General features: G+C 54.1%; 40 non-coding genes across 40 annotated transcripts; all 40 read right to left on the reverse strand.

Moving 5' to 3' along the window:
* Window positions 1–239: 239 nt before the first annotated feature.
* On the reverse strand, window positions 240–332 carry LOC132490184 (small nucleolar RNA SNORD116). Its single transcript, XR_009532544.1, has one exon. It is a non-coding gene; the product is annotated as a small nucleolar RNA SNORD116 (small nucleolar RNA).
* Window positions 333–3,015: 2,683 nt separating this feature from the next.
* On the reverse strand, window positions 3,016–3,108 carry LOC132490117 (small nucleolar RNA SNORD116). The gene has a single exon (XR_009532477.1). It is a non-coding gene; the product is annotated as a small nucleolar RNA SNORD116 (small nucleolar RNA).
* A 2,684-nt stretch (window positions 3,109–5,792) lies between these two features.
* LOC132490185 (small nucleolar RNA SNORD116) lies at window positions 5,793–5,885 on the reverse strand. Its single transcript, XR_009532545.1, has one exon. It is a non-coding gene; the product is annotated as a small nucleolar RNA SNORD116 (small nucleolar RNA).
* A 2,684-nt stretch (window positions 5,886–8,569) lies between these two features.
* Window positions 8,570–8,662, reverse strand: LOC132489509 (small nucleolar RNA SNORD116). Its single transcript, XR_009531919.1, has one exon. It is a non-coding gene; the product is annotated as a small nucleolar RNA SNORD116 (small nucleolar RNA).
* Window positions 8,663–10,727: 2,065 nt separating this feature from the next.
* Window positions 10,728–10,820, reverse strand: LOC132490187 (small nucleolar RNA SNORD116). The gene has a single exon (XR_009532546.1). It is a non-coding gene; the product is annotated as a small nucleolar RNA SNORD116 (small nucleolar RNA).
* Window positions 10,821–13,503: 2,683 nt separating this feature from the next.
* On the reverse strand, window positions 13,504–13,596 carry LOC132490189 (small nucleolar RNA SNORD116). The gene has a single exon (XR_009532548.1). It is a non-coding gene; the product is annotated as a small nucleolar RNA SNORD116 (small nucleolar RNA).
* Window positions 13,597–16,280: 2,684 nt separating this feature from the next.
* Window positions 16,281–16,373, reverse strand: LOC132490190 (small nucleolar RNA SNORD116). Its single transcript, XR_009532549.1, has one exon. It is a non-coding gene; the product is annotated as a small nucleolar RNA SNORD116 (small nucleolar RNA).
* A 2,683-nt stretch (window positions 16,374–19,056) lies between these two features.
* LOC132490191 (small nucleolar RNA SNORD116) lies at window positions 19,057–19,149 on the reverse strand. The gene has a single exon (XR_009532550.1). It is a non-coding gene; the product is annotated as a small nucleolar RNA SNORD116 (small nucleolar RNA).
* Window positions 19,150–21,833: 2,684 nt separating this feature from the next.
* Window positions 21,834–21,926, reverse strand: LOC132490192 (small nucleolar RNA SNORD116). Its single transcript, XR_009532551.1, has one exon. It is a non-coding gene; the product is annotated as a small nucleolar RNA SNORD116 (small nucleolar RNA).
* A 2,683-nt stretch (window positions 21,927–24,609) lies between these two features.
* On the reverse strand, window positions 24,610–24,702 carry LOC132489494 (small nucleolar RNA SNORD116). The gene has a single exon (XR_009531904.1). It is a non-coding gene; the product is annotated as a small nucleolar RNA SNORD116 (small nucleolar RNA).
* A 2,684-nt stretch (window positions 24,703–27,386) lies between these two features.
* On the reverse strand, window positions 27,387–27,479 carry LOC132490193 (small nucleolar RNA SNORD116). The gene has a single exon (XR_009532552.1). It is a non-coding gene; the product is annotated as a small nucleolar RNA SNORD116 (small nucleolar RNA).
* A 4,048-nt stretch (window positions 27,480–31,527) lies between these two features.
* Window positions 31,528–31,620, reverse strand: LOC132489445 (small nucleolar RNA SNORD116). Its single transcript, XR_009531857.1, has one exon. It is a non-coding gene; the product is annotated as a small nucleolar RNA SNORD116 (small nucleolar RNA).
* A 5,412-nt stretch (window positions 31,621–37,032) lies between these two features.
* On the reverse strand, window positions 37,033–37,125 carry LOC132489446 (small nucleolar RNA SNORD116). Its single transcript, XR_009531858.1, has one exon. It is a non-coding gene; the product is annotated as a small nucleolar RNA SNORD116 (small nucleolar RNA).
* A 2,684-nt stretch (window positions 37,126–39,809) lies between these two features.
* Window positions 39,810–39,902, reverse strand: LOC132489447 (small nucleolar RNA SNORD116). Its single transcript, XR_009531859.1, has one exon. It is a non-coding gene; the product is annotated as a small nucleolar RNA SNORD116 (small nucleolar RNA).
* Window positions 39,903–45,314: 5,412 nt separating this feature from the next.
* LOC132489448 (small nucleolar RNA SNORD116) lies at window positions 45,315–45,407 on the reverse strand. The gene has a single exon (XR_009531860.1). It is a non-coding gene; the product is annotated as a small nucleolar RNA SNORD116 (small nucleolar RNA).
* A 2,684-nt stretch (window positions 45,408–48,091) lies between these two features.
* On the reverse strand, window positions 48,092–48,184 carry LOC132489449 (small nucleolar RNA SNORD116). The gene has a single exon (XR_009531861.1). It is a non-coding gene; the product is annotated as a small nucleolar RNA SNORD116 (small nucleolar RNA).
* Window positions 48,185–50,867: 2,683 nt separating this feature from the next.
* On the reverse strand, window positions 50,868–50,960 carry LOC132489495 (small nucleolar RNA SNORD116). The gene has a single exon (XR_009531905.1). It is a non-coding gene; the product is annotated as a small nucleolar RNA SNORD116 (small nucleolar RNA).
* A 2,684-nt stretch (window positions 50,961–53,644) lies between these two features.
* Window positions 53,645–53,737, reverse strand: LOC132489451 (small nucleolar RNA SNORD116). The gene has a single exon (XR_009531863.1). It is a non-coding gene; the product is annotated as a small nucleolar RNA SNORD116 (small nucleolar RNA).
* A 4,048-nt stretch (window positions 53,738–57,785) lies between these two features.
* On the reverse strand, window positions 57,786–57,878 carry LOC132489452 (small nucleolar RNA SNORD116). Its single transcript, XR_009531864.1, has one exon. It is a non-coding gene; the product is annotated as a small nucleolar RNA SNORD116 (small nucleolar RNA).
* A 2,684-nt stretch (window positions 57,879–60,562) lies between these two features.
* Window positions 60,563–60,655, reverse strand: LOC132489482 (small nucleolar RNA SNORD116). Its single transcript, XR_009531892.1, has one exon. It is a non-coding gene; the product is annotated as a small nucleolar RNA SNORD116 (small nucleolar RNA).
* A 2,684-nt stretch (window positions 60,656–63,339) lies between these two features.
* On the reverse strand, window positions 63,340–63,432 carry LOC132489453 (small nucleolar RNA SNORD116). Its single transcript, XR_009531865.1, has one exon. It is a non-coding gene; the product is annotated as a small nucleolar RNA SNORD116 (small nucleolar RNA).
* Window positions 63,433–66,116: 2,684 nt separating this feature from the next.
* Window positions 66,117–66,209, reverse strand: LOC132489510 (small nucleolar RNA SNORD116). The gene has a single exon (XR_009531920.1). It is a non-coding gene; the product is annotated as a small nucleolar RNA SNORD116 (small nucleolar RNA).
* Window positions 66,210–68,274: 2,065 nt separating this feature from the next.
* LOC132489454 (small nucleolar RNA SNORD116) lies at window positions 68,275–68,367 on the reverse strand. The gene has a single exon (XR_009531866.1). It is a non-coding gene; the product is annotated as a small nucleolar RNA SNORD116 (small nucleolar RNA).
* Window positions 68,368–71,050: 2,683 nt separating this feature from the next.
* LOC132489455 (small nucleolar RNA SNORD116) lies at window positions 71,051–71,143 on the reverse strand. The gene has a single exon (XR_009531867.1). It is a non-coding gene; the product is annotated as a small nucleolar RNA SNORD116 (small nucleolar RNA).
* A 2,684-nt stretch (window positions 71,144–73,827) lies between these two features.
* LOC132489513 (small nucleolar RNA SNORD116) lies at window positions 73,828–73,920 on the reverse strand. The gene has a single exon (XR_009531921.1). It is a non-coding gene; the product is annotated as a small nucleolar RNA SNORD116 (small nucleolar RNA).
* A 2,065-nt stretch (window positions 73,921–75,985) lies between these two features.
* Window positions 75,986–76,078, reverse strand: LOC132489456 (small nucleolar RNA SNORD116). The gene has a single exon (XR_009531868.1). It is a non-coding gene; the product is annotated as a small nucleolar RNA SNORD116 (small nucleolar RNA).
* Window positions 76,079–78,761: 2,683 nt separating this feature from the next.
* LOC132489504 (small nucleolar RNA SNORD116) lies at window positions 78,762–78,854 on the reverse strand. The gene has a single exon (XR_009531914.1). It is a non-coding gene; the product is annotated as a small nucleolar RNA SNORD116 (small nucleolar RNA).
* Window positions 78,855–81,538: 2,684 nt separating this feature from the next.
* LOC132489457 (small nucleolar RNA SNORD116) lies at window positions 81,539–81,631 on the reverse strand. The gene has a single exon (XR_009531869.1). It is a non-coding gene; the product is annotated as a small nucleolar RNA SNORD116 (small nucleolar RNA).
* Window positions 81,632–84,314: 2,683 nt separating this feature from the next.
* On the reverse strand, window positions 84,315–84,407 carry LOC132489458 (small nucleolar RNA SNORD116). Its single transcript, XR_009531870.1, has one exon. It is a non-coding gene; the product is annotated as a small nucleolar RNA SNORD116 (small nucleolar RNA).
* A 2,684-nt stretch (window positions 84,408–87,091) lies between these two features.
* LOC132489461 (small nucleolar RNA SNORD116) lies at window positions 87,092–87,184 on the reverse strand. The gene has a single exon (XR_009531871.1). It is a non-coding gene; the product is annotated as a small nucleolar RNA SNORD116 (small nucleolar RNA).
* Window positions 87,185–89,867: 2,683 nt separating this feature from the next.
* Window positions 89,868–89,960, reverse strand: LOC132489497 (small nucleolar RNA SNORD116). Its single transcript, XR_009531907.1, has one exon. It is a non-coding gene; the product is annotated as a small nucleolar RNA SNORD116 (small nucleolar RNA).
* A 2,684-nt stretch (window positions 89,961–92,644) lies between these two features.
* On the reverse strand, window positions 92,645–92,737 carry LOC132489462 (small nucleolar RNA SNORD116). Its single transcript, XR_009531872.1, has one exon. It is a non-coding gene; the product is annotated as a small nucleolar RNA SNORD116 (small nucleolar RNA).
* A 4,048-nt stretch (window positions 92,738–96,785) lies between these two features.
* LOC132489464 (small nucleolar RNA SNORD116) lies at window positions 96,786–96,878 on the reverse strand. The gene has a single exon (XR_009531874.1). It is a non-coding gene; the product is annotated as a small nucleolar RNA SNORD116 (small nucleolar RNA).
* Window positions 96,879–98,943: 2,065 nt separating this feature from the next.
* LOC132489465 (small nucleolar RNA SNORD116) lies at window positions 98,944–99,036 on the reverse strand. Its single transcript, XR_009531875.1, has one exon. It is a non-coding gene; the product is annotated as a small nucleolar RNA SNORD116 (small nucleolar RNA).
* Window positions 99,037–101,719: 2,683 nt separating this feature from the next.
* On the reverse strand, window positions 101,720–101,812 carry LOC132489505 (small nucleolar RNA SNORD116). Its single transcript, XR_009531915.1, has one exon. It is a non-coding gene; the product is annotated as a small nucleolar RNA SNORD116 (small nucleolar RNA).
* A 2,684-nt stretch (window positions 101,813–104,496) lies between these two features.
* LOC132489466 (small nucleolar RNA SNORD116) lies at window positions 104,497–104,589 on the reverse strand. The gene has a single exon (XR_009531876.1). It is a non-coding gene; the product is annotated as a small nucleolar RNA SNORD116 (small nucleolar RNA).
* A 2,683-nt stretch (window positions 104,590–107,272) lies between these two features.
* LOC132489467 (small nucleolar RNA SNORD116) lies at window positions 107,273–107,365 on the reverse strand. Its single transcript, XR_009531877.1, has one exon. It is a non-coding gene; the product is annotated as a small nucleolar RNA SNORD116 (small nucleolar RNA).
* A 2,684-nt stretch (window positions 107,366–110,049) lies between these two features.
* Window positions 110,050–110,142, reverse strand: LOC132489468 (small nucleolar RNA SNORD116). Its single transcript, XR_009531878.1, has one exon. It is a non-coding gene; the product is annotated as a small nucleolar RNA SNORD116 (small nucleolar RNA).
* A 2,683-nt stretch (window positions 110,143–112,825) lies between these two features.
* On the reverse strand, window positions 112,826–112,918 carry LOC132489498 (small nucleolar RNA SNORD116). Its single transcript, XR_009531908.1, has one exon. It is a non-coding gene; the product is annotated as a small nucleolar RNA SNORD116 (small nucleolar RNA).
* A 2,684-nt stretch (window positions 112,919–115,602) lies between these two features.
* On the reverse strand, window positions 115,603–115,695 carry LOC132489469 (small nucleolar RNA SNORD116). Its single transcript, XR_009531879.1, has one exon. It is a non-coding gene; the product is annotated as a small nucleolar RNA SNORD116 (small nucleolar RNA).
* Between the last annotated feature and the right edge of the window lie 2,345 nt (window positions 115,696–118,040).

The following is a 118,040-nucleotide window of genomic DNA, read 5'->3' on the forward strand; positions in this document are numbered from 1 at the left end:
ACCGGCACGCACTCCGACTCTCAAGAGCAGCAGGAGAGACTTCCCCTTCGCATGCCCTCAACGGTCTTTCAGCAGGGACCTAATGTGCGTAGATGACCCAGCTTATGGGCAGACACAGTGGACCCCCAGATAGGAGCACCTCGAATTCTGGAACCCTGGTGTGTGTTTGCATGCAGGTCAGAAGGGGACGCTGGCCCTCACTCCTCACTCTCCCCTACCCCCGAGAGATGAAACGTGCTGGACCTCAGATTCGATGAGGAGACGGTAGAGTGTTCTCACTCATTTTGTTCAGATTTTCCAAGGAATGCATACAAGGGTGTCACCATCGATCCAAGCACAGGCTGGGACGCTGCAGAACACAACCGGGCATGCCGTGGGGGTCTGAAGAGGAGAGATGACCTCGGAGTACTCCAAAACGCTGGGGAATCCACAGCCCTCAGGCCACTCAGAAAGAGCAACAGTCAATCCACTCTTGCAGCCATTTGGACCGTCTGAGGAAAACCTCATATCCAATGGCACATCATAGGGTGGGTGAAAGCCTACCTTCCTGAGTTAGCCAGAGCCACGCGTAGCAACATGCCCCCGTGTCATTTTTCCACTTTTCCTTAGCACCTGCAGTCATCAGCCAACGCGTAGGTCTTCTTCTCTTTGCCGACGGCCAGCCTTGTCCAGCATCTGCACCTGAGAACTGGACATAAATCAGGTATGCTTCAGAATTGGACCGGTGTACTCAGAGATCATGATTCATGAGAATTTTTACCTGGGCTTGAGCTCGGACCCTGCCTCCCAAGGACGTCTACCTTTACAGAGAACTCAATGTTTGTCTGACAGCACGACTGCAGTAAGTAAGGCGTGTACATTGGCCAGTACGTGAGAGGGTATATTTTTGTTTTCACGCATGTGCGCGTGTGTGACTGTTACTGCACACGACGACGTGCTTGTGGGCTTCTTTGTGTGCCTCTGAATCCGCAGCTTGCTCTCTGTGTGTCCCTGTGGCCCTCTCCTGAGACCTCGAACCATAAAAGCCAGAGTTTATACACAGCGTCCTGGATTTGGACCCCCCACTGAATGGAGAAAGACGTCTTCAAGCTTCAACAGACTGAATGTGAACTTTGAAACCCAGGGGGGTTTCAAATGGGCCAAGGACTTCAACTATTCCACAGCCAAGCCTTCTGACCAACGCACAAAGACCTGACGAGACCTGCTTTCCAACCGTGGGTGTAACATATAGATGGACCCAGAAATCCTGCAACCTAGTAGAATATGTAATGTGCACTTGGGGGCACTCCCATCATTTTTAGGAGCAAGGAAACCTCCTATGGGCGGGCCGACCTGCGACTGGCTACAGGCAAGATGCAGCCCGGCACCTCTCAAGGGGCTAACGAAATTCGGCCCAACTGCCAATTGTTGCCAACTATGCCTAATCACTTTGCGAGGACCCATGGGAATGCCCACCACAGGAAGTGGTGGGCTTCAGTAACCAAGACCCACGTTCAAACCCCACTGCGGAAACTAGGCTAGCTTCCCAGGCACGTGTTGCCAGCATCCAGCCACCAGGTTTGGCGGCCCTGAACCCGGAGGAAACACTCAAATTCTTGACAGTGTTGTCCTAGGTGCCCTCCTCCTGCCCACCGGGTAAGACGAACCTACTGGAAGCCACAGACATCATTTAAACTCGGGGTCACTGTATACCAGGGATGGCAGAGCGCAAACACGACTGCTTTGATGACACTGACCATACCCCATGCATCCTGGCACTTCTTCACTGACAGAGTGACACTACCGAGAACCTCACAGAGATCAAAGGCACTCTCCCCGAGGACCACAGACCGATTTCCAATGGATGAACTCTGCTTCGCGAGGGGACCTGCAAGCTTCAAAGGGCACAGTGGCTGTCCACGGCAGTGCACCTGGCATCGGAACACTGAACGCATCTCTGCTCCGCCAACGGACTGCTCCAGATAAACCACTAGCTATCCAAAACTCCTGCGTGCCACAAGGGCTGGCCGCATCATGCCCTCTCGGAGAAACACTTTCGCTTTGCACATTCCCAAACAAGGAAACAAAGTGGCCAAAGGGCATGTTCGCATAACCCAAATACCCCCAAGATGAGCGGCACAGACGCTTCAACATGTCCAACTTCTCGGCGTCCTGCAAGACACCCTTTGGGCGACATTCCTCCGGCAACGGGATCACAACTCTACGCAGGTTAAGTACGTAACCACTTCCCCATGTACTGCCAAAGCCATCCCCTTCGTGGGCAGCTGATGCCAGCACATCACGAACAGGACGCATTCTTGGGAAGACGTGGCCAGCTCCTGCAACCCAATCATGACAGCCCATCCCACGACATCACACAGGACATGTCCTCATGATGCCTTGCCATCTTCTGCAGGCCAGCAGCCACCACGCAGGCTTCAATGCAGCACTCGGTCCTAACCCCACTCCACGATGACCCACTTAGTGCCAAAACTCTGTCAGGAGCTGCAGTGGAGTAGCCAACATGGGCAATACCTAGCCCTAATCCATCAGCTCCCTTCCGTTGAAGACCAACCGCAGCCCACACCCACCCACTGCTCCATCCCCACCGGGCACTAAAGAACTTCAACGCGCCAAAACAAATGACAGAGAGGGACACCTGCCTGGCCTGAGGCTCCAGGCTCCAACCAGGGATGCTTCCTCATTTTGGCTTCCAGAAATAGCCCCCGAAGCTGCATGCACAAACGTGATCCTGGCCAAAGCACACCTTTCCAAGCTGCAAGCTTACTGGGCCTACACCAGCACACACTCCGACTCTGAAGACCAGCAGGAGAGCCTTCCCCCTCGCATGCCCTCAATGGTCTTTCAGCAGGGACCTAATATGCGTAGATGACCCAGCTTATGGGCAGACACAGTGGACCCCCAGAGAGGAGCACCTCGAATTCTGGAACCCTGGTGTGTGTTTGCATGCAGGTCAGAAGGGGACGCTGGCCCTCACTCCTCACTCTCCCCTACCCCCGAGAGACGAAACGTGCTGGACCTCAGATTCGATGAGGAGACGGTAGAGTGTTCTCACTCATTTTGTTCAGATTTTCCAAGGAATGCATACAAGGGTGTCATCATTGATCCAAGCACAGGCTAGGACGCTACAGAACACAACCGGGCATGCAGTGGGGGTCTGAAGAGGAGAGATGACCTCGGAGTACTCCAAAACCCTGGGGAATCCACAGCCCTCAGGCCACTCAGAAAGAGCAACAGTCAATCCACTCTTGCAGCCACTGGGACCGTCTGAGGAAAACCTCATATCCAATGGCACATCATCGGGTGGGTGAAAGCCTACCTTCCTGAGTTAGCCAGAGCCACGCGTAGCAACATGCCCCCGTGTCATTTTTCCACTTTTCCTTAGCACCTGCAGTCATCAGCCAACGCGTAGATCTTCTTCTCTTTGCCGACGGCCAGCCTTGTCCAGCAGCTGCACCTGAGAACTGGACATAAATCAGGCAGGCTTCAGAATTGGACCGGTGTACTCAGAGATCATGATTCATGAGAATTTTTACCTGGGCTTGAGCTCAGACCCTGCCTCCCAAGGACGTCTACCTTTACAGAGAACTCAATGTTTGTCTGACAGCACGACTGCAGGAAGTAAGGCATGTACGTTGCCCGGTACGTGAGAGGGAATATTTTTGTTTTCACGCATGTGCGCATGTGTGACTGTTACTGCACACGACGACGCGCTTGCGGGCTTCTTTGTGTGCCTCTGAATCCGCATCTTGCTCTCTGTGTGTCCCTGTGGCCCTCTCCTGAGACCTCGAACCATAAAAGCCAGAGTTTATACACAGCGTCCTGGATTTGGACACCCCCACTGAATGGAAAAAGACCTCTTCAAGCTTCAACAGACTGAATGTGAACTTTGAAACCCAGGGGGCTTTGAAATAGGCCAAGGACTTCCACTCTTCCACAGCCAAGCCTTCTGGCCAACGCACAAACACCTGACGAGACCTGTTTTCCGACCGTGGGTGTAACATATAGATGGACCCAGAAATCCTGCAACCTAGTAGAATATGTAATGTGCACTTGGGGGCACTCCCATCATTTTTAGGAGCAAGGAAACCTCCTATGGGCGGGCCGACCTGCGACTGGCTACAGGCAAGATGCAGCCCGGCACCTCTCAAGGGGCTAACGAAATTCGGCCCAACTGCCAAATGTTGCCAACTATGCCTAATCACTTTGCGAGGACCCATGGGAATGCCCACCACAGGAATTGGTGGGCTTCAGTAACCAAGACTCACGTTCAAACCCCACTGTGGAAACTAGGCTAGCTTCCCAGGCACGTGTTGCCAGCATCCAGCCACCAGGTTTGGCGGCCCTGAACCCGGAGGAAACACTCAAATTCTTAACAGTGTTGTCCTACGTGCCCTCCTCCAGCTCACTGGGTAAGTCGAACCTACTGGAAGCCACAGACATCATTCAAACACTGGTTCACTGTATACCAGGGATGGCAGACCGCTAACACGACTGCTTTGATGACACTGACCATACGCCATGCATCCTGGCACTTCTTCACTGACAGAGTGACACTACCGAGAACCTCCCAGAGATCAAAGGCACTCTCCCTGAGGACCACAGACCGATTTCCAATGGAAGAACTCTGCTTCGCGAGGGGACCTGCAAGCTTCAAAGGGCACAGTGGCTGTCCACGGCAGCGCACCTGGCATCGGAACACTGAACGCATCTCTGCTCCGCCAACGGACTGCTCCAGATAAACCACTAGCTATCCAAAACTCCTGCGTGCCACAATGGCTGGCCGCATCATGCCCTCTCGGAGAAACACTTTCGCTTTGCACATTCCCAAACAAGGAAACAAAGTGGTCAAAGGGCATGTTCGCATAACCCAAATACCCCCAAGGTGAGCGGCAGAGACGCTTCAACATGTCTAACTTCTCGGCGTCCCGCAAGACACCCTTTGCGCGACATTCCTCCGGCAACGGGATCACAGCTCTACGCAGGTTAAGTACGTAAACACATCCTCATGTACTGCCAATGCCATCCCCTTCGTGGGCAGCTGATGCCAGCACATCACGAACAGGACGCATTCTTGGGAAGACGTGGCCAGCTCCTGCAACCCAATCATGACAGCCCATCCCACGACATCACACAGGACATGTCCTCATGATGCCTTGCCATCTTCTGCAGGCCAGCAGCCACCACGCAGGCTTCAATGCAGCACTCGGTCCTAACCCCACTCCACGATGACCCACTTAGTGCCAAAACTCTGTCGGGATCTGCAGTGGAGTAGCCGACATGGGCAATACCTAGCCCTAATCCATCAGCTCCCTTCCGTTGAAGACCAACTGCAGCCCACACCCACCCACTGCTCCATCCCCACCGGGCACTAAAGAACTTCAGCGCGCCAAAACAAATGACAGGGAGGGACACTGGCCTGGCCTGAGGCTCCAGACTCCAACCAGGGATGCTTCCTCATTTTGGCTTCCAGAAATAGCCCCCGAAGCTGCATGCACAAACGTGATACTGGCCAAAGCAGACCTTTCCAAGCTGCAAGCTTACTGGGCCTACACCAGCACGCACTCCGACTCTGAAGACCAGCAGGAGAGCCTTCCCCCTCGCATGCCCTCAACGGTCTTTCAGCAGGGACCTAATATGCGTAGATGACCCAGCTTATGGGCAGACACAGTGGACCCCCAGATAGGAGCACCTCGAATTCTGGAACCCTGGTGTGTGTTTGCATGCAGGTCAGAAGGGGACGCTGGCCCTCACTCCTCACTCTCCCCTACCCCCGAGAGACGAAACGTGCTGGACCTCAGATTCGATGAGGAGACGGTAGAGTGTTCTCACTCATTTTGTTCAGATTTTCCAAGGAATGCATACAAGGGTGTCACCATCGATCCAAGCACAGGCTGGGACGCTGCAGAACACAACCGGGCATGCCGTGGGGGTCTGAAGAGGAGAGATGACCTCGGAGTACTCCAAAACCCTGGGGAATCCACAGCCCTCAGGTCACTCAGAAAGAGCAACAGTCAGTCCACTCTTGCAGCCACTGGGACGGTCTGAGGAAAACCTCATATCCAATGGCACATCTTAGGGTGGGTGAAAGCCTACCTTCCTGAGTTAGCCAGAGCCACGCATAGAAACAGGCCCCTGTGTCATTTTTCCACTTTTCCTTAGCACCTGCAGTCATCAGCCAACGCGTAGGTCTTCTTGTCTTTGCCGACGGCCAGCCTTGTCCAGCAGCTGCACCTGAGAACTGGAGATAAATCAGGCAGGCTTCAGAATTGGACCGGGGTACTCAGAGATCATGATTCATGAGAATTTTTACCTGGGCTTCAGCTCGGAATCTGCCTCCCAAAGACGTCTACATTTATAGAGAACTCAATGTTTGTCTGACAGCACGACTGCAGGAATTAAGGCATGTACGTTGGCCGGTACGTGAAAGGGTATATTTTTGTTTTCACGCATGTGCGCGGGTGTGATTGTTACTGCACATGAGGACGCGCTTGTGGGCGTCTTTGTATGCCTCTGAATCCGCATCTTGCTCTCTGTGTGTTCCTGTGGCCCTCTCCTGAGACCTCGAACCATAAAAGCCAGAGTTTATACACAGCGTCCTGGATTTGGACCCCCCCACTGAATGGAGAAAGACCTCTTCAAGCTTCAACAGACTGAATGTGAACTTTGAAACCCAGGGCGTTTTGACATAGGCCACGGACTTCCACTCTTCCACAGCCAAGCCTTCTGACCAACGCACAAACACCTGACGAGACCTGCTTTCCGACCGTGGGTGTAACATAAAGATGGACCCAGAAATCCTGCAACCTAGTAGAATATGTAATGTGCACTTGGGGCCACTCCCATCATTTTTAGGAGCAAGGAAACCTCCTATGGGCGGGCCGACCTGCGACTGGCTACAGGGAAGATGCAGGCCGGCACCTCTCAAGGGGCTAACGAAATTCGGCCCAACTGCCAATTGTTGCCAACTATGACAAATCACTTTGCGAGGACCCAGGGGAATGCCCACCACAGGAAGTGGTGGGCTTCAGTAACCAAGACCCACGTTCAAACCCCACTGCGGAAACTAGGCTAGCTTCCCAGGCACGTGTTGCCAGCATCCAGACACCAGGTTTGCCGGCCCTGAACCCGGAGGAAACACTCAAATTCTTGACAGTGTTGTCCTACGTGCCCTCCTCCTGCCCACCGGGTAAGTCGAACCTACTGGAAGCCATATACATCATTCAAACACGGGGTCACTGTATACCAGGTATGGCAGACTGCAAACACGACTGCTTTGATGACACTGACCATACCCCATGCATCCTGGCACTTCTTCACTGACAGAGTGACACTACCGAGAACCTCCCAGAGATCAAAGGCACTCTCCCCGAGGACCACAGACCGATTTCCAATGGAAGAACTCTGCTTCGCGAGGGGACCTGCAAGCTTCAAAGGGCACAGTGGCTGTCCATGGCAGCGCACCTGGCATCGGAACACTAAACGCATCTCTGCTCCGCCAACGCACTGCTCCAGATAAACCACTAGCTATCCAAAACTCCTCCATGCCACAAGGGCTGGCCGCATCATGCCCTCTCGGAGAAACACTTTCGCTTTGCACATTCCAAAACAAGGAAACAAAGTGGCCAAAGGGCATGTTCGCATAACCCAAATACCCCCAAGTTGAGCGGCACAGACGCTTCAACATGTCCAACTTCTCGGCGTCCCGCAAGACACCCTTTGGGCGACATTCCTCCGGCAACGGGATCACAACTCTACGCAGGTTAAGTACGTAACCGCATCCTCATGTACTGCCAAAGCCATCCCCTTCGTGGGCAGCTGATGCCAGCACATCACTAACAGGACGCATTCTTGGGAAGACGTGGCCAGCTCCTGCAACCCAATCATGACAGCCCATCCCACGACATCACACAGGACATGTCCTCATGATGCCTTGCCATCTTCTGCAGGCCAGCAGCCACCACGCAGGCTTCAATGCAGCACTCGGTCCTAACCCCACTCCACGATGACCCACTTAGTGCCAAAACTCTGTCGGGATCTGCAGTGGAGTAGCCGACATGGGCAATACCTAGCCCTAATCCATCAGCTCCCTTCCGTTGAAGACCAACCGCAGCCCACACCCACCCACTGCTCCATCCCCACCGGGCACTAAAGAACTTCAGCGCGCCAAAACAAATGACAGGGAGGGACACAGGCCTGGCCTGAGGCTCCAGACTCCAACCAGGGATGCTTCCTCATTATGGCTTCCAGAAATAGCCCCCGAAGCTGCATGGACAAACGTGATCCTGGCCAAAGCACACCTTTCCAAGCTGCAAGCTTACTGGGACTACACCAGCACGCACTCCGAATCTGAAGACCAGCAGGAGAGCCTTCCCCCTCGCATGCCCTCAACGGTCTTTCAGCAGGGACCTAATATGCGTAGATGACCCAGCTTATGGGCAGACACATTGGACCCCCAGATAGGAGCACCTCGAATTCTGGAACCCTGGTGTGTGTTTGCATGCAGGTCAGAAGGGGACGCTGGCCCTCACTCCTCACTCTCCCCTACCCCCGAGAGACGAAACGTGCTGGACCTCAGATTCGATGAGGAGACGGTAGAGTGTTCTCACTCATTTTGTTCAGATTTTCCAAGGAATGCATACAAGGGTGTCACTATCGATCCAAGCACAGGCTGGGACGCTGCAGAACACAACCGGGCATGCCGTGGGGGTGTGAAGAGGAGAGATGACCTCGGAATACTCCAAAACGCTGGGGAATCCACAGCCCTCAGGCCACTCAGAAAGAGCAACAGTCAATCCACTCTTGCAGCCATTTGGACCGTCTGAGGAAAACCTCATATCCAATGGCACATCATAGGGTGCGTGAAAGCCTACCTTACTGAGTTCTGACCAACGCACAAACACCTGACGAGACCTGCTTTCCAACCGTGGGTGTAACATATAGATGGACCCAAAAATCCTGCAACCTAGTAGAATATGTAATGTGCACTTGGGGGCACTCCCATCATTTTTAGGAGCAAGGAAACCTCCTATGGGCGGGCCGACCTGCGACTGGCTACAGGCAAGATGCAGCCCGGCACCTCTCAAGGAGCTAACGAAATTCGGCCCAACTGCCAATTGATGCCAACTATGCCAAATCACTTTGCGAGGACCCATGGGAATGCCCACCACAGAAAGTGGTGGGCTTCAGTAACCAAGACCCACGTTCAAACCCCACTGCGCAAACTAGGCTAGCTTCCCAGGCATGTGTTGCCAGCATCCAGCCACCAGGTTTGGCGGCCGTGAACCCGGAGGAAACACTCAAATTCTTGACAGTGTTGTCCTACGTGCCCTCCTCCTGCCCACCGGGTAAGTCGAACCTACTGGAAGCCACAGGCATCATTCAAGCACGGGGTCACTGTATACCAGGGATGGTAGACCGCAAACACGACTGCTTTGATGACACTGACCATACCCCATGCATCCTGGCACTTCTTCACTGACAGAGTGACACTACCGAGAACCTCCCAGAGATCAAAGGCACTCTCCCCGAGGACCACAGACTGATTTCCAATGGAAGAACTCTGCTTCGCGAGGGGACCTGCAAGCTTCAAAGGGCACAGTGGCTGTCCACGGCAGTGCACCTGGCATCGGAACACTGAACGCATCTCTGCTCCACCAACGGACTGCTCCAGATAAACCACTAGCTATCCAAAACTCCTGCGTGCCACAAGGGCTGGCCGCATCATGCCCTCTCGGAGAAACACTTTCGCTTTGCACATTCCCAAACAAGGAAACAAAGTGGCCAAAGGGCATGTTCGCATAACCCAAATACCCCCAAGGTGAGCGGCACAGACGCTTCAACATGTCCAACTTCTCGGCGTCCCGCAAGACACCCTTTGGGCGACATTCCTCCGGCAACGGGATCACAACTCTACGCAGGTTAAGTACGTAACCGCATCCTCATGTACTGCCAAAGCCATCCCCTTCGTGGGCAGCTGATGCCAGCACATCACGAACAGGACGCATTCTTGGGAAGACGTGGCCAGCTCCTGCAACCCAATCATGACAGCCCATCCCACGACATCACACCGGACATGTCCTCATGATGCCTTGCCATCTTCTGCAGGCCAGCAGCCACCACGCAGGCTTCAATGCAGCACTCGGTCCTAACCCCACTCCACGATGACCCACTTAGTGCCAAAACTCTGTCGGGATCTGCAGTGGAGTAGCCGACATGGGCAATACCTAGCCCTAATCCATCAGCTCCCTTCCGTTGAAGACCAACCGCAGCCCACACCCACCCACTGCTCCATCCCCACCGGGCACTAAAGAACTTCAGCGCGCCAAAACAAATGACAGGGAGGGACACAGGCCTGGCCTGAGGCTCCAGACTCCAACCAGGGATGCTTCCTCATTTTGGCTTCCAGAAATAGCCCCCGAAGCTGCATGGACAAACGTGATCCTGGCCAAAGCACACCTTTCCAAGCTGCAAGCTTACTGGGCCTACACCGGCACGCACTCCGACTCTCAAGAGCAGCAGGAGAGACTTCCCCTTCGCATGCCCTCAACGGTCTTTCAGCAGGGACCTAATTTGCGTAGATGACCCAGCTTATGGGCAGACACAGTGGACCCCCAGATAGGAGCACCTCGAATTCTGGAACCCTGGTGTGTGTTTGCATGCAGGTCAGAAGGGGACGCTGGCCCTCACTCCTCACTCTCCCCTACCCCCGAGAGATGAAACGTGCTGGACCTCAGATTCGATGAGGAGACGGTAGAGTGTTCTCACTCATTTTGTTCAGATTTTCCAAGGAATGCATACAAGGGTGTCACCATCGATCCAAGCACAGGCTGGGACGCTGCAGAACACAACCGGGCATGCCGTGGGGGTCTGAAGAGGAGAGATGACCTCGGAGTACTCCAAAACGCTGGGGAATCCACAGCCCTCAGGCCACTCAGAAAGAGCAACAGTCAATCCACTCTTGCAGCCATTTGGACCGTCTGAGGAAAACCTCATATCCAATGGCACATCATAGGGTGGGTGAAAGCCTACCTTCCTGAGTTAGCCAGAGCCACGCGTAGCAACATGCCCCCGTGTCATTTTTCCACTTTTCCTTAGCACCTGCAGTCATCAGCCAACGCGTAGGTCTTCTTCTCTTTGCCGACGGCCAGCCTTGTCCAGCATCTGCACCTGAGAACTGGACATAAATCAGGTATGCTTCAGAATTGGACCGGTGTACTCAGAGATCATGATTCATGAGAATTTTTACCTGGGCTTGAGCTCGGACCCTGCCTCCCAAGGACGTCTACCTTTACAGAGAACTCAATGTTTGTCTGACAGCACGACTGCAGTAAGTAAGGCGTGTACATTGGCCAGTACGTGAGAGGGTATATTTTTGTTTTCACGCATGTGCGCGTGTGTGACTGTTACTGCACACGACGACGTGCTTGTGGGCTTCTTTGTGTGCCTCTGAATCCGCATCTTGCTCTCTGTGTGTCCCTGTGGCCCTCTCCTGAGACCTCGAACCATAAAAGCCAGAGTTTATACACAGCGTCCTGGATTTGGACCCCCCACTGAATGGAGAAAGACGTCTTCAAGCTTCAACAGACTGAATGTGAACTTTGAAACCCAGGGGGGTTTCAAATGGGCCAAGGACTTCAACTATTCCACAGCCAAGCCTTCTGACCAACGCACAAACACCTGACGAGACCTGCTTTCCAACCGTGGGTGTAACATATAGATGGACCCAGAAATCCTGCAACCTAGTAGAATATGTAATGTGCACTTGGGGGCACTCCCATCATTTTTAGGAGCAAGGAAACCTCCTATGGGCGGGCCGACCTGCGACTGGCTACAGGCAAGATGCAGCCCAGCACCTCTAAAGGGGCTAACGAAATTCGGCCCAACTGCCAATTGTTGCCAACTATGCCTAATCACTTTGCGAGGACCCATGGGAATGCCCACCACAGGAAGTGGTGGGCTTCAGTAACCAAGACCCACGTTCAAACCCCACTGCGGAAACTAGGCTAGCTTCCCAGGCACGTGTTGCCAGCATCCAGCCACCAGGTTTGGCGGCCCTGAACCCGGAGGAAACACTCAAATTCTTGACAGTGTTGTCCTAGGTGCCCTCCTCCTGCCCACCGGGTAAGACGAACCTACTGGAAGCCACAGACATCACTTAAACTCGGGGTCACTGTATACCAGGGATGGCAGACCGCAAACACGACTGCTTTGATGACACTGACCATACCCCATGCATCCTGGCACTTCTTCACTGACAGAGTGACACTACCGAGAACCTCACAGAGATCAAAGGCACTCTCCCCGAGGACCACAGACCGATTTCCAATGGAAGAACTCTGCTTCGCGAGGGGACCTGCAAGCTTCAAAGTGCACAGTGGCTGTCCACGGCAGTGCACCTGGCATCGGAACACTGAACGCATCTCTGCTCCGCCAACGGACTGCTCCAGATAAACCACTAGCTATCCAAAACTCCTGCGTGCCACAAGGGCTGGCCGCATCATGCCCTCTCGGAGAAACACTTTCGCTTTGCACATTCCCAAACAAGGAAACAAAGTGGCCAAAGGGCATGTTCGCATAACCCAAATACCCCCAAGGTGAGCGGCAGAGACGCTTCAACATGTCTAACTTCTCGGCGTCCCGCAAGACACCCTTTGCGCGACATTCCTCCGGCAACGGGATCACAGCTCTACGCAGGTTAAGTACGTAAACACATCCTCATGTACTGCCAATGCCATCCCCTTCGTGGGCAGCTGATGCCAGCACATCACGAACAGGACGCATTCTTGGGAAGACGTGGCCAGCTCCTGCAACCCAATCATGACAGCCCATCCCACGACATCACACAGGACATGTCCTCATGATGCCTTGCCATCTTCTGCAGGCCAGCAGCCACCACGCAGGCTTCAATGCAGCACTCGGTCCTAACCCCACTCCACGATGACCCACTTAGTGCCAAAACTCTGTCGGGATCTGCAGTGGAGTAGCCGACATGGGCAATACCTAGCCCTAATCCATCAGCTCCCTTCCGTTGAAGACCAACTGCAGCCCACACCCACCCACTGCTCCATCCCCACCGGGCACTAAAGAACTTCAGCGCGCCAAAACAAATGACAGGGAGGGACACTGGCCTGGCCTGAGGCTCCAGACTCCAACCAGGGATGCTTCCTCATTTTGGCTTCCAGAAATAGCCCCCGAAGCTGCATGCACAAACGTGATCCTGGCCAAAGCAGACCTTTCCAAGCTGCAAGCTTACTGGGCCTGCACCAGCACGCACTCCGACTCTGAAGACCAGCAGTAGAGCCTTCCCCCTCGCATGCCCTCAACGGTCTTTCAGCAGGGACCTAATATGCGTAGATGACCCAGCTTATGGGCAGACACAGTGGACCCCCAGATAGGAGCACCTCGAATTCTGGAACCCTGGTGTGTGTTTGCATGCAGGTCAGAAGGGGACGCTGGACCTCACTCCTCACTCTCCCCTACCCCCGAGAGACGAAACGTGCTGGACCTCAGATTCGATGAGGAGACGGTAGAGTGTTCTCACTCATTTTGTTCAGATTTTCCAAGGAATGCATACAAGGGTGTCACCATCGATCCAAGCACAGGCTGGGACGCTGCAGAACACAACCGGGCATGCCGTGGGGGTCTGAAGAGGAGAGATGACCTCGGAGTACTCCAAAACCCTGGGGAATCCACAGCCCTCAGGTCACTCAGAAAGAGCAACAGTCAGTCCACTCTTGCAGCCACTGGGACGGTCTGAGGAAAACCTCATATCCAATGGCACATCTTAGGGTGGGTGAAAGCCTACCTTCCTGAGTTAGCCAGAGCCACGCATAGAAACAGGCCCCTGTGTCATTTTTCCACTTTTCCTTAGCACCTGCAGTCATCAGCCAACGCGTAGGTCTTCTTGTCTTTGCCGACGGCCAGCCTTGTCCAGCAGCTGCACCTGAGAACTGGAGATAAATCAGGCAGGCTTCAGAATTGGACCGGGGTACTCAGAGATCATGATTCATGAGAATTTTTACCTGGGCTTCAGCTCGGAATCTGCCTCCCAAAGACGTCTACATTTATAGAGAACTCAATGTTTGTCTGACAGCACGACTGCAGGAATTAAGGCATGTACGTTGGCCGGTACGTGAGAGGGTATATTTTTGTTTTCACGCATGTGCGCGGGTGTGATTGTTACTGCACATGAGGACGCGCTTGTGGGCGTCTTTGTGTGCCTCTGAATCCGCATCTTGCTCTCTGTGTGTTCCTGTGGCCCTCTCCTGAGACCTCGAACCATAAAAGCCAGAGTTTATACACAGCGTCCTGGATTTGGACCCCCCGACTGAATGGAGAAAGACCTCTTCAAGCTTCAACAGACTGAATGTGAACTTTGAAACCCAGGGCGTTTTGACATAGGCCACGGACTTCCACTCTTCCACAGCCAAGCCTTCTGACCAACGCACAAACACCTGACGAGACCTGCTTTCCGACCGTGGGTGTCACATAAAGATGGACCCAGAAATCCTGCAACCTAGTAGAATATGTAATGTGCACTTGGGGCCACTCCCATCATTTTTAGGAGCAAGGAAACCTCCTATGGGCGGGCCGACCTGCGACTGGCTACAGGCAAGATGCAGGCCGGCACCTCTCAAGGGGCTAACGAAATTCGGCCCAACTGCCAATTGTTGCCAACTATGACAAATCACTTTGCGAGGACCCAGGGGAATGCCCACCACAGGAAGTGGTGGGCTTCAGTAACCAAGACCCACGTTCAAACCCCACTGCGGAAACTAGGCTAGCTTCCCAGGCACGTGTTGCCAGCATCCAGACACCAGGTTTGGCGGCCCTGAACCCGGAGGAAACACTCAAATTCTTGACAGTGTTGTCCTACGTGCCCTCCTCCTGCCCACCGGGTAAGTCGAACCTACTGGAAGCCATAGACATCATTCAAACACGGGGTCACTGTATACCAGGTATGGCAGACTGCAAACACGACTGCTTTGATGACACTGACCATACGCCATGCATCCTGGCACTTCTTCACTGACAGAGTGACACTACCGAGAACCTCCCAGAGATCAAAGGCACTCTCCCCGAGGACCACAGACCGATTTCCAATGGAAGAACTCTGCTTCGCGAGGGGACCTGCAAGCTTCAAAGGGCACAGTGGCTGTCCACGGCAGCGCACCTGGCATCGGAACACTAAACGCATCTCTGCTCCGCCAACGCACTGCTCCAGATAAACCACTAGCTATCCAAAACTCCTCCATGCCACAAGGGCTGGCCGCATCATGCCCTCTCGGAGAAACACTTTCGCTTTGCACATTCCAAAACAAGGAAACAAAGTGGCCAAAGGGCATGTTCGCATAACCCAAATACCCCCAAGTTGAGCGGCACAGACGCTTCAACATGTCCAACTTCTCGGCGTCCCGCAAGACACCCTTTGGGCGACATTCCTCCGGCAACGGGATCACAACTCTACGCAGGTTAAGTACGTAACCGCATCCTCATGTACTGCCAAAGCCATCCCCTTCGTGGGCAGCTGATGCCAGCACATCACGAACAGGACGCATTCTTGGGAAGACGTGGCCAGCTCCTGCAACCCAATCATGACAGCCCATCCCACGACATCACACCGGACATGTCCTCATGATGCCTTGCCATCTTCTGCAGGCCAGCAGCCACCACGCAGGCTTCAATGCAGCACTCGGTCCTAACCCCACTCCACGATGACCCACTTAGTGCCAAAACTCTGTCGGGATCTGCAGTGGAGTAGCCGACATGGGCAATACCTAGCCCTAATCCATCAGCTCCCTTCCGTTGAAGACCAACCGCAGCCCACACCCACCCACTGCTCCATCCCCACCGGGCACTAAAGAACTTCAGCGCGCCAAAACAAATGACAGGGAGGGACACAGGCCTGGCCTGAGGCTCCAGACTCCAACCAGGGATGCTTCCTCATTATGGCTTACAGAAATAGCCCCCGAAGCTGCATGGACAAACGTGATCCTGGACAAAGCACACCTTTCCAAGCTGCAAGCTTACTGGGCCTACACCAGCACGCACTCCGACTCTGAAGACCAGCAGGAGAGACTTCCCCCTCGCATGCCCTCAACGGTCTTTCAGCAGGGACCTAATATGCGTAGATGACCCAGCTTATGGGCAGACACAGTGGACCCCCAGATAGGAGCACCTCGAATTCTGGAACCCTGGTGTGTGTTTGCATGCAGGTCAGAAGGGGACGCTGGCCCTCACTCCTCACTCTCCCCTACCCCCGAGAGATGAAACGTGCTGGACCTCAGATTCGATGAGGAGACGGTAGAGTGTTCTCACTCATTTTGTTCAGATTTTCCAAGGAATGCATACAAGGGTGTCACCATCGATCCAAGCACAGGCTGGGACGCTGCAGAACACAACCGGGCATGCCGTGGGGGTCTGAAGAGGAGAGATGACCTCGGAGTACTCCAAAACGCTGGGGAATCCACAGCCCTCAGGCCACTCAGAAAGAGCAACAGTCAATCCACTCTTGCAGCCATTTGGACCGTCTGAGGAAAACCTCATATCCAATGGCACATCATAGGGTGGGTGAAAGCCTACCTTCCTGAGTTAGCCAGAGCCACGTGTAGCAACATGCCCCCGTGTCATTTTTCCACTTTTCCTTAGCACCTGCAGTCATCAGCCAACGCGTAGGTCTTCTTCTCTTTGCCGACGGCCAGCCTTGTCCAGCATCTGCACCTGAGAACTGGACATAAATCAGGTAGGCTTCAGAATTGGACCGGTGTACTCAGAGATCATGATTCATGAGAATTTTTACCTGGGCTTGAGCTCGGACCCTGCCTCCCAAGGACGTCTACCTTTACAGAGAACTCAATGTTTGTCTGACAGCACGACTGCAGTAAGTAAGGCGTGTACATTGGCCAGTACGTGAGAGGGTATATTTTTGTTTTCACGCATGTGCGCGTGTGTGACTGTTACTGCACACGACGACGTGCTTGTGGGCTTCTTTTTATGCCTCTGAATCCGCATCTTGCTCTCTGTGTGTCCCTGTGGCCCTCTCCTGAGACCTCGAACCATAAAAGCCAGAGTTTATACACAGCGTCCTGGATTTGGACCCCCCACTGAATGGAGAAAGACGTCTTCAAGCTTCAACAGACTGAATGTGAACTTTGAAACCCAGGGGGGTTTCAAATGGGCCAAGGACTTCAACTATTCCACAGCCAAGCCTTCTGACCAACGCACAAACACCTGACGAGACCTGCTTTCCAACCGTGGGTGTAACATATAGATGGACCCAGAAATCCTGCAACCTAGTAGAATATGTAATGTGCACTTGGGGGCACTCCCATCATTTTTAGGAGCAAGGAAACCTCCTATGGGCGGGCCGACCTGCGACTGGCTACAGGCAAGATGCAGCCCGGCACCTCTCAAGGGGCTAACGAAATTCGGCCCAACTGCCAATTGTTGCCAACTATGCCAAATCACTTTGCGAGGACCCATGGGAATGCCCACCACAGGAAGTGGTGGGCTTCAGTAACCAAGACCCACGTTCAAACCCCACTGCGGAAACTAGGCTAGCTTCCCAGGCACGTGTTGCCAGCATCCAGCCACCAGGTTTGGCGGCCCTGAACCCGGAGTAAACACTCAAATTCTTGACAGTGTTGTCCTACGTGCCCTCCTCCTGCCCACCGGGTAAGACGAACCTACTGGAAGCCACAGACATCATTTAAACTCGGGGTCACTGTATACCAGGGATGGCAGACCGCAAACACGACTGCTTTGATGATACTGACCATACCCCATGCATCCTGGCACTTCTTCACTGACAGAGTGACACTGCCGAGAACCTCCCAGAGATCAAAGGCACTCTCCCTGAGGACCACAGACCGATTTCCAATGGAAGAACTCTGCTTCGCGAGGGGACCTGCAAGCTTCAAAGGGCACAGTGGCTGTCCACGGCAGCGCACCTGGCATCGGAACACTGAACGCATCTCTGCTCCGCCAACGGACTGCTCCAGATAAACCACTAGCTATCCAAAACTCCTGCGTGCCACAATGGCTGGCCGCATCATGCCCTCTCGGTGAAACACTTTCGCTTTGCACATTCCCAAACAAGGAAACAAAGTGGTCAAAGGGCATGTTCGCATAACCCAAATACCCCCAAGGTGAGCGGCAGAGATGCTTCAACATGTCTAACTTCTCGGCGTCCCGCAAGACACCCTTTGCGCGACATTCCTCCGGCAACGGGATCACAGCTCTACGCAGGTTAAGTACGTAAACACATCCTCATGTACTGCCAATGCCATCCCCTTCGTGGGCAGCTGATGCCAGCACATCACGAACAGGACGCATTCTTGGGAAGACGTGGCCAGCTCCTGCAACCCAATCATGACAGCCCATCCCACGACATCACACAGGACATGTCCTCATGATGCCTTGCCATCTTCTGCAGGCCAGCAGCCACCACGCAGGCTTCAATGCAGCACTCGGTCCTAACCCCACTCCACGATGACCCACTTAGTGCCAAAACTCTGTCGGGATCTGCAGTGGAGTAGCCGACATGGGCAATACCTAGCCCTAATCCATCAGCTCCCTTCCGTTGAAGACCAACTGCAGCCCACACCCACCCACTGCTCCATCTCCACCGGGCACTAAAGAACTTCAGCGCGCCAAAACAAATGACAGGGAGGGACACTGGCCTGGCCTGAGGCTCCAGACTCCAACCAGGGATGCTTCCTCATTTTGGCTTCCAGAAATAGCCCCCGAAGCTGCATGCACAAACGTGATCCTGGCCAAAGCAGACCTTTCCAAGCTGCAAGCTTACTGGGCCTACACCAGCACCCACTCCGACTCTGAAGACCAGCAGGAGAGCCTTCCCCCTCGCATGCCCTCAACGGTCTTTCAGCAGGGACCTAATATGCGTAGATGACCCAGCTTATGGGCAGACACAGTGGACCCCCAGATAGGAGCACCTCGAATTCTGGAACCCTGGTGTGTGTTTGCATGCAGGTCAGAAGGGGACGCTGGCCCTCACTCCTCACTCTCCCCTACCCCCGAGAGACGAAACGTGCTGGACCTCAGATTCGATGAGGAGACGGTAGAGTGTTCTCACTCATTTTGTTCAGATTTTCCAAGGAATGCATACAAGGGTGTCACCATCGATCCAAGCACAGGCTGGGACGCTGCAGAACACAACCGGGCATGCCGTGGGGGTCTGAAGAGGAGAGATGACCTCGGAGTACTCCAAAACCCTGGGGAATCCACAGCCCTCAGGTCACTCAGAAAGAGCAACAGTCAGTCCACTCTTGCAGCCACTGGGACGGTCTGAGGAAAACCTCATATCCAATGGCACATCTTAGGGTGGGTGAAAGCCTACCTTCCTGAGTTAGCCAGAGCCACGCATAGAAACAGGCCCCTGTGTCATTTTTCCACTTTTCCTTAGCACCTGCAGTCATCAGCCAACGCGTAGGTCTTCTTGTCTTTGCCGACGGCCAGCCTTGTCCAGCAGCTGCACCTGAGAACTGGAGATAAATCAGGCAGGCTTCAGAATTGGACCGGGGTACTCAGAGATCATGATTCATGAGAATTTTTACCTGGGCTTCAGCTCGGAATCTGCCTCCCAAAGACGTCTACATTTATAGAGAACTCAATGTTTGTCTGACAGCACGACTGCAGGAATTAAGGCATGTACGTTGGCCGGTACGTGAGAGGGTATATTTTTGTTTTCACGCATGTGCGCGGGTGTGATTGTTACTGCACATGAGGACGCGCTTGTGGGCATCTTTGTGTGCCTCTGAATCCGCATCTTGCTCTCTGTGTGTTCCTGTGGCCCTCTCCTGAGACCTCGAACCATAAAAGCCAGAGTTTATACACAGCGTCCTGGATTTGGACCCCCCGACTGAATGGAGAAAGACCTCTTCAAGCTTCAACAGACTGAATGTGAACTTTGAAACCCAGGGCGTTTTGACATAGGCCACGGACTTCCACTCTTCCACAGCCAAGCCTTCTGACCAACGCACAAACACCTGACGAGACCTGCTTTCCGACCGTGGGTGTAACATAAAGATGGACCCAGAAATCCTGCAACCTAGTAGAATATGTAATGTGCACTTGGGGCCACTCCCATCATTTTTAGGAGCAAGGAAACCTCCTATGGGCGGGCCGACCTGCGACTGGCTACAGGCAAGATGCAGGCCGGCACCTCTCAAGGGGCTAACGAAATTCGGCCCAACTGCCAATTGTTGCCAACTATGACAAATCACTTTGCGAGGAGCCAGGGGAATGCCCACCACAGGAAGTGGTGGGCTTCAGTAACCAAGACCCACGTTCAAACCCCACTGCGGAAACTAGGCTAGCTTCCCAGGCACGTGTTGCCAGCATCCAGCCACCAGGTTTGCCGGGCCTGAACCCGGAGGAAACACTCAAATTCTTGACAGTGTTGTCCTACGTGCCCTCCTCCTGCCCACCGGGTAAGTCGAACCTACTGGAAGCCATAGACATCATTCAAACACGGGGTCACTGTATACCAGGTATGGCAGACTGCAAACACGACTGCTTTGATGACACTGACCATACGCCATGCATCCTGGCACTTCTTCACTGACAGAGTGACACTACCGAGAACCTCCCAGAGATCAAAGGCACTCTCCCCGAGGACCACAGACCGATTTCCAATGGAAGAACTCTGCTTCGCGAGGGGACCTGCAAGCTTCAAAGGGCACAGTGGCTGTCCACGGCAGCGCACCTGGCATCGGAACACTAAACGCATCTCTGCTCCGCCAACGCACTGCTCCAGATAAACCACTAGCTATCCAAAACTCCTCCATGCCACAAGGGCTGGCCGCATCATGCCCTCTCGGAGAAACACTTTCGCTTTGCACATTCCAAAACAAGGAAACAAAGTGGCCAAAGGGCATGTTCGCATAACCCAAATACCCCCAAGTTGAGCGGCACAGACGCTTCAACATGTCCAACTTCTCGGCGTCCCACAAGACACCCTTTGGGCGACATTCCTCCGGCAACGGGATCACAACTCTACGCAGGTTAAGTACGTAACCGCATCCTCATGTACTGCCAAAGCCATCCCCTTCGTGGGCAGCTGATGCCAGCACATCACGAACAGGACGCATTCTTGGGAAGACGTGGCCAGCTCCTGCAACCCAATCATGACAGCCCATCCCACGACATCACACCGGACATGTCCTCATGATGCCTTGCCATCTTCTGCAGGCCAGCAGCCACCACGCAGGCTTCAATGCAGCACTCGGTCCTAACCCCACTCCACGATGACCCACTTAGTGCCAAAACTCTGTCGGGATCTGCAGTGGAGTAGCCGACATGGGCAATACCTAGCCCTAATCCATCAGCTCCCTTCCGTTGAAGACCAACCGCAGCCCACACCCACCCACTGCTCCATCCCCACCGGGCACTAAAGAACTTCAGCGCGCCAAAACAAATGACAGGGAGGGACACAGGCCTGGCCTGAGGCTCCAGACTCCAACCAGGGATGCTTGCTCATTATGGCTTCCAGAAATAGCCCCCGAAGCTGCATGGACACACGTGATCCTGGCCAAAGCACACCTTTCCAAGCTGCAAGCTTACTGGGCCTACACCAGCACGCACTCCGACTCTGAAGACCAGCAGGAGAGCCTTCCCCCTCGCATGCCCTCAACGGTCTTTCAGCAGGGACCTAATATGCGTAGATGACCCAGCTTATGGGCAGACACAGTGGACCCCCAGATAGGAGCACCTCGAATTCTGGAACCCTGGTGTGTGTTTGCATGCAGGTCAGAAGGGGACGCTGGCCCTCACTCCTCACTCTCCCCTACCCCCGAGAGATGAAACGTGCTGGACCTCAGATTCGATGAGGAGACGGTAGAGTGTTCTCACTCATTTTGTTCAGATTTTCCAAGGAATGCATACAAGGGTGTCACCATCGATCCAAGCACAGGCTGGGACGCTGCAGAACACAACCGGGCATGCCGTGGGGGTCTGAAGAGGAGAGATGACCTCGGAGTACTCCAAAACGCTGGGGAATCCACAGCCCTCAGGCCACTCAGAAAGAGCAACAGTCAATCCACTCTTGCAGCCATTTGGACCGTCTGAGGAAAACCTCATATCCAATGGCACATCATAGGGTGGGTGAAAGCCTACCTTCCTGAGTTAGCCAGAGCCACGCGTAGCAACATGCCCCCGTGTCATTTTTCCACTTTTCCTTAGCACCTGCAGTCATCAGCCAACGCGTAGGTCTTCTTCTCTTTGCCGACGGCCAGCCTTGTCCAGCATCTGCACCTGAGAACTGGACATAAATCAGGTAGGCTTCAGAATTGGACCGGTGTACTCAGAGATCATGATTCATGAGAATTTTTACCTGGGCTTGAGCTCGGACCCTGCCTCCCAAGGACGTCTACCTTTACAGAGAACTCAATGTTTGTCTGACAGCACGACTGCAGTAAGTAAGGCGTGTACATTGGCCAGTACGTGAGAGGGTATATTTTTGTTTTCACGCATGTGCGCGTGTGTGACTGTTACTGCACACGACGACGTGCTTGTGGGCTTCTTTTTATGCCTCTGAATCCGCATCTTGCTCTCTGTGTGTCCCTGTGGCCCTCTCCTGAGACCTCGAACCATAAAAGCCAGAGTTTATACACAGCGTCCTGGATTTGGACCCCCCACTGAATGGAGAAAGACGTCTTCAAGCTTCAACAGACTGAATGTGAACTTTGAAACCCAGGGGGGTTTCAAATGGGCCAAGGACTTCAACTATTCCACAGCCAAGCCTTCTGACCAACGCACAAACACCTGACGAGACCTGCTTTCCAACCGTGGGTGTAACATATAGATGGACCCAGAAATCCTGCAACCTAGTAGAATATGTAATGTGCACTTGGGGGCACTCCCATCATTTTTAGGAGCAAGGAAACCTCCTATGGGCGGGCCGACCTGCGACTGGCTACAGGCAAGATGCAGCCCGGCACCTCTCAAGGGGCTAACGAAATTCGGCCCAACTGCCAATTGTTGCCAACTATGCCTAATCACTTTGCGAGGACCCATGGGAATGCCCACCACAGGAAGTGGTGGGCTTCAGTAACCAAGACCCACGTTCAAACCCCACTGCGGAAACTAGGCTAGCTTCCCAGGCACGTGTTGCCAGCATCCAGCCACCAGGTTTGGCGGCCCTGAACCCGGAGGAAACACTCAAATTCTTGACAGTGTTGTCCTACGTGCCCTCCTCCTGCCCACCGGGTAAGACGAACCTACTGGAAGCCACAGACATCATTTAAACTCGGGGTCACTGTATACCAGGGATGGCAGACCGCAAACACGACTGCTTTGATGACACTGACCATACCCCATGCATCCTGGCACTTCTTCACTGACAGAGTGACACTACCGAGAACCTCCCAGAGATCAAAGGCACTCTCCCCGAGGACCACAGACCGATTTCCAATGGAAGAACTCTGCTTCGCGAGGGGACCTGCAAGCTTCAAAGGGCACAGTGGCTGTCCACGGCAGTGCACCTGGCATCGGAACACTGAACGCATCTCTGCTCCGCCAACGGACTGCTCCAGATAAACCACTAGCTATCCAAAACTCCTGCGTGCCACAAGGGCTGGCCGCATCATGCCCTCTCGGAGAAACACTTTCGCTTTGCATATTCCCAAACAAGGAAACAAAGTGGCCAAAGGGCATGTTCGCATAACCCAAATACCCCCAAGGTGAGCGGCACAGACGCTTCAACATGTCCAACTTCTCGGTGTCCTGCAAGACACCCTTTGGGCGACATTCCTCCGGCAACGGGATCACAACTCTACGCAGGTTAAGTACGTAACCGCATCCTCATGTACTGCCAAAGCCATCCCCTTCGTGGGCAGCTGATGCCAGCACATCACGAACAGGACGCATTCTTGGGAAGACGTGGCCAGCTCCTGCAACCCAATCATGACAGCCCATCCCACGACATCACACAGGACATGTCCTCATGATGCCTTGCCATCTTCTGCAGGCCAGCAGCCACCACGCAGGCTTCAATGCAGCACTCGGTCCTAACCCCAGTCCACGATGACCCACTTAGTGCCAAATCTCTGTCGGGAGCTGCAGTGGAGTAGCCGACATGGGCAATACCTAGCCCTAATCCATCAGCTCCCTTCCGTTGAAGACCAACCCCAGCCCACACCCACACACTGCTCCATCCCCACCGGGCACTAAAGAACTTCAACGCGCCAAAACAAATGACAGAGAGGGACACCTGCCTGGCCTGAGGCTCCAGGCTCCAACCAGGGATGCTTCCTCATGTTGGCTTCCAGAAATAGCCCCCGAAGCTGCATGCACAAACGTGATCCTGGCCAAAGCACACCTTTCCAAGTTGCAAGCTTACTGGGCCTACACCAGCACACACTCCGACTCTGAAGACCAGCAGGAGAGCCTTCCCCCTCGCATGCCCTCAATGGTCTTTCAGCAGGGACCTAATATGCGTAGATGACCCAGCTTATGGGCAGACACAGTGGACCCCCAGATAGGAGCACCTCGAATTATGGAACCCTGGTGTGTGTTTGCATGCAGGTCAGAAGAGGACGCTGGCCCTCACTCCTCACTCTCCCCTACCCCCGAGAGACGAAACGTGCTGGACCTCAGATTCGATGAGGAGACGGTAGAGTGTCCTCACTCATTTTGTTCAGATTTTCCAAGGAATGCATACAAGGGTGTCATCATTGATCCAAGCACAGGCTAGGACGCTGCAGAACACAACCGGGCATGCAGTGGGGGTCTGAAGAGGAGAGATGACCTCGGAGTACTCCAAAACCCTGGGGAATCCACAGCCCTCAGGCCACTCAGAAAGAGCAACAGTCAATCCACTCTTGCAGCCACTGGGACCGTCTGAGGAAAACCTCATATCCAATGGCACATCATAGGGTGGGTGAAAGCCTACCTTCCTGAGTTAGCCAGAGCCACGCATAGCAACATGCCCCCGTGTCATTTTTCCACTTTTCCTTAGCACCTGCAGTCATCAGCCAACGCGTAGGTCTTCTTCTCTTTGCTGACGGCCAGCCTTGTCCAGCAGCTGCACCTGAGAACTGGACATAAATCAGGCAGGCTTCAGAATTGGACCGGTGTACTCAGAGATCATGATTCATGAGAATTTTTACCTGGGCTTGAGCTCAGACCCTGCCTCCCAAGGACGTCTACCTTTACAGAGAACTCAATGTTTGTCTGACAGCACGACTGCAGGAAGTAAGGCATGTACGTTGGCCGGTACGTGAGAGGGAATATTTTTGTTTTCACGCATGTGCGCGTGTGTGACTGTTACTGCACACGACGATGCGCTTGCGGGCTTCTTTGTGTGCCTCTGAATCCGCATCTTGGTCTCTGTGTGTCCCTGTGGCCCTCTCCTGAGACCTCGAACCATAAAAGCCAGAGTTTATACACAGCGTCCTGGATTTGGACCCCCCCACTGAATGGAAAAAGACCTCTTCAAGCTTCAACAGACTGAATGTGAACTTTGAAACCCAGGGGGCTTTGAAATAGGCCAAGGACTTCCACTCTTCCACAGCCAAGCCTTCTGGCCAACGCACAAACACCTGACGAGACCTGCTTTCCGACCGTGGGTGTAACATATAGATGGACCCAGAAATCCTGCAACCTAGTAGAATATGTAATGTGCACTTGGGGGCACTCCCATCATTTTTAGGAGCAAGGAAACCTCCTATGGGCGGGCCGACCTGCGACTGGCTACAGGCAAGATGCAGCCCGGCACCTCTCAAGGGGCTAACGAAATTCGGCCCAACTGCCAAATGTTGCCAACTATGACAAATCACTTTGCGAGGACCCATGGGAATGCCCACCACAGGAATTGGTGGGCTTCAGTAACCAAGACTCACGTTCAAACCCCACTGTGGAAACTAGGCTAGCTTCCCAAGCACGTGTTGCCAGCATCCAGCCACCAGGTTTGGCGGCCCTGAACCCGGAGGAAACACTCAAATTCTTAACAGTGTTGTCCTACGTGCCCTCCTCCAGCTCACCGGGTAAGTCGAACCTACTGGAAGCCACAGACATCATTCAATCACAGGTTCACTGTATACCAGGGATGGCAGAACGCAAACACGACTGCTTTGATGACACTGACCATACGCCATGCATCCTGGCACTTCTTCACTGACAGAGTGACACTACCGAGAACCTCCCAGAGATCAAAGGCACTCTCCCTGAGGACCACAGACCGATTTCCAATGGAAGAACTCTGCTTCGCGAGGGGACCTGCAAGCTTCAAAGGGCACAGTGGCTGTCCACGGCAGCGCACCTGGCATCGGAACACTGAACGCATCTCTGCTCCGCCAATGGACTGCTCCAGATAAACCACTAGCTATCCAAAACTCCTGCGTGCCACAATGGCTGGCCGCATCATGCCCTCTCGGAGAAACACTTTCGCTTTGCACATTCCCAAACAAGGAAACAAAGTGGTCAAAGGGCATGTTCGCATAACCCAAATACCCCCAAGGTGAGCGGCAGAGACGCTTCAACATGTCTAACTTCTCGGCGTCCCGCAAGACACCCTTTGCGCGACATTCCTCCGGCAACGGGATCACAGCTCTACGCAGGTTAAGTACGTAAACACATCCTCATGTACTGCCAATGCCATCCCCTTCGTGGGCAGCTGATGCCAGCACATCACGAACAGGACGCATTCTTGGGAAGACGTGGCCAGCTCCTGCAACCCAATCATGACAGCCCATCCCACGACATCACACAGGACATGTCCTCATGATGCCTTGCCATCTTCTGCAGGCCAGCAGCCACCACGCAGGCTTCAATGCAGCACTCGGTCCTAACCCCACTCCACGATGACCCACTTAGTGCCAAAACTCTGTCGGGATCTGCAGTGGAGTAGCCGACATGGGCAATACCTAGCCCTAATCCATCAGCTCCCTTCCGTTGAAGACCAACCGCAGCCCACACCCACCCACTGCTCCATCCCCACCGGGCACTAAAGAACTTCAGCACGCCAAAACAAATGACAGGGAGGGACACTGGCCTGGCCTGAGGCTCCAGACTCCAACCAGGGATGCTTCCTCATTTTGGCTTCCAGAAATAGCCCCCGAAGCTGCATGCACAAACGTGATCCTGGCCAAAGCAGACCTTTCCAAGCTGCAAGCTTACTGGGCCTACACCAGCACGCACTCCGACTCTGAAGACCAGCAGGAGAGCCTTCCCCCTCGCATGCCCTCAACGGTCTTTCAGCAGGGACCTAATATGCGTAGATGACCCAGCTTATGGGTAGACACAGTGGACCCCCAGATAGGAGCACCTCGAATTCTGGAACCCTGGTGTGTGTTTGCATGCAGGTCAGAAGGGGACGCTGGCCCTCACTCCTCACTCTCCCCTACCCCCGAGAGACGAAACGTGCTGGACCTCAGATTCGATGAGGAGACGGTAGAGTGTTCTCACTCATTTTGTTCAGATTTTCCAAGGAATGCATACAAGGGTGTCACCATCGATCCAAGCACAGGCTGGGACGCTGCAGAACACAACCGGGCATGCCGTGGGGGTCTGAAGAGGAGAGATGACCTCGGAGTAATCCAAAACCCTGGGGAATCCACAGCCCTCAGGTCACTCAGAAAGAGCAACAGTCAGTCCACTCTTGCAGCCACTGGGACGGTCTGAGGAAAACCTCATATCCAATGGCACATCTTAGGGTGGGTGAAAGCCTACCTTCCTGAGTTAGCCAGAGCCACGCATAGAAACAGGCCCCTGTGTCATTTTTCCACTTTTCCTTAGCACCTGCAGTCATCAGCCAACGCGTAGGTCTTCTTGTCTTTGCCGACGGCCAGCCTTGTCCAGCAGCTGCACCTGAGAACTGGAGATAAATCAGGCAGGCTTCAGAATTGGACCGGGGTACTCAGAGATCATGATTCATGAGAATTTTTACCTGGGCTTCAGCTCGGAATCTGCCTCCCAAAGACGTCTACATTTATAGAGAACTCAATGTTTGTCTGACAGCACGACTGCAGGAATTAAGGCATGTACGTTGGCCGGTACGTGAGAGGGTATATTTTTGTTTTCACGCATGTGCGCGGGTGTGATTGTTACTGCACATGAGGACGCGCTTGTGGGCGTCTTTGTGTGCCTCTGAATCCGCATCTTGCTCTCTGTGTGTTCCTGTGGCCCTCTCCTGAGACCTCGAACCATAAAAGCCAGAGTTTATACACAGCGTCCTGGATTTGGACCCCCCGACTGAATGGAGAAAGACCTCTTCAAGCTTCAACAGACTGAATGTGAACTTTGAAACCCAGGGCGTTTTGACATAGGCCACGGACTTCCACTCTTCCACAGCCAAGCCTTCTGACCAACGCACAAACACCTGACGAGACCTGCTTTCCGACCGTGGGTGTAACATAAAGATGGACCCAGAAATCCTGCAACCTAGTAGAATATGTAATGTGCACTTGGGGCCACTCCCATCATTTTTAGGAGCAAGGAAACCTCCTATGGGCGGGCCGACCTGCGACTGGCTACAGGCAAGATGCAGCCCGGCACCTCTCAAGGGGCTAACGAAATTCGGCCCAACTGCCAATTGTTGCCAACTATGACAAATCACTTTGCGAGGACCCAGGGGAATGCCCACCACAGGAAGTGGTGGGCTTCAGTAACCAAGACGCACGTTCAAACCCCACTGCGGAAACTAGGCTAGCTTCCCAGGCACGTGTTGCCAGCATCCAGACACCAGGTTTGGCGGCCCTGAACCCGGAGGAAACACTCAAATTCTTGACAGTGTTGTCCTACGTGCCCTCCTCCTGCCCACCGGGTAAGCCGAACCTACTGGAAGCCATAGACATCATTCAAACACGGGGTCACTGTATACCAGGGATGGCAGACTGCAAACACGACTGCTTTGATGACACTGACCAAACCCCATGCATCCTGGCACTTCTTCACTGACAGAGTGACACTACCGAGAACCTCCCAGAGATCAAAGGCACTCTCCCCGAGGACCACAGACCGATTTCCAATGGAAGAACTCTGCTTCGCGAGGGGACCTGCAAGCTTCAAAGGGCACAGTGGCTGTCCACGGCAGCGCACCTGGCATCGGAACACTAAACGCATCTCTGCTCCGCCAACGCACTGCTCCAGATAAACCACTAGCTATCCAAAACTCCTGCGTGCCACAAGGGCTGGCCGCATCATGCCCTCTCGGAGAAACACTTTCGCTTTGCACATTCCCAAACAAGGAAACAAAGTGGCCAAAGGGCATGTTCGCATAACCCAAATACCCCCAAGGTGAGCGGCACAGACGCTTCAACATGTCTAACGTCTCGGCGTGCCGCAAGACACCCTTTGGGCGACATTCCTCCTGCAACGGGATCACAGCTCTACTCAGGTTAAGTACGTAACCGCATACTCATGTACTGCCAAAGCCATCCCCTTCGTGGGCAGCTGATGCCAGCACATCACGAACAGGACGCATTCTTGGGAAGACGTGGCCAGCTCCTGCAACCCAATCATGACAGCCCATCCCACGACATCACACAGGACATGTCCTCATGATGCCTTGCCATCTTCTGCAGGCCAGCAGCCACCACGCAGGCTTCAATGCAGCACTCGGTCCTAACCCCACTCCACGATGACCCACTTAGTGCCAAAACTCTGTCGGGATCTGCAGTGGAGTAGCCAACATGGGCAATACCTAGCCCTAATCCATCAGCTCCCTTCCGTTGAAGACCAACCCCAGCCCACACCCACCCACTGCTCCATCCCCACCGGGCACTAAAGAACTTCAACGCGCCAAAACAAATGACAGGGAGGGACACAGGCCTGGCCTGAGGCTCCAGGCTCCAACCAGGGACGCTTCCTCATTTTGGCTTCCAGAAATAGCCCCCGAAGCTGCATGCACAAATGTGATCCTGGCCAAAGCACAACTTTCCAAGCTGCAAGCTTACTGGGCCTACACCAGCACACACTCCGACTCTGAAGACCAGCAGGAGAGCCTTCCCCCTCGCATGCCCTCAACGGTCTTTCAGCAGGGAACTAATATGCGTAGATGACCCAGCTTATGGGCAGACACAGTGGACACCCAGATAGGGGCACCTCGAATTCTGGAACCCTGGTGTGTGTTTGCATGCAGGTCAGAAGGGGACCTACATGCCTACAGGCCCTCCTCCTGCCCACTGGGTAAGTCGAACCTACTGGAAGCCACAGACATCATTCAAACACGGGGTCACTGTATACCAGGGATGGTAGACCGCAAACACGACTGCTTTGATGACACTGACCATACGCCATGCATCCTGGCACTTCTTCACTGACAGAGTGACACTACCGAGAACCTCCCAGAGATCAAAGGCACTCTCCCCGAGGACCACAGACCGATTTCCAATGGAAGAACTCTGCTTCGCGAGGGGACCTGCAAGCTTCAAAGGGCACAGTGGCTGTCCACAGCAGCGCACCTGGCATCAGAACACTGAACGCATCTCTGCTCCGCCAACGGACTGCTCCAGATAAACCACTAGCTGTCCAAACCTCCTGCGTGCCACAAGGGCTGGCCGCATCATGCCCTCTCGGAGAAACACTTTCGCTTTGAACATTCCCATACAAGGAAACAAAGTGGCCAAAGGGCATGTTCGCATAACCCAAATACCCCCAAGGTGAGCGGCACAGACGCTTCAACATGTCCAACTTCTCGGCGTCCCACAAGACACCCTTTGGGCGACATTCCTCCGGCAACGGGATCACAACTCTACGCAGGTTAAGTACGTAACCGCATACTCATGTACTGCCAAAGCCATCCCCTTCGTGGGCAGCTGATGCCAGCACATCACGAACAGGACGCATTCTTGGGAAGACGTGGCCAGCTCCTGCAACCCAATCATGACAGCCCATCCCACGACATCACACAGGACATGTCCTCATGATGCCTTGCCATCTTCTGCAGGCCAGCAGCCACCACGCAGGCTTCAATGCAGCACTCGGTCCTAACCCCACTCCACGATGACCCACTTAGTGCCAAAACTCTGTCGGGATCTGCAGTGGAGTAGCCGACATGGGCAATACCTAGCCCTAATCCATCAGCTCCCTTCCGTTGAAGACCAACCGCAGCCCACACCCACCCACTGCTCCATCCCCACCGGGCACTAAAGAACTTCAGCGCGCCAAAACAAATGACAGGGAGGGACACTGGCCTGGCCTGAGGCTCCAGACTCCAACCAGGGATGCTTCCTCATTTTGGCATCCAGAAATAGCCCCCGAAGCTGCATGCACAAACGTGATCCTGGCCAAAGCAGACCTTTCCAAGCTGCAAGCTTACTGGGCCTACACCAGCACGCACTCCGACTCTGAAGACCAGCAGGAGAGCCTTCCCCCTCGCATGCCCTCAACGGTCTTTCAGCAGGGACCTAATATGCGTAGATGACCCAGCTTATGGGCAGACACAGTGGACCCCCAGATAGGAGCACCTCGAATTCTGGAACCCTGGTGTGTGTTTGCATGCAGGTCAGAAGGGGACGCTGGCCCTCACTCCTCACTCTCCCCTACCCCCGAGAGACGAAACGTGCTGGACCTCAGATTCGATGAGGAGACGGTAGAGTGTTCTCACTCATTTTGTTCAGATTTTCCAAGGAATGCATACAAGGGTGTCACCATCGATCCAAGCACAGGCTGGGACGCTGCAGAACACAACCGGGCATGCCGTGGGGGTCTGAAGAGGAGAGATGACCTCGGAGTACTCCAAAACCCTGGGGAATCCACAGCCCTCAGGTCACTCAGAAAGAGCAACAGTCAGTCCACTCTTGCAGCCACTGGGACGGTCTGAGGAAAACCTCATATCCAATGGCACATCTTAGGGTGGGTGAAAGCCTACCTTCCTGAGTTAGCCAGAGCCACGCATAGAAACAGGCCCCCGTGTCATTTTTCCACTTTTCCTTAGCACCTGCAGTCATCAGCCAACGCGTAGGTCTTCTTGTCTTTGCCGACGGCCAGCCTTGTCCAGCAGCTGCACCTGAGAACTGGAGATAAATCAGGCAGGCTTCAGAATTGGACCGGGGTACTCAGAGATCATGATTCATGAGAATTTTTACCTGGGCTTCAGCTCGGAATCTGCCTCCCAAAGACGTCTACATTTATAGAGAACTCAATGTTTGTCTGACAGCACGACTGCAGGAATTAAGGCATGTACGTTGGCCGGTACGTGAGAGGGTATATTTTTGTTTTCACGCATGTGCGCGGGTGTGATTGTTACTGCACATGAGGACGCGCTTGTGGGCGTCTTTGTGTGCCTCTGAATCCGCATCTTGCTCTCTGTGTGTTCCTGTGGCCCTCTCCTGAGACCTCGAACCATAAAAGCCAGAGTTTATACACAGCGTCCTGGATTTGGACCCCCCGACTGAATGGAGAAAGACCTCTTCAAGCTTCAACAGACTGAATGTGAACTTTGAAACCCAGGGCGTTTTGACATAGGCCACGGACTTCCACTCTTCCACAGCCAAGCCTTCTGACCAACGCACAAACACCTGACGAGACCTGCTTTCCGACCGTGGGTGTAACATAAAGATGGACCCAGAAATCCTGCAACCTAGTAGAATATGTAATGTGCACTTGGGGCCACTCCCATCATTTTTAGGAGCAAGGAAACCTCCTATGGGCGGGCCGACCTGCGACTGGCTACAGGCAAGATGCAGCCCGTCACCTCTCAAGGGGCTAACGAAATTCGGCCCAACTGCCAATTGTTGCCAACTATGACAAATCACTTTGCGAGGACCCAGGGGAATGCCCACCACAGGAAGTGGTGGGCTTCAGTAACCAAGACCCACGTTCAAACCCCACTGCGCAAACTAGGCTAGCTTCCCAGGCACGTGTTGCCAGCATCCAGACACCAGGTTTGGCGGCCCTGAACCCGGAGGAAACACTCAAATTCTTGACAGTGTTGTCCTACGTGCCCTCCTCCTGCCCACCGGGTAAGTCGAACCTACTGGAAGCCATAGACAACATTCAAACACGGGGTCACTGTATACCAGGTATGGCAGACTGCAAACACGACTGCTTTGATGACACTGACCATACCCCATGCATCCTGGCACTTCTTCACTGACAGAGTGACACTACCGAGAACCTCCCAGAGATCAAAGGCACTCTCCCCGAGGACCACAGACCGATTTCCAATGGAAGAACTCTGCTTCGCGAGGGGACCTGCAAGCTTCAAAGGGCACAGTGGCTGTCCACGGCAGCGCACCTGGCATCGGAACACTAAACGCATCTCTGCTCCGCCAACGCACTGCTCCAGATAAACCACTAGCTATCCAAAACTCCTGCGTGCCACAAGGGCTGGCCGCATCATGCCCTCTCGGAGAAACACTTTCGCTTTGCACATTCCCAAACAAGGAAACAAAGTGGCCAAAGGGCATGTTCGCATAACCCAAATACCCCCAAGGTGAGCGGCACAGACGCTTCAACATGTCTAACGTCTCGGCGTGCCGCAAGACACCCTTTGGGCGACATTCCTCCTGCAACGGGATCACAGCTCTACTCAGGTTAAGTACGTAACCGCATCCTCATGTACTGCCAAAGCCATCCCCTTCGTGGGCAGCTGATGCCAGCACATCACGAACAGGACGCATTCTTGGGAAGACGTGGCCAGCTCCTGCAACCCAATCATGACAGCCCATCCCACGACATCACACAGGACATGTCCTCATGATGCCTTGCCATCTTCTGCAGGCCAGCAGCCACCACGCAGGCTTCAATGCAGCACTCGGTCCTAACCCCACTCCACGATGACCCACTTAGTGCCAAAACTCTGTCGGGATCTGCAGTGGAGTAGCCGACATGGGCAATACCTAGCCCTAATCCATCAGCTCCCTTCCGTTGAAGACCAACCCCAGCCCACACCCACCCACTGCTCCATCCCCACCGGGCACTAAAGAACTTCAACGCGCCAAAACAAATGACAGGGAGGGACACAGGCCTGGCCTGAGGCTCCAGGCTCCAACCAGGGACGCTTCCTCATTTTGGCTTCCAGAAATAGCCCCCGAAGCTGCATGCACAAATGTGATCCTGGCCAAAGCACACCTTTCCAAGCTGCAAGCTTCCTGGGCCTGCACCAGCACGCACTCCGACTCTGAAGACCAGCAGGAGAGCCTTCCCCCTCGCATGCCCTCAACGGTCTTTCAGCAGGGACCTAATATGCGTAGATGACCCAGCTTATGGGCAGACACAGTGGACACCCAGATAGGGGCACCTCGAATTCTGGAACCCTGGTGTGTGTTTGCATGCAGGTCAGAAGGGGACCTACATGCCTACAGGCCCTCCTCCTGCCCACTGGGTAAGTCGAACCTACTGGAAGCCACAGACATCATTCAAACACGGGGTCACTGTATACCAGGGATGGCAGACCGCAAACACGACTGCTTTGATGACACTGACCATACGCCATGCATCCTGGCACTTCTTCACTGACAGAGTGACACTACCGAGAACCTCCCAGAGATCAAAGGCACTCTCCCCGAGGACCACAGACCGATTTCCAATGGAAGAACTCTGCTTCGCGAGGGGACCTGCAAGCTTCAAAGGGCACAGTGGCTGTCCACAGCAGCGCACCTGGCATCAGAACACTGAACGCATCTCTGCTCCGCCAACGGACTGCTCCAGATAAACCACTAGCTGTCCAAACCTCCTGCGTGCCACAAGGGCTGGCCGCATCATGCCCTCTCGGAGAAACACTTTCGCTTTGAACATTCCCATACAAGGAAACAAAGTGGCCAAAGGGCATGTTCGCATAACCCAAATACCCCCAAGGTGAGCGGCACAGACGCTTCAACATGTCCAACTTCTCGGCGTCCCACAAGACACCCTTTGGGCGACATTCCTCCGGCAACGGGATCACAACTCTACGCAGGTTAAGTACGTAACCGCATACTCATGTACTGCCAAAGCCATCCCCTTCGTGGGCAGCTGATGCCAGCACATCACGAACAGGACGCATTCTTGGGAAGACGTGGCCAGCTCCTGCAACCCAATCATGACAGCCCATCCCACGACATCACACAGGACATGTCCTCATGATGCCTTGCCATCTTCTGCAGGCCAGCAGCCACCACGCAGGCTTCAATGCAGCACTCGGTCCTAACCCCACTCCACGATGACCCACTTAGTGCCAAAACTCTGTCGGGATCTGCAGTGGAGTAGCCGACATGGGCAATACCTAGCCCTAATCCATCAGCTCCCTTCCATTGAAGACCAACCCCAGCCCACACCCACCCGCTGCTCCATCCCCACCGGGCACTAAAGAACTTCAACGCGCCAAAACAAATGACAGGGAGGGACACAGGCCTGGCCTGAGGCTCCAGGCTCCAACCAGGGACGCTTCCTCATTTTGGCTTCCAGAAATAGCCCCCGAAGCTGCATGCACAAATGTGATCCTGGCCAAAGCACACCTTTCCAAGCTGCAAGCTTACTGGGCCTACACCAGCACACACTCCGACTCTGAAGACCAGCAGGAGAGCCTTCCCCCTCACATGCCCTCAACGGTCTTTCAGCAGGGACCTAATATGCGTAGAGGACCCAGCTTATGGGCAGACACAGTGGACACCCAGATAGGAGCACCTCGAATTCTGGAACCCTGGTGTGTGTTTGCATGCAGGTCAGAAGGGGACCTACATGCCTACAGGCCCTCCTCCTGCCCACTGGGTAAGTCGAACCTACTGGAAGCCACAGACATCATTCAAACACGGGGTCACTGTATACCAGGGATGGCAGACCGCAAACACGACTGCTTTGATGACACTGAGCATACGCCATGCATCCTGGCACTTCTTCACTGACAGAGTGACACTACCGAGAACCTCCCAGAGATCAAAGGCACTCTCCCCGAGGACCACAGACCGATTTCCAATGGAAGAACTCTGCTTCGCGAGGGGACCTGCAAGCTTCAAAGGGCACAGTGGCTGTCCACAGCAGCGCACCTGGCATCAGAACACTGAACGCATCTCTGCTCCGCCAACGGACTGCTCCAGATAAACCACTAGCTGTCCAAACCTCCTGCGTGCCACAAGGGCTGGCCGCATCATGCCCTCTCGGAGAAACACTTTCGCTTTGAACATTCCCAAACAAGGAAACAAAGTGGCCAAAGGGCATGTTCGCATAACCCAAATACCCCCAAGGTGAGCGGCACAGACGCTTCAACATGTCCAACTTCTCGGCGTCCCGCAAGACACCCTTTGGGCGACATTCCTCCGGCAACGGGATCACAACTCTACGCAGGTTAAGTACGTAACCGCATACTCATGTACTGCCAAAGCCATCCCCTTCGTGGGCAGCTGATGCCAGCACATCACGAACAGGACGCATTCTTGGGAAGACGTGGCCAGCTCCTGCAACCCAATCATGACAGCCCATCCCACGACATCACACAGGACATGTCCTCATGATGCCTTGCCATCTTCTGCAGGCCAGCAGCCACCACGCAGGCTTCAATGCAGCACTCGGTCCTAACCCCACTCCACGATGACCCACTTAGTGCCAAAACTCTGTCGGGAGCTGCAGTGGAGTAGCCGACATGGGCAATACCTAGCCCTAATCCATCAGCTCCCTTCCGTTGAAGACCAACCCCAGCCCACACCCACCCACTGCTCCATCCCCACCGGGCACTAAAGAACTTCAACGCGCCAAAACAAATGACAGAGAGGGACACAGGCCTGGCCTGAGGCTCCAGGCTCCAACCAGCGATGCTTCCTCATTTTGGCTTCCAGAAATAGCCCCCGAAGCTGCATGCACAAACGTGATCCTGGCCAAAGCAGACCTTTCCAAGCTGCAAGCTTACTGGGCCTACACCAGCACACACTCCGACTCTGAAGACCAGCAGGAGAGCCTTCCCCCTCGCATGCCCTCAACGGTCTTTCAGCAGGGACCTAATATGCGTAGATGACCCAGCTTATGGGCAGACACAGTGGACCCCCAGATAGGAGCACCTCGAATTCTGGAACCCTGGTGTGTGTTTGCATGCAGGTCAGAAGGGGACGCTGGCCCTCACTCCTCACTCTCCCCTACCCCCGAGAGACGAATCGTGCTGGACCTCAGATTCGATGAGGAGACGGTAGAGTGTTCTCACTCATTTTGTTCAGATTTTCCAAGGAATGCATACAAGGGTGTCACCATCGATCCAAGCACAGGCTGGGACGCTGCAGAACACAACCGGGCATGCCGTGGGGGTCTGAAGAGGAGAGATGACCTCGGAGTACTCCAAAACCCTGGGGAATCCACAGCCCTCAGGTCACTCAGAAAGAGCAACAGTCAGTCCACTCTTGCAGCCACTGGGACGGTCTGAGGAAAACCTCATATCCAATGGCACATCTTAGGGTGGGTGAAAGCCTACCTTCCTGAGTTAGCCAGAGCCACGCATAGAAACAGGCCCCTGTGTCATTTTTCCACTTTTCCTTAGCACCTGCAGTCATCAGCCAACGCGTAGGTCTTCTTGTCTTTGCCGACGGCCAGCCTTGTCCAGCAGCTGCACCTGAGAACTGGAGATAAATCAGGCAGGCTTCAGAATTGGACCGGGGTACTCAGAGATCATGATTCATGAGAATTTTTACCTGGGCTTCAGCTCGGAATCTGCCTCCCAAAGACGTCTACATTTATAGAGAACTCAATGTTTGTCTGACAGCACGACTGCAGGAATTAAGGCATGTACGTTGGCCGGTACGTGAGAGGGTATATTTTTGTTTTCACGCATGTGCGCGGGTGTGATTGTTACTGCACATGAGGACGCGCTTGTGGGCGTCTTTGTGTGCCTCTGAATCCGCATCTTGCTCTCTGTGTGTTCCTGTGGCCCTCTCCTGAGACCTCGAACCATAAAAGCCAGAGTTTATACACAGCGTCCTGGATTTGGACCCCCCCACTGAATGGAGAAAGACCTCTTCAAGCTTCAACAGACTGAATGTGAACTTTGAAACCCAGGGCGTTTTGACATAGGCCACTTACTTCCACTCTTCCACAGCCAAGCCTTCTGACCAACGCACAAACACCTGACGAGACCTGCTTTCCGACCGTGGGTGTAACATAAAGATGGACCCAGAAATCCTGCAACCTAGTAGAATATGTAATGTGCACTTGGGGCCACTCCCATCATTTTTAGGAGCAAGGAAACCTCCTATGGGCGGGCCGACCTGCGACTGGCTACAGGGAAGATGCAGGCCGGCACCTCTCAAGGGGCTAACGAAATTCGGCCCAACTGCCAATTGTTGCCAACTATGACAAATCACTTTGCGAGGACCCAGGGGAATGCCCACCACAGGAAGTGGTGGGCTTCAGTAACCAAGACCCACGTTCAAACCCCACTGCGGAAACTTGGCTAGCTTCCCAGGCACGTGTTGCCAGCATCCAGACACCAGGTTTGCCGGCCCTGAACCCGGAGGAAACACTCAAATTCTTGACAGTGTTGTCCTACGTGCCCTCCTCCTGCCCACCGGGTAAGTCGAACCTACTGGAAGCCATAGACATCATTCAAACACGGGGTCACTGTATACCAGGTATGGCAGACTGCAAACACGACTGCTTTGATGACACTGACCATACCCCATGCATCCTGGCACTTCTTCACTGACAGAGTGACACTACCGAGAACCTCCCAGAGATCAAAGGCACTCTCCCCGAGGACCACAGACCGATTTCCAATGGAAGAACTCTGCTTCGCGAGGGGACCTGCAAGCTTCAAAGGGCACAGTGGCTGTCCACAGCAGCGCACCTGGCATCAGAACACTGAACGCATCTCTGCTCCGCCAACGGACTGCTCCAGATAAACCACTAGCTGTCCAAACCTCCTGCGTGCCACAAGGGCTGGCCGCATCATGCCCTCTCGGAGAAACACTTTCGCTTTGAACATTCCCATACAAGGAAACAAAGTGGCCAAAGGGCATGTTCGCATAACCCAAATACCCCCAAGGTGAGCGGCACAGACGCTTCAACATGTCCAACTTCTCGGCGTCCCACAAGACACCCTTTGGGCGACATTCCTCCGGCAACGGGATCACAACTCTACGCAGGTTAAGTACGTAACCGCATACTCATGTACTGCCAAAGCCATCCCCTTCGTGGGCAGCTGATGCCAGCACATCACGAACAGGACGCATTCTTGGGAAGACGTGGCCAGCTCCTGCAACCCAATCATGACAGCCCATCCCACGACATCACACAGGACATGTCCTCATGATGCCTTGCCATCTTCTGCAGGCCAGCAGCCACCACGCAGGCTTCAATGCAGCACTCGGTCCTAACCCCACTCCACGATGACCCACTTAGTGCCAAAACTCTGTCGGGATCTGCAGTGGAGTAGCCGACATGGGCAATACCTAGCCCTAATCCATCAGCTCCCTTCCGTTGAAGACCAACCGCAGCCCACACCCACCCACTGCTCCATCCCCACCGGGCACTAAAGAACTTCAGCGCGCCAAAACAAATGACAGGGAGGGACACTGGCCTGGCCTGAGGCTCCAGACTCCAACCAGGGATGCTTCCTCATTTTGGCATCCAGAAATAGCCCCCGAAGCTGCATGCACAAACGTGATCCTGGCCAAAGCAGACCTTTCCAAGCTGCAAGCTTACTGGGCCTACACCAGCACGCACTCCGACTCTGAAGACCAGCAGGAGAGCCTTCCCCCTCGCATGCCCTCAACGGTCTTTCAGCAGGGACCTAATATGCGTAGATGACCCAGCTTATGGGCAGACACAGTGGACCCCCAGATAGGAGCACCTCGAATTCTGGAACCCTGGTGTGTGTTTGCATGCAGGTCAGAAGGGGACGCTGGCCCTCACTCCTCACTCTCCCCTACCCCCGAGAGACGAAACGTGCTGGACCTCAGATTCGATGAGGAGACGGTAGAGTGTTCTCACTCATTTTGTTCAGATTTTCCAAGGAATGCATACAAGGGTGTCACCATCGATCCAAGCACAGGCTGGGACGCTGCAGAACACAACCGGGCATGCCGTGGGGGTCTGAAGAGGAGAGATGACCTCGGAGTACTCCAAAACCCTGGGGAATCCACAGCCCTCAGGTCACTCAGAAAGAGCAACAGTCAGTCCACTCTTGCAGCCACTGGGACGGTCTGAGGAAAACCTCATATCCAATGGCACATCTTAGGGTGGGTGAAAGCCTACCTTCCTGAGTTAGCCAGAGCCACGCATAGAAACAGGCCCCCGTGTCATTTTTCCACTTTTCCTTAGCACCTGCAGTCATCAGCCAACGCGTAGGTCTTCTTGTCTTTGCCGACGGCCAGCCTTGTCCAGCAGCTGCACCTGAGAACTGGAGATAAATCAGGCAGGCTTCAGAATTGGACCGGGGTACTCAGAGATCATGATTCATGAGAATTTTTACCTGGGCTTCAGCTCGGAATCTGCCTCCCAAAGACGTCTACATTTATAGAGAACTCAATGTTTGTCTGACAGCACGACTGCAGGAATTAAGGCATGTACGTTGGCCGGTACGTGAGAGGGTATATTTTTGTTTTCACGCATGTGCGCGGGTGTGATTGTTACTGCACATGAGGACGCGCTTGTGGGCGTCTTTGTGTGCCTCTGAATCCGCATCTTGCTCTCTGTGTGTTCCTGTGGCCCTCTCCTGAGACCTCGAACCATAAAAGCCAGAGTTTATACACAGCGTCCTGGATTTGGACCCCCCGACTGAATGGAGAAAGACCTCTTCAAGCTTCAACAGACTGAATGTGAACTTTGAAACCCAGGGCGTTTTGACATAGGCCACGGACTTCCACTCTTCCACAGCCAAGCCTTCTGACCAACGCACAAACACCTGACGAGACCTGCTTTCCGACCGTGGGTGTAACATAAAGATGGACCCAGAAATCCTGCAACCTAGTAGAATATGTAATGTGCACTTGGGGCCACTCCCATCATTTTTAGGAGCAAGGAAACCTCCTATGGGCGGGCCGACCTGCGACTGGCTACAGGCAAGATGCAGCCCGTCACCTCTCAAGGGGCTAACGAAATTCGGCCCAACTGCCAATTGTTGCCAACTATGACAAATCACTTTGCGAGGACCCAGGGGAATGCCCACCACAGGAAGTGGTGGGCTTCAGTAACCAAGACCCACGTTCAAACCCCACTGCGCAAACTAGGCTAGCTTCCCAGGCACGTGTTGCCAGCATCCAGACACCAGGTTTGGCGGCCCTGAACCCGGAGGAAACACTCAAATTCTTGACAGTGTTGTCCTACGTGCCCTCCTCCTGCCCACCGGGTAAGTCGAACCTACTGGAAGCCATAGACAACATTCAAACACGGGGTCACTGTATACCAGGTATGGCAGACTGCAAACACGACTGCTTTGATGACACTGACCATACCCCATGCATCCTGGCACTTCTTCACTGACAGAGTGACACTACCGAGAACCTCCCAGAGATCAAAGGCACTCTCCCCGAGGACCACAGACCGATTTCCAATGGAAGAACTCTGCTTCGCGAGGGGACCTGCAAGCTTCAAAGGGCACAGTGGCTGTCCACGGCAGCGCACCTGGCATCGGAACACTAAACGCATCTCTGCTCCGCCAACGCACTGCTCCAGATAAACCACTAGCTATCCAAAACTCCTGCGTGCCACAAGGGCTGGCCGCATCATGCCCTCTCGGAGAAACACTTTCGCTTTGCACATTCCCAAACAAGGAAACAAAGTGGCCAAAGGGCATGTTCGCATAACCCAAATACCCCCAAGGTGAGCGGCACAGACGCTTCAACATGTCTAACGTCTCGGCGTGCCGCAAGACACCCTTTGGGCGACATTCCTCCTGCAACGGGATCACAGCTCTACTCAGGTTAAGTACGTAACCGCATCCTCATGTACTGCCAAAGCCATCCCCTTCGTGGGCAGCTGATGCCAGCACATCACGAACAGGACGCATTCTTGGGAAGACGTGGCCAGCTCCTGCAACCCAATCATGACAGCCCATCCCACGACATCACACAGGACATGTCCTCATGATGCCTTGCCATCTTCTGCAGGCCAGCAGCCACCACGCAGGCTTCAATGCAGCACTCGGTCCTAACCCCACTCCACGATGACCCACTTAGTGCCAAAACTCTGTCGGGATCTGCAGTGGAGTAGCCGACATGGGCAATACCTAGCCCTAATCCATCAGCTCCCTTCCGTTGAAGACCAACCCCAGCCCACACCCACCCACTGCTCCATCCCCACCGGGCACTAAAGAACTTCAACGCGCCAAAACAAATGACAGGGAGGGACACAGGCCTGGCCTGAGGCTCCAGGCTCCAACCAGGGACGCTTCCTCATTTTGGCTTCCAGAAATAGCCCCCGAAGCTGCATGCACAAATGTGATCCTGGCCAAAGCACACCTTTCCAAGCTGCAAGCTTCCTGGGCCTGCACCAGCACGCACTCCGACTCTGAAGACCAGCAGGAGAGCCTTCCCCCTCGCATGCCCTCAACGGTCTTTCAGCAGGGACCTAATATGCGTAGATGACCCAGCTTATGGGCAGACACAGTGGACACCCAGATAGGGGCACCTCGAATTCTGGAACCCTGGTGTGTGTTTGCATGCAGGTCAGAAGGGGACCTACATGCCTACAGGCCCTCCTCCTGCCCACTGGGTAAGTCGAACCTACTGGAAGCCACAGACATCATTCAAACACGGGGTCACTGTATACCAGGGATGGCAGACCGCAAACACGACTGCTTTGATGACACTGACCATACGCCATGCATCCTGGCACTTCTTCACTGACAGAGTGACACTACCGAGAACCTCCCAGAGATCAAAGGCACTCTCCCCGAGGACCACAGACCGATTTCCAATGGAAGAACTCTGCTTCGCGAGGGGACCTGCAAGCTTCAAAGGGCACAGTGGCTGTCCACAGCAGCGCACCTGGCATCAGAACACTGAACGCATCTCTGCTCCGCCAACGGACTGCTCCAGATAAACCACTAGCTGTCCAAACCTCCTGCGTGCCACAAGGGCTGGCCGCATCATGCCCTCTCGGAGAAACACTTTCGCTTTGAACATTCCCATACAAGGAAACAAAGTGGCCAAAGGGCATGTTCGCATAACCCAAATACCCCCAAGGTGAGCGGCACAGACGCTTCAACATGTCCAACTTCTCGGCGTCCCACAAGACACCCTTTGGGCGACATTCCTCCGGCAACGGGATCACAACTCTACGCAGGTTAAGTACGTAACCGCATACTCATGTACTGCCAAAGCCATCCCCTTCGTGGGCAGCTGATGCCAGCACATCACGAACAGGACGCATTCTTGGGAAGACGTGGCCAGCTCCTGCAACCCAATCATGACAGCCCATCCCATGACATCACACAGGACATGTCCTCATGATGCCTTGCCATCTTCTGCAGGCCAGCAGCCACCACGCAGGCTTCAATGCAGCACTCGGTCCTAACCCCACTCCACGATGACCCACTTAGTGCCAAAACTCTGTCGGGATCTGCAGTGGAGTAGCCGACATGGGCAATACCTAGCCCTAATCCATCAGCTCCCTTCCATTGAAGACCAACCCCAGCCCACACCCACCCGCTGCTCCATCCCCACCGGGCACTAAAGAACTTCAACGCGCCAAAACAAATGACAGGGAGGGACACAGGCCTGGCCTGAGGCTCCAGGCTCCAACCAGGGACGCTTCCTCATTTTGGCTTCCAGAAATAGCCCCCGAAGCTGCATGCACAAATGTGATCCTGGCCAAAGCACACCTTTCCAAGCTGCAAGCTTACTGGGCCTACACCAGCACACACTCCGACTCTGAAGACCAGCAGGAGAGCCTTCCCCCTCACATGCCCTCAACGGTCTTTCAGCAGGGACCTAATATGCGTAGATGACCCAGCTTATGGGCAGACACAGTGGACACCCAGATAGGAGCACCTCGAATTCTGGAACCCTGGTGTGTGTTTGCATGCAGGTCAGAAGGGGACCTACATGCCTACAGGCCCTCCTCCTGCCCACTGGGTAAGTCGAACCTACTGGAAGCCACAGACATCATTCAAACACGGGGTCACTGTATACCAGGGATGGCAGACCGCAAACACGACTGCTTTGATGACACTGAGCATACGCCATGCATCCTGGCACTTCTTCACTGACAGAGTGACACTACCGAGAACCTCCCAGAGATCAAAGGCACTCTCCCCGAGGACCACAGACCGATTTCCAATGGAAGAACTCTGCTTCGCGAGGGGACCTGCAAGCTTCAAAGGGCACAGTGGCTGTCCACAGCAGCGCACCTGGCATCAGAACACTGAACGCATCTCTGCTCCGCCAACGGACTGCTCCAGATAAACCACTAGCTGTCCAAACCTCCTGCGTGCCACAAGGGCTGGCCGCATCATGCCCTCTCGGAGAAACACTTTCGCTTTGAACATTCCCAAACAAGGAAACAAAGTGGCCAAAGGGCATGTTCGCATAACCCAAATACCCCCAAGGTGAGCGGCACAGACGCTTCAACATGTCCAACTTCTCGGCGTCCCGCAAGACACCCTTTGGGCGACATTCCTCCGGCAACGGGATCACAACTCTACGCAGGTTAAGTACGTAACCGCATACTCATGTACTGCCAAAGCCATCCCCTTCGTGGGCAGCTGATGCCAGCACATCACGAACAGGACGCATTCTTGGGAAGACGTGGCCAGCTCCTGCAACCCAATCATGACAGCCCATCCCACGACATCACACAGGACATGTCCTCATGATGCCTTGCCATCTTCTGCAGGCCAGCAGCCACCACGCAGGCTTCAATGCAGCACTCGGTCCTAACCCCACTCCACGATGACCCACTTAGTGCCAAAACTCTGTCGGGATCTGCAGTGGAGTAGCCGACATGGGCAATACCTAGCCCTAATCCATCAGCTCCCTTCCGTTGAAGACCAACCCCAGCCCACACCCACCCACTGCTCCATCCCCACCGGGCACTAAAGAACTTCAACGCGCCAAAACAAATGACAGGGAGGGACACAGGCCTGGCCTGAGGCTCCAGGCTCCAACCAGCGATGCTTCCTCATTTTGGCTTCCAGAAATAGCCCCCGAAGCTGCATGCACAAACGTGATCCTGGCCAAAGCAGACCTTTCCAAGCTGCAAGCTTACTGGGCCTACACCAGCACACACTCCGACTCTGAAGACCAGCAGGAGAGCCTTCCCCCTCGCATGCCCTCAACGGTCTTTCAGCAGGGACCTAATATGCGTAGATGACCCAGCTTATGGGCAGACACAGTGGACCCCCAGATAGGAGCACCTCGAATTCTGGAACCCTGGTGTGTGTTTGCATGCAGGTCAGAAGGGGACGCTGGCCCTCACTCCTCACTCTCCCCTACCCCCGAGAGACGAATCGTGCTGGACCTCAGATTCGATGAGGAGACGGTAGAGTGTTCTCACTCATTTTGTTCAGATTTTCCAAGGAATGCATACAAGGGTGTCACCATCGATCCAAGCACAGGCTGGGACGCTGCAGAACACAACCGGGCATGCCGTGGGGGTCTGAAGAGGAGAGATGACCTCGGAGTACTCCAAAACCCTGGGGAATCCACAGCCCTCAGGTCACTCAGAAAGAGCAACAGTCAGTCCACTCTTGCAGCCACTGGGACGGTCTGAGGAAAACCTCATATCCAATGGCACATCTTAGGGTGGGTGAAAGCCTACCTTCCTGAGTTAGCCAGAGCCACGCATAGAAACAGGCCCCTGTGTCATTTTTCCACTTTTCCTTAGCACCTGCAGTCATCAGCCAACGCGTAGGTCTTCTTGTCTTTGCCGACGGCCAGCCTTGTCCAGCAGCTGCACCTGAGAACTGGAGATAAATCAGGCAGGCTTCAGAATTGGACCGGGGTACTCAGAGATCATGATTCATGAGAATTTTTACCTGGGCTTCAGCTCGGAATCTGCCTCCCAAAGACGTCTACATTTATAGAGAACTCAATGTTTGTCTGACAGCACGACTGCAGGAATTAAGGCATGTACGTTGGCCGGTACGTGAGAGGGTATATTTTTGTTTTCACGCATGTGCGCGGGTGTGATTGTTACTGCACATGAGGACGCGCTTGTGGGCGTCTTTGTGTGCCTCTGAATCCGCATCTTGCTCTCTGTGTGTTCCTGTGGCCCTCTCCTGAGACCTCGAACCATAAAAGCCAGAGTTTATACACAGCGTCCTGGATTTGGACCCCCCCACTGAATGGAGAAAGACCTCTTCAAGCTTCAACAGACTGAATGTGAACTTTGAAACCCAGGGCGTTTTGACATAGGCCACTTACTTCCACTCTTCCACAGCCAAGCCTTCTGACCAACGCACAAACACCTGACGAGACCTGCTTTCCGACCGTGGGTGTAACATAAAGATGGACCCAGAAATCCTGCAACCTAGTAGAATATGTAATGTGCACTTGGGGCCACTCCCATCATTTTTAGGAGCAAGGAAACCTCCTATGGGCGGGCCGACCTGCGACTGGCTACAGGGAAGATGCAGGCCGGCACCTCTCAAGGGGCTAACGAAATTCGGCCCAACTGCCAATTGTTGCCAACTATGACAAATCACTTTGCGAGGACCCAGGGGAATGCCCACCACAGGAAGTGGTGGGCTTCAGTAACCAAGACCCACGTTCAAACCCCACTGCGGAAACTAGGCTAGCTTCCCAGGCACGTGTTGCCAGCATCCAGACACCAGGTTTGCCGGCCCTGAACCCGGAGGAAACACTCAAATTCTTGACAGTGTTGTCCTACGTGCCCTCCTCCTGCCCACCGGGTAAGTCGAACCTACTGGAAGCCATAGACATCATTCAAACACGGGGTCACTGTATACCAGGTATGGCAGACTGCAAACACGACTGCTTTGATGACACTGACCATACCCCATGCATCCTGGCACTTCTTCACTGACAGAGTGACACTACCGAGAACCTCCCAGAGATCAAAGGCACTCTCCCCGAGGACCACAGACCGATTTCCAATGGAAGAACTCTGCTTCGCGAGGGGACCTGCAAGCTTCAAAGGGCACAGTGGCTGTCCACGGCAGCGCACCTGGCATCGGAACACTAAACGCATCTCTGCTCCGCCAACGCACTGCTCCAGATAAACCACTAGCTATCCAAAACTCCTCCATGCCACAAGGGCTGGCCGCATCATGCCCTCTCGGAGAAACACTTTCGCTTTGCACATTCCAAAACAAGGAAACAAAGTGGCCAAAGGGCATGTTCGCATAACCCAAATACCCCCAAGTTGAGCGGCACAGACGCTTCAACATGTCCAACTTCTCGGCGTCCCGCAAGACACCCTTTGCGCGACATTCCTCCGGCAACGGGATCACAACTCTATGCAGGTTAAGTACGTAACCGCATCCTCATGTACTGACAAAGCCATCCCCTTCGTGGGCAGCTGATGCCAGCACATCACGAACAGGACGCATTCTTGGGAAGACGTGGCCAGCTCCTGCAACCCAATCATGACAGCCCATCCCACGACATCACACCGGACATGTCCTCATGATGCCTTGCCATCTTCTGCAGGCCAGCAGCCACCACGCAGGCTTCAATGCAGCACTCGGTCCTAACCCCACTCCACGATGACCCACTTAGTGCCAAAACTCTGTCGGGATCTGCAGTGGAGTAGCCGACATGGGCAATACCTAGCCCTAATCCATCAGCTCCCTTCCGTTGAAGACCAACCGCAGCCCACACCCACCCACTGCTCCATCCCCACCGGGCACTAAAGAACTTCAGCGCGCCAAAACAAATGACAGGGAGGGACACAGGCCTGGCCTGAGGCTCCAGGCTCCAACCAGCGATGCTTCCTCATTTTGGCTTCCAGAAATAGCCCCCGAAGCTGCATGGACAAACGTGATCCTGGCCAAAGCACACCTTTCCAAGCTGCAAGCTTACTGGGCCTACACCAGCACGCACTCCGACTCTGAAGACCAGCAGGAGAGACTTCCCCCTCGCATGCCCTCAACGGTCTTTCAGCAGGGACCTAATATGCGTAGATGACCCAGCTTATGGGCAGACACAGTGGACCCCCAGATAGGAGCACCTCGAATTCTGGAACCCTGGTGTGTGTTTGCATGCAGGTCAGAAGGGGACGCTGGCCCTCACTCCTCACTCTCCCCTACCCCCGAGAGATGAAACGTGCTGGACCTCAGATTCGATGAGGAGACGGTAGAGTGTTCTCACTCATTTTGTTCAGATTTTCCAAGGAATGCATACAAGGGTGTCACCATCGATCCAAGCACAGGCTGGGACGCTGCAGAACACAACCGGGCATGCCGTGGGGGTCTGAAGAGGAGAGATGACCTCGGAGTACTCCAAAACGCTGGGGAATCCACAGCCCTCAGGCCACTCAGAAAGAGCAACAGTCAATCCACTCTTGCAGCCATTTGGACCGTCTGAGGAAAACCTCATATCCAATGGCACATCATAGGGTGGGTGAAAGCCTACCTTCCTGAGTTAGCCAGAGCCACGCGTAGCAACATGCCCCCGTGTCATTTTTCCACTTTTCCTTAGCACCTGCAGTCATCAGCCAACGCGTAGGTCTTCTTCTCTTTGCCGACGGCCAGCCTTGTCCAGCATCTGCACCTGAGAACTGGACATAAATCAGGTAGGCTTCAGAATTGGACCGGTGTACTCAGAGATCATGATTCATGAGAATTTTTACCTGGGCTTGAGCTCGGACCCTGCCTCCCAAGGACGTCTACCTTTACAGAGAACTCAATGTTTGTCTGACAGCACGACTGCAGTAAGTAAGGCGTGTACATTGGCCAGTACGTGAGAGGGTATATTTTTGTTTTCACGCATGTGCGCGTGTGTGACTGTTACTGCACACGACGACGTGCTTGTGGGCTTCTTTTTATGCCTCTGAATCCGCATCTTGCTCTCTGTGTGTCCCTGTGGCCCTCTCCTGAGACCTCGAACCATAAAAGCCAGAGTTTATACACAGCGTCCTGGATTTGGACCCCCCACTGAATGGAGAAAGACGTCTTCAAGCTTCAACAGACTGAATGTGAACTTTGAAACCCAGGGGGGTTTCAAATGGGCCAAGGACTTCAACTATTCCACAGCCAAGCCTTCTGACCAACGCACAAACACCTGACGAGACCTGCTTTCCAACCGTGGGTGTAACATATAGATGGACCCAGAAATCCTGCAACCTAGTAGAATATGTAATGTGCACTTGGGGGCACTCCCATCATTTTTAGGAGCAAGGAAACCTCCTATGGGCGGGCCGACCTGCGACTGGCTACAGGCAAGATGCAGCCCGGCACCTCTCAAGGGGCTAACGAAATTCGGCCCAACTGCCAATTGTTGCCAACTATGCCAAATCACTTTGCGAGGACCCATGGGAATGCCCACCACAGGAAGTGGTGGGCTTCAGTAACCAAGACCCACGTTCAAACCACACTGCGGAAACTAGGCTAGCTTCCCAGGCACGTGTTGCCAGCATCCAGCCACCAGGTTTGGCGGCCCTGAACCCGGAGGAAACACTCAAATTCTTGACAGTGTTGTCCTACGTGCCCTCCTCCTGCCCACCGGGTAAGACGAACCTACTGGAAGCCACAGACATCATTTAAACTCGGGGTCACTGTATACCAGGGATGGCAGACCGCAAACACGACTGCTTTGATGACACTGACCATACCCCATGCATCCTGGCACTTCTTCACTGACAGAGTGACACTACCGAGAACCTCCCAGAGATCAAAGGCACTCTCCCCGAGGACCACAGACCGATTTCCAATGGAAGAACTCTGCTTCGCGAGGGGACCTGCAAGCTTCAAAGGGCACAGTGGCTGTCCACGGCAGTGCACCTGGCATCGGAACACTGAACGCATCTCTGCTCCGCCAACGGACTGCTCCAGATAAACCACTAGCTATCCAAAACTCCTGCGTGCCACAAGGGCTGGCCGCATCATGCCCTCTCGGAGAAACACTTTCGCTTTGCATATTCCCAAACAAGGAAACAAAGTGGCCAAAGGGCATGTTCGCATAACCCAAATACCCCCAAGGTGAGCGGCACAGACGCTTCAACATGTCCAACTTCTCGGTGTCCTGCAAGACACCCTTTGGGCGACATTCCTCCGGCAACGGGATCACAACTCTACGCAGGTTAAGTACGTAACCGCATCCTCATGTACTGCCAAAGCCATCCCCTTCGTGGGCAGCTGATGCCAGCACATCACGAACAGGACGCATTCTTGGGAAGACGTGGCCAGCTCCTGCAACCCAATCATGACAGCCCATCCCACGACATCACACAGGACATGTCCTCATGATGCCTTGCCATCTTCTGCAGGCCAGCAGCCACCACGCAGGCTTCAATGCAGCACTCGGTCCTAACCCCAGTCCACGATGACCCACTTAGTGCCAAAACTCTGTCGGGAGCTGCAGTGGAGTAGCCGACATGGGCAATACCTAGCCCTAATCCATCAGCTCCCTTCCGTTGAAGACCAACCCCAGCCCACACCCACACACTGCTCCATCCCCACCGGGCACTAAAGAACTTCAGCGCGCCAAAACAAATGACAGAGAGGGACACCTGCCTGGCCTGAGGCTCCAGGCTCCAACCAGGGATGCTTCCTCATTTTGGCTTCCAGAAATAGCCCCCGAAGCTGCATGCACAAACGTGATCCTGGCCAAAGCACAACTTTCCAAGCTGCAAGCTTACTGGGCCTACACCAGCACACACTCCGACTCTGAAGACCAGCAGGAGAGCCTTCCCCCTCGCATGCCCTCAATGGTCTTTCAGCAGGGACCTAATATGCGTAGATGACCCAGCTTATGGGCAGACACAGTGGACCCCCAGATAGGAGCACCTCGAATTATGGAACCCTGGTGTGTGTTTGCATGCAGGTCAGAAGGGGACGCTGGCCCTCACTCCTCACTCTCCCCTACCCCCGAGAGACGAAACGTGCTGGACCTCAGATTCGATGAGGAGACGGTAGAGTGTCCTCACTCATTTTGTTCAGATTTTCCAAGGAATGCATACAAGGGTGTCATCATTGATCCAAGCACAGGCTAGGATGCTGCAGAACACAACCGGGCATGCAGTGGGGGTCTGAAGAGGAGAGATGACCTCGGAGTACTCCAAAACCCTGGGGAATCCACAGCCCTCAGGCCACTCAGAAAGAGCAACAGTCAATCCACTCTTGCAGCCACTGGGACCGTCTGAGGAAAACCTCATATCCAATGGCACATCATAGGGTGGGTGAAAGCCTACCTTCCTGAGTTAGCCAGAGCCACGCATAGCAACATGCCCCCGTGTCATTTTTCCACTTTTCCTTAGCACCTGCAGTCATCAGCCAACGCGTAGGTCTTCTTCTCTTTGCCGACGGCCAGCCTTGTCCAGCAGCTGCACCTGAGAACTGGACATAAATCAGGCAGGCTTCAGAATTGGACCGGTGTACTCAGAGATCATGATTCATGAGAATTTTTACCTGGGCTTGAGCTCAGACCCTGCCTCCCAAGGACGTCTACCTTTACAGAGAACTCAATGTTTGTCTGACAGCACGACTGCAGGAAGTAAGGCATGTACGTTGGCCGGTACGTGAGAGGGAATATTATTGTTTTCACGCATGTGCGCGTGTGTGACTGTTACTGCACACGACGATGCGCTTGCGGGCTTCTTTGTGTGCCTCTGAATCCGCATCTTGGTCTCTGTGTGTCCCTGTGGCCCTCTCCTGAGACCTCGAACCATAAAAGCCAGAGTTTATACACAGCGTCCTGGATTTGGACCCCCCCACTGAATGGAAAAAGACCTCTTCAAGCTTCAACAGACTGAATGTGAACTTTGAAACCCAGGGGGCTTTGAAATAGGCCAAGGACTTCCACTCTTCCACAGCCAAGCCTTCTGGCCAACGCACAAACACCTGACGAGACCTGCTTTCCGACCGTGGGTGTAACATATAGATGGACCCAGAAATCCTGCAACCTAGTAGAATATGTAATGTGCACTTGGGGGCACTCCCATCATTTTTAGGAGCAAGGAAACCTCCTATGGGCGGGCCGACCTGCGACTGGCTACAGGCAAGATGCAGCCCGGCACCTCTCAAGGGGCTAACGAAATTCGGCCCAACTGCCAAATGTTGCCAACTATGACAAATCACTTTGCGAGGACCCATGGGAATGCCCACCACAGGAATTGGTGGGCTTCAGTAACCAAGACTCACGTTCAAACCCCACTGTGGAAACTAGGCTAGCTTCCCAGGCACGTGTTGCCAGCATCCAGACACCAGGTTTGGCGGCCCTGAACCCGGAGGAAACACTCAAATTCTTAACAGTGTTGTCCTACGTGCCCTCCTCCAGCTCACCGGGTAAGTCGAACCTACTGGAAGCCACAGACATCATTCAAACACGGGTTCACTGTATACCAGGGATGGCAGACCGCAAACACGACTGCTTTGATGACACTGACCATACGCCATGCATCCTGGCACTTCTTCACTGACAGAGTGACACTACCGAGAACCTCCCAGAGATCAAAGGCACTCTCCCTGAGGACCACAGACCGATTTCCAATGGAAGAACTCTGCTTCGCGAGGGGACCTGCAAGCTTCAAAGGGCACAGTGGCTGTCCACGGCAGCGCACCTGGCATCGGAACACTGAACACATCTCTGCTCCGCCAATGGACTGCTCCAGATAAACCACTAGCTATCCAAAACTCCTGCGTGCCACAATGGCTGGCCGCATCATGCCCTCTCGGAGAAACACTTTCGCTTTGCACATTCCCAAACAAGGAAACAAAGTGGTCAAAGGGCATGTTCGCATAACCCAAATACCCCCAAGGTGAGCGGCAGAGACGCTTCAACATGTCTAACTTCTCGGCGTCCCGCAAGACACCCTTTGCGCGACATTCCTCCGGCAACGGGATCACAGCTCTACGCAGGTTAAGTACGTAAACACATCCTCATGTACTGCCAATGCCATCCCCTTCGTGGGCAGCTGATGCCAGCACATCACGAACAGGACGCATTCTTGGGAAGACGTGGCCAGCTCCTGCAACCCAATCATGACAGCCCATCCCACGACATCACACAGGACATGTCCTCATGATGCCTTGCCATCTTCTGCAGGCCAGCAGCCACCACGCAGGCTTCAATGCAGCACTCGGTCCTAACCCCACTCCACGATGACCCACTTAGTGCCAAAACTCTGTCGGGATCTGCAGTGGAGTAGCCGACATGGGCAATACCTAGCCCTAATCCATCAGCTCCCTTCCGTTGAAGACCAACCGCAGCCCACACCCACCCACTGCTCCATCCCCACCGGGCACTAAAGAACTTCAGCACGCCAAAACAAATGACAGGGAGGGACACTGGCCTGGCCTGAGGCTCCAGACTCCAACCAGGGATGCTTCCTCATTTTGGCTTCCAGAAATAGCCCCCGAAGCTGCATGCACAAACGTGATCCTGGCCAAAGCAGACCTTTCCAAGCTGCAAGCTTACTGGGCCTACACCAGCACGCACTCCGACTCTGAAGACCAGCAGGAGAGCCTTCCCCCTCGCATGCCCTCAACGGTCTTTCAGCAGGGACCTAATATGCGTAGATGACCCAGCTTATGGGCAGACACAGTGGACACCCAGATAGGAGCACCTCGAATTCTGGAACCCTGGTGTGTGTTTGCATGCAGGTCAGAAGGGGACGCTGGCCCTCACTCCTCACTCTCCCCTAACCCCGAGAGACGAAACGTGCTGGACCTCAGATTCGATGAGGAGACGGTAGAGTGTTCTCACTCATTTTGTTCAGATTTTCCAAGGAATGCATACAAGGGTGTCACCATCGATCCAAGCACAGGCTGGGACGCTGCAGAACACAACCGGGCATGCCGTGGGGGTCTGAAGAGGAGAGATGACCTCGGAGTAATCCAAAACCCTGGGGAATCCACAGCCCTCAGGTCACTCAGAAAGAGCAACAGTCAGTCCACTCTTGCAGCCACTGGGACGGTCTGAGGAAAACCTCATATCCAATGGCACATCTTAGGGTGGGTGAAAGCCTACCTTCCTGAGTTAGCCAGAGCCACGCATAGAAACAGGCCCCTGTGTCATTTTTCCACTTTTCCTTAGCACCTGCAGTCATCAGCCAACGCGTAGGTCTTCTTGTCTTTGCCGACGGCCAGCCTTGTCCAGCAGCTGCACCTGAGAACTGGAGATAAATCAGGCAGGCTTCAGAATTGGACCGGGGTACTCAGAGATCATGATTCATGAGAATTTTTACCTGGGCTTCAGCTCGGAATCTGCCTCCCAAAGACGTCTACATTTATAGAGAACTCAATGTTTGTCTGACAGCACGACTGCAGGAATTAAGGCATGTACGTTGGCCGGTACGTGAGAGGGTATATTTTTGTTTTCACGCATGTGCGCGGGTGTGATTGTTACTGCACATGAGGACGCGCTTGTGGGCGTCTTTGTGTGCCTCTGAATCCGCATCTTGCTCTCTGTGTGTTCCTGTGGCCCTCTCCTGAGACCTCGAACCATAAAAGCCAGAGTTTATACACAGCGTCCTGGATTTGGACCCCCCGACTGAATGGAGAAAGACGTCTTCAAGCTTCAACAGACTGAATGTGAACTTTGAAACCCAGGGCGTTTTGACATAGGCCACGGACTTCCACTCTTCCACAGCCAAGCCTTCTGACCAACGCACAAACACCTGACGAGACCTGCTTTCCGACCGTGGGTGTAACATAAAGATGGACCCAGAAATCCAGCAACCTAGTAGAATATGTAATGTGCACTTGGGGCCACTCCCATCATTTTTAGGAGCAAGGAAACCTCCTATGGGCGGGCCGACCTGCGACTGGCTACAGGCAAGATGCAGCCCGGCACCTCTCAAGGGGCTAACGAAATTCGGCCCAACTGCCAATTGTTGCCAACTATGACAAATCACTTTGCGAGGACCCAGGGGAATGCCCACCACAGGAAGTGGTGGGCTTCAGTAACCAAGACCCACGTTCAAACCCCACTGCGGAAACTAGGCTAGCTTCCCAGGCACGTGTTGCCAGCATCCAGACACCAGGTTTGGCGGCCCTGAACCCGGAGGAAACACTCAAATTCTTGACAGTGTTGTCCTACGTGCCCTCCTCCTGCCCACCGGGTAAGCCGAACCTACTGGAAGCCATAGACATCATTCAAACACGGGGTCACTGTATACCAGGTATGGCAGACTGCAAACACGACTGCTTTGATGACACTGACCAAACCCCATGCATCCTGGCACTTCTTCACTGACAGAGTGACACTACCGAGAACCTCCCAGAGATCAAAGGCACTCTCCCCGAGGACCACAGACCGATTTCCAATGGAAGAACTCTGCTTCGCGAGGGGACCTGCAAGCTTCAAAGGGCACAGTGGCTGTCCACGGCAGCGCACCTGGCATCGGAACACTAAACGCATCTCTGCTCCGCCAACGCACTGCTCCAGATAAACCACTAGCTATCCAAAACTCCTGCGTGCCACAAGGGCTGGCCGCATCATGCCCTCTCGGAGAAACACTTTCGCTTTGCACATTCCCAAACAAGGAAACAAAGTGGCCAAAGGGCATGTTCGCATAACCCAAATACCCCCAAGGTGAGCGGCACAGACGCTTCAACATGTCTAACGTCTCGGCGTGCCGCAAGACACCCTTTGGGCGACATTCCTCCTGCAACGGGATCACAGCTCTACTCAGGTTAAGTACGTAACCGCATCCTCATGTACTGCCAAAGCCATCCCCTTCGTGGGCAGCTGATGCCAGCACATCACGAACAGGACGCATTCTTGGGAAGACGTGGCCAGCTCCTGCAACCCAATCATGACAGCCCATCCCACGACATCACACAGGACATGTCCTCATGATGCCTTGCCATCTTCTGCAGGCCAGCAGCCACCACGCAGGCTTCAATGCAGCACTCGGTCCTAACCCCACTCCACGATGACCCACTTAGTGCCAAAACTCTGTCGGGATCTGCAGTGGAGTAGCCGACATGGGCAATACCTAGCCCTAATCCATCAGCTCCCTTCCGTTGAAGACCAACCCCAGCCCACACCCACCCACTGCTCCATCCCCACCGGGCACTAAAGAACTTCAACGCGCCAAAACAAATGACAGGGAGGGACACAGGCCTGGCCTGAGGCTCCAGGCTCCAACCAGGGACGCTTCCTCATTTTGGCTTCCAGAAATAGCCCCCGAAGCTGCATGCACAAATGTGATCCTGGCCAAAGCACACCTTTCCAAGCTGCAAGCTTACTGGGCCTACACCAGCACACACTCCGACTCTGAAGACCAGCAGGAGAGCCTTCCCTCTCGCATGCCCTCAACGGTCTTTCAGCAGGGACCTAACATGCGTAGATGACCCAGCTTATGGGCAGACACAGTGGACACCCAGATAGGAGCACCTCGAATTCTGGAACCCTGGTGTGTGTTTGCATGCAGGTCAGAAGGGGACCTACATGCCTACAGGCCCTCCTCCTGCCCACTGGGTAAGTCGAACCTACTGGAAGCCACAGACATCATTCAAACACGGGGTCACTGTATACCAGGGATGGCAGACCGCAAACACGACTGCTTTGATGACACTGACCATACGCCATGCATCCTGGCACTTCTTCACTGACAGAGTGACACTACCGAGAACCTCCCAGAGATCAAAGGCACTCTCCCCGAGGACCACAGACCGATTTCCAATGGAAGAACTCTGCTTCGCGAGGGGACCTGCAAGCTTCAAAGGGCACAGTGGCTGTCCACAGCAGCGCACCTGGCATCAGAACACTGAACGCATCTCTGCTCCGCCAACGGACTGCTCCAGATAAACCACTAGCTGTCCAAACCTCCTGCGTGCCACAAGGGCTGGCCGCATCATGCCCTCTCGGAGAAACACTTTCGCTTTGAACATTCCCATACAAGGAAACAAAGTGGCCAAAGGGCATGTTCGCATAACCCAAATACCCCCAAGGTGAGCGGCACAGACGCTTCAACATGTCCAACTTCTCGGCGTCCCACAAGACACCCTTTGGGCGACATTCCTCCGGCATCGGGATCACAACTCTACGCAGGTTAAGTACGTAACCGCATACTCATGTACTGCCAAAGCCATCCCCTTCGTGGGCAGCTGATGCCAGCACATCACGAACAGGACGCATTCTTGGGAAGACGTGGCCAGCTCCTGCAACCCAATCATGACAGCCCATCCCACGACATCACACAGGACATGTCCTCATGATGCCTTGCCATCTTCTGCAGGCCAGCAGCCACCACGCAGGCTTCAATGCAGCACTCGGTCCTAACCCCACTCCACGATGACCCACTTAGTGCCAAAACTCTGTCGGGATCTGCAGTGGAGTAGCCGACATGGGCAATACCTAGCCCTAATCCATCAGCTCCCTTCCGTTGAAGACCAACCGCAGCCCACACCCACCCACTGCTCCATTCCCACCGGGCACTAAAGAATTTCAGCGCGCCAAAACAAATGACAGGGAGGGACACTGGCCTGGCCTGAGGCTCCAGACTCCAACCAGGGATGCTTCCTCATTTTGGCTTCCAGAAATAGCCCCCGAAGCTGCATGCACAAACGTGATCCTGGCCAAAGCAGACCTTTCCAAGCTGCAAGCTTACTGGGCCTACACCAGCACGCACTCCGACTCTGAAGACCAGCAGGAGAGCCTTCCCCCTCGCATGCCCTCAACGGTCTTTCAGCAGGGACCTAATATGCGTAGATGACCCAGCTTATGGGCAGACACAGTGGACCCCCAGATAGGAGCACCTCGAATTCTGGAACCCTGGTGTGTGTTTGCATGCAGGTCAGAAGGGGACGCTGGCCCTCACTCCTCACTCTCCCCTACCCCCGAGAGACGAAACGTGCTGGACCTCAGATTCGATGAGGAGACGGTAGAGTGTTCTCACTCATTTTGTTCAGATTTTCCAAGGAATGCATACAAGGGTGTCACCATCGATCCAAGCACAGGCTGGGACGCTGCAGAACACAACCGGGCATGCCGTGGGGGTCTGAAGAGGAGAGATGACCTCGGAGTACTCCAAAACCCTGGGGAATCCACAGCCCTCAGGTCACTCAGAAAGAGCAACAGTCAGTCCACTCTTGCAGCCACTGGGACGGTCTGAGGAAAACCTCATATCCAATGGCACATCTTAGGGTGGGTGAAAGCCTACCTTCCTGAGTTAGCCAGAGCCACGCATAGAAACAGGCCCCCGTGTCATTTTTCCACTTTTCCTTAGCACCTGCAGTCATCAGCCAACGCGTAGGTCTTCTTGTCTTTGCCGACGGCCAGCCTTGTCCAGCAGCTGCACCTGAGAACTGGAGATAAATCAGGCAGGCTTCAGAATTGGACCGGGGTACTCAGAGATCATGATTCATGAGAATTTTTACCTGGGCTTCAGCTCGGAATCTGCCTCCCAAAGACGTCTACATTTATAGAGAACTCAATGTTTGTCTGACAGCACGACTGCAGGAATTAAGGCATGTACATTGGCCGGTACGTGAGAGGGTATATTTTTGTTTTCACGCATGTGCGCGGGTGTGATTGTTACTGCACATGAGGACGCGCTTGTGGGCGTCTTTGTGTGCCTCTGAATCCGCATCTTGCTCTCTGTGTGTTCCTGTGGCCCTCTCCTGAGACCTCGAACCATAAAAGCCAGAGTTTATACACAGCGTCCTGGATTTGGACCCCCCGACTGAATGGAGAAAGACCTCTTCAAGCTTCAACAGACTGAATGTGAACTTTGAAACCCAGGGCGTTTTGACATAGGCCACGGACTTCCACTCTTCCACAGCCAAGCCTTCTGACCAACGCACAAACACCTGACGAGACCTGCTTTCCGACCGTGGGTGTAACATAAAGATGGACCCAGAAATCCTGCAACCTAGTAGAATATGTAATGTGCACTTGGGGCCACTCCCATCATTTTTAGGAGCAAGGAAACCTCCTATGGGCGGGCCGACCTGCGACTGGCTACAGGCAAGATGCAGCCCGTCACCTCTCAAGGGGCTAACGAAATTCGGCCCAACTGCCAATTGTTGCCAACTATGACAAATCACTTTGCGAGGACCCAGGGGAATGCCCACCACAGGAAGTGGTGGGCTTCAGTAACCAAGACCCACGTTCAAACCCCACTGCGCAAACTAGGCTAGCTTCCCAGGCACGTGTTGCCAGCATCCAGACACCAGGTTTGGCGGCCCTGAACCCGGAGGAAACACTCAAATTCTTGACAGTGTTGTCCTACGTGCCCTCCTCCTGCCCACCGGGTAAGTCGAACCTACTGGAAGCCATAGACATCATTCAAACACGGGGTCACTGTATACCAGGTATGGCAGACTGCAAACACGACTGCTTTGATGACACTGACCATACCCCATGCATCCTGGCACTTCTTCACTGACAGAGTGACACTACCGAGAACCTCCCAGAGATCAAAGGCACTCTCCCCGAGGACCACAGACCGATTTCCAATGGAAGAACTCTGCTTCGCGAGGGGACCTGCAAGCTTCAAAGGGCACAGTGGCTGTCCACGGCAGCGCACCTGGCATCGGAACACTAAACGCATCTCTGCTCCGCCAATGCACTGCTCCAGATAAACCACTAGCTATCCAAAACTCCTGCGTGCCACAAGGGCTGGCCGCATCATGCCCTCTCGGAGAAACACTTTCGCTTTGCACATTCCCAAACAAGGAAACAAAGTGGCCAAAGGGCATGTTCGCATAACCCAAATACCCCCAAGGTGAGCGGCACAGACGCTTCAACATGTCTAACGTCTCGGCGTGCCGCAAGACACCCTTTGGGCGACATTCCTCCTGCAACGGGATCACAGCTCTACTCAGGTTAAGTACGTAACCGCATCCTCATGTACTGCCAAAGCCATCCCCTTTGTGGGCAGCTGATGCCAGCACATCACGAACAGGACGCATTCTTGGGAAGACGTGGCCAGCTCCTGCAACCCAATCATGACAGCCCATCCCACGACATCACACAGGACATGTCCTCATGATGCCTTGCCATCTTCTGCAGGCCAGCAGCCACCACGCAGGCTTCAATGTAGCACTCGGTCCTAACCCCACTCCACGATGACCCACTTAGTGCCAAAACTCTGTCAGGAGCTGCAGTGGAGTAGCCGACATGGGCAATACCTAGCCCTAATCCATCAGCTCCCTTCCGTTGAAGACCAACCCCAGCCCACACCCACCCACTGCTCCATCCCCACCGGGCACTAAAGAACTTCAACGCGCCAAAACAAATGACAGAGAGGGACACCTGCCTGGCCTGAGGCTCCAGGCTCCAACCAGGGATGCTTCCTCATTTTGGCTTCCAGAAATAGCCCCCGAAGCTGCATGCACAAACGTGATCCTGGCCAAAGCACACCTTTCCAACCTGCAAGCTTACTGGGCCTACACCAGCACACACTCCGACTCTGAAGACCAGCAGGAGAGCCTTCCCCCTCGCATGCCCTCAATGGTCTTTCAGCAGGGACCTAATATGCGTAGATGACCCAGCTTATGGGCAGACACAGTGGACCCCCAGAGAGGAGCACCTCGAATTCTGGAACCCTGGTGTGTGTTTGCATGCAGGTCAGAAGGGGACGCTGGCCCTCACTCCTCACTCTCCCCTACCCCAGAGAGACGAAACGTGCTGGACCTCAGATTCGATGAGGAGATGGTAGAGTGTTCTCACTCATTTTGTTCAGATTTTCCAAGGAATGCATACAAGGGTGTCATCATTGATCCAAGCACAGGCTAGGACGCTACAGAACACAACCGGGCATGCAGTGGGGGTCTGAAGAGGAGAGATGACCTCGGAGTACTCCAAAACCCTGGGGAATCCACAGCCCTCAGGCCACTCAGAAAGAGCAACAGTCAATCCACTCTTGCAGCCACTGGGACCGTCTGAGGAAAACCTCATATCCAATGGCACATCATCGGGTGGGTGAAAGCCTACCTTCCTGAGTTAGCCAGAGCCACGCGTAGCAACATGCCCCCGTGTCATTTTTCCACTTTTCCTTAGCACCTGCAGTCATCAGCCAACGCGTAGATCTTCTTCTCTTTGCCGACGGCCAGCCTTGTCCAGCAGCTGCACCTGAGAACTGGACATAAATCAGGCAGGCTTCAGAATTGGACCGGTGTACTCAGAGATCATGATTCATGAGAATTTTTACCTGGGCTTGAGCTCAGACCCTGCCTCCCAAGGACGTCTACCTTTACAGAGAACTCAATGTTTGTCTGACAGCACGACTGCAGGAAGTAAGGCATGTACGTTGGCCGGTACGTGAGAGGGAATATTTTTGTTTTCACGCATGTGCGCGTGTGTGACTGTTACTGCACACGACGACGCGCTTGCGGGCTTCTTTGTGTGCCTCTGAATCCGCATCTTGGTCTCTGTGTGTCCCTGTGGCCCTCTCCTGAGACCTCGAACCATAAAAGCCAGAGTTTATACACAGCGTCCTGGATTTGGACACCCCCACTGAATGGAAAAAGACCTCTTCAAGCTTCAACAGACTGAATGTGAACTTTGAAACCCAGGGGGCTTTGAAATAGGCCAAGGACTTCCACTCTTCCACAGCCAAGCCTTCTGGCCAACGCACAAACACCTGACGAGACCTGCTTTCCGACCGTGGGTGTAACATATAGATGGACCCAGAAATCCTGCAACCTAGTAGAATATGTAATGTGCACTTGGGGGCACTCCCATCATTTTTAGGAGCAAGGAAACCTCCTATGGGCGGGCCGACCTGCGACTGGCTACAGGCAAGATGCAGCCCGGCACCTCTCAAGGGGCTAACGAAATTCGGCCCAACTGCCAAATGTTGCCAACTATGACAAATCACTTTGCGAGGACCCATGGGAATGCCCACCACAGGAATTGGTGGGCTTCAGTAACCAAGACTCACGTTCAAACCCCACTGTGGAAACTAGGCTAGCTTCCCAGGCACGTGTTGCCAGCATCCAGCCACCAGGTTTGGCGGCCCTGAACCCGGAGGAAACACTCAAATTCTTAACAGTGTTGTCCTACGTGCCCTCCTCCAGCTCACTGGGTAAGTCGAACCTACTGGAAGCCACAGACATCATTCAAACACTGGTTCACTGTATACCAGGGATGGCAGACCGCTAACACGACTGCTTTGATGACACTGACCATACGCCATGCATCCTGGCACTTCTTCACTGACAGAGTGACACTACCGAGAACCTCCCAGAGATCAAAGGCACTCTCCCTGAGGACCACAGACCGATTTCCAATGGAAGAATTCTGCTTCGCGAGGGGACCTGCAAGCTTCAAAGGGCACAGTGGCTGTCCACGGCAGCGCACCTGGCATCGGAACACTGAACGCATCTCTGCTCCGCCAACGGACTGCTCCAGATAAACCACTAGCTATCCAAAACTCCTGCGTGCCACAATGGCTGGCCGCATCATGCCCTCTCGGAGAAACACTTTCGCTTTGCACATTCCCAAACAAGGAAACAAAGTGGTCAAAGGGCATGTTCGCATAACCCAAATACCCCCAAGGTGAGCGGCAGAGACGGTTCAACATGTCTAACTTCTCGGCGTCCCGCAAGACACCCTTTGCGCGACATTCCTCCGGCAACGGGATCACAGCTCTACGCAGGTTAAGTACGTAAACACATCCTCATGTACTGCCAATGCCATCCCCTTCGTGGGCAGCTGATGCCAGCACATCACGAACAGGACGCATTCTTGGGAAGACGTGGCCAGCTCCTGCAACCCAATCATGACAGCCCATCCCACGACATCACACAGGACATGTCCTCATGATGCCTTGCCATCTTCTGCAGGCCAGCAGCCACCACGCAGGCTTCAATGCAGCACTCGGTCCTAACCCCACTCCACGATGACCCACTTAGTGCCAAAACTCTGTCGGGATCTGCAGTGGAGTAGCCGACATGGGCAATACCTAGCCCTAATCCATCAGCTCCCTTCCGTTGAAGACCAACTGCAGCCCACACCCACCCACTGCTCCATCCCCACCGGGCACTAAAGAACTTCAGTGCGCCAAAACAAATGACAGGGAGGGACACTGGCCTGGCCTGAGGCTCCAGACTCCAACCAGGGATGCTTCCTCATTTTGGCTTCCAGAAATAGCCCCCGAAGCTGCATGCACAAACGTGATCCTGGCCAAAGCAGACCTTTCCAAGCTGCAAGCTTACTGGGCCTACACCAGCACGCACTCCGACTCTGAAGACCAGCAGGAGAGCCTTCCCCCTCGCATGCCCTCAACGGTCTTTCAGCAGGGACCTAATATGCGTAGATGACCCAGCTTATGGGCAGACACAGTGGACCCCCAGATAGGAGCACCTCGAATTCTGGAACCCTGGTGTGTGTTTGCATGCAGGTCAGAAGGGGACGCTGGCCCTCACTCCTCACTCTCCCCTACCCCCGAGAGACGAAACGTGCTGGACCTCAGATTCGATGAGGAGACGGTAGAGTGTTCTCACTCATTTTGTTCAGATTTTCCAAGGAATGCATACAAGGGTGTCACCATCGATCCAAGCACAGGCTGGGACGCTGCAGAACACAACCGGGCATGCCGTGGGGGTCTGAAGAGGAGAGATGACCTCGGAGTAATCCAAAACCCTGGGGAATCCACAGCCCTCAGGTCACTCAGAAAGAGCAACAGTCAGTCCACTCTTGCAGCCACTGGGACGGTCTGAGGAAAACCTCATATCCAATGGCACATCTTAGGGTGGGTGAAAGCCTACCTTCCTGAGTTAGCCAGAGCCACGCATAGAAACAGGCCCCTGTGTCATTTTTCCACTTTTCCTTAGCACCTGCAGTCATCAGCCAACGCGTAGGTCTTCTTGTCTTTGCCGACGGCCAGCCTTGTCCAGCAGCTGCACCTGAGAACTGGAGATAAATCAGGCAGGCTTCAGAATTGGACCGGGGTACTCAGAGATCATGATTCATGAGAATTTTTACCTGGGCTTCAGCTCGGAATCTGCCTCCCAAAGACGTCTACATTTATAGAGAACTCAATGTTTGTCTGACAGCACGACTGCAGGAATTAAGGCATGTACGTTGGCCGGTACGTGAGAGGGTATATTTTTGTTTTCACGCATGTGCGCGGGTGTGATTGTTACTGCACATGAGGACGCGCTTGTGGGCATCTTTGTGTGCCTCTGAATCCGCATCTTGCTCTCTGTGTGTTCCTGTGGCCCTCTCCTGAGACCTCGAACCATAAAAGCCAGAGTTTATACACAGCGTCCTGGATTTGGACCCCCCGACTGAATGGAGAAAGACCTCTTCAAGCTTCAACAGACTGAATGTGAACTTTGAAACCCAGGGCGTTTTGACATAGGCCACGGACTTCCACTCTTCCACAGCCAAGCCTTCTGACCAACGCACAAACACCTGACGAGACCTGCTTTCCGACCGTGGGTGTAACATAAAGATGGACCCAGAAATCCTGCAACCTAGTAGAATATGTAATGTGCACTTGGGGCCACTCCCATCATTTTTAGGAGCAAGGAAACCTCCTATGGGCGGGCCGACCTGCGACTGGCTACAGGGAAGATGCAGGCCGGCACCTCTCAAGGGGCTAACGAAATTCGGCCCAACTGCCAATTGTTGCCAACTATGACAAATCACTTTGCGAGGACCCAGGGGAATGCCCACCACAGGAAGTGGTGGGCTTCAGTAACCAAGACCCACGTTCAAACCCCACTGTGGAAACTAGGCTAGCTTCCCAGGCACGTGTTGCCAGCATCCAGACACCAGGTTTGCCGGCCCTGAACCCGGAGGAAACACTCAAATTCTTGACAGTGTTGTCCTACGTGCCCTCCTCCTGCCCACCGGGTAAGTCGAACCTACTGGAAGCCATAGACATCATTCAAACACGGGGTCACTGTATACCAGGTATGGCAGACTGCAAACACGACTGCTTTGATGACACTGACCATACCCCATGCATCCTGGCACTTCTTCACTGACAGAGTGACACTACCGAGAACCTCCCAGAGATCAAAGGCACTCTCCCCGAGGACCACAGACCGATTTCCAATGGAAGAACTCTGCTTCGCGAGGGGACCTGCAAGCTTCAAAGGGCACAGTGGCTGTCCACGGCAGTGCACCTGGCATCGGAACACTAAACGCATCTCTGCTCCGCCAACGCACTGCTCCAGATAAACCACTAGCTATCCAAAACTCCTCCATGCCACAAGGGCTGGCCGCATCATGCCCTCTCGGAGAAACACTTTCGCTTTGCACATTCCAAAACAAGGAAACAAAGTGGCCAAAGGGCATGTTCGCATAACCCAAATACCCCCAAGTTGAGCGGCACAGACGCTTCAACATGTCCAACTTCTCGGCGTCCCGCAAGACACCCTTTGGGCGACATTCCTCCGGCAACGGGATCACAACTCTACGCAGGTTAAGTACGTAACCGCATCCTCATGTACTGCCAAAGCCATCCCCTTCGTGGGCAGCTGATGCCAGCACATCACGAACAGGACGCATTCTTGGGAAGACGTGGCCAGCTCCTGCAACCCAATCATGACAGCCCATCCCACGACATCACACAGGACATGTCCTCATGATGCCTTGCCATCTTCTGCAGGCCAGCAGCCACCACGCAGGCTTCAATGCAGCACTCGGTCCTAACCCCACTCCACGATGACCCACTTAGTGCCAAAACTCTGTCGGGATCTGCAGTGGAGTAGCCGACATGGGCAATACCTAGCCCTAATCCATCAGCTCCCTTCCGTTGAAGACCAACCGCAGCCCACACCCACCCACTGCTCCATCCCCACCGGGCACTAAAGAACTTCAGCGCGCCAAAACAAATGACAGGGAGGGACACTGGCCTGGCCTGAGGCTCCAGACTCCAACCAGGGATGCTTCCTCATTATGGCTTCCAGAAATAGCCCCCGAAGCTGCATGGACAAACGTGATCCTGGCCAAAGCACACCTTTCCAAGCTGCAAGCTTACTGGGACTACACCAGCACGCACTCCGACTCTGTAGACCAGCAGGAGAGCCTTCCCCCTCGCATGCCCTCAACGGTCTTTCAGCAGGGACCTAATATGCGTAGATGACCCAGCTTATGGGCAGACACATTGGACCCCCAGATAGGAGCACCTCGAATTCTGGAACCCTGGTGTGTGTTTGCATGCAGGTCAGAAGGGGACGCTGGCCCTCACTCCTCACTCTCCCCTACCCCCGAGAGACGAAACGTGCTGGACCTCAGATTCGATGAGGAGACGGTAGAGTGTTCTCACTCATTTTGTTCAGATTTTCCAAGGAATGCATACAAGGGTGTCACTATCGATCCAAGCACAGGCTGGGACGCTGCAGAACACAACCGGGCATGCCGTGGGGGTGTGAAGAGGAGAGATGACCTCGGAATACTCCAAAACGCTGGGGAATCCACAGCCCTCAGGCCACTCAGAAAGAGCAACAGTCAATCCACTCTTGCAGCCATTTGGACCATCTGAGGAAAACCTCATATCCAATGGCACATCATAGGGTGCGTGAAAGCCTACCTTACTGAGTTCTGACCAACGCACAAACACCTGACGAGACCTGCTTTCCAACCGTGGGTGTAACATATAGATGGACCCAAAAATCCTGCAACCTAGTAGAATATGTAATGTGCACTTGGGGGCACTCCCATCATTTTTAGGAGCAAGGAAACCTCCTATGGGCGGGCCGACCTGCGACTGGCTACAGGCAAGATGCAGCCCGGCACCTCTCAAGGGGCTAACGAAATTCAGCCCAACTGCCAATTGATGCCAACTATGCCAAATCACTTTGCGAGGACCCATGGGAATGCCCACCACAGAAAGTGGTGGGCTTCAGTAACCAAGACCCACGTTCAAACCCCACTGCGCAAACTAGGCTAGCTTCCCAGGCATGTGTTGCCAGCATCCAGCCACCAGGTTTGGCGGCCGTGAACCCGGAGGAAACACTCAAATTCTTGACAGTGTTGTCCTACGTGCCCTCCTCCTGCCCACCGGGTAAGTCGAACCTACTGGAAGCCACAGGCATCATTCAAGCACGGGGTCACTGTATACCAGGGATGGTAGACCGCAAACACGACTGCTTTGATGACACTGACCATACCCCATGCATCCTGGCACTTCTTCACTGACAGAGTGACACTACCGAGAACCTCCCAGAGATCAAAGGCACTCTCCCCGAGGACCACAGACCGATTTCCAATGGAAGAACTCTGCTTCGCGAGGGGACCTGCAAGCTTCAAAGGGCACAGTGGCTGTCCACGGCAGTGCACCTGGCATCGGAACACTGAACGCATCTCTGCTCCACCAACGGACTGCTCCAGATAAACCACTAGCTATCCAAAACTCCTGCGTGCCACAAGGGCTGGCCGCATCATGCCCTCTCGGAGAAACACTTTCGCTTTGCACATTCCCAAACAAGGAAACAAAGTGGCCAAAGGGCATGTTCGCATAACCCAAATACCCCCAAGGTGAGCGGCACAGACGCTTCAACATGTCCAACTTCTCGGCGTCCCGCAAGACACCCTTTGGGCGACATTCCTCCGGCAACGGGATCACAACTCTACGCAGGTTAAGTACGTAACCGCATCCTCATGTACTGCCAAAGCCATCCCCTTCGTGGGCAGCTGATGCCAGCACATCACGAACAGGACGCATTCTTGGGAAGACGTGGCCAGCTCCTGCAACCCAATCATGACAGCCCATCCCACGACATCACACCGGACATGTCCTCATGATGCCTTGCCATCTTCTGCAGGCCAGCAGCCACCACGCAGGCTTCAATGCAGCACTCGGTCCTAACCCCACTCCACGATGACCCACTTAGTGCCAAAACTCTGTCGGGATCTGCAGTGGAGTAGCCGACATGGGCAATACCTAGCCCTAATCCATCAGCTCCCTTCCGTTGAAGACCAACCGCAGCCCACACCCACCCACTGCTCCATCCCCACCGGGCACTAAAGAACTTCAGCGCGCCAAAACAAATGACAGGGAGGGACACAGGCCTGGCCTGAGGCTCCAGACTCCAACCAGGGATGCTTCCTCATTTTGGCTTCCAGAAATAGCCCCCGAAGCTGCATGGACAAACGTGATCCTGGCCAAAGCACACCTTTCCAAGCTGCAAGCTTACTGGGCCTACACCGGCACGCACTCCGACTCTCAAGAGCAGCAGGAGAGACTTCCCCTTCGCATGCCCTCAACGGTCTTTCAGCAGGGACCTAATGTGCGTAGATGACCCAGCTTATGGGCAGACACAGTGGACCCCCAGATAGGAGCACCTCGAATTCTGGAACCCTGGTGTGTGTTTGCATGCAGGTCAGAAGGGGACGCTGGCCCTCACTCCTCACTCTCCCCTACCCCCGAGAGATGAAACGTGCTGGACCTCAGATTCGATGAGGAGACGGTAGAGTGTTCTCACTCATTTTGTTCAGATTTTCCAAGGAATGCATACAAGGGTGTCACCATCGATCCAAGCACAGGCTGGGACGCTGCAGAACACAACCGGGCATGCCGTGGGGGTCTGAAGAGGAGAGATGACCTCGGAGTACTCCAAAACGCTGGGGAATCCACAGCCCTCAGGCCACTCAGAAAGAGCAACAGTCAATCCACTCTTGCAGCCATTTGGACCGTCTGAGGAAAACCTCATATCCAATGGCACATCATAGGGTGGGTGAAAGCCTACCTTCCTGAGTTAGCCAGAGCCACGCGTAGCAACATGCCCCCGTGTCATTTTTCCACTTTTCCTTAGCACCTGCAGTCATCAGCCAACGCGTAGGTCTTCTTCTCTTTGCCGACGGCCAGCCTTGTCCAGCATCTGCACCTGAGAACTGGACATAAATCAGGTATGCTTCAGAATTGGACCGGTGTACTCAGAGATCATGATTCATGAGAATTTTTACCTGGGCTTGAGCTCGGACCCTGCCTCCCAAGGACGTCTACCTTTACAGAGAACTCAATGTTTGTCTGACAGCACGACTGCAGTAAGTAAGGCGTGTACATTGGCCAGTACGTGAGAGGGTATATTTTTGTTTTCACGCATGTGCGCGTGTGTGACTGTTACTGCACACGACGACGTGCTTGTGGGCTTCTTTGTGTGCCTCTGAATCCGCATCTTGCTCTCTGTGTGTCCCTGTGGCCCTCTCCTGAGACCTCGAACCATAAAAGCCAGAGTTTATACACAGCGTCCTGGATTTGGACCCCCCACTGAATGGAGAAAGACGTCTTCAAGCTTCAACAGACTGAATGTGAACTTTGAAACCCAGGGGGGTTTCAAATGGGCCAAGGACTTCAACTATTCCACAGCCAAGCCTTCTGACCAATGCACAAACACCTGACGAGACCTGCTTTCCAACCGTGGGTGTAACATATAGATGGACCCAGAAATCCTGCAACCTAGTAGAATATGTAATGTGCACTTGGGGGCACTCCCATCATTTTTAGGAGCAAGGAAACCTCCTATGGGCGGGCCGACCTGCGACTGGCTACAGGCAAGATGCAGGCCGGCACCTCTCAAGGGGCTAACGAAATTCGGCCCAACTGCCAATTGTTGCCAACTATGCCTAATCACTTTGCGAGGACCCATGGGAATGCCCACCACAGGAAGTGGTGGGCTTCAGTAACCAAGACCCACGTTCAAACCCCACTGCGGAAACTAGGCTAGCTTCCCAGGCACGTGTTGCCAGCATCCAGCCACCAGGTTTGGCGGCCCTGAACCCGGAGTAAACACTCAAATTCTTGACAGTGTTGTCCTAGGTGCCCTCCTCCTGCCCACCGGGTAAGACGAACCTACTGGAAGCCACAGACATCATTCAAACACTGGTTCACTGTATACCAGGGATGGGAGACCGCTAACACGACTGCTTTGATGACACTGACCATACGCCATGCATCCTGGCACTTCTTCACTGACAGAGTGACACTACCGAGAACCTCCCAGAGATCAAAGGCACTCTCCCTGAGGACCACAGACCGATTTCCAATGGAAGAACTCTGCTTCGCGAGGGGACCTGCAAGCTTCAAAGGGCACAGTGGCTGTCCACGGCAGCGCACCTGGCATCGGAACACTGAACGCATCTCTGCTCCGCCAACGGACTGCTCCAGATAAACCACTAGCTATCCAAAACTCCTGCGTGCCACAATGGCTGGCCGCATCATGCCCTCTCGGAGAAACACTTTCGCTTTGCACATTCCCAAACAAGGAAACAAAGTGGTCAAAGGGCATGTTCGCATAACCCAAATACCCCCAAGGTGAGCGGCAGAGACGGTTCAACATGTCTAACTTCTCGGCGTCCCGCAAGACACCCTTTGCGCGACATTCCTCCGGCAATGGGATCACAGCTCTACGCAGGTTAAGTACGTAAACACATCCTCATGTACTGCCAATGCCATCCCCTTCGTGGGCAGCTGATGCCAGCACATCACGAACAGGACGCATTCTTGGGAAGACGTGGCCAGCTCCTGCAACCCAATCATGACAGCCCATCCCACGACATCACACAGGACATGTCCTCATGATGCCTTGCCATCTTCTGCAGGCCAGCAGCCACCACGCAGGCTTCAATGCAGCACTCGGTCCTAACCCCACTCCACGATGACCCACTTAGTGCCAAAACTCTGTCGGGATCTGCAGTGGAGTAGCCGACATGGGCAATACCTAGCCCTAATCCATCAGCTCCCTTCCGTTGAAGACCAACTGCAGCCCACACCCACCCACTGCTCCATCCCCACCGGGCACTAAAGAACTTCAGCGCGCCAAAACAAATGACAGGGAGGGACACTGGCCTGGCCTGAGGCTCCAGACTCCAACCAGGGATGCTTCCTCATTTTGGCTTCCAGAAATAGCCCCCGAAGCTGCATGCACAAACGTGATCCTGGCCAAAGCAGACCTTTCCAAGCTGCAAGCTTACTGGGCCTACACCAGCACGCACTCCAACTCTGAAGACCAGCAGGAGAGCCTTCCCCCTCGCATGCCCTCAACGGTCTTTCAGCAGGGACCTAATATGCGTAGATGACCCAGCTTATGGGCAGACACAGTGGACCCCCAGATAGGAGCACCTCGAATTCTGGAACCCTGGTGTGTGTTTGCATGCAGGTCAGAAGGGGACGCTGGCCCTCACTCCTCACTCTCCCCTAACCCCGAGAGACGAAACGTGCTGGACCTCAGATTCGATGAGGAGACGGTAGAGTGTTCTCACTCATTTTGTTCAGATTTTCCAAGGAATGCATACAAGGGTGTCACCATCGATCCAAGCACAGGCTGGGACGCTGCAGAACACAACCGGGCATGCCGTGGGGATCTGAAGAGGAGAGATGACCTCGGAGTACTCCAAAACCCTGGGGAATCCACAGCCCTCAGGTCACTCAGAAAGAGCAACAGTCAGTCCACTCTTGCAGCCACTGGGACGGTCTGAGGAAAACCTCATATCCAATGGCACATCTTAGGGTGGGTGAAAGCCTACCTTCCTGAGTTAGCCAGAGCCACGCATAGAAACAGGCCCCTGTGTCATTTTTCCACTTTTCCTTAGCACCTGCAGTCATCAGCCAACGCGTAGGTCTTCTTGTCTTTGCCGACGGCCAGCCTTGTCCAGCAGCTGCACCTGAGAACTGGAGATAAATCAGGCAGGCTTCAGAATTGGACCGGGGTACTCAGAGATCATGATTCATGAGAATTTTTACCTGGGCTTCAGCTCGGAATCTGCCTCCCAAAGACGTCTACATTTATAGAGAACTCAATGTTTGTCTGACAGCACGACTGCAGGAATTAAGGCATGTACGTTGGCCGGTACGTGAAAGGGTATATTTTTGTTTTCACGCATGTGCGCGGGTGTGATTGTTACTGCACATGAGGACGCGCTTGTGGGCGTCTTTGTGTGCCTCTGAATCCGCATCTTGCTCTCTGTGTGTTCCTGTGGCCCTCTCCTGAGACCTCGAACCATAAAAGCCAGAGTTTATACACAGCGTCCTGGATTTGGACCCCCCGACTGAATGGAGAAAGACCTCTTCAAGCTTCAACAGACTGAATGTGAACTTTGAAACCCAGGGCGTTTTGACATAGGCCACGGACTTCCACTCTTCCACAGCCAAGCCTTCTGACCAACGCACAAACACCTGACGAGACCTGCTTTCCGACCGTGGGTGTAACATAAAGATGGACCCAGAAATCCTGCAACCTAGTAGAATAGGTAATGTGCACTTGGGGCCACTCCCATCATTTTTAGGAGCAAGGAAACCTCCTATGGGCGGGCCGACCTGCGACTGGCTACAGGGAAGATGCAGGCCGGCACCTCTCAAGGGGCTAACGAAATTCGGCCCAACTGCCAATTGTTGCCAACTATGACAAATCACTTTGCGAGGACCCAGGGGAATGCCCACCACAGGAAGTGGTGGGCTTCAGTAACCAAGACCCACGTTCAAACCCCACTGCGGAAACTAGGCTAGCTTCCCAGGCACGTGTTGCCAGCATCCAGACACCAGGTTTGCCGGCCCTGAACCCGGAGGAAACACTCAAATTCTTGACAGTGTTGTCCTACGTGCCCTCCTCCTGACCACCGGGTAAGTCGAACCTACTGGAAGCCATAGACATCATTCAAACACGGGGTCACTGTATACCAGGTATGGCAGACTGCAAACACGACTGCTTTGATGACACTGACCATACCCCATGCATCCTGGCACTTCTTCACTGACAGAGTGACACTACCGAGAACCTCCCAGAGATCAAAGGCACTCTCCCCGAGGACCACAGACCGATTTCCAATGGAAGAACTCTGCTTCGCGAGGGGACCTGCAAGCTTCAAAGGGCACAGTGGCTGTCCACGGCAGCGCACCTGGCATCGGAACACTAAACGCATCTCTGCTCCGCCAACGCACTGCTCCAGATAAACCACTAGCTATCCAAAACTCCTCCATGCCACAAGGGCTGGCCGCATCATGCCCTCTCGGAGAAACACTTTCGCTTTGCACATTCCAAAACAAGGAAACAAAGTGGCCAAAGGGCATGTTCGCATAACCCAAATACCCCCAAGTTGAGCGGCACAGACGCTTCAACATGTCCAACTTCTCGGCGTCCCGCAAGACACCCTTTGGGCGACATTCCTCCGGCAACGGGATCACAACTCTACGCAGGTTAAGTACGTAACCGCATCCTCATGTACTGCCAAAGCCATCCCCTTCGTGGGCAGCTGATGCCAGCACATCACGAACAGGACGCATTCTTGGGAAGACGTGGCCAGCTCCTGCAACCCAATCATGACAGCCCATCCCACGACATCACACAGGACATGTCCTCATGATGCCTTGCCATCTTCTGCAGGCCAGCAGCCACCACGCAGGCTTCAATGCAGCACTCGGTCCTAACCCCACTCCACGATGACCCACTTAGTGCCAAAACTCTGTCGGGATCTGCAGTGGAGTAGCCGACATGGGCAATACCTAGCCCTAATCCATCAGCTCCCTTCCGTTGAAGACCAACCGCAGCCCACACCCACCCACTGCTCCATCCCCACCGGGCACTAAAGAACTTCAGCGCGCCAAAACAAATGACAGGGAGGGACACAGGCCTGGCCTGAGGCTCCAGACTCCAACCAGGGATGCTTCCTCATTATGGCTTCCAGAAATAGCCCCCGAAGCTGCATGGACAAACGTGATCCTGGCCAAAGCACACCTTTCCAAGCTGCAAGCTTACTGGGACTACACCAGCACGCACTCCGACTCTGAAGACCAGCAGGAGAGCCTTCCCCCTCGCATGCCCTCAACGGTCTTTCAGCAGGGACCTAATATGCGTAGATGACCCAGCTTATGGGCAGACACATTGGACCCCCAGATAGGAGCACCTCGAATTCTGGAACCCTGGTGTGTGTTTGCATGCAGGTCAGAAGGGGACGCTGGCCCTCACTCCTCACTCTCCCCTACCCCCGAGAGACGAAACGTGCTGGACCTCAGATTCGATGAGGAGACGGTAGAGTGTTCTCACTCATTTTGTTCAGATTTTCCAAGGAATGCATACAAGGGTGTCACTATCGATCCAAGCACAGGCTGGGACGCTGCAGAACACAACCGGGCATGCCGTGGGGGTGTGAAGAGGAGAGATGACCTCGGAATACTCCAAAACGCTGGGGAATCCACAGCCCTCAGGCCACTCAGAAAGAGCAACAGTCAATCCACTCTTGCAGCCATTTGGACCGTCTGAGGAAAACCTCATATCCAATGGCACATCATAGGGTGCGTGAAAGCCTACCTTACTGAGTTCTGACCAACGCACAAACACCTGACGAGACCTGCTTTCCAACCGTGGGTGTAACATATAGATGGACCCAAAAATCCTGCAACCTAGTAGAATATGTAATGTGCACTTGGGGGCACTCCCATCATTTTTAGGAGCAAGGAAACCTCCTATGGGCGGGCCGACCTGCGACTGGCTACAGGCAAGATGCAGCCCGGCACCTCTCAAGGGGCTAACGAAATTCGGCCCAACTGCCAATTGATGCCAACTATGCCAAATCACTTTGCGAGGACCCATGGGAATGCCCACCACAGAAAGTGGTGGGCTTCAGTAACCAAGACCCACGTTCAAACCCCACTGCGCAAACTAGGCTAGCTTCCCAGGCATGTGTTGCCAGCATCCAGCCACCAGGTTTGGCGGCCGTGAACCCGGAGGAAACACTCAAATTCTTGACAGTGTTGTCCTACGTGCCCTCCTCCTGCCCACCGGGTAAGTCGAACCTACTGGAAGCCACAGGCATCATTCAAGCACGGGGTCACTGTATACCAGGGATGGTAGACCGCAAACACGACTGCTTTGATGACACTGACCATACCCCATGCATCCTCGCACTTCTTCACTGACAGAGTGACACTACCGAGAACCTCCCAGAGATCAAAGTCACTCTCCCCGAGGACCACAGACCGATTTCCAATGGAAGAACTCTGCTTCGCGAGGGGACCTGCAAGCTTCAAAGGGCACAGTGGCTGTCCACGGCAGTGCACCTGGCATCGGAACACTGAACGCATCTCTGCTCCACCAACGGACTGCTCCAGATAAACCACTAGCTATCCAAAACTCCTGCGTGCCACAAGGGCTGGCCGCATCATGCCCTCTCGGAGAAACACTTTCGCTTTGCACATTCCCAAACAAGGAAACAAAGTGGCCAAAGGGCATGTTCGCATAACCCAAATACCCCCAAGGTGAGCGGCACAGACGCTTCAACATGTCCAACTTCTCGGCGTCCCGCAAGACACCCTTTGGGCGACATTCCTCCGGCAACGGGATCACAACTCTACGCAGGTTAAGTACGTAACCGCATCCTCATGTACTGCCAAAGCCATCCCCTTCGTGGGCAGCTGATGCCAGCACATCACGAACAGGACGCATTCTTGGGAAGACGTGGCCAGCTCCTGCAACCCAATCATGACAGCCCATCCCACGACATCACACCGGACATGTCCTCATGATGCCTTGCCATCTTCTGCAGGCCAGCAGCCACCACGCAGGCTTCAATGCAGCACTCGGTCCTAACCCCACTCCACGATGACCCACTTAGTGCCAAAACTCTGTCGGGATCTGCAGTGGAGTAGCCGACATGGGCAATACCTAGCCCTAATCCATCAGCTCCCTTCCGTTGAAGACCAACCGCAGCCCACACCCACCCACTGCTCCATCCCCACCGGGCACTAAAGAACTTCAGCGCGCCAAAACAAATGACAGGGAGGGACACAGGCCTGGCCTGAGGCTCCAGACTCCAACCAGGGATGCTTCCTCATTTTGGCTTCCAGAAATAGCCCCCGAAGCTGCATGGACAAACGTGATCCTGGCCAAAGCACACCTTTCCAAGCTGCAAGCTTACTGGGCCTACACCGGCACGCACTCCGACTCTCAAGAGCAGCAGGAGAGACTTCCCCTTCGCATGCCCTCAACGGTCTTTCAGCAGGGACCTAATGTGCGTAGATGACCCAGCTTATGGGCAGACACAGTGGACCCCCAGATAGGAGCACCTCGAATTCTGGAACCCTGGTGTGTGTTTGCATGCAGGTCAGAAGGGGACGCTGGCCCTCACTCCTCACTCTCCCCTACCCCCGAGAGATGAAACGTGCTGGACCTCAGATTCGATGAGGAGACGGTAGAGTGTTCTCACTCATTTTGTTCAGATTTTCCAAGGAATGCATACAAGGGTGTCACCATCGATCCAAGCACAGGCTGGGACGCTGCAGAACACAACCGGGCATGCCGTGGGGGTCTGAAGAGGAGAGATGACCTCGGAGTACTCCAAAACGCTGGGGAATCCACAGCCCTCAGGCCACTCAGAAAGAGCAACAGTCAATCCACTCTTGCAGCCATTTGGACCGTCTGAGGAAAACCTCATATCCAATGGCACATCATAGGGTGGGTGAAAGCCTACCTTCCTGAGTTAGCCAGAGCCACGCGTAGCAACATGCCCCCGTGTCATTTTTCCACTTTTCCTTAGCACCTGCAGTCATCAGCCAACGCGTAGGTCTTCTTCTCTTTGCCGACGGCCAGCCTTGTCCAGCATCTGCACCTGAGAACTGGACATAAATCAGGTATGCTTCAGAATTGGACCGGTGTACTCAGAGATCATGATTCATGAGAATTTTTACCTGGGCTTGAGCTCGGACCCTGCCTCCCAAGGACGTCTACCTTTACAGAGAACTCAATGTTTGTCTGACAGCACGACTGCAGTAAGTAAGGCGTGTACATTGGCCAGTACGTGAGAGGGTATATTTTTGTTTTCACGCATGTGCGCGTGTGTGACTGTTACTGCACACGACGACGTGCTTGTGGGCTTCTTTGTGTGCCTCTGAATCCGCATCTTGCTCTCTGTGTGTCCCTGTGGCCCTCTCCTGAGACCTCGAACCATAAAAGCCAGAGTTTATACACAGCGTCCTGGATTTGGACCCCCCACTGAATGGAGAATGATGTCTTCAAGCTTCAACAGACTGAATGTGAACTTTGAAACCCAGGGGGGTTTCAAATGGGCCAAGGACTTCAACTATTCCACAGCCAAGCCTTCTGACCAACGCACAAACACCTGACAAGACCTGCTTTCCAACCGTGGGTGTAACATATAGATGGACCCAGAAATCCTGCAACCTAGTAGAATATGTAATGTGCACTTGGGGGCACTCCCATCATTTTTAGGAGCAAGGAAACCTCCTATGGGCGGGCCGACCTGCGACTGGCTACAGGCAAGATGCAGCCCGGCACCTCTCAAGGGGCTAACGAAATTCGGCCCAACTGCCAATTGTTGCCAACTATGCCTAATCACTTTGCGAGGACCCATGGGAATGCCCACCACAGGAAGTGGTGGGCTTCAGTAACCAAGACCCACGTTCAAACCCCACTGCGGAAACTAGGCTAGCTTCCCAGGCACGTGTTGCCAGCATCCAGCCACCAGGTTTGGCGGCCCTGAACCCGGAGGAAACACTCAAATTCTTGACAGTGTTGTCCTAGGTGCCCTCCTCCTGCCCACCGGGTAAGACGAACCTACTGGAAGCCACAGACATCATTTAAACTCGGGGTCACTGTATACCAGGGATGGCAGACCGCAAACACGACTGCTTTGATGACACTGACCATACCCCATGCATCCTGGCACTTCTTCACTGACAGAGTGACACTACCGAGAACCTCACAGAGATCAAAGGCACTCTCCCCGAGGACCACAGACCGATTTCCAATGGAAGAACTCTGCTTCGCGAGGGGACCTGCAAGCTTCAAAGTGCACAGTGGCTGTCCACGGCAGTGCACCTGGCATCGGAACACTGAACGCATCTCTGCTCCGCCAACGGACTGCTCCAGATAAACCACTAGCTATCCAAAACTCCTGCGTGCCACAAGGGCTGGCCGCATCATGCCCTCTCGGAGAAACACTTTCGCTTTGCACATTCCCAAACAAGGAAACAAAGTGGCCAAAGGGCATGTTCGCATAACCCAAATACCCCCAAGATGAGCGGCACAGACGCTTCAACATGTCCAACTTCTCGGCGTCCTGCAAGACACCCTTTGGGCGACATTCCTCCGGCAACGGGATCACAACTCTACGCAGGTTAAGTACGTAACCGCATCCTCATGTACTGCCAAAGCCATCCCCTTCGTGGGCAGCTGATGCCCGCACATCACGAACAGGACGCATTCTTGGGAAGACGTGGCCAGCTCCTGCAACCCAATCATGACAGCCCATCCCACGACATCACACAGGACATGTCCTCATGATGCCTTGCCATCTTCTGCAGGCCAGCAGCCACCACGCAGGCTTCAATGCAGCACTCGGTCCTAACCCCACTCCACGATGACCCACTTAGTGCCAAAACTCTGTCAGGAGCTGCAGTGGAGTAGCCGACATGGGCAATACCTAGCCCTAATCAATCAGCTCCCTTCCGTTGAAGACCAACCCCAGCCCACACCCACCCACTGCTCCATCCCCACCGGGCACTAAAGAACTTCAACGCGCCAAAACAAATGACAGAGAGGGACACCTGCCTGGCCTGAGGCTCCAGGCTCCAACCAGGGATGCTTCCTCATTTTGGCTTCCAGAAATAGCCCCCGAAGCTGCATGCACAAACGTGATCCTGGCCAAAGCACACCTTTCCAAGCTGCAAGCTTACTGGGCCTACACCAGCACACACTCCGACTCTGAAGACCAGCAGGAGAGCCTTCCCCCTCGCATGCCCTCAATGGTCTTTCAGCAGGGACCTAATATGCGTAGATGACCCAGCTTATGGGCAGACACAGTGGACCCCCAGAGAGGAGCACCTCGAATTCTGGAACCCTGGTGTGTGTTTGCATGCAGGTCAGAAGGGGACGCTGGCCCTCACTCCTCACTCTCCCCTACCCCCGAGAGACGAAACGTGCTGGACCTCAGATTCGATGAGGAGATGGTAGAGTGTTCTCACTCATTTTGTTCAGATTTTCCAAGGAATGCATACAAGGGTGTCACCATCGATCCAAGCACAGGCTGGGACGCTGCAGAACACAACCGGGCATGCCGTGGGGATCTGAAGAGGAGAGATGACCTCGGAGTACTCCAAAACCCTGGGGAATCCACAGCCCTCAGGTCACTCAGAAAGAGCAACAGTCAGTCCACTCTTGCAGCCACTGGGACGGTCTGAGGAAAACCTCATATCCAATGGCACATCTTAGGGTGGGTGAAAGCCTACCTTCCTGAGTTAGCCAGAGCCACGCATAGAAACAGGCCCCTGTGTCATTTTTCCACTTTTCCTTAGCACCTGCAGTCATCAGCCAACGCGTAGGTCTTCTTGTCTTTGCCGACGGCCAGCCTTGTCCAGCAGCTGCACCTGAGAACTGGAGATAAATCAGGCAGGCTTCAGAATTGGACCGGGGTACTCAGAGATCATGATTCATGAGAATTTTTACCTGGGCTTCAGCTCGGAATCTGCCTCCCAAAGACGTCTACATTTATAGAGAACTCAATGTTTGTCTGACAGCACGACTGCAGGAATTAAGGCATGTACATTGGCCGGTACGTGAGAGGGTATATTTTTGTTTTCACGCATGTGCGCGGGTGTGATTGTTACTGCACATGAGGACGCGCTTGTGGGCGTCTTTGTGTGCCTCTGAATCCGCATCTTGCTCTCTGTGTGTTCCTGTGGCCCTCTCCTGAGACCTCGAACCATAAAAGCCAGAGTTTATACACAGCGTCCTGGATTTGGACCCCCCGACTGAATGGAGAAAGACCTCTTCAAGCTTCAACAGACTGAATGTGAACTTTGAAACCCAGGGCATTTTGACATAGGCCACGGACTTCCACTCTTCCACAGCCAAGCCTTCTGACCAACGCACAAACACCTGACGAGACCTGCTTTCCGACCGTGGGTGTAACATAAAGATGGACCCAAAAATCCTGCAACCTAGTAGAATATGTAATGTGCACTTGGGGCCACTCCCATCATTTTTAGGAGCAAGGAAACCTCCTATGGGCGGGCCGACCTGCGACTGGCTACAGGGAAGATGCAGGCCGGCACCTCACAAGGGGCTAACGAAATTCGGCCCAACTGCCAATTGTTGCCAACTATGACAAATCACTTTGCGAGGACCCAGGGGAATGCCCACCACAGGAAGTGGTGGGCTTCAGTAACCAAGACCCACGTTCAAACCCCACTGCGGAAACTAGGCTAGCTTCCCAGGCACGTGTTGCCAGCATCCAGACACCAGGTTTGCCGGCCCTGAACCCGGAGGAAACACTCAAATTCTTGACAGTGTTGTCCTACGTGCCCTCCTCCTGCCCACCGGGTAAGTCGAACCTACTGGAAGCCATAGACATCATTCAAACACGGGGTCACTGTATACCAGGTATGGCAGACTGCAAACACGACTGCTTTGATGACACTGACCATACGCCATGCATCCTGGCACTTCTTCACTGACAGAGTGACACTACCGAGAACCTCCCAGAGATCAAAGGCACTCTCCCCGAGGACCACAGACCGATTTCCAATGGAAGAACTCTGCTTCGCGAGGGGACCTGCAAGCTTCAAAGGGCACAGTGGCTGTCCACGGCAGCGCACCTGGCATCGGAACACTAAACGCATCTCTGCTCCGCCAACGCACTGCTCCAGATAAACCACTAGCTATCCAAAACTCCTCCATGCCACAAGGGCTGGCCGCATCATGCCCTCTCGGAGAAACACTTTCGCTTTGCACATTCCCAAACAAGGAAACAAAGTGGCCAAAGGGCATGTTCGCATAACCCAAATACCCCCAAGTTGAGCGGCACAGACGCTTCAACATGTCCAACTTCTCGGCGTCCCGCAAGACACCCTTTGGGCGACATTCCTCCGGCAACGGGATCACAACTCTACGCAGGTTAAGTACGTAACCGCATCCTCATGTACTGCCAAAGCCATCCCCTTCGTGGGCAGCTGATGCCAGCACATCACGAACAGGACGCATTCTTGGGAAGACGTGGCCAGCTCCTGCAACCCAATCATGACAGCCCATCCCACGACATCACACCGGACATGTCCTCATGATGCCTTGCCATCTTCTGCAGGCCAGCAGCCACCACGCAGGCTTCAATGCAGCACTCGGTCCTAACCCCACTCCACGATGACCCACTTAGTGCCAAAACTCTGTCGGGATCTGCAGTGGAGTAGCCGACATGGGCAATACCTAGCCCTAATCCATCAGCTCCCTTCCGTTGAAGACCAACCGCAGCCCACACCCACCCACTGCTCCATCCCCACCGGGCACTAAAGAACTTCAGCGCGCCAAAACAACTGACAGGGAGGGACACAGGCCTGGCCTGAGGCTCCAGACTCCAACCAGGGATGCTTCCTCATTATGGCTTCCAGAAATAGCCCCCGAAGCTGCATGGACAAACGTGATCCTGGCCAAAGCACACCTTTCCAAGCTGCAAGCTTACTGGGCCTACACCAGCACGCACTCCGACTCTGAAGACCAGCAGGAGAGCCTTCCCCCTCGCATGCCCTCAACGGTCTTTCAGCAGGGACCTAATATGCGTAGATGACCCAGCTTATGGGCAGACACAGTGGACCCCCAGATAGGAGCACCTCGAATTCTGGAACCCTGGTGTGTGTTTGCATGCAGGTCAGAAGGGGACGCTGGCCCTCACTCCTCACTCTCCCCTACCCCCGAGAGATGAAACGTGCTGGACCTCAGATTCGATGAGGAGACGGTAGAGTGTTCTCACTCATTTTGTTCAGATTTTCCAAGGAATGCATACAAGGGTGTCACCATCGATCCAAGCACAGGCTGGGACGCTGCAGAACACAACCGGGCATGCCGTGGGGGTCTGAAGAGGAGAGATGACCTCGGAGTACTCCAAAACGCTGGGGAATCCACAGCCCTCAGGCCACTCAGAAAGAGCAACAGTCAATCCACTCTTGCAGCCATTTGGACCGTCTGAGGAAAACCTCATATCCAATGGCACATCATAGGGTGGGTGAAAGCCTACCTTCCTGAGTTAGCCAGAGCCACGCGTAGCAACATGCCCCCGTGTCATTTTTCCACTTTTCCTTAGCACCTGCAGTCATCAGCCAACGCGTAGGTCTTCTTCTCTTTGCCGACGGCCAGCCTTGTCCAGCATCTGCACCTGAGAACTGGACATAAATCAGGTAGGCTTCAGAATTGGACCAGTGTACTCAGAGATCATGATTCATGAGAATTTTTACCTGGGCTTGAGCTCGGACCCTGCCTCCCAAGGACGTCTACCTTTACAGAGAACTCAATGTTTGTCTGACAGCACGACTGCAGTAAGTAAGGCGTGTACATTGGCCAGTACGTGAGAGGGTATATTTTTGTTTTCACGCATGTGCGCGTGTGTGACTGTTACTGCACACGACGACGTGCTTGTGGGCTTCTTTTTATGCCTCTGAATCCGCATCTTGCTCTCTGTGTGTCCCTGTGGCCCTCTCCTGAGACCTCGAACCATAAAAGCCAGAGTTTATACACAGCGTCCTGGATTTGGACACCCCACTGAATGGAGAAAGACGTCTTCAAGCTTCAACAGACTGAATGTGAACTTTGAAACCCAGGGGGGTTTCAAATGGGCCAAGGACTTCAACTATTCCACAGCCAAGCCTTCTGACCAACGCACAAACACCTGACGAGACCTGCTTTCCAACCGTGGGTGTAACATATAGATGGACCCAGAAATCCTGCAACCTAGTAGAATATGTAATGTGCACTTGGGGGCACTCCCATCATTTTTAGGAGCAAGGAAACCTCCTATGGGCGGGCCGACCTGCGACTGGCTACAGGCAAGATGCAGCCCGGCACCTCTCAAGGGGCTAACGAAATTCGGCCCAACTGCCAATTGTTGCCAACTATGCCAAATCACTTTGCGAGGACCCATGGGAATGCCCACCACAGGAAGTGGTGGGCTTCAGTAACCAAGACCCACGTTCAAACCCCACTGCGGAAACTAGGCTAGCTTCCCAGGCACGTGTTGCCAGCATCCAGCCACCAGGTTTGGCGGCCCTGAACCCGGAGTAAACACTCAAATTCTTGACAGTGTTGTCCTAGGTGCCCTCCTCCTGCCCACCGGGTAAGACGAACCTACTGGAAGCCACAGACATCATTTAAACTCGGGGTCACTGTATACCAGGGATGGCAGACCGCAAACACGACTGCTTTGATGACACTGACCATACGCCATGCATCCTGGCACTTCTTCACTGACAGAGTGACACTACCGAGAACCTCCCAGAGATCAAAGGCACTCTCCCTGAGGACCACAGACCGATTTCCAATGGAAGAACTCTGCTTCGCGAGGGGACCTGCAAGCTTCAAAGGGCACAGTGGCTGTCCACGGCAGCGCACCTGGCATCGGAACACTGAACGCATCTCTGCTCCGCCAACGGACTGCTCCAGATAAACCACTAGCTATCCAAAACTCCTGCGTGCCACAATGGCTGGCGGCATCATGCCCTCTCGGTGAAACACTTTCGCTTTGCACATTCCCAAACAAGGAAACAAAGTGGTCAAAGGGCATGTTCGCATAACCCAAATACCCCCAAGGTGAGCGGCAGAGACGCTTCAACATGTCTAACTTCTCGGCGTCCCGCAAGACACCCTTTGCGCGACATTCCTCCGGCAACGGGATCACAGCTCTACGCAGGTTAAGTACGTAAACACATCCTCATGTACTGCCAATGCCATCCCCTTCGTGGGCAGCTGATGCCAGCACATCACGAACAGGACGCATTCTTGGGAAGACGTGGCCAGCTCCTGCAACCCAATCATGACAGCCCATCCCACGACATCACACAGGACATGTCCTCATGATGCCTTGCCATCTTCTGCAGGCCAGCAGCCACCACGCAGGCTTCAATGCAGCACTCGGTCCTAACCCCACTCCACGATGACCCACTTAGTGCCAAAACTCTGTCGGGATCTGCAGTGGAGTAGCCGACATGGGCAATACCTAGCCCTAATCCATCAGCTCCCTTCCGTTGAAGACCAACTGCAGCCCACACCCACCCACTGCTCCATCCCCACCGGGCACTAAAGAATTTCAGCGCGCCAAAACAAATGACAGGGAGGGACACTGGCCTGGCCTGAGGCTCCAGACTCCAACCAGGGATGCTTCCTCATTTTGGCTTCCAGAAATAGCCCCCGAAGCTGCATGCACAAACGTGATCCTGGCCAAAGCAGACCTTTCCAAGCTGCAAGCTTACTGGGCCTACACCAGCACGCACTCCGACTCTGAAGACCAGCAGGAGAGCCTTCCCCCTCGCATGCCCTCAACGGTCTTTCAGCAGGGACCTAATATGCGTAGATGACCCAGCTTATGGGCAGACACAGTGGACCCCCAGATAGGAGCACCTCGAATTCTGGAACCCTGGTGTGTGTTTGCATGCAGGTCAGAAGGGGATGCTGGCCCTCACTCCTCACTCTCCCCTACCCCCGAGAGACGAAACGTGCTGGACCTCAGATTCGATGAGGAGACGGTAGAGTGTTCTCACTCATTTTGTTCAGATTTTCCAAGGAATGCATACAAGGGTGTCACCATCGATCCAAGCACAGGCTGGGACGCTGCAGAACACAACCGGGCATGCCGTGGGGGTCTGAAGAGGAGAGATGACCTCGGAGTACTCCAAAACCCTGGGGAATCCACAGCCCTCAGGTCACTCAGAAAGAGCAACAGTCAGTCCACTCTTGCAGCCACTGGGACGGTCTGAGGAAAACCTCATATCCAATGGCACATCTTAGGGTGGGTGAAAGCCTACCTTCCTGAGTTAGCCAGAGCCACGCATAGAAACAGGCCCCTGTGTCATTTTTCCACTTTTCCTTAGCACCTGCAGTCATCAGCCAACGCGTAGGTCTTCTTGTCTTTGCCGACGGCCAGCCTTGTCCAGCAGCTGCACCTGAGAACTGGAGATAAATCAGGCAGGCTTCAGAATTGGACCGGGGTACTCAGAGATCATGATTCATGAGAATTTTTACCTGGGCTTCAGCTCGGAATCTGCCTCCCAAAGACGTCTACATTTATAGAGAACTCAATGTTTGTCTGACAGCACGACTGCAGGAATTAAGGCATGTACGTTGGCCGGTACGTGAGAGGGTATATTTTTGTTTTCACGCATGTGCGCGGGTGTGATTGTTACTGCACATGAGGACGCGCTTGTGGGCGTCTTTGTGTGCCTCTGAATCCGCATCTTGCTCTCTGTGTGTTCCTGTGGCCCTCTCCTGAGACCTCGAACCATAAAAGCCAGAGTTTATACACAGCGTCCTGGATTTGGACCCCCCGACTGAATGGAGAAAGACCTCTTCAAGCTTCAACAGACTGAATGTGAACTTTGAAACCCAGGGCGTTTTGACATAGGCCACGGACTTCCACTCTTCCACAGCCAAGCCTTCTGACCAACGCACAAACACCTGACGAGACCTGCTTTCCGACCGTGGGTGTAACATAAAGATGGACCCAGAAATCCTGCAACCTAGTAGAATATGTAATGTGCACTTGGGGCCACTCCCATCATTTTTAGGAGCAAGGAAACCTCCTATGGGCGGGCCGACCTGCGACTGGCTACAGGCAAGATGCAGGCCGGCACCTCTCAAGGGGCTAACGAAATTCGGCCCAACTGCCAATTGTTGCCAACTATGACAAATCACTTTGCGAGGACCCAGGGGAATGCCCACCACAGGAAGTGGTGGGCTTCAGTAACCAAGACCCACGTTCAAACCCCACTGCGGAAACTAGGCTAGCTTCCCAGGCACGTGTTGCCAGCATCCAGACACAAGGTTTGCCGGCCCTGAACCCGGAGGAAACACTCAAATTCTTGACAGTGTTGTCCTACGTGCCCTCCTCCTGCCCACCGGGTAAGTCGAACCTACTGGAAGCCATAGACATCATTCAAACACGGGGTCACTGTATACCAGGTATGGCAGACTGCAAACACGACTGCTTTGATGACACTGACCATACGCCATGCATCCTGGCACTTCTTCACTGACAGAGTGACACTACCGAGAACCTCCCAGAGATCAAAGGCACTCTCCCCGAGGACCACAGACCGATTTCCAATGGAAGAACTCTGCTTCGCGAGGGGACCTGCAAGCTTCAAAGGGCACAGTGGCTGTCCACGGCAGCGCACCTGGCATCGGAACACTAAACGCATCTCTGCTCCGCCAACGCACTGCTCCAGATAAACCACTAGCTATCCAAAACTCCTCCATGCCACAAGGGCTGGCCGCATCATGCCCTCTCGGAGAAACACTTTCGCTTTGCACATTCCAAAACAAGGAAACAAAGTGGCCAAAGGGCATGTTCGCATAACCCAAATACCCCCAAGTTGAGCGGCACAGACGCTTCAACATGTCCAACTTCTCGGCGTCCCGCAAGACACCCTTTGGGCGACATTCCTCCGGCAACGGGATCACAACTCTACGCAGGTTAAGTACGTAACCGCATCCTCATGTACTGCCAAAGCCATCCCCTTCGTGGGCAGCTGATGCCAGCACATCACGAACAGGACGCATTCTTGGGAAGACGTGGCCAGCTCCTGCAACCCAATCATGACAGCCCATCCCACGACATCACACCGGACATGTCCTCATGATGCCTTGCCATCTTCTGCAGGCCAGCAGCCACCACGCAGGCTTCAATGCAGCACTCGGTCCTAACCCCACTCCACGATGACCCACTTAGTGCCAAAACTCTGTCGGGATCTGCAGTGGAGTAGCCGACATGGGCAATACCTAGCCCTAATCCATCAGCTCCCTTCCGTTGAAGACCAACCGCAGCCCACACCCACCCACTGCTCCATCCCCACCGGGCACTAAAGAACTTCAGCGCGCCAAAACAAATGACAGGGAGGGACACAGGCCTGGCCTGAGGCTCCAGACTCCAACCAGGGATGCTTCCTCATTATGGCTTCCAGAAATAGCCCCCGAAGCTGCATGGACAAACGTGATCCTGGCCAAAGCACACCTTTCCAAGCTGCAAGCTTACTGGGACTACACCAGCACGCACTCCGACTCTGAAGACCAGCAGGAGAGACTTCCCCCTCGCATGCCCTCAACGGTCTTTCAGCAGGGACCTAATATGCGTAGATGACCCAGCTTATGGGCAGACACAGTGGACCCCCAGATAGGAGCACCTCGAATTCTGGAACCCTGGTGTGTGTTTGCATGCAGGTCAGAAGGGGACGCTGGCCCTCACTCCTCACTCTCCCCTACCCCCGAGAGATGAAACGTGCTGGACCTCAGATTCGATGAGGAGACGGTAGAGTGTTCTCACTCATTTTGTTCAGATTTTCCAAGGAATGCATACAAGGGTGTCACCATCGATCCAAGCACAGGCTGGGACGCTGCAGAACACAACCGGGCATGCCGTGGGGGTCTGAAGAGGAGAGATGACCTCGGAGTACTCCAAAACGCTGGGGAATCCACAGCCCTCAGGCCACTCAGAAAGAGCAACAGTCAATCCACTCTTGCAGCCATTTGGACCGTCTGAGGAAAACCTCATATCCAATGGCACATCATAGGGTGGGTGAAAGCCTACCTTCCTGAGTTAGCCAGAGCCACGCGTAGCAACATGCCCCCGTGTCATTTTTCCACTTTTCCTTAGCACCTGCAGTCATCAGCCAACGCGTAGGTCTTCTTCTCTTTGCCGACGGCCAGCCTTGTCCAGCATCTGCACCTGAGAACTGGACATAAATCAGGTAGGCTTCAGAATTGGACCGGTGTACTCAGAGATCATGATTCATGAGAATTTTTACCTGGGCTTGAGCTCGGACCCTGCCTCCCAAGGACGTCTACCTTTACAGAGAACTCAATGTTTGTCTGACAGCACGACTGCAGTAAGTAAGGCGTGTACATTGGCCAGTACGTGAGAGGGTATATTTTTGTTTTCACGCATGTGCGCGTGTGTGACTGTTACTGCACACGACGACGTGCTTGTGGGCTACTTTTTATGCCTCTGAATCCGCATCTTGCTCTCTGTGTGTCCCTGTGGCCCTCTCCTGAGACCTCGAACCATAAAAGCCAGAGTTTATACACAGCGTCCTGGATTTGGACCCCCCACTGAATGGAGAAAGACGTCTTCAAGCTTCAACAGACTGAATGTGAACTTTGAAACCCAGGGGGGTTTCAAATGGGCCAAGGACTTCAACTATTCCACAGCCAAGCCTTCTGACCAACGCACAAACACCTGACGAGACCTGCTTTCCAACCGTGGGTGTAACATATAGATGGACCCAGAAATCCTGCAACCTAGTAGAATATGTAATGTGCACTTGGGGGCACTCCCATCATTTTTAGGAGCAAGGAAACCTCCTATGGGCGGGCCGACCTGCGACTGGCTACAGGCAAGATGCAGCCCGGCACCTCTCAAGGGGCTAACGAAATTCGGCCCAACTGCCAATTGTTGCCAACTATGCCAAATCACTTTGCGAGGACCCATGGGAATGCCCACCACAGGAAGTGGTGGGCTTCAGTAACCAAGACCCATGTTCAAACCCCACTGCGGAAACTAGGCTAGCTTCCCAGGCACGTGTTGCCAGCATCCAGACACCAGGTTTGGCGGCCCTGAACCCGGAGGAAACACTCAAATTCTTGACAGTGTTGTCCTACGTGCCCTCCTCCTGCCCACCGGGTAAGACGAACCTACTGGAAGCCACAGACATCATTTAAACTCGGGGTCACTGTATACCAGGGATGGCAGACCGCAAACACGACTGCTTTGATGACACTGACCATACCCCATGCATCCTGGCACTTCTTCACTGACAGAGTGACACTACCGAGAACCTCCCAGAGATCAAAGGCACTCTCCCCGAGGACCACAGACCGATTTCCAATGGAAGAACTCTGCTTCGCGAGGGGACCTGCAAGCTTCAAAGGGCACAGTGGCTGTCCACGGCAGTGCACCTGGCATCGGAACACTGAACGCATCTCTGCTCCGCCAACGGACTGCTCCAGATAAACCACTAGCTATCCAAAACTCCTGCGTGCCACAAGGGCTGGCCGCATCATGCCCTCTCGGAGAAACACTTTCGCTTTGCATATTCCCAAACAAGGAAACAAAGTGGCCAAAGGGCATGTTCGCATAACCCAAATACCCCCAAGGTGAGCGGCACAGACGCTTCAACATGTCCAACTTCTCGGTGTCCTGCAAGACACCCTTTGGGCGACATTCCTCCGGCAACGGGATCACAACTCTACGCAGGTTAAGTACGTAACCGCATCCTCATGTACTGCCAAAGCCATCACCTTCGTGGGCAGCTGATGCCAGCACATCACGAACAGGACGCATTCTTGGGAAGACGTGGCCAGCTCCTGCAACCCAATCATGACAGCCCATCCCACGACATCACACAGGACATGTCCTCATGATGCCTTGCCATCTTCTGCAGGCCAGCAGCCACCACGCAGGCTTCAATGCAGCACTCGGTCCTAACCCCAGTCCACGATGACCCACTTAGTGCCAAAACTCTGTCGGGAGCTGCAGTGGAGTAGCCGACATGGGCAATACCTAGCCCTAATCCATCAGCTCCCTTCCGTTGAAGACCAACCCCAGCCCACACCCACACACTGCTCCATCCCCACCGGGCACTAAAGAACTTCAGCGCGCCAAAACAAATGACAGAGAGGGACACCTGCCTGGCCTGAGGCTCCAGGCTCCAACCAGGGATGCTTCCTCATTTTGGCTTCCAGAAATAGCCCCCGAAGCTGCATGCACAAACGTGATCCTGGCCAAAGCACACCTTTCCAAGTTGCAAAGTTACTGGGCCTACACCAGCACACACTCCGACTCTGAAGACCAGCAGGAGAGCCTTCCCCCTCGCATGCCCTCAATGGTCTTTCAGCAGGGACCTAATATGCGTAGATGACCCAGCTTATGGGCAGACACAGTGGACCCCCAGATAGGAGCACCTCGAATTATGGAACCCTGGTGTGTGTTTGCATGCAGGTCAGAAGGGGACGCTGGCCCTCACTCCTCACTCTCCCCTACCCCCGAGAGACGAAACGTGCTGGACCTCAGATTCGATGAGGAGACGGTAGAGTGTCCTCACTCATTTTGTTCAGATTTTCCAAGGAATGCATACAAGGGTGTCATCATTGATCCAAGCACAGGCTAGGACGCTGCAGAACACAACCGGGCATGCAGTGGGGGTCTGAAGAGGAGAGATGACCTCGGAGTACTCCAAAACCCTGGGGAATCCACAGCCCTCAGGCCACTCAGAAAGAGCAACAGTCAATCCACTCTTGCAGCCACTGGGACCGTCTGAGGAAAACCTCATATCCAATGGCACATCATAGGGTGGGTGAAAGCCTACCTTCCTGAGTTAGCCAGAGCCACGCATAGCAACATGCCCCCGTGTCATTTTTCCACTTTTCCTTAGCACCTGCAGTCATCAGCCAACGCGTAGGTCTTCTTCTCTTTGCCGACGGCCAGCCTTGTCCAGCAGCTGCACCTGAGAACTGGACATAAATCAGGCAGGCTTCAGAATTGGACCGGTGTACTCAGAGATCATGATTCATGAGAATTTTTACCTGGGCTTGAGCTCAGACCCTGCCTCCCAAGGACGTCTACCTTTACAGAGAACTCAATGTTTGTCTGACAGCACGACTGCAGGAAGTAAGGCATGTACGTTGGCCGGTACGTGAGAGGGAATATTTTTGTTTTCACGCATGTGCGCGTGTGTGACTGTTACTGCACACGACGATGCGCTTGCGGGCTTCTTTGTGTGCCTCTGAATCCGCATCTTGGTCTCTGTGTGTCCCTGTGGCCCTCTCCTGAGACCTCGAACCATAAAAGCCAGAGTTTATACACAGCGTCCTGGATTTGGACCCCCCCACTGAATGGAAAAAGACCTCTTCAAGCTTCAACAGACTGAATGTGAACTTTGAAACCCAGGGGGCTTTGAAATAGGCCAAGGACTTCCACTCTTCCACAGCCAAGCCTTCTGGCCAACGCACAAACACCTGACGAGACCTGCTTTCCGACCGTGGGTGTAACATATAGATGGACCCAGAAATCCTGCAACCTAGTAGAATATGTAATGTGCACTTGGGGGCACTCCCATCATTTTTAGGAGCAAGGAAACCTCCTATGGGCGGGCCGACCTGCGACTGGCTACAGGCAAGATGCAGCCCGGCACCTCTCAAGGGGCTAACGAAATTCGGCCCAACTGCCAAATGTTGCCAACTATGACAAATCACTTTGCGAGGACCCATGGGAATGCCCACCACAGGAATTGGTGGGCTTCAGTAACCAAGACTCACGTTCAAACCCCACTGTGGAAACTAGGCTAGCTTCCCAGGCACGTGTTGCCAGCATCCAGCCACCAGGTTTGGTGGCCCTGAACCCGGAGGAAACACTCAAATTCTTAACAGTGTTGTCCTACGTGCCCTCCTCCAGCTCACCGGGTAAGTCGAACCTACTGGAAGCCACAGACATCATTCAAACACGGGTTCACTGTATACCAGGGATGGCAGACCGCAAACACGACTGCTTTGATGACACTGACCATACGCCATGCATCCTGGCACTTCTTCACTGACAGAGTGACACTACCGAGAACCTCCCAGAGATCAAAGGCACTCTCCCTGAGGACCACAGACCGATTTCCAATGGAAGAACTCTGCTTCGCGAGGGGACCTGCAAGCTTCAAAGGGCACAGTGGCTGTCCACGGCAGCGCACCTGGCATCGGAACACTGAACGCATCTCTGCTCCGCCAATGGACTGCTCCAGATAAACCACTAGCTATCCAAAACTCCTGCGTGCCACAATGGCTGGCCACATCATGCCCTCTCGGAGAAACACTTTCGCTTTGCACATTCCCAAACAAGGAAACAAAGTGGTCAAAGGGCATGTTCGCATAACCCAAATACCCCCAAGGTGAGCGGCAGAGACGCTTCAACATGTCTAACTTCTCGGCGTCCCGCAAGACACCCTTTGCGCGACATTCCTCCGGCAACGGGATCACAGCTCTACGCAGGTTAAGTACGTAAACACATCCTCATGTACTGCCAATGCCATCCCCTTCGTGGGCAGCTGATGCCAGCACATCACGAACAGGACGCATTCTTGGGAAGACGTGGCCAGCTCCTGCAACCCAATCATGACAGCCCATCCCACGACATCACACCGGACATGTCCTCATGATGCCTTGCCATCTTCTGCAGGCCAGCAGCCACCACGCAGGCTTCAATGCAGCACTCGGTCCTAACCCCACTCCACGATGACCCACTTAGTGCCAAAACTCTGTCGGGATCTGCAGTGGAGTAGCCGACATGGGCAATACCTAGCCCTAATCCATCAGCTCCCTTCCGTTGAAGACCAACCGCAGCCCACACCCACCCACTGCTCCATCCCCACCGGGCACTAAAGAACTTCAGCGCGCCAAAACAAATGACAGGGAGGGACACAGGCCTGGCCTGAGGCTCCAGACTCCAACCAGGGATGCTTCCTCATTATGGCTTACAGAAATAGCCCCCGAAGCTGCATGGACAAACGTGATCCTGGCCAAAGCACACCTTTCCAAGCTGCAAGCTTACTGGGCCTACACCAGCACGCACTCCGACTCTGAAGACCAGCAGGAGAGACTTCCCCCTCGCATGCCCTCAACGGTCTTTCAGCAGGGACCTAATATGCGTAGATGACCCAGCTTATGGGCAGACACAGTGGACCCCCAGATAGGAGCACCTCGAATTCTGGAACCCTGGTGTGTGTTTGCATGCAGGTCAGAAGGGGACGCTGGCCCTCACTCCTCACTCTCCCCTACCCCCGAGAGATGAAACGTGCTGGACCTCAGATTCGATGAGGAGACGGTAGAGTGTTCTCACTCATTTTGTTCAGATTTTCCAAGGAATGCATACAAGGGTGTCACCATCGATCCAAGCACAGGCTGGGACGCTGCAGAACACAACCGGGCATGCCGTGGGGGTCTGAAGAGGAGAGATGACCTCGGAGTACTCCAAAACGCTGGGGAATCCACAGCCCTCAGGCCACTCAGAAAGAGCAACAGTCAATCCACTCTTGCAGCCATTTGGACCGTCTGAGGAAAACCTCATATCCAATGGCACATCATAGGGTGGGTGAAAGCCTACCTTCCTGAGTTAGCCAGAGCCACGCGTAGCAACATGCCCCCGTGTCATTTTTCCACTTTTCCTTAGCACCTGCAGTCATCAGCCAACGCGTAGGTCTTCTTCTCTTTGCCGACGGCCAGCCTTGTCCAGCATCTGCACCTGAGAACTGGACATAAATCAGGTAGGCTTCAGAATTGGACCGGTGTACTCAGAGATCATGATTCATGAGAATTTTTACCTGGGCTTGAGCTCGGACCCTGCCTCCCAAGGACGTCTACCTTAACAGAGAACTCAATGTTTGTCTGACAGCACGACTGCAGGAATTAAGGCATGTACGTTGGCCGGTACGTGAGAGGGTATATTTTTGTTTTCACGCATGTGCGCGGGTGTGATTGTTACTGCACATGAGGACGCGCTTGTGGGCGTCTTTGTGTGCCTCTGAATCCGCATCTTGCTCTCTGTGTGTTCCTGTGGCCCTCTCCTGAGACCTCGAACCATAAAAGCCAGAGTTTATACACAGCGTCCTGGATTTGGACCCCCCGACTGAATGGAGAAAGACCTCTTCAAGCTTCAACAGACTGAATGTGAACTTTGAAACCCAGGGCGTTTTGACATAGGCCACGGACTTCCACTCTTCCACAGCCAAGCCTTCTGACCAACGCACAAACACCTGACGAGACCTGCTTTCCGACCGTGGGTGTAACATAAAGATGGACCCAGAAATCCTGCAACCTAGTAGAATATGTAATGTGCACTTGGGGCCACTCCCATCATTTTTAGGAGCAAGGAAACCTCCTATGGGCGGGCCGACCTGCGACTGGCTACAGGCAAGATGCAGCCCGTCACCTCTCAAGGGGCTAACGAAATTCGGCCCAACTGCCAATTGTTGCCAACTATGACAAATCACTTTGCGAGGACCCAGGGGAATGCCCACCACAGGAAGTGGTGGGCTTCAGTAACCAAGACCCACGTTCAAACCCCACTGTGAAAACTAGGCTAGCTTCCCAGGCACGTGTTGCCAGCATCCAGACACCAGGTTTGGCGGCCCTGAACCCGGAGGAGACACTCAAATTCTTGACAGTGTTGTCCTACGTGCCCTCCTCCTGCCCACCGGGTAAGTCGAACCTACTGGAAGCCATAGACATCATTCAAACACGGGGTCACTGTATACCAGGTATGGCAGACTGCAAACACGACTGCTTTGATGACACTGACCATACCCCATGCATCCTGGCACTTCTTCACTGACAGAGTGACACTACCGAGAACCTCCCAGAGATCAAAGGCACTCTCCCCGAGGACCACAGACCGATTTCCAATGGAAGAACTCTGCTTCGCGAGGGGACCTGCAAGCTTCAAAGGGCACAGTGGCTGTCCACGGCAGCGCACCTGGCATCGGAACACTAAACGCATCTCTGCTCGGCAAACGCACTGCTCCAGATAAACCACTAGCTATCCAAAACTCCTGCGTGCCACAAGGGCTGGCCGCATCATGCCCTCTCGGAGAAACACTTTCGCTTTGCACATTCCCAAACAAGGAAACAAAGTGGCCAAAGGGCATGTTCGCATAACCCAAATACCCCCAAGGTGAGCGGCACAGACACTTCAACATGTCTAACGTCTCGGCGTGCCGCAAGACACCCTTTGGGCGACATTCCTCCTGCAACGGGATCACAGCTCTACTCAGGTTAAGTACGTAACCGCATCCTCATGTACTGCCAAAGCCATCCCCTTCGTGGGCAGCTGATGCCAGCACATCACGAACAGGACGCATTCTTGGGAAGACGTGGCCAGCTCCTGCAACCCAATCATGACAGCCCATCCCACGACATCACACAGGACATGTCCTCATGATGCCTTGCCATCTTCTGCAGGCCAGCAGCCACCACGCAGGCTTCAATGCAGCACTCGGTCCTAACCCCACTCCACGATGACCCACTTAGTGCCAAAACTCTGTCGGGATCTGCAGTGGAGTAGCCAACATGGGCAATACCTAGCCCTAATCCATCAGCTCCCTTCCATTGAAGACCAACCCCAGCCCACACCCACCCACTGCTCCATCCCCACCGGGCACTAAAGAACTTCAACGCGCCAAAACAAATGACAGGGAGGGACACAGGCCTGGCCTGAGGCTCCAGGCTCCAACCAGGGACGCTTCCTCATTTTGGCTTCCAGAAATAGCACCCGAAGCTGCATGCACAAATGTGATCCTGGCCAAAGCACACCTTTCCAAGCTGCAAGCTTACTGGGCCTACACCAGCACACACTCCGACTCTGAAGACCAGCAGGAGAGCCTTCCCCCTCGCATGCCCTCAACGGTCTTTCAGCAGGGACCTAATATGCGTAGATGACCCAGCTTATGGGCAGACACAGTGGACACCCAGATAGGAGCACCTCGAATTCTGGAACCCTGGTGTGTGTTTGCATGCAGGTCAGAAGGGGACCTACATGCCTACAGGCCCTCCTCCTGCCCACTGGGTAAGTCGAACCTACTGGAAGCCACAGACATCATTCAAACACGGGGTCACTGTATACCAGGGATGGCAGACCGCAAACACGACTGCTTTGATGACACTGACCATACGCCATGCATCCTGGCACTTCTTCACTGACAGAGTGACACTACCGAGAACCTCCCAGAGATCAAAGGCACTCTCCCCGAGGACCACAGACCGATTTCCAATGGAAGAACTCTGCTTCGCGAGGGGACCTGCAAGCTTCAAAGGGCACAGTGGCTGTCCACAGCAGCGCACCTGGCATCAGAACACTGAACGCATCTCTGCTCCGCCAACGGACTGCTCCAGATAAACCACTAGCTGTCCAAACCTCCTGCGTGCCACAAGGGCTGGCCGCATCATGCCCTCTCGGAGAAACACTTTCGCTTTGCACATTCCCAAACAAGGAAACAAAGTGGCCAAAGGGCATGTTCGCATAACCCAAATACCCCCAAGGTGAGCGGCACAGACGCTTCAACATGTCCAACTTCTCGGCGTCCCGCAAGACACCCTTTGGGCGACATTCCTCCGGCAACGGGATCACAACTCTACGCAGGTTAAGTACGTAACCGCATACTCATGTACTGCCAAAGCCATCCCCTTCGTGGGCAGCTGATGCCAGCACATCACGAACAGGACGCATTCTTGGGAAGACGTGGCCAGCTCCTGCAACCCAATCATGACAGCCCATCCCAAGACATCACACAGGACATGTCCTCATGATGCCTTGCCATCTTCTGCAGGCCAGCAGCCACCACGCAGGCTTCAATGCAGCACTCGGTCCTAACCCCACTCCACGATGACCCACTTAGTGCCAAAACTCTGTCGGGAGCTGCAGTGGAGTAGCCGACATGGGCAATACCTAGCCCTAATCCATCAGCTCCCTTCCGTTGAAGACCAACCCCAGCCCACACCCACCCACTGCTCCATCCCCACCGGGCACTAAAGAACTTCAACGCGCCAAAACAAATGACAGAGAGGGACACAAGCCTGGCCTGAGGCTCCAGGCTCCAACCAGCGATGCTTCCTCATTTTGGCTTCCAGAAATAGCCCCCGAAGCTGCATGCACAAATGTGATCCTGGCCAAAGCAGACCTTTCCAAGCTGCAAGCTTACTGGGCCTACACCAGCACACACTCCGACTCTGAAGACCAGCAGGAGAGCCTTCCCCCTCGCATGCCCTCAACGGTCTTTCAGCAGGGACCTAATATGCGTAGATGACCCAGCTTATGGGCAGACACAGTGGACCCCCAGATAGGAGCACCTCGAATTCTGGAACCCTGGTGTGTGTTTGCATGCAGGTCAGAAGGGGACGCTGGCCCTCACTCCTCACTCTCCCCTACCCCCGAGAGACGAATCGTGTTGGACCTCAGATTCGATGAGGAGACGGTAGAGTGTTCTCACTCATTTTGTTCAGATTTTCCAAGGAATGCATACAAGGGTGTCACCATCGATCCAAGCACAGGCTGGGACGCTGCAGAACACAACCGGGCATGCCGTGGGGGTCTGAAGAGGAGAGATGACCTCGGAGTACTCCAAAACCCTGGGGAATCCACAGCCCTCAGGTCACTCAGAAAGAGCAACAGTCAGTCCACTCTTGCAGCCACTGGGACCGTCTGAGGAAAACCTCATATCCAATGGCACATCTTAGGGTGCGTGAAAGCCTACCTTACTGAGTTCTGACCAACGCACAAACACCTGACGAGACCTGCTTTCCAACCGTGGGTGTAACATATAGATGGACCCAAAAATCCTGCAACCTAGTAGAATATGTAATGTGCACTTGGGGGCACTCCCATCATTTTTAGGAGCAAGGAAACCTCCTATGGGCGGGCCGACCTGCGACTGGCTACAGGCAAGATGCAGCCCGGCACCTCTCAAGGGGCTAACGAAATTCGGCCCAACTGCCAATTGATGCCAACTATGCCAAATCACTTTGCGAGGACCCATGGGAATGCCCACCACAGAAAGTGGTGGGCTTCAGTAACCAAGACCCACGTTCAAACCCCACTGCGCAAACTAGGCTAGCTTCCCAGGCATGTGTTGCCAGCATCCAGCCACCAGGTTTGGCGGCCGTGAACCCGGAGGAAACACTCAAATTCTTGACAGTGTTGTCCTACGTGCCCTCCTCCTGCCCACCGGGTAAGTCGAACCTACTGGAAGCCACAGGCATCATTCAAGCACGGGGTCACTGTATACCAGGGATGGTAGACCGCAAACACGACTGCTTTGATGACACTGACCATACCCCATGCATCCTCGCACTTCTTCACTGACAGAGTGACACTACCGAGAACCTCCCAGAGATCAAAGTCACTCTCCCCGAGGACCACAGACCGATTTCCAATGGAAGAACTCTGCTTCGCGAGGGGACCTGCAAGCTTCAAAGGGCACAGTGGCTGTCCACGGCAGTGCACCTGGCATCGGAACACTGAACGCATCTCTGCTCCACCAACGGACTGCTCCAGATAAACCACTAGCTATCCAAAACTCCTGCGTGCCACAAGGGCTGGCCGCATCATGCCCTCTCGGAGAAACACTTTCGCTTTGCACATTCCCAAACAAGGAAACAAAGTGGCCAAAGGGCATGTTCGCATAACCCAAATACCCCCAAGGTGAGCGGCACAGACGCTTCAACATGTCCAACTTCTCGGCGTCCCGCAAGACACCCTTTGGGCGACATTCCTCCGGCAACGGGATCACAACTCTACGCAGGTTAAGTACGTAACCGCATCCTCATGTACTGCCAAAGCCATCCCCTTCGTGGGCAGCTGATGCCAGCACATCACGAACAGGACGCATTCTTGGGAAGACGTGGCCAGCTCCTGCAACCCAATCATGACAGCCCATCCCACGACATCACACCGGACATGTCCTCATGATGCCTTGCCATCTTCTGCAGGCCAGCAGCCACCACGCAGGCTTCAATGCAGCACTCGGTCCTAACCCCACTCCACGATGACCCACTTAGTGCCAAAACTCTGTCGGGATCTGCAGTGGAGTAGCCGACATGGGCAATACCTAGCCCTAATCCATCAGCTCCCTTCCGTTGAAGACCAACCGCAGCCCACACCCACCCACTGCTCCATCCCCACCGGGCACTAAAGAACTTCAGCGCACCAAAACAAATGACAGGGAGGGACACAGGCCTGGCCTGAGGCTCCAGACTCCAACCAGGGATGCTTCCTCATTTTGGCTTCCAGAAATAGCCCCCGAAGCTGCATGGACAAACGTGATCCTGGCCAAAGCACACCTTTCCAAGCTGCAAGCTTACTGGGCCTACACCGGCACGCACTCCGACTCTCAAGAGCAGCAGGAGAGACTTCCCCTTCGCATGCCCTCAACGGTCTTTCAGCAGGGACCTAATGTGCGTAGATGACCCAGCTTATGGGCAGACACAGTGGACCCCCAGATAGGAGCACCTCGAATTCTGGAACCCTGGTGTGTGTTTGCATGCAGGTCAGAAGGGGACGCTGGCCCTCACTCCTCACTCTCCCCTACCCCCGAGAGATGAAACGTGCTGGACCTCAGATTCGATGAGGAGACGGTAGAGTGTTCTCACTCATTTTGTTCAGATTTTCCAAGGAATGCATACAAGGGTGTCACCATCGATCCAAGCACAGGCTGGGACGCTGCAGAACACAACCGGGCATGCCGTGGGGGTCTGAAGAGGAGAGATGACCTCGGAGTACTCCAAAACGCTGGGGAATCCACAGCCCTCAGGCCACTCAGAAAGAGCAACAGTCAATCCACTCTTGCAGCCATTTGGACCGTCTGAGGAAAACCTCATATCCAATGGCACATCATAGGGTGGGTGAAAGCCTACCTTCCTGAGTTAGCCAGAGCCACGTGTAGCAACATGCCCCCGTGTCATTTTTCCACTTTTCCTTAGCACCTGCAGTCATCAGCCAATGCGTAGGTCTTCTTCTCTTTGCCGACGGCCAGCCTTGTCCAGCATCTGCACCTGAGAACTGGACATAAATCAGGTATGCTTCAGAATTGGACCGGTGTACTCAGAGATCATGATTCATGAGAATTTTTTCCTGGGCTTGAGCTCGGACCCTGCCTCCCAAGGACGTCTACCTTTACAGAGAACTCAATGTTTGTCTGACAGCACGACTGCAGTAAGTAAGGCGTGTACATTGGCCAGTACGTGAGAGGGTATATTTTTGTTTTCACGCATGTGCGCGTGTGTGACTGTTACTGCACACGACGACGTGCTTGTGGGCTTCTTTGTGTGCCTCTGAATCCGCATCTTGCTCTCTGTGTGTCCCTGTGGCCCTCTCCTGAGACCTCGAACCATAAAAGCCAGAGTTTATACACAGCGTCCTGGATTTGGACCCCCCACTGAATGGAGAATGATGTCTTCAAGCTTCAACAGACTGAATGTGAACTTTGAAACCCAGGGGGGTTTCAAATGGGCCAAGGACTTCAACTATTCCACAGCCAAGCCTTCTGACCAACGCACAAACACCTGACAAGACCTGCTTTCCAACCGTGGGTGTAACATATAGATGGACCCAGAAATCCTGCAACCTAGTAGAATATGTAATGTGCACTTGGGGGCACTCCCATCATTTTTAGGAGCAAGGAAACCTCCTATGGGCGGGCCGACCTGCGACTGGCTACAGGCAAGATGCAGCCCGGCACCTCTCAAGGGGCTAACGAAATTCGGCCCAACTGCCAATTGTTGCCAACTATGCCTAATCACTTTGCGAGGACCCATGGGAATGCCCACCACAGGAAGTGGTGGGCTTCAGTAACCAAGACCCACGTTCAAACCCCACTGCAGAAACTAGGCTAGCTTCCCAGGCACGTGTTGCCAGCATCCAGCCACCAGGTTTGGCGGCCCTGAACCCGGAGGAAACACTCAAATTCTTGACAGTGTTGTCCTAGGTGCCCTCCTCCTGCCCACCGGGTAAGACGAACCTACTGGAAGCCACAGACATCATTTAAACTCGGGGTCACTGTATACCAGGGATGGCAGACCGCAAACACGACTGCTTTGATGACACTGACCATACCCCATGCATCCTGGCACTTCTTCACTGACAGAGTGACACTACCGAGAACCTCACAGAGATCAAAGGCACTCTCCCCGAGGACCACAGACCGATTTCCAATGGAAGAACTCTGCTTCGCGAGGGGACCTGCAAGCTTCAAAGTGCACAGTGGCTGTCCACGGCAGTGCACCTGGCATCGGAACACTGAACGCATCTCTGCTCCGCCAACGGACTGCTCCAGATAAACCACTAGCTATCCAAAACTCCTGCGTGCCACAAGGGCTGGCCGCATCATGCCCTCTCGGAGAAACACTTTCGCTTTGCACATTCCCAAACAAGGAAACAAAGTGGCCAAAGGGCATGTTCGCATAACCCAAATACCCCCAAGATGAGCGGCACAGACGCTTCAACATGTCCAACTTCTCGGCGTCCTGCAAGACACCCTTTGGGCGACATTCCTCCGGCAACGGGATCACAACTCTACGCAGGTTAAGTACGTAACCGCATCCTCATGTACTGCCAAAGCCATCCCCTTCGTGGGCAGCTGATGCCCGCACATCACGAACAGGACGCATTCTTGGGAAGACGTGGCCAGCTCCTGCAACCCAATCATGACAGCCCATCCCACGACATCACACAGGACATGTCCTCATGATGCCTTGCCATCTTCTGCAGGCCAGCAGCCACCACGCAGGCTTCAATGCAGCACTCGGTCCTAACCCCACTCCACGATGACCCACTTAGTGCCAAAACTCTGTCAGGAGCTGCAGTGGAGTAGCCGACATGGGCAATACCTAGCCCTAATCAATCAGCTCCCTTCCGTTGAAGACCAACCCCAGCCCACACCCACCCACTGCTCCATCCCCACCGGGCACTAAAGAACTTCAACGCGCCAAAACAAATGACAGAGAGGGACACCTGCCTGGCCTGAGGCTCCAGGCTCCAACCAGGGATGCTTCCTCATTTTGGCTTCCAGAAATAGCCCCCGAAGCTGCATGCACAAACGTGATCCTGGCCAAAGCACACCTTTCCAAGCTGCAAGCTTACTGGGCCTACACCAGCACACACTCCGACTCTGAAGACCAGCAGGAGAGCCTTCCCCCTCGCATGCCCTCAATGGTCTTTCAGCAGGGACCTAATATGCGTAGATGACCCAGCTTATGGGCAGACACAGTGGACCCCCAGAGAGGAGCACCTCGAATTCTGGAACCCTGGTGTGTGTTTGCATGCAGGTCAGAAGGGGACGCTGGCCCTCACTCCTCACTCTCCCCTACCCCCGAGAGACGAAACGTGCTGGACCTCAGATTCGATGAGGAGATGGTAGAGTGTTCTCACTCATTTTGTTCAGATTTTCCAAGGAATGCATACAAGGGTGTCACCATCGATCCAAGCACAGGCTGGGACGCTGCAGAACACAACCGGGCATGCCGTGGGGATCTGAAGAGGAGAGATGACCTCGGAGTACTCCAAAACCCTGGGGAATCCACAGCCCTCAGGTCACTCAGAAAGAGCAACAGTCAGTCCACTCTTGCAGCCACTGGGACGGTCTGAGGAAAACCTCATATCCAATGGCACATCTTAGGGTGGGTGAAAGCCTACCTTCCTGAGTTAGCCAGAGCCACGCATAGAAACAGGCCCCTGTGTCATTTTTCCACTTTTCCTTAGCACCTGCAGTCATCAGCCAACGCGTAGGTCTTCTTGTCTTTGCCGACGGCCAGCCTTGTCCAGCAGCTGCACCTGAGAACTGGAGATAAATCAGGCAGGCTTCAGAATTGGACCGGGGTACTCAGAGATCATGATTCATGAGAATTTTTACCTGGGCTTCAGCTCGGAATCTGCCTCCCAAAGACGTCTACATTTATAGAGAACTCAATGTTTGTCTGACAGCACGACTGCAGGAATTAAGGCATGTACATTGGCCGGTACGTGAGAGGGTATATTTTTGTTTTCACGCATGTGCGCGGGTGTGATTGTTACTGCACATGAGGACGCGCTTGTGGGCGTCTTTGTGTGCCTCTGAATCCGCATCTTGCTCTCTGTGTGTTCCTGTGGCCCTCTCCTGAGACCTCGAACCATAAAAGCCAGAGTTTATACACAGCGTCCTGGATTTGGACCCCCCGACTGAATGGAGAAAGACCTCTTCAAGCTTCAACAGACTGAATGTGAACTTTGAAACCCAGGGCGTTTTGACATAGGCCACGGACTTCCACTCTTCCACAGCCAAGCCTTCTGACCAACGCACAAACACCTGACGAGACCTGCTTTCCGACCGTGGGTGTAACATAAAGATGGACCCAAAAATCCTGCAACCTAGTAGAATATGTAATGTGCACTTGGGGCCACTCCCATCATTTTTAGGAGCAAGGAAACCTCCTATGGGCGGGCCGACCTGCGACTGGCTACAGGGAAGATGCAGGCCGGCACCTCTCAAGGGGCTAACGAAATTCGGCCCAACTGCCAATTGTTGCCAACTATGACAAATCACTTTGCGAGGACCCAGGGGAATGCCCACCACAGGAAGTGGTGGGCTTCAGTAACCAAGACCCACGTTCAAACCCCACTGCGGAAACTAGGCTAGCTTCCCAGGCACGTGTTGCCAGCATCCAGACACCAGGTTTGCCGGCCCTGAACCCGGAGGAAACACTCAAATTCTTGACAGTGTTGTCCTACGTGCCCTCCTCCTGCCCACCGGGTAAGTCGAACCTACTGGAAGCCATAGACATCATTCAAACACGGGGTCACTGTATACCAGGTATGGCAGACTGCAAACACGACTGCTTTGATGACACTGACCATACGCCATGCATCCTGGCACTTCTTCACTGACAGAGTGACACTACCGAGAACCTCCCAGAGATCAAAGGCACTCTCCCCGAGGACCACAGACCGATTTCCAATGGAAGAACTCTGCTTCGCGAGGGGACCTGCAAGCTTCAAAGGGCACAGTGGCTGTCCACGGTAGCGCACCTGGCATCGGAACACTAAACGCATCTCTGCTCCGCCAACGCACTGCTCCAGATAAACCACTAGCTATCCAAAACTCCTCCATGCCACAAGGGCTGGCCGCATCATGCCCTCTCGGAGAAACACTTTCGCTTTGCACATTCCCAAACAAGGAAACAAAGTGGCCAAAGGGCATGTTCGCATAACCCAAATACCCCCAAGTTGAGCGGCACAGACGCTTCAACATGTCCAACTTCTCGGCGTCCCGCAAGACACCCTTTCGGCGACATTCCTCCGGCAACGGGATCACAACTCTACGCAGGTTAAGTACGTAACCGCATCCTCATGTACTGCCAAAGCCATCCCCTTCGTGGGCAGCTGATGCCAGCACATCACGAACAGGACGCATTCTTGGGAAGACGTGGCCAGCTCCTGCAACCCAATCATGACAGCCCATCCCACGACATCACACCGGACATGTCCTCATGATGCCTTGCCATCTTCTGCAGGCCAGCAGCCACCACGCAGGCTTCAATGCAGCACTCGGTCCTAACCCCACTCCACGATGACCCACTTAGTGCCAAAACTCTGTCGGGATCTGCAGTGGAGTAGCCGACATGGGCAATACCTAGCCCTAATCCATCAGCTCCCTTCCGTTGAAGACCAACCGCAGCCCACACCCACCCACTGCTCCATCCCCACCGGGCACTAAAGAACTTCAGCGCGCCAAAACAAATGACAGGGAGGGACACAGGCCTGGCCTGAGGCTCCAGACTCCAACCAGGGATGCTTCCTCATTATGGCTTCCAGAAATAGCCCCCGAAGCTGCATGGACAAACGTGATCCTGGCCAAAGCACACCTTTCCAAGCTGCAAGCTTACTGGGCCTACACCAGCACGCACTCCGACTCTGAAGACCAGCAGGAGAGCCTTCCCCCTCGCATGCCCTCAACGGTCTTTCAGCAGGGACCTAATATGCGTAGATGACCCAGCTTATGGGCAGACACAGTGGACCCCCAGATAGGAGCACCTCGAATTCTGGAACCCTGGTGTGTGTTTGCATGCAGGTCAGAAGGGGACGCTGGCCCTCACTCCTCACTCTCCCCTACCCCCGAGAGATGAAACGTGCTGGACCTCAGATTCGATGAGGAGACGGTAGAGTGTTCTCACTCATTTTGTTCAGATTTTCCAAGGAATGCATACAAGGGTGTCACCATCGATCCAAGCACAGGCTGGGACGCTGCAGAACACAACCGGGCATGCCGTGGGGGTCTGAAGAGGAGAGATGACCTCGGAGTACTCCAAAACGCTGGGGAATCCACAGCCCTCAGGCCACTCAGAAAGAGCAACAGTCAATCCACTCTTGCAGCCATTTGGACCGTCTGAGGAAAACCTCATATCCAATGGCACATCATAGGGTGGGTGAAAGCCTACCTTCCTGAGTTAGCCAGAGCCACGCGTAGCAACATGCCCCCGTGTCATTTTTCCACTTTTCCTTAGCACCTGCAGTCATCAGCCAACGCGTAGGTCTTCTTCTCTTTGCCGACGGCCAGCCTTGTCCAGCATCTGCACCTGAGAACTGGACATAAATCAGGTAGGCTTCAGAATTGGACCGGTGTACTCAGAGATCATGATTCATGAGAATTTTTACCTGGGCTTGAGCTCGGACCCTGCCTCCCAAGGACGTCTACCTTTACAGAGAACTCAATGTTTGTCTGACAGCACGACTGCAGTAAGTAAGGCGTGTACATTGGCCAGTACGTGAGAGGGTATATTTTTGTTTTCACGCATGTGCGCGTGTGTGACTGTTACTGCACACGACGACGTGCTTGTGGGCTACTTTTTATGCCTCTGAATCCGCATCTTGCTCTCTGTGTGTCCCTGTGGCCCTCTCCTGAGACCTCGAACCATAAAAGCCAGAGTTTATACACAGCGTCCTGGATTTGGACCCCCCACTGAATGGAGAAAGACGTCTTCAAGCTTCAACAGACTGAATGTGAACTTTGAAACCCAGGGGGGTTTCAAATGGGCCAAGGACTTCAACTATTCCACAGCCAAGCCTTCTGACCAACGCACAAACACCTGACGAGACCTGCTTTCCAACCGTGGGTGTAACATATAGATGGACCCAGAAATCCTGCAACCTAGTAGAATATGTAATGTGCACTTGGGGGCACTCCCATCATTTTTAGGAGCAAGGAAACCTCCTATGGGCGGGCCGACCTGCGACTGGCTACAGGCAAGATGCAGCCCGGCACCTCTCAAGGGGCTAACGAAATTCGGCCCAACTGCCAATTGTTGCCAACTATGCCAAATCACTTTGCGAGGACCCATGGGAATGCCCACCACAGGAAGTGGTGGGCTTCAGTAACCAAGACCCACGTTCAAACCCCACTGCGGAAACTAGGCTAGCTTCCCAGGCACGTGTTGCCAGCATCCAGCCACCAGGTTTGGCGGCCCTGAACCCGGAGTAAACACTCAAATTCTTGACAGTGTTGTCCTACGTGCCCTCCTCCTGCCCACCGGGTAAGACGAACCTACTGGAAGCCACAGACATCATTTAAACTCGGGGTCACTGTATACCAGGGATGGCAGACCGCAAACACGACTGCTTTGATGACACTGACCATACCCCATGCATCCTGGCACTTCTTCACTGACAGAGTGACACTACCGAGAACCTCCCAGAGATCAAAGGCACTCTCCCCGAGGACCACAGACCGATTTCCAATGGAAGAACTCTGCTTCGCGAGGGGACCTGCAAGCTTCAAAGGGCACAGTGGCTGTCCACGGCAGCGCACCTGGCATCGGAACACTGAACGCATCTCTGCTCCGCCAACGGACTGCTCCAGATAAACCACTAGCTATCCAAAACTCCTGCGTGCCACAATGGCTGGCCGCATCATGCCCTCTCGGTGAAACACTTTCGCTTTGCACATTCCCAAACAAGGAAACAAAGTGGTCAAAGGGCATGTTCGCATAACCCAAATACCCCCAAGGTGAGCGGCAGAGACGCTTCAACATGTCTAACTTCTCGGCGTCCCGCAAGACACCCTTTGCGCGACATTCCTCCGGCAACGGGATCACAGCTCTACGCAGGTTAAGTACGTAAACACATCCTCATGTACTGCCAATGCCATCCCCTTCGTGGGCAGCTGATGCCAGCACATCACGAACAGGACGCATTCTTGGGAAGACGTGGCCAGCTCCTGCAACCCAATCATGACAGCCCATCCCACGACCTCACACAGGACATGTCCTCATGATGCCTTGCCATCTTCTGCAGGCCAGCAGCCACCACGCAGGCTTCAATGCAGCACTCGGTCCTAACCCCACTCCACGATGACCCACTTAGTGCCAAAACTCTGTCGGGATCCGCAGTGGAGTAGCCGACATGGGCAATACCTAGCCCTAATCCATCAGCTCCCTTCCGTTGAAGACCAACTGCAGCCCACACCCACCCACTGCTCCATCCCCACCGGGCACTAAAGAACTTCAGCGCGCCAAAACAAATGACAGGGAGGGACACTGGCCTGGCCTGAGGCTCCAGACTCCAACCAGGGATGCTTCCTCATTTTGGCTTCCAGAAATAGCCCCCGAAGCTGCATGCACAAACGTGATCCTGGCCAAAGCAGACCTTTCCAAGCTGCAAGCTTACTGGGCCTACACCAGCACGCACTCCGACTCTGAAGACCAGCAGGAGAGCCTTCCCCCTCGCATGCCCTCAACGGTCTTTCAGCAGGGACCTAATATGCGTAGATGACCCAGCTTATGGGCAGACACAGTGGACCCCCAGATAGGAGCACCTCGAATTCTGGAACCCTGGTGTGTGTTTGCATGCAGGTCAGAAGGGGATGCTGGCCCTCACTCCTCACTCTCCCCTACCCCCGAGAGACGAAACGTGCTGGACCTCAGATTCGATGAGGAGACGGTAGAGTGTTCTCACTCATTTTGTTCAGATTTTCCAAGGAATGCATACAAGGGTGTCACCATCGATCCAAGCACAGGCTGGGACGCTGCAGAACACAACCGGGCATGCCGTGGGGGTCTGAAGAGGAGAGATGACCTCGGAGTACTCCAAAACCCTGGGGAATCCACAGCCCTCAGGTCACTCAGAAAGAGCAACAGTCGGTCCACTCTTGCAGCCACTGGGACGGTCTGAGGAAAACCTCATATCCAATGGCACATCTTAGGGTGGGTGAAAGCCTACCTTCCTGAGTTAGCCAGAGCCACGCATAGAAACAGGCCCCTGTGTCATTTTTCCACTTTTCCTTAGCACCTGCAGTCATCAGCCAACGCGTAGGTCTTCTTGTCTTTGCCGACGGCCAGCCTTGTCCAGCAGCTGCACCTGAGAACTGGAGATAAATCAGGCAGGCTTCAGAATTGGACCGGGGTACTCAGAGATCATGATTCATGAGAATTTTTACCTGGGCTTCAGCTCGGAATCTGCCTCCCAAAGACGTCTACATTTATAGAGAACTCAATGTTTGTCTGACAGCACGACTGCAGGAATTAAGGCATGTACGTTGGCCGGTACGTGAGAGGGTATATTTTTGTTTTCACGCATGTGCGCGGGTGTGATTGTTACTGCACATGAGGACGCGCTTGTGGGCGTCTTTGTGTGCCTCTGAATCCGCATCTTGCTCTCTGTGTGTTCCTGTGGCCCTCTCCTGAGACCTCGAACCATAAAAGCCAGAGTTTATACACAGCGTCCTGGATTTGGACCCCCCGACTGAATGGAGAAAGACCTCTTCAAGCTTCAACAGACTGAATGTGAACTTTGAAACCCAGGGCGTTTTGACATAGGCCACGGACTTCCACTCTTCCACAGCCAAGCCTTCTGACCAACGCACAAACACCTGACGAGACCTGCTTTCCGACCGTGGGTGTAACATAAAGATGGACCCAGAAATCCTGCAACCTAGTAGAATATGTAATGTGCACTTGGGGCCACTCCCATCATTTTTAGGAGCAAGGAAACCTCCTATGGGCGGGCCGACCTGCGACTGGCTACAGGGAAGATGCAGGCCGGCACCTCTCAAGGGGCTAACGAAATTCGGCCCAACTGCCAATTGTTGCCAACTATGACAAATCACTTTGCGAGGACCCAGGGGAATGCCCACCACAGGAAGTGGTGGGCTTCAGTAACCAAGACCCACGTTCAAACCCCACTGCGGAAACTAGGCTAGCTTCCCAGGCACGTGTTGCCAGCATCCAGACACCAGGTTTGGCGGCCCTGAACCCGGAGGAAACACTCAAATTCTTGACAGTGTTGTCCTACGTGCCCTCCTCCTGCCCACCGGGTAAGTCGAACCTACTGGAAGCCATAGACATCATTCAAACACGGGGTCACTGTATACCAGGTATGGCAGACTGCAAACACGACTGCTTTGATGACACTGACCATACGCCATGCATCCTGGCACTTCTTCACTGACAGAGTGACACTACCGAGAACCTCCCAGAGATCAAAGGCACTCTCCCCGAGGACCACAGACCGATTTCCAATGGAAGAACTCTGCTTCGCGAGGGGACCTGCAAGCTTCAAAGGGCACAGTGGCTGTCCACGGCAGCGCACCTGGCATCGGAACACTAAACGCATCTCTGCTCCGCCAACGCACTGCTCCAGATAAACCACTAGCTATCCAAAACTCCTCCATGCCACAAGGGCTGGCCGCATCATGCCCTCTCGGAGAAACACTTTCGCTTTGCACATTCCAAAACAAGGAAACAAAGTGGCCAAAGGGCATGTTCGCATAACCCAAATACCCCCAAGTTGAGCGGCACAGACGCTTCAACATGTCCAACTTCTCGGCGTCCCGCAAGACACCCTTTGGGCGACATTCCTCCGGCAACGGGATCACAACTCTACGCAGGTTAAGTACGTAACCGCATCCTCATGTACTGCCAAAGCCATCCCCTTCGTGGGCAGCTGATGCCAGCACATCACGAACAGGACGCATTCTTGGGAAGACGTGGCCAGCTCCTGCAACCCAATCATGACAGCCCATCCCACGACATCACACCGGACATGTCCTCATGATGCCTTGCCATCTTCTGCAGGCCAGCAGCCACCACGCAGGCTTCAATGCAGCACTCGGTCCTAACCCCACTCCACGATGACCCACTTAGTGCCAAAACTCTGTCGGGATCTGCAGTGGAGTAGCCGACATGGGCAATACCTAGCCCTAATCCATCAGCTCCCTTCCGTTGAAGACCAACCGCAGCCCACACCCACCCACTGCTCCATCCCCACCGGGCACTAAAGAACTTCAGCGCGCCAAAACAAATGACAGGGAGGGACACAGGCCTGGCCTGAGGCTCCAGACTCCAACCAGGGATGCTTCCTCATTATGGCTTCCAGAAATAGCCCCCGAAGCTGCATGGACAAACGTGATCCTGGCCAAAGCACACCTTTCCAAGCTGCAAGCTTACTGGGACTACACCAGCACGCACTCCGACTCTGAAGACCAGCAGGAGAGACTTCCCCCTCGCATGCCCTCAACGGTCTTTCAGCAGGGACCTAATATGCGTAGATGACCCAGCTTATGGGCAGACACAGTGGACCCCCAGATAGGAGCACCTCGAATTCTGGAACCCTGGTGTGTGTTTGCATGCAGGTCAGAAGGGGACGCTGGCCCTCACTCCTCACTCTCCCCTACCCCCGAGAGATGAAACGTGCTGGACCTCAGATTCGATGAGGAGACGGTAGAGTGTTCTCACTCATTTTGTTCAGATTTTCCAAGGAATGCATACAAGGGTGTCACCATCGATCCAAGCACAGGCTGGGACGCTGCAGAACACAACCGGGCATGCCGTGGGGGTCTGAAGAGGAGAGATGACCTCGGAGTACTCCAAAACGCTGGGGAATCCACAGCCCTCAGGCCACTCAGAAAGAGCAACAGTCAATCCACTCTTGCAGCCATTTGGACCGTCTGAGGAAAACCTCATATCCAATGGCACATCATAGGGTGGGTGAAAGCCTACCTTCCTGAGTTAGCCAGAGCCACGCGTAGCAACATGCCCCCGTGTCATTTTTCCACTTTTCCTTAGCACCTGCAGTCATCAGCCAACGCGTAGGTCTTCTTCTCTTTGCCGACGGCCAGCCTTGTCCAGCATCTGCACCTGAGAACTGGACATAAATCAGGTAGGCTTCAGAATTGGACCGGTGTACTCAGAGATCATGATTCATGAGAATTTTTACCTGGGCTTGAGCTCGGACCCTGCCTCCCAAGGACGTCTACCTTTACAGAGAACTCAATGTTTGTCTGACAGCACGACTGCAGTAAGTAAGGCGTGTACATTGGCCAGTACGTGAGAGGGTATATTTTTGTTTTCACGCATGTGCGCGTGTGTGACTGTTACTGCACACGACGACGTGCTTGTGGGCTACTTTTTATGCCTCTGAATCCGCATCTTGCTCTCTGTGTGTCCCTGTGGCCCTCTCCTGAGACCTCGAACCATAAAAGCCAGAGTTTATACACAGCGTCCTGGATTTGGACCCCCCACTGAATGGAGAAAGACGTCTTCAAGCTTCAACAGACTGAATGTGAACTTTGAAACCCAGGGGGGTTTCAAATGGGCCAAGGACTTCAACTATTCCACAGCCAAGCCTTCTGACCAACGCACAAACACCTGACGAGACCTGCTTTCCAACCGTGGGTGTAACATATAGATGGACCCAGAAATCCTGCAACCTAGTAGAATATGTAATGTGCACTTGGGGGCACTCCCATCATTTTTAGGAGCAAGGAAACCTCCTATGGGCGGGCCGACCTGCGACTGGCTACAGGCAAGATGCAGCCCGGCACCTCTCAAGGGGCTAACGAAATTCGGCCCAACTGCCAATTGTTGCCAACTATGCCAAATCACTTTGCGAGGACCCATGGGAATGCCCACCACAGGAAGTGGTGGGCTTCAGTAACCAAGACCCACGTTCAAACCCCACTGCGGAAACTAGGCTAGCTTCCCAGGCACGTGTTGCCAGCATCCAGCCACCAGGTTTGGCGGCCCTGAACCCGGAGGAAACACTCAAATTCTTGACAGTGTTGTCCTACGTGCCCTCCTCCTGCCCACCGGGTAAGACGAACCTACTGGAAGCCACAGACATCATTTAAACTCGGGGTCACTGTATACCAGGGATGGCAGACCGCAAACACGACTGCTTTGATGACACTGACCATACCCCATGCATCCTGGCACTTCTTCACTGACAGAGTGACACTACCGAGAACCTCCCAGAGATCAAAGGCACTCTCCCCGAGGACCACAGACCGATTTCCAATGGAAGAACTCTGCTTCGCGAGGGGACCTGCAAGCTTCAAAGGGCACAGTGGCTGTCCACGGCAGTGCACCTGGCATCGGAACACTGAACGCATCTCTGCTCCGCCAACGGACTGCTCCAGATAAACCACTAGCTATCCAAAACTCCTGCGTGCCACAAGGGCTGGCCGCATCATGCCCTCTCGGAGAAACACTTTCGCTTTGCATATTCCCAAACAAGGAAACAAAGTGGCCAAAGGGCATGTTCGCATAACCCAAATACCCCCAAGGTGAGCGGCACAGACGCTTCAACATGTCCAACTTCTCGGTGTCCTGCAAGACACCCTTTGGGCGACATTCCTCCGGCAACGGGATCACAACTCTACGCAGGTTAAGTACGTAACCGCATCCTCATATACTGCCAAAGCCATCACCTTCGTGGGCAGCTGATGCCAGCACATCACGAACAGGACGCATTCTTGGGAAGACGTGGCCAGCTCCTGCAACCCAATCATGACAGCCCATCCCACGACATCACACAGGACATGTCCTCATGATGCCTTGCCATCTTCTGCAGGCCAGCAGCCACCACGCAGGCTTCAATGCAGCACTCGGTCCTAACCCCAGTCCACGATGACCCACTTAGTGCCAAAACTCTGTCGGGAGCTGCAGTGGAGTAGCCGACATGGGCAATACCTAGCCCTAATCCATCAGCTCCCTTCCGTTGAAGACCAACCCCAGCCCACACCCACACACTGCTCCATCCCCACCGGGCACTAAAGAACTTCAGCGCGCCAAAACAAATGACAGAGAGGGACACCTGCCTGGCCTGAGGCTCCAGGCTCCAACCAGGGATGCTTCCTCATTTTGGCTTCCAGAAATAGCCCCCGAAGCTGCATGCACAAACGTGATCCTGGCCAAAGCACACCTTTCCAAGTTGCAAGCTTACTGGGCCTACACCAGCACACACTCCGACTCTGAAGACCAGCAGGAGAGCCTTCCCCCTCGCATGCCCTCAATGGTCTTTCAGCAGGGACCTAATATGCGTAGATGACCCAGCTTATGGGCAGACACAGTGGACCCCCAGATAGGAGCACCTCGAATTATGGAACCCTGGTGTGTGTTTGCATGCAGGTCAGAAGGGGACGCTGGCCCTCACTCCTCACTCTCCCCTACCCCCGAGAGACGAAACGTGCTGGACCTCAGATTCGATGAGGAGACGGTAGAGTGTCCTCACTCATTTTGTTCAGATTTTCCAAGGAATGCATACAAGGGTGTCATCATTGATCCAAGCACAGGCTAGGACGCTGCAGAACACAACCGGGCATGCAGTGGGGGTCTGAAGAGGAGAGATGACCTCGGAGTACTCCAAAACCCTGGGGAATCCACAGCCCTCAGGCCACTCAGAAAGAGCAACAGTCAATCCACTCTTGCAGCCACTGGGACCGTCTGAGGAAAACCTCATATCCAATGGCACATCATAGGGTGGGTGAAAGCCTACCTTCCTGAGTTAGCCAGAGCCACGCATAGCAACATGCCCCCGTGTCATTTTTCCACTTTTCCTTAGCACCTGCAGTCATCAGCCAACGCGTAGGTCTTCTTCTCTTTGCCGACGGCCAGCCTTGTCCAGCAGCTGCACCTGAGAACTGGACATAAATCAGGCAGGCTTCAGAATTGGACCGGTGTACTCAGAGATCATGATTCATGAGAATTTTTACCTGGGCTTGAGCTCAGACCCTGCCTCCCAAGGACGTCTACCTTTACAGAGAACTCAATGTTTGTCTGACAGCACGACTGCAGGAAGTAAGGCATGTACGTTGGCCGGTACGTGAGAGGGAATATTTTTGTTTTCACGCATGTGCGCGTGTGTGACTGTTACTGCACACGACGATGCGCTTGCGGGCTTCTTTGTGTGCCTCTGAATCCGCATCTTGGTCTCTGTGTGTCCCTGTGGCCCTCTCCTGAGACCTCGAACCATAAAAGCCAGAGTTTATACACAGCGTCCTGGATTTGGACCCCCCCACTGAATGGAAAAAGACCTCTTCAAGCTTCAACAGACTGAATGTGAACTTTGAAACCCAGGGGGCTTTGAAATAGGCCAAGGACTTCCACTCTTCCACAGCCAAGCCTTCTGGCCAACGCACAAACACCTGACGAGACCTGCTTTCCGACCGTGGGTGTAACATATAGATGGACCCAGAAATCCTGCAACCTAGTAGAATATGTAATGTGCACTTGGGGGCACTCCCATCATTTTTAGGAGCAAGGAAACCTCCTATGGGCGGGCCGACCTGCGACTGGCTACAGGCAAGATGCAGCCCGGCACCTCTCAAGGGGCTAACGAAATTCGGCCCAACTGCCAAATGTTGCCAACTATGACAAATCACTTTGCGAGGACCCATGGGAATGCCCACCACAGGAATTGGTGGGCTTCAGTAACCAAGACTCACGTTCAAACCCCACTGTGGAAACTAGGCTAGCTTCCCAGGCACGTGTTGCCAGCATCCAGCCACCAGGTTTGGTGGCCCTGAACCCGGAGGAAACACTCAAATTCTTAACAGTGTTGTCCTACGTGCCCTCCTCCAGCTCACCGGGTAAGTCGAACCTACTGGAAGCCACAGACATCATTCAAACACGGGTTCACTGTATACCAGGGATGGCAGACCGCAAACACGACTGCTTTGATGACACTGACCATACGCCATGCATCCTGGCACTTCTTCACTGACAGAGTGACACTACCGAGAACCTCCCAGAGATCAAAGGCACTCTCCCTGAGGACCACAGACCGATTTCCAATGGAAGAACTCTGCTTCGCGAGGGGACCTGCAAGCTTCAAAGGGCACAGTGGCTGTCCACGGCAGCGCACCTGGCATCGGAACACTGAACGCATCTCTGCTCCGCCAATGGACTGCTCCAGATAAACCACTAGCTATCCAAAACTCCTGCGTGCCACAATGGCTGGCCACATCATGCCCTCTCGGAGAAACACTTTCGCTTTGCACATTCCCAAACAAGGAAACAAAGTGGTCAAAGGGCATGTTCGCATAACCCAAATACCCCCAAGGTGAGCGGCAGAGACGCTTCAACATGTCTAACTTCTCGGCGTCCCGCAAGACACCCTTTGCGCGACATTCCTCCGGCAACGGGATCACAGCTCTACGCAGGTTAAGTACGTAAACACATCCTCATGTACTGCCAATGCCATCCCCTTCGTGGGCAGCTGATGCCAGCACATCACGAACAGGACGCATTCTTGGGAAGACGTGGCCAGCTCCTGCAACCCAATCATGACAGCCCATCCCACGACATCACACCGGACATGTCCTCATGATGCCTTGCCATCTTCTGCAGGCCAGCAGCCACCACGCAGGCTTCAATGCAGCACTCGGTCCTAACCCCACTCCACGATGACCCACTTAGTGCCAAAACTCTGTCGGGATCTGCAGTGGAGTAGCCGACATGGGCAATACCTAGCCCTAATCCATCAGCTCCCTTCCGTTGAAGACCAACCGCAGCCCACACCCACCCACTGCTCCATCCCCACCGGGCACTAAAGAACTTCAGCGCGCCAAAACAAATGACAGGGAGGGACACAGGCCTGGCCTGAGGCTCCAGACTCCAACCAGGGATGCTTCCTCATTATGGCTTACAGAAATAGCCCCCGAAGCTGCATGGACAAACGTGATCCTGGCCAAAGCACACCTTTCCAAGCTGCAAGCTTACTGGGCCTACACCAGCACGCACTCCGACTCTGAAGACCAGCAGGAGAGACTTCCCCCTCGCATGCCCTCAACGGTCTTTCAGCAGGGACCTAATATGCGTAGATGACCCAGCTTATGGGCAGACACAGTGGACCCCCAGATAGGAGCACCTCGAATTCTGGAACCCTGGTGTGTGTTTGCATGCAGGTCAGAAGGGGACGCTGGCCCTCACTCCTCACTCTCCCCTACCCCCGAGAGATGAAACGTGCTGGACCTCAGATTCGATGAGGAGACGGTAGAGTGTTCTCACTCATTTTGTTCAGATTTTCCAAGGAATGCATACAAGGGTGTCACCATCGATCCAAGCACAGGCTGGGACGCTGCAGAACACAACCGGGCATGCCGTGGGGGTCTGAAGAGGAGAGATGACCTCGGAGTACTCCAAAACGTTGGGGAATCCACAGCCCTCAGGCCACTCAGAAAGAGCAACAGTCAATCCACTCTTGCAGCCATTTGGACCGTCTGAGGAAAACCTCATATCCAATGGCACATCATAGGGTGGGTGAAAGCCTACCTTCCTGAGTTAGCCAGAGCCACGCGTAGCAACATGCCCCCGTGTCATTTTTCCACTTTTCCTTAGCACCTGCAGTCATCAGCCAACGCGTAGGTCTTCTTCTCTTTGCCGACGGCCAGCCTTGTCCAGCATCTGCACCTGAGAACTGGACATAAATCAGGTAGGCTTCAGAATTGGACCGGTGTACTCAGAGATCATGATTCATGAGAATTTTTACCTGGGCTTGAGCTCGGACCCTGCCTCCCAAGGACGTCTACCTTAACAGAGAACTCAATGTTTGTCTGACAGCACGACTGCAGGAATTAAGGCATGTACGTTGGCCGGTACGTGAGAGGGTATATTTTTGTTTTCACGCATGTGCGCGGGTGTGATTGTTACTGCACATGAGGACGCGCTTGTGGGCGTCTTTGTGTGCCTCTGAATCCGCATCTTGCTCTCTGTGTGTTCCTGTGGCCCTCTCCTGAGACCTCGAACCATAAAAGCCAGAGTTTATACACAGCGTCCTGGATTTGGACCCCCCGACTGAATGGAGAAAGACCTCTTCAAGCTTCAACAGACTGAATGTGAACTTTGAAACCCAGGGCGTTTTGACATAGGCCACGGACTTCCACTCTTCCACAGCCAAGCCTTCTGACCAACGCACAAACACCTGACGAGACCTGCTTTCCGACCGTGGGTGTAACATAAAGATGGACCCAGAAATCCTGCAACCTAGTAGAATATGTAATGTGCACTTGGGGCCACTCCCATCATTTTTAGGAGCAAGGAAACCTCCTATGGGCGGGCCGACCTGCGACTGGCTACAGGCAAGATGCAGCCCGTCACCTCTCAAGGGGCTAACGAAATTCGGCCCAACTGCCAATTGTTGCCAACTATGACAAATCACTTTGCGAGGACCCAGGGGAATGCCCACCACAGGAAGTGGTGGGCTTCACTAACCAAGACCCACGTTCAAACCCCACTGTGAAAACTAGGCTAGCTTCCCAGGCACGTGTTGCCAGCATCCAGACACCAGGTTTGGCGGCCCTGAACCCGGAGGAAACACTCAAATTCTTGACAGTGTTGTCCTACGTGCCCTCCTCCTGCCCACCGGGTAAGTCGAACCTACTGGAAGCCATAGACATCATTCAAACACGGGGTCACTGTATACCAGGTATGGCAGACTGCAAACACGACTGCTTTGATGACACTGACCATACCCCATGCATCCTGGCACTTCTTCACTGACAGAGTGACACTACCGAGAACCTCCCAGAGATCAAAGGCACTCTCCCCGAGGACCACAGACCGATTTCCAATGGAAGAACTCTGCTTCGCGAGGGGACCTGCAAGCTTCAAAGGGCACAGTGGCTGTCCACGGCAGCGCACCTGGCATCGGAACACTAAACGCATCTCTGCTCGGCAAACGCACTGCTCCAGATAAACCACTAGCTATCCAAAACTCCTGCGTGCCACAAGGGCTGGCCGCATCATGCCCTCTCGGAGAAACACTTTCGCTTTGCACATTCCCAAACAAGGAAACAAAGTGGCCAAAGGGCATGTTCGCATAACCCAAATACCCCCAAGGTGAGCGGCACAGACACTTCAACATGTCTAACGTCCCGGCGTGCCGCAAGACACCCTTTGGGCGACATTCCTCCGGCAACGGGATCACAACTCTACGCAGGTTAAGTACGTAACCGCATCCTCACGTACTGCCAAAGCCATCCCCTTCGTGGGCAGCTGATGCCAGCACATCACGAACAGGACGCATTCTTGGGAAGACGTGGCCAGCTCCTGCAACCCAATCATGACAGCCCATCCCACGACATCACACAGGACATGTCCTCATGATGCCTTGCCATCTTCTGCAGGCCAGCAGCCACCACGCAGGCTTCAATGCAGCACTCGGTCCTAACCCCACTCCACGATGACCCACTTAGTGCCAAAACTCTGTCGGGATCTGCAGTGGAGTAGCCGACATGGGCAATACCTAGCCCTAATCCATCAGCTCCCTTCCATTGAAGACCAACCCCAGCCCACACCCACCCACTGCTCCATCCCCACCGGGCACTAAAGAACTTCAACGCGCCAAAACAAATGACAGGGAGGGACACAGGCCTGGCCTGAGGCTCCAGGCTCCAACCAGGGACGC

Source organism: Mesoplodon densirostris, chromosome 4 (genome assembly GCF_025265405.1).
Source record: "Mesoplodon densirostris isolate mMesDen1 chromosome 4, mMesDen1 primary haplotype, whole genome shotgun sequence".
NCBI classification, from domain to species: domain Eukaryota; kingdom Metazoa; phylum Chordata; class Mammalia; order Artiodactyla; family Ziphiidae; genus Mesoplodon; species Mesoplodon densirostris.